This window comes from Molossus molossus, unplaced genomic scaffold (assembly GCF_014108415.1).
Source record: "Molossus molossus isolate mMolMol1 unplaced genomic scaffold, mMolMol1.p scaffold_m16_p_9, whole genome shotgun sequence".
Lineage (NCBI taxonomy): Eukaryota > Metazoa > Chordata > Mammalia > Chiroptera > Molossidae > Molossus > Molossus molossus.
Window position 1 is genome coordinate 49,762,696 of NW_023425403.1, and position 122,130 is coordinate 49,884,825.

The window sequence follows — 122,130 nt, forward strand, 5'->3', positions numbered from 1 at the left end:
GGTGGCAAAATTTGGTTCCCCTCATAATCAAGAGGGAAGAGCACAGCCTGTGTGGTTCAGTGATTGAGCGTCGTCCCATGGACTGAGAGGTCCCAGTTCGATTCCTGGGTCAGGGCACATGCCCAGGTTGTGGGCTTGATCCCCAACGCTGGTCGTGCAGGAGGCAGCCGATCAATGTTTCTCTTTCACGTCAATGTTTCTATCTCTCCCCCCCCACCAAAATCAGCAAAAACATATTTTTTTAAAAGTAAGGGAAGAAAGAAAGCCTATTTTCACTGCATAGAAATAACCCACCACAAGAACTTTCATGTGTGACCTTCCCTTCTTTTTGCTGTAATTATGAGGCAGGATAGAAAGAAGTTACAGAAAGCTTCTGACAAGTGGAATGAGAAAGTAGGAATGGATATCACATGCAGATAAGCTTCAAGAGCTCCCACCTCTGTGCATGATTAAAGGAAAAGAGTTTATGCCAGGAAACTCCTGCATTGGTTGCAGAAGCCAACGAGAAGAAGATTTGAAAACCAGAACAATCCAAGATGGAGGAGAAATTGACCAGAGAATGACCATAACACTCATACCATCATTATAATGAAAACTGACACCACAAGTAGAAGGGGGCAGAGGGGAACAAACACTACCACACCTCCAGAACAAACTATGTTAGGAGCAGAAGCCCCTCCCATCCAGAAGGCAGAGACAGAATTTGGCACCACAAAGTTCAGGAACAACCCACCTTTGGAAACATAAAATCCTTGAGGATGTGTTTTTATTGATTTTAGAGAGAGAGGAAGGGAGAGAGAAACATTGATCAGCTGCCTCCCTGTATGCGCGCCAACTGAGGACTGAACCTGAAATGTAGGGTGTGCCCTGACCCGGAATAAACCCACAACCTTTTGGTGTATGGGATGACACTCCAACCAACTGAGTTACCCAGCCAGAACTCTTAGTTGTCTTTTTTTCAATCCTCACCTGAGGACATTTTCCCATTTATCTTCAGACAGAGTGGGAGGGAGGGAGAGAGAGAGGGAGAAACATCGAAGTGAGAGGGACACATCGACTGGTTGCCTCCTGCACTACCCTACCAGGGCTGGGACAAACCACAACTGAGGTATGTGCCCTTGACCGGATCAAACCAGTGACATACTGGTCCGTGGGCCCACACTCTAACCTGATTTTTGTCTTCTAAAAAATCTTGAAAGTCCATTCATTTACAGACATACAACTAACAGTATAGCTGCCTTTCCTGCAACTTGACACGCATGGCCCAAGGAATATTTGGGGGAGAAATATATACTAAAAATTATTACTTGTTAATCTAAAATTAAAATTTAACTGGGGCCCTGGCCGGTTTGGCTCAGCGGTTAGAGCGTCGGCCTGCGGTTCAGAGAGACCCGGGTTCGGTTCCGCTAAGGGCGCGTACCTTGCTTGCAGTTTGTTCCTGCCCGGTTGGGTTGTGCGGGTGGCAGCCACTCGATGTGTCCTTTTCACGTGGATGTTTCTCTCTCTGGCTCCCACTCTATCTGAACAAACAATGAAAAAATGTCCTCGAGTGAGGATTAAAAAAAAAAATTTAACTGGGCATTCTGAATTTTTATTTCGAATAAATACAAAGAAACCGTAGGTAACGCAGAAAAACAGGCTGTCCAAATTCCTTTGGCAAAGAGGAGTGGAAGAAACACCAGATCATTAAAAGTCTTAAATCGGAGATGGCAAATGTTATCTGTAGTAGAGAAAAGGGGAAAACATCATATCCCTCAAATTTTACATCTGAGCCAGAAGCATTCGTACTGCCGGAAATGGGGCGTCCCAGTCTAGGGAAGGGTGAAAGGAAAACTTCATTTCTTACTAGTTTGGACCTGGCATCTCCTCAGCCTTTCTACTTGACAGCGCCCAGGGCCGAAGCACCTGCACGGCGCGGGCCTTCTATTGTGCGCCCTGGATGAGGTTCGGCGCAACCTCGCTACGTCACCTCTTGGGTTTCGCTCAGATACCGGCGCCAGGTAACCAAGGAAATAGCGGGGTAGGCGTGCCCCTGGAGAGGCCGGATCCGGAAGTAAGGGGTCCACTCTGCCCGGCGGTCAAGGCCCGTCCCCGCCCCTCCCATCGGCTGCACGGGTTGACGTGTCTGAACTCCGAAGGCGGAAGTCAGGAAGAGGTCGCCGGGTAGGGGCTGGCTAAGTGCGGCAGGCCAGCCTTGGGCATGCGCGATCGACGCAGTGATAGGACCGGAATGTGCCCGGAAACCGTTTTTATTGAGGAAGACTCCACCGCTCCGGGTTTTGCTAATGCTGAGCTCGAAAGATTGATGCCCCGGTGGGGTGTGCAGGGAAGAAGGTTTGGGAGCCCGTTTGAACGCCCAGGCTCCCAGGCTACTGCGGGCTCGGGCTCAATGGGTGGCCGAGTGGCCGCGAGCAGTCACTCACCTTTCCTCTATAAAAGGAGGAGGGGTTAACCTTGCCTGGAAAACCGGAGGTTTCTTTCAGCGCTGAAAGTCTGCGAGTCCAAATTCTGACCTGGAATTTCTGTGGTCCAGCCAGTACCAGTCCTCTAGCACTTTCTGGTTACTTGCTCCTCTTGTCTCCTTTATGTGCCAGAGGCTGCTCTAGGTTCTGAGGATATAGAGATACAGGATGTAAAGATGAGGTCCTTATTCCATGCAGTTTACATATATATGGGGAGTGAGACAATAAACAAATAACCCACTAATTCCAAATAGTGGTAAGTAGTGTAGGATGCCAGAGGTTAAACAGAAGAGTGGTATTGAGGGTATTAAAAACTTGGCCATCGAAAGCTTTTCTGAAAGAAAGGGTTTGTTGAGCAATATGCTAGCCAGATAAAGGACCAGGTCCTGGGCATGCAGTTCAAACCAGCAGCAGCAGTGCTAGGTGGAGAAGACAGACACGCCTGCTGTTCTGGGATTGATGAGGCTCTTTTATACAAACTTTGGGAAAGAAAGATGTAAGTTGTTTTGAAGGAATTTACATTGACTATAGATGAAGTGGATGGGAGAATATGAAGCGGGGCTAGTTCTGGGATAGGTCATAAGTAAGTGTTTGCTCTTTTGGATTGGTTGTGGACAACAGTCTGGAAGATGCCGTGGCATCTGGTGGTAGGCTGTTGTTGTTTTTTATCCTCACCCAAGGACATTTTTTCATATTTTGTTCAGATAGAGTGGGAGGGAGAGAGAGAGAGAAACATCGACATGAAAGGGACACGTCGAGTGGTTGCCACCCGCACGACCAACCAGGGCGGGGGACAAACTGCAACCGAGGTATGTGCCCTTAGTGGGAACCGAACCAGGGTCTCTCTGACCGCAGGCTGATGCTCTAACCGCTGAGCCAAACCAGCGAGGGCCTGTTCTTTAGATAATTGTGGAGATAGCCACCTGGACGTTAATTAAAAGTTTCAACATACATTCAGTAATATCAGTCTTTTGTTGATTTTGGTTCATAGCTTTTAACTGATAAGCCTCTCTTATCTCTTCCTTCTACCCTCCAGCCTGCTCCAATTTAATTTTGGACGGTTCAGAATTTTCTTTGTCAAGGGATTAACAAATTTTTTTTTTTTTAGTTTGCTCTTTGCAAGAGTGGAAGCTGAGGGGCTACTGCAATAAGTAGTCCAGGTCAACTAAGATTTTAACTTGGACTGGGGTGTAACTATGGACATGGAAAGTATTGAAAGGATTTAGTCTAGTTTAATGATTCAGGGAATTGAACTAACTCACTGAAGGACTGTATGTGGAAAGTGAGAGAACCAGAAATTTAGATAATCTCCCAGGTTTGGGGCCTGAGAATTAGGGAGGCAGCTATGCCATTTTCTGAGATGGGGAAAATGAGGAGTAGCAGGCTGGGGTGTGTGAGGACAGTGTATTTAAAGGTCAAGTATTTAATGGTACTGGATAAATAAATTATAGTGATCAAAAATGTTAGTTTTCTTCCCCATTCTAAACAAATTTTTGTTGTTGTTGATTTTTAGAGAGAGCAGAAGGGAGAGGGAGAGATAGAAATATCAATGAGAGGGAACATTGATTGGCTACCTCCTGCATGCCCCCCACTGGGGATCAGACCCACAACCTGGGCATGACCCCTGACTGGGAATTGAATAGGTGACCTCTTGGTATATGGGTTGACACTCAACCACTGAGCCACACTGGCCGGGCTTCTGCCCATTTATAAATGGAGGGAACAGCTGTTATACTGGAAATCTTCATGACATCAAGTATAGCATAGTATAAATTCCTTTCCTTAGCCCAAAGTAGATATTCAATGAATATGTTAATTGATTTGTTTTGAGTGTAGAGTGAGTGAAGGGAAAATGACACTCCCATTGCTAGATTGGCTTTTGTAAAATGTCTATTTCTCTGTGCCAAGCATTGTGTTTAGTGATTAGCAGACATATTTTTTTCATTTAATCTACACAACAACTTTAAGAAGGTGGGCTTTTTTTCTCTCTCTTGCTTCCTACTTCTCTCTACTACTTGGGTCTTGATTAACTTGCTCAAGGTCATATCACCAGATAGTAGCATTCCAAAGCTGAAGCTCTTAGTGCAAACTACGTTTACAAGCAAGAATTTTTTCTTTCATTGTTCTAGATACCCTACAGTATAAAAAATGATTCTTAGCCTTTTTTTTTTTTTTTTTTTTTTGCAGGGTCATAGATCCCTTTGAAAATTTAATGAATGTTATCAACTTTCCAGGAGGAAAATGTGCAAACACCGACAATTTAGATAGGATAGCATCGGGCTTCACATTTTTTTTGAATTGTTCATTTAGCAAATTATCGCATTGTTGAATTCTGAGCTGTAAGTACCCTGGAGTTGATTCCTTGCTATATAGTGGTAAGTTGATGCACTCTTCTGAAGTATTTGATTGAACTCTAAAGCTCAAATGAACTGACCTTGAAAAATACTCAGAAAATGCACCACACATGCACATACACACAGAAACGCAGACATCACGTCACTTCAGTAGGAAAAGTGACAGAAACTTACTGGGGGATAATCATAGCGAATTTCTATTTCCTTAGGACTACTTTCCAAACTGAGCTCTAGGGTGTGCCCATGTCTTCCTTTGCAGTATCAACATTAGGTTCTTCTATTCCCCTATTCCCATTTTTCTCTCCACCTCTTTTCACTCACTTTTTTTTATCCTCACCCAGGGCATTTTTCCATTTTTTGTTCAGATAGAGTGGGAGGAAGAGGGAGAGAGAGAGAAAAATCAAAGTGAAAGGGACACATCAAGTGGCTGCCACTCGCACAACCAGGATCAGGAAAAACTGCAACCGAGGCAGGTGCCCTTAGCGGGAACCAAACCGGGTCTCTCTGGACCACAGGTCGCAGCTCTAACCACTGAGCAAAACCGGCCAGGGCTTTCATTCACTCTTAAAGAGGTCCTGTTCTGTGCAATCACTGACCTATGCAGGAATGCTGCACCGCATCCATTGCTTGGAACCTGTCCGTGCTGCCACCTCTGAGTAGCTGCCTATTGGAGCAAGGATTTATGGCTATCTCTTCCCCATTTGTTTCCTTATCCTGCTTCTAAGCAGATGTTTCTCCGAACTTCTTCCCGCCACCAACTCCGCCTCCATGAGCAAGTACTCTCTGGAGCACCAACTCTGCAACAGGGGTTGGCATGCTGCGGGCAGCGCGGTGATTAATTTCAAGATGTTTAAGGGAAATTGAGACAAAGCAACAAGCCAGGGGCAAGCGGGACTGCTCCACGGCGCCCCAACGAAGCTCTAGATCGGAATTTGGAATAAGAACGTAAGCGCCGGAAGCTCTCTCCCAGCTACTACCCAGCCGGCCAGCTGAAACCCTGGAAAGTGGATTTCCTCCACTCTCCCTCCCGGAAACTCTTAGGGGCGCTTGCGGCTGCTCTCACTGAGCATGTGCAGGCGGCGTTGCGCATGCTCCGTTGAGGTCCGGTTCGGTTTCTGTTGCGGGATCCGCGGTGTCTCCTAGCGTAACCGGAACTGTCCGTCGCGGGGCCGGCCTCCCTTAGGTTGGGCTGGCTTGTTGTCTGTGAGCCTCCCCGTTCCTCATTCCCTTTTCAACCGTTTGGCTCGTCTGCCCTTTTCCCGAAACAGCCGTCATGAGCGCGAGGCTGTCGGCGTCGTCTCCACCTCGGTGGCCGCGGTTGTTGCTGCTATGGCTGCTCCTGCTGGGGGCGGCCCCGGGCCCGCGTCGGAGCTCCGCTTTCTATTTGCCGGGCCTGGCACCGGTCAACTTCTGCGAAGAAGAAAAAAAGAGCGAAGAGTGCAAGGTGGGTGAGGCCTGGTGGACCTACGGGTGCACTGACGGAAGGGAAGCCTCCCTCTGCCAGGGAAGCTGGGATCCGAGGGGAAGGGGGCGTAGCAGTGGATGGGTCAACTGTCTCCTGAAGCGCTTGGGCTCGGCCCCGCTGTAGGTCGGAGGCCCTGGAATGGCCCTTGCACGGGGTTAGTTTCTGGAGGACTCTGGGCCTCAGGCTCGCCTCCCGTCTGGCGGGCCAAGTTGCACCCGCAACTGTATTCAGTTTTCCTGGAACATGGACTACGTACTTATGGCGCTCCCCTGGAGTTGGATGCGTGCATGTCAGCAGCCACCGTCCCACGAGTGCAAGTGTTCGCTCACAGCACTGGGTCACGCACTCCAAGCAGGCGATGACCAGGTCCTCCAGTAACTTTTTGTTTCGTTGCTTCCTATTTCATTCTACCTTACTGGAACTCTTGGTTGGTTGTGACAGCTTGTTCTTTCTAGGACTTTGATAATTTAACTTCACGATTAGCAGTTGGTTCCTTGTTTGTTGACTATAACACCCGGAACTGCATAAACTGCATTACTACAGAGTTGATGTAATGGTTGAAAGTTAATTTTTACCTTTTAAGTGTAAAAGCTTTTTAAATATACAAATATATATATATATGATCCCACTATTTAGTTTCGCTGAGATTGTTTTAAATACTTAAAAGGAGCAGAAGATGGGAAAAACTGGAGTTTTCTTCCTAGAGCAAGTCTTGAAAACGTGGATCTCTTAAGATCTTTCTTTACACTCAAGGTTTTCAGGTTAACTGCTAGCAAAAGAGACGGGTAAAAGTAAACTCCTTTTAGATTATTTGGCATAGGGCATAATGATATATATACATAACAATTATTCTAAGTCGGTAAAAACGTTTTGGGGTTGAGGATCTCTTTGAAACCATTAATAATTTTAACAATTCAAATAATTGTTTGGCAAACTTTTACAATCTATAAATAGGTTTATTTACTAAGTTTGATTTTTCTTTAAAAAGCTGGTGCTTATTACTGCCAGCTTCACTGTAGCTGTTAATATTGAGCTTATTTTAGGGCATTAAAGAAGCTATTAAATTTTTCATAGCATTTTACAGTTTCTATTTAAAAACTTGGATCTCTGAAAATGTCTAAGAATCTTCAAGGTTTAGTCAATAGTTAGCACTTGAAACTGTAGTTGTCATACTTTGTAGTGCAAGAAGCTTTCACTCTGGGTGTTCTGACTGGAAGAATATAGTGCTTCCAAGTGGAAGGGAAAGCTAGTCTCACAAGCACACTGGTTTTTCCACTAAATATTTTAGTAACCAGCCTTTAAAACCTAGTATGTGGTCTTTACATTTAAATTTAACAGCAATTGTATACTGTATTTCTAGTGCCTCAGAGACAGCATGTATCTGTCTTCTAGGAACCTCAAAGTATAGGACATACATTTATGAACAGATTATCGAAATCTGATATGGTATTGAAGATGTGTGTCCTAAGTGCCCTAAAACAGAAATGAAGAAACACCTGTGGATTGGAATCTTCAGAGAAAGCTACAGAGGAAGTGACATTTGAGAGGGACTTAAGAAAATGATTATGAGTGAAATTTACAGGTGGTCTGCCAGTTAGATGATTGTTGTTTTCTCAATAGATCCTTCTTTAAGTAGCTACTGTTTAGTTGACTTTTGGCTGATGTCAGAGAATCCTTTTGGATTTTTAATTTTCAAAGCTATAGGGATAAAACAGGCAAGGCACATTTTTCTGAAATGTTTGGATTTTATCTTTGTTGCCATCTGCTTTCACATCTTGGTTAATGGAAAGACTCTTTGACGAGAAGATGTACTTTTAGCAGTTTTTGTTTTTTTCCCTACCATTTGACTAACATGGTATAGGGAGTTTGAAGTGAACTTTAATATTTCTTCTTTTTGCATCTCAAAGAAGACAAACAGTAAACAGGGTATTAACAGTATTTTTTCTCTTATCTATCCCATATTTAAGGACAGTCTTATGTACACTATTCAGAAAAGCTGAAGGGACTTACTTTAAAAATTAGAAATGGGAGTTGTGAAATGGGTACAATTATTTCCAGAAGATGCTATTAGAGTAGGGAATCAGGAGTTGGATGAATTGGGCAGGTCATTGATAGTTTTCATCAGTTTTTTCATCTGTAACAGGGATAATCATATTTGCTTATTATATATTTCCCTTGAAAGATATTGTGCATTTCTTAGAAGATAAGTACAATATTTATCATCATGGGATATAAAATATTCATAAATATAGAGATAAAACAAGTACAGATATCTTCAGTATAAATGTAATTTATGTAGTCTTTTTAAAAGTTAATTTTAGAGAGGAAGAGAAAGAGAGAAACAATTTGTTGTTACATTTATTAATGCATTCATCGGTTGATTTTTGTATGTGTCGAACTTCCAACCCTGGCATATTGGTATGATGCTGTAACCAAATGAGCTACTGAGCCAGGGCTTATGTAGTATATAGTCTTTGTATGAACTGTGAAGTTCATGTCCTGCATTTAGTTCACTATATATCTATTGAGAGACAGTCAAAAGAATCCTGAGGACTTGGTCATTTTCTCCTCTCAAAATATATTATGTTCAGTTTAGTGGCAGAGAAACAGAAGTTCAGTGAACATGAAATTTTGTTTATATTGTTCTGACTTCTGATTTATAATCTTTATTGGCATTTATAAATGCTGTGGCTGTGTTCTGTGGCTTACATTTTTCTTTTAGCTTGCTATTGTTAACATGGACATATATTTGAATAGTGGACATTCTTACTGGTTTTTATTGAATGTATAATATTTCATTTTATTACTGTACTGTGGTTTACTTAACCATTTCTTGCTTGCAGGGCATTTAGATTGGTCCCAATTCTTCTTTATTGTAAATAGCTTTGCTAGAATGTAGTTAGCAAGAATTACTTTCATATTTCCCAAATATAAAATTTACTAGGTCAAAGGCAATTTTATAGCTCTATTTATTTATTTTATTATTTATTATTATTATTTTAGGTATATAGAGAGAAACAAACATTGATGTGAGAGAGACATATCTACCAGTTTCCTCTCACTCGATCCCAACCAGGTTCCGGGGATCAAACCTGCAACTCTTTGGTTCGTGGGCCATTGCTCTAACCGTTGAGTGAAACCAGCCAGGGCTATAACTCTATTTAATATTACCAGGGTTCTTTCAAGAAAAGGTAGCTTTGATTTACAGTGCCATTAGCTAAATGATTCCATGTCTCCACAATACTTTTAAATTTTTATTTATCAATTTAATAGCTGTATGATGGTACCTAAAACATTTTTAATTGAATTTTTGGGGTAATATTGGTTAATAAAATTATATAGGTTTCAGGTGTCCAATTATATAATTTATCAACTATATATTGTATTGTGTGTTCACCAACCCAAGTCAAGTTTCCTTTCATTACCATTTATCCCTCCTTTACCCTCTTCTACCTTCTCCTGCCCTCTTCCCTTCCCCTCTGGTAATCACCATGCTGTTGTCTATGTCTGTGAGTTTGTTTTGTTGTTGTTTTCTTAATCCCTTCACCTTTTTCACCCAGTCCTCAGCCCCCTTCTTCTCTGACCCTGTCAGTCTGTTCTCTCTGAGTCTGTTTCTGTTTTGTTTGTTTGTTAGTTTATTTTGTTCATTAGATTCCACATATGAGTGAAGTCATATGGTACTTGTCTTTCTCTGATTACTTTCATTGCTATTGAGGTTTCTCTGTCTTTTAATTGTTTTCTTTTATTTGCCTTGTTTTTAAACCAGAGTAATAAAGGATTGAACCATGGGTAAAATGTGCAGTTGTAATCTACTTTGTAAAAGTTTTAGCTATTTCAGTTAGCTGCCACATGTCGTTTAGCTTTAGATTGAGTCTTAAGTGTGCTGAGTGGCATTTTGATAGTTGAAGATTTGTGAGCAGTTAATTAATTGTGCTGCTTTTAACTTTCAAGTAATTATTGGCTTGTCAGCATAAATTCAGACCTAACAACTAAGCTCTCCAAACATCTGCCACTCTTGTACTATTTGATGTACAGGTCATGTTCCTAATGCCACAACCCTTTAATACAGTTCCTCATGTTGTGGTGACCCCCAACCATAAAATTATTTTTGTTGCTACTTCATAATTGTAATTTTGCTACTGTTATGTCTTAGATGACCCCTGTGAAAGGGTCGTTCGACCTCCAAAGGGGTCATGACCCACAGGTTCAGAACCGCTGTCTTAGACGGAAGATTAAGGTTTTCTTTTTTTTTTTTTTTATCCTCACCAGAGGATATTTTTCCATATTTTGTACAGATAGAGTGGGAGGGAGAGAGAGGAAGGAGAGAGAGAGAGAAACATCCACGTGAAGGGACACATCGAGTGGCTGCCACCCGCACAACCAACCAGGGCCGGGGACAAACTGCAACCGAAGTTCGTGCCCTTAGTGGGAACCGAACCCGGGTCTCTCCGGACCGCAGGCCGACGCTCTAACCGCTGAGCCAAACTGGCCAGGGCCGGAAGATTAAGGTTTTCTTTCCTGTCTAGTAAGGAGAAATGACCAAATATACTCATTGGTGGTTTTGTGTTTTTGTTTTTTAAATTCTCACTGAGGATATTCTTCCATTTATCTTCAGATAGTGTGGGAGGGAGAAAAAGAGAGAGAGAAACATCAATGTGAGAGAGACACATCAATTGGTTGCCTCCCGCACAACCCTGAGGGCCAGGGACAGAAACCCAACTGAAGTATGTGCTCTTGACTGGAATTGAACCCAAGACTCTTCAGTCTTTGAGCCGATGCTCTAACTGTTGAGCCAAACTGGCCAGGGCCTTGCTGGTGGTTTTTTAAAAAGGGACTGTTTAGCCTAGTTGGGTGGCTCAGTTGATTGGAGCATAGTTCCATACACCAAAACATTGCAAGTTTGATTCCTGGTCAGGGCACATACCTAGGTTTTGGGTTCAATTCCCGGTCTGGGTGTATACAGGAGGCAACCAATGTTTCCCTCTCACGTCTATGTTTTTCCCTCCCTCCCTCCCTCTTGCTTCCTTTTTCTCCCTCTCTCCCTGCCCTTCTCTCTAAAATCAATAAAAACATCCTTGGGTAAGGATTTAAAAAAAAAGAAAAATTTAAATGAATTAGTAACTTTTTGAAAAAAAGGAAACTTAATCAGAAGCATACTTTTAAACTTCCTTTCTGGGTAGTTATTTTTAGAAGCGTTTAAGAGATAGTATATTTTATTTGGGAGCAGTTGCCTATAAATATGTAATTAGCCTAATTTAAGAAAACAGATCTAAATGTTCTAAACAGACACAAGTATGACTGTATATCTGTCTGTTTTAATTTAATGATAGAATTAGTTTGAAGATTTTGAAATATCTAAAAAAAATGTAACTTACATTAAATAATTGACACATTTAATTGTATGTAATTGACATATCAATATAATATCAATATAGTTTACATATATGTTGATCGATTGATATTTAGTTTCATGTTCACATAGTTTTCTCTGAAATATTAGCATTGATTCTTAGTTTCTGGAAACTAATCAGTATGTAGGGGTTAGTGATTTTTTTCAAATATAAAATCTGGCATTGGTAAGAATGACTCTTGACTATGATAAATTCACATTGCAGCTATTGTTCTTCCTTCTGGTGAAAAAGACATGAAGCTGAGTTAGAAAGTTTGCTTTCAGAAATAAAAATTTTGAATAAAATGATTTAATACTGTGATTGTTCATTATGGTGGATCTGAGAGCTAGAATTAGAAAGCAGGCAAGGTCAATATAGACAAAATAATGTCCTGCTGCCCTGGCCAATGTGGGTCAGTTGGTTGGAGCATTGTCCTATGCACTGAAGGGTTATGGGTTTGATCCATGGTCATGGCATGTATGGGAAGCAGCCAGGGATGTTTCTCTCTTACATCAGTGTTTTTCTCCCTCTCCCTCTCCTTTCCTCTCTAGAATCAATGAAAAACATAATCTCGGGTAAGGATTAAAAAATAATAATTGTAATAATAATGTTCTGCTGCCTTTGGCTCTCCATAAAGGGAAGTCCTCTAAAGGTGTACTTGAACTCCTGAAACAAAACCACAGAATTGTGCTCCACACCCCACACCCTCAACATACTCACACAGACACAAATAAGTTCTAGAGACTGGTCTGTGCTGTTAGCCTGAGAACCCAGTTCCTGTTCCTCTTTAAAATTTTATATCAGTGTCCTCTCAGTAAGTGTAGTTAATTGTAGCCACTTTAAGTGTGTTCTACAAGATGATTCTCTTATTGCCATTAAAATTAACTAAGTACGTATTCATGAAAGGCTTTGGAGGAAATTAGTGAATTTTTTTCCCTTTGCTCTTGTTAGTCTCAATTTTCAAAACTATTTATTGCCCTTTGCTTATAATAATAATGCTCAAGATGACACTTATATTAACCTGTCATACACAATTGTAACACAAATGTTGTCTTTATCATTATTAATGATAATTATATCATTAATCCTCAGAAAGATTCTGAGATATATATATATATTTTTTTAATCCTCACTGGAGGACATTTTTCCACTTTTTTGTTTAGATAGAGTGGGAAAGAGAGAGGGGAAGAGAGAGAGAGAGAGAAACATCGACATGAAAGGGACACATCGAGTGGCTGCCACCCGCACGACCAACTAGGGCCGAGGACAAACCGCAACCGAGGTACGTGCCCTTAGCGGGAACCGAACCCAGGTCTCTCTGGACCGCAGGCCAACGCTCTAACCACTGAACCAAACCGGCCAGGGCCTGAGATTTTTTTGATGGGGAAACTGAAGCTGTTTCCCTCCCAAAAATACATAGTAACCCTCTCAAAAATACATAGCCAGTACAATATTCAAATGATGTATTACAGAATAGTAACACCTGAAACCTATATAATTTTATTAACCATTGTCACACCAATAAATTCAGTAAAAAAGAACAAAATCAACATGAGACAGATTTTTTTTTTTAAAAGAAGAATATAGCCCAGTCAGTGTGGCTCAGTGGATTGAGCGTCATCCCATGGACTTGGAGGTCCTTTTTGGATTCCCAGTAGGGACACATGCTCAGGTTGCAGGCTTGATCCCCAGTAGGGGCCATGCAGGAGGCAGCTGATCGTTGTTTCTCACATTGATGTTTCTATGCCTCCCTTTCTCTCTCTCTAAAAAATCAATAAAAACATTTAATAATAATAATAATAAAAAATAAAGAATACATAGCTGGTAAATAGTGAAGCCAAGGTGCAAACCCAGGAGTGTCTGAATCTGAAGTCTGGGCTCTTTACCATGTTGGGGATGCTGCTGTATCTTCCACCTGAGCACTCTCAACTTCTCTCTTACTCTGGAGATACCTGGCTGTTTATAATCCTGGACTTCCACAATTAATACAGTTATCAACAAAAGGCTTTTTACCTATGTAGTCTTTAAGTTGTCAGATTTTATATTTCTTTGGTCTAAAACTGAATTTTATTTTTCAGTGGGGTTGGGAGAGGAAGAACTTTGGTATCTAGTAGATCAACGTCTGGGCATTGCTGGTCAGATAACTCAGAGCTCATGAATACCCATTTGTGTTCCACCATTTTTATTGTCTTAAGATTTCCCTTTTTCAGAATTTTGGCACTATAAATACTTTTTCAGTATTTAACAGTAGGAGCTTTTATAGTTTTTCTTTTTTGTGGCTCTGCCTTGGTATTTCAAATCCTCCTGTCACTTGGCACTTGCTTTGATCCTTGTACAAAGTCAAATTTCTTCACTGAGATTTCTTTCTAGCTTGAAAACCAGGTGTAGGTATGGGGTGGGACAGATGTGATGACAGTCAGGTAAGACGTAATAAAAGCAGAAACAAGGAACAAGGTAATAACTCAGGGATGTTTTGAAAGTAGGATTGTGAAGTAACTAAGTAACCCTTAAGGCTCTTTCGAGTTATGTCAGTAATATTTTAGAGTTAGCCCTCTGTGTTGAAGGCAAATTTCCAGAAGGAGATGTACTTAATTAACTTTTGGATGAGGAGTAAAGAAGTTTAGAGAAAAATTACCTTGAAATTAATAAAATATTGCCCTCTTATAGCACATTGCTATTTTAATGATAAGATTAAATCCCATAGAGATTCATTGTGTCCCCCAAGAACGTATAGCTTTGTCGCTTTTTCTTTTTTTTTTTTTCAATCCTCACCTGAGGATATTTTTTCATTTATTTTTAGGCAGAGTGGGAGTGGGGGGAAAGAGAGAGACACATTGATTGGTTGTCTCCCACACGACCCTGACCAGGGCCAGGGACCAAACCTGGTATGTGCCGTTAACCGAAATTGAACCTTCGATTCCTTTGGTCCTCTGGCCATTGCTCTAACTGCTGAGCCAAACCGGCCAGAGCTGTCACTTTTTCTTTTACTTTTTGAAAGTAAGTAAATTCTGGATTGTAAATTCTTTGAAGGCAACATTTGATGTATTTTGTATTATGTCACTCACAATGTCTAGTACAGGACATTGTGAGTATTAAATAAATCTGCAACATTTGATATATTTTGTATTATGTCACTCACAATGTCTAGTACAGGACATTGTGAGTATTAAATAAATCTGTTGATTGAATGAATTTCTTTTGGTTTCTCAGAATTTGTTGTTGTTAGTGTTCTTTAGTTTTCACATACATTACAAATTCTACAGTTTCCCCATAGTTGGTATTTCTTTTGAAGTAATCTTTCCTAATTCTTGAACATTTTTCCACCCTGAAGTTGACTCTTTCATCTTATTTCTTACTGCTTTGATTTGACTCCGTCGTTTGATAATAAGATTAAAAGTTTGCTCTCAACTTTAAAGCCTTTTTTTTTTAACTCTTGTGACAATTTTCAAAATTCAAAAAGTTGTAAGGAATAGTATAGTGATCACCTGTATATTCACCTAGGCCCCTAGAGCCAACAATTGTTTATATTTTTCTCTATTTTATCTGTGTGTGTGTGTGTGTGTGTATGTATTTTTAATTCTCACCCAAGGATATATTTTATTTTTTATTGATTGGGAGAGAGAGAAAGAAACATTGATGTGCAAGGGAAACATTGATCAGTTGCCTCTGGTACATGCCCCAATTGGAAATTGAACCCACAACCTTTTTGCCCTTCATCTAAACCATGTAAACTCATTAGTCTTATTTCCTTTCTCCTTTCTCACAATTTTTAACATTTCCTCTAGTGCCATATTACAAGGATCACATTCTTATAATTTGAAATGTTCTTATTTCACTATAAGGATCAGTATTTAAAACAGAGTATTATAAATGTAGCATATTTACAAGTGTTGTAAATTACTCTGTCTTATGTTAAAAGTATTACCACTTTTACTTTACATTTCTTAGCATGTTTTAATTGAGATAATTCTTAAATCTTCAGATTTTTATGATTTAAAAAATAATGAATGAAGGTGCTACAGAAAGAACCAAGATGAACTGAATATCCAAGGTGTGTTCTGATTAGTTCCTTGAACAGCAGAAAAAGGTCCATAATTTAGCGGTGATACCTGTGATACACACTGACTTTCCCATAAAAGTCGGTGTGAAAAAGTATCAGAAGAGATAAGAAGGAAGAAAAGTGGAGAGCTGAGAGCAGCAGAAATTAAAAGTGATGATAGCAACAGTTGGGTTTACTTTTTTTGGCGGCAGAAGTTTAGTTTTTGAACTTATTTCTTTATCTTAAAATAGTGCAAGTAATCCCTAGTTCAAAAGATTATAATGAGAATTGTGTTTGATAATTATTTTCCCCTTCTCGAGACTTATAGCAATGAAGAGAGTAATGACTAGGCATAAACAGTGGATCAAAAAGCATACTGTCTTAGTGTCCTTTAATGGAAGGAGAAGAAGGAAGACCTCTCACAGAAGTCCTCAAGATTATCCTAATACTAAAAAGTATTCAGATTCAGGAATATCCAATTTCTCTAAAATAATAGGTAATAATAGCTATGCTTACTTAGTCATTTAAATTATAGTTATTGTGTACCAACTGTGGACCAGCTGTGTTGTTTTCTATTTTATTATTACCTTATTCATTCTTCACATTAAAAAATATCACTTGCTTAAGAGCTCATATTTACTGTTTTTTAAATCCTCACCTGAGGATATTTTTTCCATTTATTTTCAGACAGTGGGAGGGAGGGCGGGAAGGAGGCGGGGGGAGAGGGAGAGGGAGAGAGAGAGAGAGAGAGAGAAAAACATCGATACGAAAGGGACATATCAACTGGTTGCTTCCCGCACAACCGCACAACCATGACCAGGACCGGGGACTAAATCACAACCGAGGTACGTGCCCTTGACCAGAATCGAACCCATGAATCTTTGGTCTGCGGGCTGACTCTCTAACCGCCGAACCAAACTGGTCAGAGCAAGAGCTCATATCTATTAAGAGCAGACTTAGGATTTGAGATGAACCCAGCAGTCTGATAGGATGCTGCCTCCCAACTGAAGTCGTGTTTCCTATTTATGTGCTGCGTGCTAAAATTAATTTTGTTTTTAGGTGAAAGGTTTGTGAGAATTGCTTTTTGGATTTTGCTATTTTGGAATTTTTTTTGGACAGCCCTTGATGGCTTGTAGACATCCTTATAAATCACAAAGCAAGGCTAAAACGTATGCTTGCTAGGTGACATTAACGCCTTTGTTATTAGGAGTCGAATTTGAAGCTATTTCACTGGATCAGGAAAAGTTGACAGATAAGGTAAATTTAATGGGGGTTTGATATTAGATAAAATACCAAGAAGATGGCTAAAAAACTAATAACGTGCAAATAAGAAAATAGGGAAAGGGAGTATGAGTCTTTGGGCTACAAAGTAAAATGGAGTATGATAATAATCAGTTAAAATGATACTAAGTTATATAAACAAAACACTAGCGTGGTTTCTGGGAGAGAAATTTTCCTGACTTACAGAGTTATTCAGAGACTTGTAGTAGGCTGGCCAGTGAGTTTCATTTCTGAAGTTTTGACAAGATTATTTTTTAAATTTATTTTTTTATCCTCACCCGAGGACATTTTCCCATTTTTTTGTTCAGATAGAGTGGGAGAGAGAGAGGAAGAGGGAGAGAAACATTGACGTGAAAGGGACACATTGAGTGGCTGCCACCCGCATGACCCAACCAGGGCCAGGGACAAACTGCAACCAAGGTACACGCCCTTAGCGGGAACTGAATCCAGGTCTCTCAGGACCACAGGCCGACGCTCTTACTGCTGAGCCAAACCGGCCAGGGCAAGATTTTTTTTTTAAAGGTTCAATTGGAATTTAAAGTGGTATGGATTAATTTAAGGGCAGACTAGAGTAGAGAATAAATCCATGGGGAAAACAGACTTCCAGGACAGGTGCTTGAGGCTAATTTGGATCATAAATTGAGTGTAGAATGAATGTGAAATGTTTCATAGCATTAAATTCTGTATATAGCACAAAGTAAAGCCCAGGGAATATATTCCCAGAAGTGCTCTTAAAGTTATATGGGAGAGCAAAAATTGGTAAGTTATTTGGTCATGGACAAGGTAAGAAAGGATGTTTGAAGAAAAACAACAATTATATTTTGAGATGATGTGCTCTAAGCTATTAGTTATAGAATATAGGAGAGAAATAAAGAGTGTCATTGAAGAATTATGCTTTTGGCCAGAAAGGCTAATGAAAAGTAACAATGTCATTCTATACATATATGAAACTTTAATGTCTAACTCTTGAATTTTGCATGTAATTATCAATGACATACTTTTTAAAGAAGGGTATGAGATGATCAGCAAATCATCAAACAAGTGCTGGTGAGGGTGTGTACTCTAGTACACTGCTGGTGGGAATGCAGACTGGTGCAGCCACTATGGAAAACACTATGGTCTAACCTCAAAAAATTAAAAATTGAACTGCCATTTGACCTGGTGATCCCACTTCTAGGAATGTACCCTAAGAAGCCTGAAACACCAATCAGAAAGAATATATGTACCCCTGTGTTCATAGCAGCACTATTTACAATAGCTAAGATCTGGAAACAGCCCAAGTGTCCATCAGTAGACAAGTGGATAAAAAAGCTGTGGTACAGCCCTGGCCAGTTTGGCTCAGTGGTTAGAGCGTCGGCCTGCAGTCCAGAGAGACCTGGGTTTGGTTCCTGCTAAGGGCATGTACCTTGGTTGCAGTTTGTGCCCGGCCCTGGTTGGTCGTGGGGGTGGCAGCCACTCGATGTGTCCTTTTCCCATCAATGTTTCTCTCTCTCTTCCTCTCTCTCTCCCCCACTCTATCTGAATTAAAAAATGGAGAAATGTCCTCGGGTGAGGATAAAAAAAAAAGCTGTGATGCATATACACAATGGAGCACTATGCAGCTATAAGAAAGAAAGATCTTTTACCTTTGAGACGACATGGAGGTACCTGGAAAATAATATCCTAAGCGAAACAAGCCAAGCAGAGAAAGACAAATATCACATGATCTCATTTCTGGAATATAATGAACTAAACAAACTAATGAACAAAAGAGACCCAGAGACATAGAAGTAGGGTACAAACTGACAATCCTAGGAAGAGGGGATTAGTGGGGAGGGAAGAGATAAACCACAGAACTTAAATGCATGTATGCATAACTGATGGACATAGACAACAAAGCTGGGGGCATGTTAAGGAGGCATGGGGAAGAGGGTGTCAGTGGGGGAAAAAGGAGAAACATCTGTAACTAAAATACATTAATAAAAATAAATAGATAAATAAAAACATTAAGTAAAATAAAAGGCATAAAAGATTGGAAAAGGGGAAAAAAAGGGTAGGGCAGGGTCCCGAGAAAAGCAATAGGCATGATCAAGGAGGTAGATGATTCAAAATATTAAGACCTTTCCATTTTGAAAGATTAAGATTAAGAGGAGATCTGAGAGGAGTCAGAAAATAAGGTTTTCTCTCTTAATCTTATAATCCTATAGCCAGAAGAGGTACAGTACCGTGAAACTTCAGAGAGGACATCATATGCTAAGCAAAATTTCTTGCCTTATCCATTGGGTAGAAATGGAAGAAACTTTTGCCTTAAATTTATATGCCCTTTAAATGGTGTCCTTAAAATTTTCACATAGCATGAGGTCTTTGAACCTGGTGCCCTGTTTTAAATTCTGTAAGATGTGAATTTATTTATTTATTTATTTTTTGGTACGTGTCCCTAGTGGGAACCGAACCCAGGACTCTGGTCCACAGGCCAATGCTCCAACCGCTGAGCCAAACTGGCCAGGGCTAAGATGTGAATTTACAGAACATTGAAATGTACCTAGAAAACCAAGGTCAAGGACGGACTAGGAGTGCAATCCAGCTTGCTGCCTGTTTTTGTAGGGTCCTTCAACTAAGAAAAAAATTTCAGTGCCCATAAATAGAGTTTTGCTGAGCAGTAACCAGTCTTACGAATAGGTACTGTTTATGGCTGCTTTCCCACTGCAATAGCATATCCTGTGAGTCCTGCAAAGTCTGACCTATTTACTCCCTGGCTCTTTTAGAAAAAGTTGGCCAACCCCTAGGATAGACTAACAACATTAGATTATTTTTCCAGGTAAAGAAAAGATTGTAGTGATTAAATTGCTAAGTGTATGAAGATGTACAAAGCAACATTTTATACTTTTCTGTTACTATAGTAATACAGTAGCCTTTAGCCTCCGGTGACTATTTTAATGTGATTAAAATTAAAATTTAATTCAGCCACTTTAACCACATTTTAGCGTTGTGTAATCTAGTGACTACTGTATTTGATAATGTAAAGAATATTTTCTTAAAGTTCTATTAGACATTGCTGCATAATATTAGATATTTACATAATGCCAGTGGCTGTTCTTGAATCTTCTCAAAAAACAGTTGAAGCAGGGATTAGCATTACCTCCATTCTACAAGTGAGAAAACTGAGGCACAGGGAAGTAAAGAAACTTGCCCAGATCACACAGCTAGTAAATGTCAGAGTCAGGATTTAAACCCAGGCAGCCTAGCTCAAAGTTCCTGTTATTACTCACTTTGTACTGAACAAAGTTGAGAATAAGGAATATGCTTATTGTAACACAAGGGATTTAGCTTATGTGGTAAAAATGTGGTTCTCCAGATTTTGAAATTCAAAACATGGAAATTTATGTGAAATTATAATAGCTATATTTCTTTCTAGAAAGAAATCTAGAGATGTGAACTGGATTAACTTATTAGGGACCTTTCAATCTTCATTAAAGTATATTGAATGAGAGCATTTGGATTCCGATATATCTTCATAACAGTGAAAATTATAATTAGTGGACATTATTTTGTCAGAGTAAGCTGTCAACTGCCTTCACAGCATTTAATCTGTTTGTGTATTCAGGCTTGTTGTAATGCTTATCTTTTTAGCTAAATGACCAGTGATATAGTCTTAAATATTTTATGCAAAGAGACACATTTTCTTTGTGTGTTTGAGATAGTGTTGCCATTGAGTTGTCATTTTCATTTTGTAGAAGATTAGGGATTGCATATGATACTATTTTCAGTACTATATATAAAGGCTAGTGTTTTGTCTTCCATCTTATAACATGAATATTGAATGAGCATTTTAGTGGATAAGCAGTGTAGTTTAGGCATTCCCGATTCTGAATATCATAAGATTTATTTGGTTTTATTTATTTGTGAAGTATTTTGTAAGTGTTAACTTATCAATACCCCGTATGAGGTAAATATTGTTATACCCATTTTGCATATACAAGGAAACTGAGGCACCCATGAGGAAGTAGATTATTAAATAACTTGACCAAAGTCAGATAAGTTGAAATTTGAACCCAGACAAACTGGCCCCAGAATCTGTACTCTTGCCTATTTTGTTTTGCTGCTTTTCCCATGGCAGTTTGTTTCAGATCAAACATCTTGTCTTGCTTGGGGATCTTAACAAGTATAGAGGGCTGCTGGCAGCACTAGTGAATGTGATGAAAATGACAAATGTGGCTTTATACTATTCCAGGGAGCTTCATGATCATAGTCTCCACAGGCAGCCATAGTGGGCTAACTCTAAAAATAACTTGTCCCAAGTAAACAGCTCCTTGTTTTTGGTTATACAAATTACTTACTGGCTTCTTCAACTAAAGAATTCTGTCATGAATACCAGTGAGCCCCTACAGAGAGAGTAGGTATGCATATATTTTGAGTTCTGTGGAAAAAAAAACCTGAAAAAGCCCAGCTGGTGTGGCTCACTGGTTGAGCGTCGACCCATGCACCAACAGGTCGCCAGTTCGATTCCTGGTCAGGGCACATCCCCAAGTTGTGCGCCAAATCCCCAGTGGGGGACATGCAGGAGGCAGCCAGTTGATGTTGTCTCTCATAGATATCTCTATCTCTCTTTCTCCCTCTCCTTCCCTCCCTTTCTAAAATCAATAAAGAAAAAAATATATATATATATATATTTTTAATCCTCACCTGAGGACATTTTTGCATTTATCTTCAGATAGAGCAGGAGGGAGGGAGGAAGAGAGAGAGAGAAACATCGATGTGAGAGAGACATATCAACTAGTTGCCACTCACACAACCCCAACTGGGGCTGGGGACGATCTGCAACTGAGGTATGTGCCCTTAGTGGGAACCGAACCCGGGACTCTCTGCTCCATAGGCCGACACTCTGACTGCTGAGTCAAACCAGCCAGGGCAATGAAAAAATACTTTTAAAAAATAACCTGAAAATAACACCTTGAAGAAATACAGGGAGCTTCAATATGAAGATGTAGCTTTAAACTAGCCTGTATTTCCTAGGAACCTCATACAGCTTTTCTTTCCCTCCCACATTGTTGAACTTAATTTTGTCTTGTAAATTTCTTTGCTGTTATTACCATGTAGTTCAGCATTCTCAAATTGATCAAAGCAGCCCTCCAAAGTTAGCCTATGTTGTCATTGTCCATCTCCTGTTTAAGAGTACACAAGTGCATGGGATTCTATTTCTAGTATAGTTGATCTAGAAACTTCTTACCTACTTGGAAGCATGTCTTGATTGCAATGAAAATGTTTTAAAAAATTATTTATGCTGCAGAATGAAATACTGAGTTTGAAAAACCAGGTTTTTAAAATAAATGATGTACATGATTTGTTAAAATATTTAATTTTAAAGAAAATATTGGAGACATTTGCATCTCTGAGAATTATCTTGGTATAATTTAAATGCATGTAAATCCCACTTAGTTAATGGTTTTATTAGAGATTTGTTTGAAGTGGGTTCGATATAAAATTTCACATTTCACACGTCAAATTATTTTAAAATTCTAAGCATGACTTAAGTTTTGATCTTCAGTTGTTTATATTCTAATTCTGTGTTTCCTTATTTTCAGGCTGAAATACAGCTATTCGTGAACAGGCTTGACTCAGTGGAATCTGTTCTTCCTTATGAATATACAGCGTACGTTTTCAGCTTGGTTTTTATATAAAATTTTGTGACTCATCAGAATTTTTTGCATTTAGAACTTTATTTTCTCCACAGTTATGAATTAATTTACATGCTTTTTAAAATTTACAGGGCCTGTAAACATTTTAAAATGGGAAGACTTTATTATTAAAATGTAAAATGTGATCTTTTTATGTCACTTTGCAATACAACAGAAGCACCAGCTAAAACAGTGGATTTTCTACTGACTGGACAAAAAGCCATTTTGTTTTCTTTAAATTTTTCATGGTTTTTTTTTGTTGTTGTTGTTGTTCATCCTCACCAGAGGACATTTTTCCATTGATTTTTAGATAGAGTAGAAGGGAGGAAGGGAAGGAGAGAGAGAGAGAAACATTGACGTGAGACACATTGATTGGTTGCCTCGAGCACGACCCCGACCAGGGCTGACGATCAAACCTACATCCCAGGTACCTGCCCTTGACTGGCATCGAACCCAAGACCCTTCAGTCTGCAGGCCAATGCTCTAACCACTGAGAAAACCAGTCAGGGCTTCTTTAAATTTTTTATCCTCACCTGAGGACATTTTTCCAATTTTTGTTCAGATAGAGTGGGAGGGAGAGAAAGGAAGAGAGAGAGAGAGAAACATCAGCGTGAAAGGGACACATCGAATGGTTGCCACCCGCACAACCAACCAGGGCTGGGGACAAACTGCAACCAAGTTACACGCCCTTAGCGGGAACCAAACCCGGGTCTCTCTGGACCACAGGTCAATGCTCTAACCGCTGAGCCAAACCGGCCAGGGCTTCTTTAAATTTTTTAATAATAAAAACCCACACACCTTTTTAAACAAAATCTCTGTGCCACGCAGTCAGTCCCCAGAAATAATTATTGTAATGTCTGCTCCTCTACATTTTTCTCTCCATATTCTAATTTACATAACCACATTTATACATTTTAAACAAAATAGATTCATACACTTATATTTGATTTGCACCTTGGTTTTCTTACTGTATCTGTTGTGGGCATCTTTTCACAGTAATACACAACTACCTCAGTCTTTTTAGTAGCTGTTTTATTCCTTTGTAGAGGTTGTATATAGTCCATGCATAATTTGTTTCACTAATTCTCTATTTCTGAACATTTGGTTACTTTTATATTTTTATATTATAAAAATGCTGCATAATATCTTTTATTCATTTGACCACTCTATATCCTTAGGTGTAAAACATCGTTCTTTTTTTTTGTAAAACATAGTACTTAAATTTTAATTGGCTTCTAAATTTCTCTGGTCTCTTAAGAGTTTTAGGGAAAAATACATGTTTACTGTAGGAAAAAAGCACACACAAAAAAGTAAGACTATCCTGTAAGAATTCATATGCTTAAATATGTATGAGAAGAGAGTACAAAATTCATGAATAGTTGAACCATCATTTATATGTATATTTTTTAATTTTTTATTTATTGATTGATTTTAGAGAGAGAGAAAGGGAGAGGGAGAGATAGAAACATCGATGAGAGAGAACATCGATTGGCCGCCTCCTGCTTGCCCCTCACTGGGGGTTTGGCCTACAACCTGGGCATGTGCACTGACTGGGAATCCAACTGGCAACCTCTTGGTGCATAGGTCGATGCTCAACCACTGAGCCACACCGGCTGGGCTATAATTATATTAAATTATTGGAGATTTGAATGTTTTTTTCTAGTTTTTGTTTGTTTTATTATTTAAAGTTTATATAACTCAACCTTCCTAATGCCATGACCCTTTAATACAGTTCCTCATGTTGTGGTGAGCCCCCAACCATAAAATTATTTTTGTTGCTATTTCATAACTGTAATTTTGCTACTGCTATGTCATAGGTGACCCCTGTGAAAGGGTCGTTCAACCCCCCCAAAGGGGTCGCAACCCACAGGTTGAGAACCACTATAAACAAACATCTCTCCTTAAATCTTTGTGGATACTCTTGAGAAAACTCAATGGATCTCTTATATCCAATAGATAGAGAATCTTCATTTAGGGCCTTCCCAGTCCCAGTTTTTTGTCACCTGAGATTCATCATCTTCCTCTTAGGAATCGAACTAATCTGTAGCCATCACTTTGTTGGTCTCAAGTACTCCATGTCATTCCAGTGTGAACACAGAAATGTCTCTTAGTTTTTTAATAGCAAAGCTAAAAGTAGTCTGTAATGTTTAAACAAACCTTTATTAAAATGTGGTTAGTAATACAAAGGAATTACAACACAAGGAGAAGTTTACAACTGATTGGTGATGACCTTTCTACCACTCTATTCCCAGAGGGTCTGCCTAGACTGGCGGTTCTCAACCTGGAGGTCGCTACTCTTTTGGGGGTCCAACGACCCTTTCACAGGGGTCGCCTAAGACCATCGGAAAACACATATTTCTGATGGCCATTTATAACAGTAGCAAAATTACAGTTATGAAGTATCAACAAAAATAATTTTATGGTTGGAGGGGCACCACAACACGAGGTACTGTATTAAAGTCTGGTGGCATTAGGAAGGTTGAGAACCACTGGACTAGACATTCTTATATTGGGATGTGTTGGCCGGTATATCACGATGAGGCAGAAACCCAGGGAAAATTGACACATCTTCCTGAAATGTCATTATTAAGTAAAGTTTTGGATTAGAAAGTTATAACAAAAGGAGATAAGTTATGTAAAATTCACTTGAAGAATAAGGATGCAAATCATTTTATCATTGGAATAAACAAAAATAAATTATAATGTGTCAGTTTTAAAAATTCTATAATTTACATCTCATTATGATTATTATTTAGAAATCAAAGCATTCTGAGGTATAATTTTCAGATTTTTTGTTTTGTTTTGTTTTGGTGTGATGTGGTACATAGAACTTGGAGTAAAAATTTCTCACTCATCTATTGGAGGTACTGTAATGATCAGTACCTAATCTTTATTTTATTGTTTTCTTTTATATTTAAAAACTTAAATATTCTTTTCCCCAGGTTTGATTTTTGCCAATCATCTGAAGGAAAACGTCCATCTGAAAATCTTGGCCAAGTATTATTCGGAGAAAGAATTGAACCTTCACCATATAAGGTTTGTATTTTGTGTTAAATGTTACTTAATTGCAGTTATTTTTTTTCCTTATAGAAAATCCTGAAATAACTTGGCTCTCATAGCTAAAGAGGAATTAATTTCTCTTTTGCATCCAGGAATAGTTTCTTAAAGTTACAGTTTAAAAGGATCTCTCCCCTTCTCACGATATGTCATGGATAAGTGTCTTAACATACACTCTTACAACCAGTGTTATAAATGATAAGGTGGTAGCCTAAAGGACAGTGCTCAGTCCCCCAACCTCACCTTATAGAGGGATCTGGAACCCAGCCATTAGTCATGAAAACTTTTCCCAGCTGCTCCACATCTCCTTCCCTCTTTGTTTGCAGTGTCCATAGACTTTATTAGCAAATACAGCACTACTCTGACTCCTTCATTGGGTTTTTGGGGAGCTTAACCTTTCTATTTGACCATTAAAAGTATATTTGGAACATCTTTGATATATTTTTAGGACATCAGTTAAACCAATATAAGCACAGTAAGATATTCTCTTCAATATATGTACATCATCACCAAAAATTATTCTACCTTTAAATCTAGTATCTTTTAAACTTATTATCCTTCTGTATTGCACAGGCCCCTGTTCATTTTTCATCTGTTCCCCTGCTGCACAAAGAATAATGGTCTCTCTCTTTTAGAAAAATTAACATAGTTTATAATAATAATGTATTACCATATAAGAATGTAAAATCAAAACTAAGTCTCTCCCCTCCCAGCTTCACATCAGTTTTTTAGGTTCTTGTTTACTTATCTTTTGGTCTTAAAAAATGATGGAAAGGGGAAAGAACATTAGTTACACCTTCAGTGACCTTGGGTGACAGCAGGAGTCTATAGTAATAAACAGCTCTTAAAAGCAGTGAACAAGACCCTGGCCAGTTTCGCTCAGCGGTTAAAGCGTCAGCCCGCGGACCAGAGAGTCCCAGGTTCTGTTCCTACTAAGGGCAAATATGTGTTTGGGTGAGGATAAAAAAAAAATTAAAGCAGTAAACAAGGAAGACCAGAAAAATATTCAAAACTTTGGAGAAGTTTTGTCCCTTTGGGGCAGACTTTTTTTTTTTTGCCTGAATTACTTTCTTGGTAGGATTCCACTCAGGGTACCTTTATTATGTGTAAAGACCATGCCTTGCTTGTGAAAAAGACCCTTCTTTTAGGCCTAGTGCTTTTTCGATTTAATTTTGTTCTAGAAGTTGAGGTAAAATAGAACAGAAGAAGTATTTTTAAATGGAGAAAGATGTGTACCTAACATTTTCCATGGGTTTCCTAGAATTTTTTAGGATCAATATTTGTACTAAAACAAATTCTTTAAACCCTATTTTTAAAGAGATAGAGCAGGCATTTCTTAAGATCAAGGCATAGGTAAACAGAAATATGGGGCCAGGAGATCAGATTTTTTTTCAAGCGAGCCATAAATGTATTGACTTATATTTTTCAGTATTGATTTCAGTATTGATTCTTTTGTTGCCAGAGGTATAAAAGGGCCAGATGCCTCTGACATTCATGGGCAGGAGGTTCCTGTGACAGCTTTAGAAAATGAATTGTCTAAGACTTGCACAGGAGAATGGTGGTTTTTATTGCTGTGGAATTACATTTCTGGGGTTGTAAAGTCCTATGTCCCTCAGTCCAGTTCTGAAAGAGGGGCAGCCATGGGTTTAGCAAGGCCAAAAATAAAGCCAAAGTAAGAGTATCTGTTCCATGGTATAGCTATGTCTAGATTAGGATTAGTCCAGGTTCAGTCCATTAGTCCATTGTATGGATCAACATGGCTGTGGGCCACGTGGGGAAATGCAGGGCGTAGGAGCCCCCACAGCAGTCTAGCATGGGCAGCCAAGAGGGAGAGAGTTTGAGAAAGGGCAGAGCACCTTTGTCTAAGAGATTAAATATTTAGGTTTGTTGCACTTGCAGTGGCTATGCCTATTTTGGGCACTGACTCGCTCCTAGGTGTGATGGACAGGTAGGCAACTCCTAGAACAGGTAGGCACCTCCCACATCATTCAGACCTTATAGGGCATGAGTCTAAACTGCCATTGTCCAGCCCCTTCCCCCACACGAGGAATAGGCCTAAAATATTAAATAATCTAATTTTACTCCTTTCCTGTTAAATAATAACCAGTTTATTGCATCCGGTAACACTTTGTCCTTTATTTTATTTTATTTATTTATTTCTTTTATCCTCACTGGAGGACATTTTTCCATTTTTTGTTCAGATAGAGTGGGAGGGAGAGAGAGAGAGAAACATCGACGTGAAAGGGACACATCGAGTGGCCGCCACCCACACAACCAACCAGGGCCGGGGACAAGCTGCAGCCGAGGTACGTGCCCTTAGCGGGAACCGAACCCGAGTCTCTCTGGACCGCAGGCTGACACTCTAACCGCTGAGCCAAACCGGCCAGGGCTTGTCCTTTATTTTAAAAGAATTTCAATTTATTTCAGATCTACAGTAAAGGCAATGATAACCAGCAACAGAACAAAACCCAAAATCTGGTTTGCCACCTTTCTTTTTTCTTTGTCCTCACCTGAGGACAGTTTTGCATTTATCTTCAGATAGAGCAGGAGAGAGAGAGGAGGGAAGAGAGAGAGAGAAACATCAATGTGAGAGAGACACATCACAGGTTGCCACTCACATGACCCCAACCGGGGTTGGGGACAAACTGAGATACATACCCCTTGCGGGAATCGAACCCGGGACTCTGGTCCGCAGGCCGATGCTCTAACCACTGAGCCAAACCGGCCAGGGCTGCTTTGCCACCTTTTATCTATGATTTTAGTGGAGGTCAGAAAAACAACTGTAAGACATTGTGTGTGTTATGTGAAGCTGGAACTACATTTCATAGAGATCATAAACTCTCAAGTCTCACCACTCATACTCACTCATTCACTAGTTAATCATCTGTTGAATGCCTCTCATGTTCCAGGCACTGTGGTAGACGTGGAATGAACAAGACAAAAATCTCTGCCCTGGTGGATCTTATATTCTGATGGTGAGAAGGAGGAAACAAAATATTACTAAAATATATAGTAATATCTAGTGTATTATTTGCTCATGTAAGAGCTATTGAATATAAATCAAGGAAGGTGGTTGGAGAATTTGTCATTTTAAACTTCCCAGAGAAAGTCTCACTAAGAAGATGACATTTGAGCAAAAGACCTGAAGCAAGTATAAGGGAGTGAGCCATGTGAATATCTGAGGGGAAGACATTCTAGGTAAAGAGAGCAGCAAATGCCAGTGTCCCAAGATGTGAGCTTGCCTGGTGTATTCAAGGTATAGGAAAGAGTTGGTGCAACTTGACCAGGTGAGCAAGATAGAGAATAATAGGAAATGACAGCAAAAAAGCAATAGGACCTCATTATATAGTGACTAGTAGGCCACTGTAAAGACTTTGACTCTACATCTAAATGAGATGGTTAGGCCCTGGCCGGTTTGGCTCAGCGGTTAGAGCGTCCGCCTGTGGTCCGGAGAGACCCGGGTTCGGTTCCCGCTAAGGGCATGTACCTTGGTTGCAGTTTGTCCCCGGCCCTGGTTGGTCGTGAGGGTGGCAGCCACTCGATGTGTCCCTTTCACATCGATGTTTCCCTCTCTCTCTCTTCCTCTCTCTCCCTCCCACTCTGTCTGTACAAAAAATGGAAAAATGTCCTCAGATGAGGATTAAAAAAAAATAATAATAAAATAAATGAGATGGTTAGCATTGGAGAGTTTTGAGTCAGCTTAGATTTAACAGGATTACTTGGGATGTTGTGTTGAGAATGGACCATGGGAAAGAAGAAGCTAGGAGACCCCTTAGGAGGCTCTTGGAATCATTAAGATATGTCTGAACTGATAATGGCTTAGACCATGGAGGTAGAGGGTTAGGGGTTGTGAAGTGGTCAGAATCTCAGAACAATGTATTTTGAAGGTTAGGCCACTAGAATTTGCTGAAGGATGGGATGTGGGGTGTGGAGTTTCTGTTTTCTAAGATGGAAAAGTCTGTAGAAAGAGCAGGTTTGAGGGGAATGGGGAAGAGTTAGTTTTGGACATGGTAAGTGTGAAGTGTATATAAAGCATCAAGTAGGAATGCTGACAGTTGAATATGTGTCTGGAATTTGGGGGAGGAGTTCAGTCTAGTATGTATATTTGAGAATCATCATTGTATAGATGGTATTTAAAACCAGGAATTGATGAGATCCCTAAGGGAATGGGTATAGGTAGAGAAGAGAAGTATTCCAAGGACTGAGCCTTAGGACACCGTGTTGATGGATCAGGATGATGAGGAGTCAGTGAGGAGACTATCTCTTAGGATTGTTGGGAGGATTACATAAGGTAATAAATAAGTGTTTATTATTATGATTAATTTCATCTTTAGGTTTGCTATTTTCCTTCACAATTGAACACAGTTAATTTGCCTAAACCCAGTGAGCATTGGATTGAGGTGTTAAATTTGCCACTTTTCATGTAAACTTATGTCTATTTCTGCTTAATTTAAGTATGTCACTTATCTCTCTGATTCCTTAATATGTATACTGTTGTTTTGTTTGTTTGTTTTCCACTAATCCTCACATGATGATATTTTTTCCATTGATTTTTAGAGAGAATGAAAGGGAAGGAGGGAGGGGGAGAGAGAGAGAAACATTGGTGTGAGAGAGGCATATTGATTGGTTGCCTTCAGCATAAGCCCCCCAGGTACGTGCCCTTGACTAGGAATTGAACCCATGACCCTTCCATGCATGGGCCAATGCTCTAACCACTGAACAACACCTGCCAAGGCTGTATACTGTTGTTTTTAAATTTCCACCCTTTAAAAAGGAACCTATAAGCCCAGCTGGTGTAGCTCAGTGGTTGAGGGTTGACCCATGCACTCAGAGGTTATGGTTTGATTCCTGGTCAGGGCGCATATGCCCAGGTTGTGGGCCAAATCCCCAGTGGGGGGCATGCAGGAGGCGGCCAATCAGTGTTCTCTCTCATTGATGTTTCTATCTCTCTCTTCCTCTTTCTCTAAAATCAATAAAGAAAAAAAAATTTTTTTTAAAGGAACCTATAAGGTTTATATAAGGTTAAAAATATTAAATAATTGCACAAATATTGCTGTACTTAGAGAAGTAGCAATGCCTCCAGAGAGAAACTCTTTGCTGATAGGTGGCAGTGGGCCACACTTTGAAACTTTCATTTGTCAGCAGATGCACAAAAACTGGTTTAGGGATTTTAATAAATGATTTACAAAAGGATGGACTACTTAGAAGTGAAACATATGCAGGTGTTCGTTTTTTGTTTTTTACCCCCTGTAATGAAGTTCATATTTATTAAAAGGTATACAATTAGGGACTATATATAGTTAGTAAATTATAGCCTTTAGACTATGAGGAAATATATATTTTTAAACTAAGACATAAATGGGTCTTGATAAAATAAACCTACATTATATAATATGTTGTGAATATCATTATTTTTACACACATGAGGTAAATCCTAGACTCCAAAATTAGAGGAATCTTTAGTTTTTAAACCTTGGTTTAAAAAATTATCAATTTTTGTTTCAACTTTACTATTTGTTTCAGTTTTATTATTAAATAAGATCCTGAAAATTGACAAATTATTTCAAATGTGAGTAAAAAAATCATGTCAACCCTGATTTTGCACATCTAAATTTGACTTGTATCATCACAGTCCATGTTATTCACTGCTGAATCTCTGTTACCTAGCTGTAGGGGGCACTTAACAAATATCCACCAAATGAATATAGGGACATAAACACTTGTCTGTTTATTACTAAAAAGCCTTCAAATCCATAATTATGAGACTGATGTTCCATTTTGTTCTACATGTAGTTTTTTTTTCTTTTCTTTCTAGGACTTGTTTACATTTAGAACATAGGTTGATTGAAATGATCAAAATAAAAATTAAAATGGTTACTTATGAAAAGAAAATTTGATGGTAAATTTTTATTTTTTATTTTTTTATTTTTATCCTCGCCCGAGGACATTTTTCCATTTTTTGTTCAGATAGAGTAGAAGGGGGGGAGAGAGAGAGAGAGAGAGAGAGAGAGAGAGAGAAACATCGATGTGAAAGGAACACATCGAGTGGTTGCCACCCACATGACCCATCCAGGGCCGGGGACAAACTGCAACCGAGCTATGTGCCTCTAGCGGGAACCAAACCCGGGTGTCTCTGGTTCGCAGGCCAACGCTCAACTGCTGAGCCAAACTGGCCAGGGCGTAGATTTTTATTTTTTATTGAATTTATTGGAGTGGCATTGGTTAGATGGTAAGTTTTTAGAGAAATAGAGTAAGAGTGACTTTAAATCTGATTGAGCAACAAATTTAAAAATATTTGTTATCAATATTAATGTACTTAAGTAATTAATGAGACCAGTGCTTTTACTCTATTTATGGTTTAGGTGTGAAGGAACTGGATATTTTTACTTAATTTGCTTTCACTTTATTTTAATACAGTTTACATTTAATAAGGACGAGACCTGTAAGCTTGTTTGTACAAAAACATACCATACAGAGAAAGCTGAAGACAAACAAAAGTTAGAATTCTTGAAAAAAAGCATGCTACTGAATTATCAACATCACTGGTAAGATATGGAGATTTGGGATTTTTGACTTTTTTCTTTTCAAGATGAAACCTTTTTTACTGATTGTATAAATCACTTCATTGACTCTATAAAATATAGCAAACTAATTGATTTTCTTTTTTGTTATTAATATTAACATGAAGTAGTGGCTTTTTCTTGCAAGAGGATTGCTTGGGTTGATGACTTATAGTATTATCTTTTAATTGTGCTAAATCACTTTAATATCTGGTACTTGTTTTGGTCCATAGAGCACTTTTATTCACATATAGTTAACAGGAACATATTTATATTTTGGGGAAAGTACCCGATCATTCTTCTAGAAATATACATATGTATAGAAAACCTGGAAACATACATGAGAAATTATAGTGCTACCTTTGAGAAACATTATTAAAGAAGCTGAGGGTGGTTGAAGATTCTTACTTTTTATTTAATAATTTTCTGCACTGCTTATGTTTTTTCACAGGCAGGTATGTGTTACTTTATAATTTAGAAAATGATTACGCTGTCCCCAGAATGTCTCAGTGCAAAGTTTAATAAGATGTGCCACATTGACAATAAAATTCCATAATGGAACACTACACTTTTTAAGGTCTTTCTGATTTTTATATGTTCATACTTTTTTTTATCTCTGTCAACTTTGTCATCTATGCTCAAAAACAAGTTACACAGTACATTCTGAAATAAGTCAAGGGCAGAAATATACTCAACTTATAGTTCAAATAAATTAATCAAAATGAATCAGCATTTTCCAAGTGTATAATGAACTGATTTAAGGACTAAAGTCCACTGCCGAAATTACCAGACTGCATACTTGTAATATGGCTTACATTTTTTTGTTAATGAGTTCAGACTTGAAATCATAAACTTTCCAGATTTTTCAGCTACAAAATCATTATTTATCAGCACTTTTTCAGTTATTTTGTTTTGTTCTTTTAGGCAAAATAGTTTAAGTTTGCAACTGATACACCTATCACAAATTGTACTAACAAATGTTTTATAACTTTGTAAACTATTTTAAATTATTTATTCATCTTGTTATTAAGCATCCCAGCATCAAAACAGTACCTCTGTTAACTGCATCATAAATTAGTTAAAAATATTTCTAAATTACTGTGAAGAAGTTACTAAAGAACTGCTTCTATTACCTTTAGGAGCAAGACTCTATCTAGACAGTATTCTAAGAACATGGGATAGAAGAGATAGCTAAAAATCACCTGTCGGCTTTAAGGGGCATTTTTTCATTTGATCAACAAATGAGCAGCTGTTAGAGAAAAGAGGGGAATGGGGCTAATACGTAAACTTAAGAACTGAGCCTTAAATCAGATTTTGTAGGTTGTAAAGAACAATTTGAAGCAAAGAGAAAACACCAAGGGAAATTTCAATTACTTATAAATAAACAAATATACCCCAAGTTACATCAATTCAGCAATTAAGTAATAGTCTCACAGTAACTTAGAAGAAAAAAGCTCTTGGCTCATGAGAAACCAAAGAAATGAGGAGATAGAGGAGACTTTATGTTCTTGTTTGCATTAAGGGTCAGAGGAGAAGGAATCTGACACCAGCACAATGTGCAGATTTCCTTCCTTCTAACAGAGCTCCGCTATGAGAACCTCATTTCTGTATGGTTCAGGTGTATACCACCAAGGTCTGGTTAATCAGAGTGAATCCCTCTAATCACAGACTAGTACATGAATAGACATGTGACCCAAGGTTGCCCCTCCCTATGACATTTTTGTTCTATGTGTATGGAAGAGAGGAGGGAAAAGAACTGAGGGGGCAAGAGGGAATGGCGTGGCTCCAGTCAGGTTATTAGAGGCCCACAGTATCTGATCGTGTCCACACTGAGATCAGTAATTCCTAACCTCCCTGGGTGTGGGCAGGTGGATTGCTAGTATGTGTGCATTGCCTGAACTTCATCCACTAAAAAAATTAAAGCAATTTATGATTCTTTAGGCCCCTGGAAAAATCTGAATTATTTATATTATATAGCATTGCTTTCAATCTTCTAATATTTTATAGGTTTTTTTCATGGACACTACTAACCTGCTGGTTAAAATAATAAGCAACTTAATGGTATAGGTGATTCTAAAACTTGGTACTTTTGGTATTATTAAATAGCATTTAAATGTGACGAGACATGTTTTATTAGGTCATTAATGTTCACCTTGGGGGAATATAAAATCATAATTTTACTTCCTAAGGCATATATTAATTAACAAATAAAACATGCCCTGGAGTGTTGTCTTATGACTGTAATACAGCTAGTATATTTTTAGTAATTTTTTTTATTTGTATCCTGCAGTGTGCTCTGGGCACAGAGGACCACATGCTTGGACTTGAATGTAGTTAGTTATACAATGCTACAGAACTTTATTCTTTACTTTTATCCATTTTTGTATAAAAAGTTCTTTTTCACTATAGAACCCGAAAGATCTATTTCTCTAGCTTTATTGTAGCATTTCTTTTACATATAAGTTGGATTTACACGTTTTAATAGATAATACTATAATTTTCACTTTTCTGCCTAGCTCTTAAGTTGAATTTTTTTCTATATCCTATATTCTTTTTCTTTTTCTTAAATTGCCTGAGTAATAAAAGACATGTGCTTCTATACTGTCCCATAAATTTTTCCTGAGGAACTAAGATATATTGCTTTGCACCTATTTAGAGCTTTTGAGTGTTCCGCTGAAGGTAAATTATACTTAGGTGTCTAGATAATGATATTGTAAAATTTGCAATTGCAATAAATTATTAATTAAACTTCCTTTCCTACACACATTTTAGATTCATCTGTAAAGTTTTTTTTCTTCACTACAGCGTATCAGATATTGGCATAATCCTATTAATGAATATCACATTTCATTAAAATTCTTTGTAGTTTTGACATCTTAAGGCATTTATAGACATTTAAATTTTATGAAGTGATGACACATGTTTGGGCAGTAATTCTTAGTCATTTTTAGTGATTTCTAACTTAAATTTTATTTCTGTATGTAGGATTGTGGATAACATGCCTGTAACATGGTGTTATGATGTTGAAGACAATAAGAAGTTCTGTAATCCTGGGTTTCCTATTGGCTGTTACATTACAGATAAAGGCCGTGCTAAAGATGCCTGTGTTATTAATGTAAGTTGTGATAAATGCTTCCTTTTATTTTTTATTTTTTAAATTTATTTTATTTTATTTTTCCACATTGATTTTAAAGAGAAAGAGGAAGGGAGAAGGAGAGAGAGAAATATCGATGAGAGAGAACATCGATTGGCTGCCTCCAGCATGCTCCCCTACTGGGGATTTGGCCCACAACCTGGGCATGTGCCTTGACCAGGAATCGAACCAGTGACCTCTTGGTGCATAGGCCGGGCTCTGTGCTTCCTTTTAAAATACGGCTTTTTGTTAGAAGGATTCAGTCTTTACCCAGAAAAATATTCATACTTATAAAATGAGTGCAGTTCAGATGTTCTCAGATACAACTTCTCAGACCTTAAACCTAAGTCAGATTAACAGTTTACAAATTTAACTCTAGAACAAAAATAATTCAGATTTAGTTCAACATTTACTGAGGGTGTCTGTTATATGCTAAGCACTTCACTAAGAGCTAGGACTTTGTATGTTCTAACTCTGTTATAAGTTATATTCATAAATCTTTTTTTGTTGTGGTTTATCCTCACCCAAGGATCTTTTTCCATTAGTTTTTAGATAGAATGGAAGGGCAGGAGGGGGAGAGAAAGAGAAGCATCATTGTGAGAGAGACACATCAGTTGGTTGCCTCCCGCAAGACCCTGACCGGGACTGGGGATCGAACCTGCAACCCAGATACTAGCCCGTGACCAGAAATTGAACCTGAGACCCTTTGGTCCAGTGCTCTCACCACTGAGCCAAACCAGCCAGGGCAGATTTATAGATAATGTAATATATAGATAATGTAATGCCAAAAAGACCTCATTATAAATCCATGAAATTTGTTTTGCATATTTAAGTTCATAAAATATTGCACTGTCAAAGTTTGGTTTTATACCTTCTTATAAAAGGTATCTGTCTTTGAAGCCATACTTTTATATTTAAAAACAATAATAAAGTGAAGACATTAATATAAAAAGTAACAAATTATTGAGGATATAAAATTAAATTTTGTGTAATCAGGTCACCCTGATTTAATCTCTTAATGAGTATGACTTGGTAGAAGTTAACATGAGCTTGATCATGAAACTGGTTATATCATTTAATGCTTTTGTGAGAGCTGATGAGAGACGCTTGAATAATTTAGGTTTTCAGGTTATAAACTTCATGGAGAAAAAGTTTTAAAATGTATAAGATTTAACTCACTCATAATGTAATATTTTAAAATTTATTTTGTTATTGTGGTAAAAAGCTAGAACATATTAGATGGATTCTTTTCAACAAGCACTTAATAAATAAGTTTTATGTAAGAATTAAAACAAAACATTAAAGAAGTGTAATTTGTACCTCTGCCAATTAGTTTTGGTTTATAAGGAGATTAAGCTTAGCCCTGGCCGGTTTGGCTCAGAGGTTGGAGTGTCAGTCTGTGGACCAGAGAGTCCCGGGTTTGGTTCCTGCTAGGGGCACGTACCAAAAAATAAAAAGAGAGAGAGAGAGATATTAAGCTTAAAAGTGAAATATTTTTATGGGGAAGAATTAAAATCCTGTCCAAGCCTACATTTTCTTACTTGTGACTCATTTTGAAGTTTTTTATTTTTATTTTTTTATTTTTTTTTATCCTCACCCGAGGATATTTTTCCATTTTTTGTACAGATAGAGTGGGAGGGAGAGAGAGGAAGGGAGAGACAGACAGAAACATCGACGTGAAGGGACACATCTAGTGGCTGCCACCCGCACGACCAACCAGGGCCGGGGACAAACTGCAACTGAAGTACGTGCCCTTAGCGGGAACCGAACCCGGGTCTCTCCAGACCGCAGGCCGACGCTCTAACTGCTGAGCCAAACTGGCCAGGGCTCATTTTGAAGTTTTTATGTTTGACTCTTGTATGTATAGTCAGTTTCCTACCTTTAATCTTAAGTTTTGTTCCACAGTTAGAATTCAATGAAAGAGATACCTTTTACATCTTCAACCACGTTGACATCAAAATATTCTACCATGTTGTTGAAACTGGGTCCATGGGAGCAAGATTAGTGGCTGCTAAACTTGAACCAAAAAGGTAACTATACAGACATAAAAAGTAAATATAAGTTAAATTTAGACCCAAAGAATAAATATTTGGGACCTAATTAACTTTTTCCTTACTCTTCTAGCGTATAATCTGGCATTTCTGGATTGATTTTACTAAAACTCCCTTTGGCATGATTTGTTACTGAGTTACAAGTGTTTTTCCTGTCATGATAAAGTGGTCAAGTGAAGGTGCCTTTTTATTTTGTTTTTAAGTCAGGAAGTTTTTTTTTTAAATCCTCACTTGAGGGTATTTCTCCATTTATCATCAGACAAAGTGGGAGGGAAGGAGGGAGATAGAGAGAAAGAAATATCAATGCCAGAGAGGCACATCGATATTTCGAGGTACATGCCCTTAGCAGGAACTGAACTCGGGTCTCTCTGGACCACGGGCCAACACTCTAACTGCTGGGCCAAACCGGCCAGGGCCAGTCAGGAAGTTTTGAGTTTTTTTTGTTTTGTTTTTTTTTTATCCTCACCTGAAGACAGTTTTGCATTTATCTTCAGACAGAGTGGGAGGGAGGGAGGAAGAGAGAGAGAGAGACATCGATGTGAGAGAGACACATCCACTGGCTGCCACCCACACGACCCCAACCAGGTCTGGGGACGAGCCACAACCGAGGTACGTGCCCTTAGCGGGAACTGAACCCGGGACTTTCTGGTCCGCAGGCCAATGCTCTAACCGCTGAGCAAAACTGGCCAGGGCTCAGTCAGGAAGTTGGACAATTTTTCCACGTCAGCTTGAAATGGGGAATTTGAGATGGTTGGGACAGAGTTCCCTTTTCTAATGGAAAAGCGTTGCTTCAGATATTTGCAACTTGACCTCTCATCAGAGGCCCGAAAGTGCTGTCTTTTTTTTTAAGTCTCTATGCAATGTTAGATGCTAGTATATGACAAGTCATTAAAAGGGCATCTCTTTAGCTTGTCAATTTTTTTAGTGTGAAAGTATCTGTCCATTATTTGTGAGATCCCTTTTTTTTTGTTAATCCTCACCAGAGGATATTTTTTAGAGTAGAAGGGAGGGAGGGGAAAAAAGAGAGAGAGAAAGAGAAATAGTGTGAGAGAGACACATCAATTGATTGCATCCTGAACTCTATCAACTGGGACCAGGGATTGAACCAATAACTTCTTGGTGCTTGGGCCAACGCTCCAGCTACTAAGCCACACCCTCCAGGGCTGTGAGGTCCTTTTATGATTGAGTATTTCATTTTTTTCCATGAGACGCCCCCCCCCACACCAGTTGAATTACCCATTTTCACTGATGGTAAAGAAATTCACGCCATAATAAGATGGCAGTTACTTTAAACTCCCTCAGTGTTTGTTTTTTTAAGATTATTTTTTTCAGCCCTGGTCAGTTTGGCTCAGTGGTTGGAGCATTGGCCTGCAGACCAAAGAGTCTCGGGTTTGATTCTGGGGCAAGGGTAGTACCTTGGTTGCAGGTTCAATTCCCGACCCTGGTTGGGGTCATGTGGGAGGCAACCAATTGATGTTTCTCTCTCCCTTCCTCCACTCTATCTGAAAATCAATGGAAAGGAGAGGGAGAAAGAGAGAGAAACATCAATTGGCTGCTGACTGCACTACCGGGAACTGAGTCCAAAACCCCAGACATGTACCCTGACTGGGACTCAAACTAGCAACCTTTTGGTACATGGGATGATGCTCAACCAGCTGAACCACATCGGCCAGGGCTTTTTTTTAAAAGATTATTTAATGCTTTTCAAACTTTCAAAAGTTTGTTTCTAGTCCTGGCCGGTTTGGCTCATGGAGCATTGGCCTGCAGACCAGAGAGTCCCATGTTCAGTTCCCGCTAGGGACACATACCAAAAAAACAAATTTGTTTCTAATTTTGAGTAATAATTTGTATACATTCTTATAACTGAATCCATTATTTGCATTAAATGTTTATACTATTAAATGTGACATGAATAATTTCACATTTGATTATTAGCAGCATTGTGAAATATGTACAGAAATCTCTAAACTTTATTCCATTTTTAAAAACTGCTTTATCAGCATCTTGTCAAAATGTTTCTTCCCACAGTTACAGACATAACAATGTAGATAAACCAGACTGCTCTACACCTCCCCCCATGGATATAAGTAACAAGGCTACCGGGGAGATCAAAATTGCCTATACTTATTCTGTTAGCTTCAAGGTGAGTTTGTTTTTATCTTTAATATATCTCAGAAATTGAGTTTAAATTTATACTACTTACACTAATTAAAATATTAATGATTAAACTTGTCAAATAGGTAAGCTTATAATGAGATGATTTTTTAAATAGTTTATCAGTGCACCAGGCAACATAATCACACTGGAAAATAAGTCTTCATTTAATAAAATGAGAAGTATAACAACATGGAGGATTGATCCTGATTAATTGTTAAGCCATAAGAGATACATACAAGGCAAAAAGTAGAAAATAGGCCTAGAAGATAGTATAAAGTTGTCAAAAATATATGCTACAAGCATTTGGGAAAACACCATTTTTAAAATCTGAGTTTGACTATAAACTTAAATGGAAAGTTTCTTGTTGGTAGATGATTTATATAGGTTTTTAGGGAATTCAAAGGAGAGTTTTAATTAATGAAGAAGTTTTTTTAGGAGAAAGTTTATTTTATGAGGATCTTAGGCAATATTCCACCTCTGTTTTTAATAAACTATTTTGGCAATCCAATATAGTTGTGACATTTACTATCCCCATATAGTGTGTAATTTTGTAAGCCTAGTGTAGTAAACAATATATATTTCTAGGTATTAATAGCTCAGTGTGGGTGATACCTGCCAGATGTTCAGTGTTCCTAGGTTATGACTTTGGTCTAGTTAAGTGTTTCAAAGGCATAGATAGATACCATCAAAGCGAATAAGTTATTCCACTCAATTTTCTGAAAAAATTAATATGCTCTAAATTTTGGCATCTAAAATAAACCCTTCCTATATAAAATTTAAAGCAAAATTTTGAAAAAGTACAAGTAACTAAGGTACCTTTAGGAACTCTTATTATTTTTTATTTACTGTTTAATCTCATTCTGATTTTCCTGACACTTGAGTAAATTGAAACTCCCTGACTCTCATAACTAACCCAAGTTATGATGATGAGAAATTGCATTTGTTGACTGAATGAAAGGTGAAGCTGAGAATGGAAATTTTTGATTCGTAATATACTTTGTCAGCAAATGCTTATTTTAAAGAGCCTTGTTTTGTTTTTAATCCCTGTAGGAAGAAAAGCTTATCAGGTGGGCATCTAGATGGGACTATATTCTGGAATCTATGCCTCATACCCACATTCAGTGGTTTAGGTAAGACTATAGATTAATCTGCTTTCTGCTCTGTATTTATTCTACTCTTTGTCCCTTTGAACATCTGATTCACTCTAATTCTCCTCAGTTATTCAAGTCTGACCTTTTGAATCAGAGATGAGTTCAATCCAGGGTTTAAGTTGCTGGTTATGAGTCAGGCCACATCGCTCAGTTTTTCAGAGTCCCTTTCTTTATCTAGAAATATTTGCCTCATAAAACTGTTCTGAGGATTAAAGGAGATAATGAAACAGAGTATCTACGCACCTTACCTATAAAGGAAGAGTGCTCAATAAACAAGTTGCTACTATTGTTATGACTATTTATTTATTATTGTGCCCTCTTAAAAGTTTGACTCAAAACTTTTATCTAGAAAGTTAATGGTGCCTTTACTCTCCTTTTCCTACTTTGCCAACTATCCTTTGACACTCATTAATTTACTGAGTAAATTTGTTCTTCAGTAAACTTGAGAGACAGATCAGTCCTTTGTGGATTCTTGCAGCTTGTGCTGCACTAATTTAGGCACAGTTGTTATTTAATAATGTTGACCATGGACAAAAATAATTCTAGTTCTCAGAAGACCACAAAACTATATTATAAGTGTATAGTTATGTTTCCACTAGAGGACACATAGCAGAACACAGTTCATTGAATTTGTTGAATTTTATGTAAAGTTTTTATTTTGAAAAATGCTGTTTTAATATTACTCAGTAAACAATTTAAAAAGGAGTTTTACTGTTCTAAAGATTAAGCTACAGATTGATCCTGGCATGCATATTTCTACAGCATTATGAATTCCCTGGTCATTGTCCTCTTCTTGTCGGGAATGGTCGCAATGATTATGCTACGGACACTGCATAAAGATATTGCCAGATATAATCAGATGGATTCTACGGTGAGTGAAACACTTGAACTGTTCTTCAGTCTTCCAAGCATTATCTTCATATTTTCTTTGGAAAGGGTTTATTTTTTTATTTTTCAATTATAGTTTACATTCAATATTATTTTGTATTAGTTTCAGGGGTTCAGGATAGTGGTTGGACAGTTACATGCTTTGCAAAGTGGTTCCCCAATATGGAAAGGGTTTAAATAATAGCTTTAGACAGAATGTGCTTTTAAAACATTCTTCTCAAAAGTTATCCTGAATTTACATTTTCAAATAAGAAAATGATCATTAAGAATTGGTATTCTCTAGAAAGTTAGTCACCACAGCATTCAGAACTGAACTGTTCACAGTCTCATCTGTGTCAGTAGATTGATACAGAATGGGTGTAGGTGCACGGCTCTAGTTCTGTCCTCTTTTTTCACTTACGTGCTGTCAACTCTCTCTGATTCTCCATTCCCAGCACACACCCAGTGTGTGAAACAGCAAAGTTGAATAGAATAACTACCAAGCAATTTTTATTTATGTATGTTTAAATTTTAAAAATTAATTTTAACTGAATATTTATTATCTCAACCTTCTAGTATATTCAAAGTAATGTAATGCCCCAACCTCATTTATTCTCAACATTTTAAGTTGCAGAATGTTACACATTGTATAGCTCTTCATTTATAGCAGCTCTTTAACACAAGTTCCACAAGAACCATAGTGACTTGTCATAAATACAAAAAACTCAGATTTTTTCGCCCTGGCCAGTTTGGCTCAGTGGTTAGAGCGTCGGCCTGCGGTCTGGAGAGACCCGGGTTCGGTTCCCGCTAAGGGCATGTACCTTGGTTGCAGTTTGTCCCCTGCCCTGGTTGGTCGTGGGGGTGGCAGCCACTCGATGTGTCCCTTTCACATTGATGTTTCTCTCTCTCTCTCTTCCTCTCTCTCCCTCCCACTCTATCTGTACAAAAAATGGAAAAATGTCCTTGGGTGAGGATAAAAAAAACAAAACAAAACAAAAAACTCAGATTTTTAATGATTTCTCTTCCCATCTTCTTAGCCTTTTCCCCTCAACCTTTCTGCCCTCTTCTAATTAGAAAAAGAACATGTTAATGTATATAAGCTTTTTAGCCCTTCTATTCTATAATCCTTTATCATGATTCTTATAGTTTTATTAAATACTTTATTAAAGTAATTTCAAGCCCTGGCCGGTGTGGCTCAGTGGTTGAGCATCAACCCTATGCACCAAGAGGTCGCCAGTTTGATACCTGGTCAGGGCATATGCCCAGGTCATGGGCTAAATCCCCAGTTAAGGGGCATGCTGGAGGCGACCAGTTGATGTTTTCTTTCATCGATGTTTCTATCTCTCCCTCTCCGTTCCTCTCTCTAAAAATTAATAAAGAAAAAAATATTTATTAAGTAATTTCAAGATACTCTGTTCATACTAGGCATTTCCAAATAACCACTGAGTTAGTGGACTTTACTTAATTTAATGAGAATTGTGCCATGGGATATGGAGTCAGGGCAACCTTCCCAATTCTTTTTCTCCCTCCAGTTGTTTACTGTAGTGGTCAAAGCAAATCTGTTCAAACATAAATCAGATTTCACTCCTGATCACAATCCTCCAGTGGCTTTCCATTTTGCCTAGAGTGAAAGCCAGAGTCTTTACAGTCGTCCAGAAGGCACTGCCGTACCTCTTAGAGCTCTGCTTCAGCCATACTGGCCACCTTGCTGTTTCTCAGACTTGTCAACAATGTTTCCACTTCAATACCTTTATACTTACTTTTCTCTCTACCTCATATGTTCATCCCTCAAATATTCGACTGGCTTCCTTACCTCCTTCAAGTCTTTACTGAAACACAATCTTCCCAGTGAGACCTTCCTTACCATTCCATTAAAATTACGTGTTTTCTGCCCCACATACACATCCACATTTCCTAATTTTTTCTATAGCACTTATACCATCTAATGTACTATGTATTTTATTTATTTATTTTGTTTGTCTGCCTTCCCAATGAGAACACATACTCATGAAAAGAGGGATTCTTCTTTTATACTCACTGTAGCATCACTGGTGTTTTGAACAGTGCTGATCATATAATTGGTGCTCAGTAAATATTTGTTGAGTAAAATGAATGAATAAACTAGTCAGTCCTTTATGTACCAGATTTTTTGGCGCATTGCTGAGTTCAAGGTAGGTGAGAAACATAGCCAAGGACTACCTCCACTGTGCAATACTCCCCCCCCCCCCCAAAGTGGGCTTAGGCCAGAGCAGGAAGCAACACAAGTACGAAAGGTTGAAGTTCTCCTTTAAGTCGATCCTTATATAAAGTCTTTAACCAATTGGGAGAGCAAATCTCAGGTCATTAATGTAGGAGCTGAACCCCATTCTCCTCCTATATTAAGCCTAGCTTCTTAAAGGGGAGCAAAATGATTCTAGCTTTGTAAGTGCCTTCTGATTCTTGGCAGAGTCAAGTAGAAATTCTCTGAGGGAAAGTTTCCCAAACTTAGCTGCAGGAGTCCCACAATTTAAGATCAACAAAATATGTTCTATTAGCAGAAATTCACAATAAACAACAGATTTAGAACCCCCCCCCCCCGCCAAGATTTCAGATACTAGAACTATTAGTTACAGAGTATAAAATATATGGAAAAGCTGAGAGTTTTACAGATAGATGAAAGATAAGAATCCATAAGCAAAGGAAACAATGTATCCCAAAAAAATAAATGAAAAGAAATCCATACTTAGATTAATGGTGACAAAAATCAGAGGGAAAAAAGAACATCTACAGAAGATAAACAGATTAGCAATAGAAGCTCAAAGGTAGAATAATACTTTAAGTTGGTGAGAAAAATTAACTATTTACATAGAATCACATATCCAGAGCGGATATCTTTCGATAATAAAGATGAAATACTTTTTTTCAGGTTAATAAAACAGTTGACCACAAACAGACCTTCACTGAAGGAATTTCTATAGAAGTACTTTAGCAGAAAATAACTAATAAATAAAAAATATTTCTGAAGCCCTGGCTGGTTTGGCTCAGCAGTTAGAGCATCGGCCTGTGGTCCAGAGAGACCCGGGTTCGATTCCCACTAAGGGCATGTACCTCGGTTGCAGTTTGTCCCCAGCCCTGGTTGGGTCGTGCAGGTGGCAGTCATGCGATGTGTACCTTTTACGTCGATGTTTCTCTCTCTCTCTCCCCCTCTCTTTCCCTTCCACTCTATCTGAACAAAAAATGGAAACATGTCCTTCGGTGAGGACATTTCTTCATTTTTTGTTCAGATAGAGCGGGAGAGAGAGAGAGAACATCTATTGGCTGCCTCCTGCATGCCCCCCACTTGGGATTTGGCCCACAACCTGACCAGAAATTGAACTGTTAATTTCTTGGTGCATGGGTCCACGCTCAACCACTGACCACACTGCCTGGGCTATTATTGTTATTTTTTTTATCTTAAAACAATGAATATATGTTGTTCATAATAGCAGAACATTTCAGTTATGGACTGTTCATACAGTGAATACTTATACAGTATTCATACTGGGTAATCTTTGGAAAGAATGAGGCAACTCTATACAGATGTAGAAGCATCTTCATGATATAATTAGACTAAAAAGATAAAGTATGAAATATAGTATATAATATGCTACCATTTGTGAAAAAAAAGAGAGAGAGAGAAAATATTCATGCATTTGCTTATGTATAGGTAGAATAGCTCTACAAGGATAATAAGAAACTAGTCAAATTTGTTTGCTCCGAGAAAGGAGACTTGGCTCTCTAATGGAAACTTAGTTTTCCCTTACATTCTTTGAATGTTTTAGTGTACTTATTCAATAAAAAAGTAATCAGAAATGGTTTCTTTTTATCTGATGTATTGCCTTACCTAAAAGAAGGGGGTGCATATATATGTTTCCTCCATACTTTTAACTCAGGCATTCATACCAGCAAGGAGATTGGTATACTATCCATCACCCTGGTCTAACAGTTACCAACTGTTAATAAAACTTTAATTTGTACATTTCTCATGAATGACAAGTTAAGAGTCTAATTCCCAGTGTATGTGGAAGTGGCTTTTTGGTTTTTTTCAAGTATGTTTTTATTGATTTTTTTTTTTTAGAGAGAGAGGAAGGTAGAGAGAGAAACATAGATGTGGGAAACATTGATTGGCTGCCTCTTGTACTCCCCCTACTGGGAATCGAGCCTGCAACCCAGGCATGTGCCCTGACCAAGAATTGAATCAGGTCCTCAGTCTACAGGATGATGGGCAATCCACTGAGCTACAGTGGCCAGGCTGGGTTTTTTTGTTTTTGTTTTTGTATCCTCACCCGAAGACATTCTTCCATTTTTTGTTCAGATAGAGTGGGAGGGAGGGAGAGAGAGAGAGAGAGAGAAAGAAACATCGACGTGAAAGGGACACATCGAGTGGCTGCCACCTGCACGACCAAACCAGGGCCAGGGACAAACCGCAACCGAGGTATGTGCCCTCAGCAGGAACCGAACCCAGGTCTCTCTGGACCGCAGGCCGACGCTTCAAACGCTGAGCCAAACCGGCCAAGGCAGGCTGGGTTTTTTTGTTGTTGTTAATCATTGGTTTTTTAGAGAGAGTGGAATAGAAGGAAAGAGAGAGGAACATCGATGTGAGAGAAACACATCAATTGATTGTCTCCCGCATGTGTCCCAGTCAGCCTGGGGATTGAATTTGCAACCCAGGTATGTGCCCTTGACCAGGAATCAAACCCAAGACCCTTCAGTGCATGTCCGATGCTCTAACCACTAAGCCACTGGCTGGAAGTGTTTTGTATCAGCAAAGTAGATATGAGATCTGATTTATTTTGGAGAATAATAAATGTAAGTTGAAAAAGATGGAGTGTGGTTAAAAATTAAGACATTAGGTTGGATCATAAAGCTTAGACTATAACTAGGTAAGTCTCATATTATCTTTGTATTTCTACTTAAAATTTTTTTATAACTATAGTATTTATAGACCTTAACACACAGCATTTCTTTAAAAACAATTCAGTAGAACTATAAAGCTCTTTGAGTCAAGCTTTATACTTCAAAATTGAAATAAATATTAACATTTGTAAGGTTTTTTTAATGTTTCTATGTAGATTCAACAATGTCTAGTTGTCTTGGTGATATCACATGACAAGCAATTTCATTCTCTTTTTAGGAGGATGCCCAGGAAGAATTTGGCTGGAAACTAGTTCATGGCGATATATTCCGTCCTCCAAGAAAAGGGATGCTGCTATCAGTCTTTCTAGGATCAGGAACACAGATTTTAATTATGACATTTGTGACTCTGTGTAAGTGTTAAGTTAAGATTAAGTAGAAAATACTCTTTCTAAGTAATTATTTGAAAACTAGCTTTTCTAAGTGAGGTAGCTAGGCTAGCTTGTCCCTAGAGTATTTTTGGCATTCAAATCTAGCTGTATGTGACTTGGGGTAGGATTAGCTGTACCCAAAAGCTGACTCTTCATATCTCTCTTCAGCTGCATAGAGACCAGCCTTTGTCATAGCAGCACTGGAGGTGGAGGTGACTAGTTCCCGAAACACCATATGGGTCTGAGTCTGGGCAGCCTGGAAGCAGGGTCACAACAGTTGACTGTTCTGCCCCACCAGGAGCAGTATGATTAGATTCCAAGACATTCTTGGCCTCAGTGAGAGAGACAGAAAAGAGAAGAGTGTAGGAAGGTTTTTGTATACCTTTCTCATCTTGGAAGGAAATTTTTTAATGTGTTTTTATTGATTTTTTTTTTTTTTAGAGAGGAAGGGAGAGAATGAGAGAGAGAGAAAAACATTGATTTGAGAGAGAAATCATTGATCAGCTGCCTCCTGCACACCCCTCTCCTGGGGATCGAGCCCGAAACCCAGGCAGGTGCCCTGACCAAGAATTGAACTGGGACTTCTCAGCCCATGGGAGCACTCTCAGTCCACTGAGCCACACTGTCCAGGTGGAAGCAAGAACTCTTTTTTTCTCTAGCAGTGTTCAGGAAAGTTCTTCCTGTAGGAGTGGGGTCTCCTCCTATGCCACCTGAAAATCTTCAAAAATTTTACTTAAAATTTTGTCACATAAAACAATCAGATTTTTTTTTTTAATAGACTTAATTTAGAGATACTGATCAACCATAGGACTGATTCTGATGCTGTTCTCTGGGGATGCATTATTTCCATGGTCTTCCAATTTTCCTAATTTTAAGAGAAAAAAATGTTTATGGATAGAATTTTCTAAATTTTGCATTTTTTTTTTTTAATGTTTCCTTCATTGATTCCTGCTGGTGATGAACAGTAACAAATGAATATTACTGGAATAATTCAGAAACCACTGATCTTTTAATAATTTTTTAGTGAACATTATTCTTATGTTTGATGCATATTGAATGTTTAATACTAAAGTAACTTTCTTTTAGTAAAATTCCAAATTTTTATGATTTACTTATTCCCTATTCTGTTCTTTTATTAGATTCTGCGTTATCCCTTTTTTTTTTATCCTCACCCGAGGACATTTTTCCATTTTTTGTACAGATAGAGTGGGAGGGAGAGAGAGGAAGAGAGAGAGAGGGAAACATCGATGTGAAAGGGACACATCGAGTGGCTGCCACCCGCACGACCAACCAGGGCCGGGGACAAACTGCAACCGAGGTACATGCCCTTAGCGGGAACCGAACCCAGGTCTCTCCAGACCGCAGGTGGACGCTCCAACCGCTGAGCCAAACCGGCCAGGGCTTCTGCTTTATCTCTTATGTTTAAATGTTACAAGGTTTTTTCACCTCAGACACCTTTTAAAAGGAACAAAAAGTACATATTAACTACAAAAATACTTTACAAAGAGGATTATCACTTTTAAATGCCTGGCACTTGAATAAGTTTGGGAAATACTGATTTACACCTCTAGGTTCAGTTTGAAGACTAACCTGAAGATTAACTAGAACATATATATTTACTTAATAAGGAGATACAGCTGTGATGGGTAGGGCTGCAATTAGTCAGTATATTACACTGAAGAAGGTAGGATGGGAGAAATCGTGAGAGACCTGAACACAGCCAGAGGACAGATAGCATGAAAGGCACTAGACTCCCAGAGAGCCAGGATGGAGTTACAGCAGAATGAATGCTTGAGAATAAAATTCTTCTTTAAAATTTTATTTGGAGCCACTTTCTGTCACCATCTGATCTTTGTTAGCATCAGCCAGGAAGTGAACTTGTAAGGAAGGAAAGTTTCAGAGAGCCTAGGATAGGAAATGACAGGAATCGTTTTTCATAAATGCTTGAATATGAACTTTCTGCTTCAGAACAGTCTATTTCTCAGTCCTGTGGGGGAATGGGGAATGCAGTGCATCTTTGCTGAAATTCCTGTAGATCTAACGTTAGCCTGATTGTTTTCCTCTTTCCTGCTGATCATTAGTTTCTCCTCTTGTCCCTTCCTCCTGATCAGAAGGTGTGCATGGGCATGTGCTCCTGGAATTAGAAAGCCACTTGACTTTCTGTACAAGTTATAACTCTGAGTCCCAGCTTAAAGTTAGAAGTCTCTTGTTAGTAGAGAGGATTCTATAGGGAAGAACAAATAAAACTAACCAACTTAATAAGGGTAGGAGCCAGAATTTCCCCGAGTCATCGATCAAGTCTTTCAGTGCTTTGTAGTATTTAAAAAGCTATGGGTGGTATGAAGTCTTTTTTCTCTACTTTATTCTTTGATTGGATTTTGTCTGGTCTCTTATATTTGACTGTCACAGGGTTTTTCACCCCAGAGCACCTTTTATTTTATTTTATTTATTTTTACCCTCACCTGACGGCATTTTTGCATTTATCTTCAGATAGAGAGGGAGGAAGAGAGAGAGAGAAACATTGATTTGAGAGAGACACATCGACTAGCTACCACCCACACGACCCCAACCCAGGCTGGGGACAAACTGCAACCGAGGTACATGCCCTAACCACTGAGTGAAACCGGCCAGGGCCCAGAGGACCTTTTAAAAGGAACAAAAAGTGAGAATATTTCATAGTGAGAATATTTTTATTGATATTGATTTTTAAAGTTGTATTTGAATCTTAGAAGAGCTGAGAGCATTCAGTCCACCACCTCTGATAACAGGAAAAGTGGAGTCTTACAGACCCTGGTAAGAAACTTCCAAAGTGAAGCTTGCCTTATGTATGATCTATTGATGCAGTACCTTAAATATTACTAAGATTTAGTGTGGCTGCATGGTAAGATTGTTTACTTCAAGGAGTTATGTTTAGTTTATTATTTTTAAAGGGGTCTTTTTAAAAAATTTATTTATTGAATTTAGAGAGAGAAAGAGAGAGAGACACCGATTTATTGTTCCACTTATTTATGGACTCATTGGTTGATGGGTGTGCAAACCTGCAACCTCGGCATATCAGGATGATGCTCTAACCAACTGAGATACCTGGCCAAGGCCAAAGAAAGGGGCTTTATATCACTTCACAACAAAGGAAACTAATAACATTTGTAACTTTAACTTCTTTTTTAGTTTTTGCTTGCCTGGGATTTTTATCACCTGCCAACAGAGGAGCACTGATGACTTGTGCTGTGGTCCTGTGGGTGCTGTTGGGCACTCCTGCAGGCTATGTCGCTGCCAGATTCTATAAGTGTAAGTAAAAGTCACCCTGACTGGGTGTCAGATTAGGACTCCAATCTGCTACATCAGTGTGTCTGAGCCTTGATGTCTGGTTGTTGATGCTCTCTAAACAATATGTGTTATAGGTGTGTATCCTTATTTAAAAGAAACTCGTGAAGTAAATGACTATCCCTAGATTTATTTGTTCAAAAATGCTTATACTGTGAAATAAGTAAATATAGGTGCTGCTTATCCATCATCCTGTCTTTTTGTTCTTTTGACATTGATTTAAGGTCGGGGAATAATTTAGATTTGCTACATTCGTGGAAATCTGTAGACTAATGAAGAAAATCTACAAATGCGTATCACCAATTTATTTGCTAAAACAAGTCATATATATAGGAATACATTTTCTTACATTAAAGAAATCATAATTATATCAATTTAATATTTATAAAAGTTAACTAAAGTAAATTAAGATCTCACTACTTTAAAGAGCTCTGAAGTAAGTTACTTTTGTAATATAGTTACTTGCAATCTCTTGTATTCTTGCTTTCCAAAAATAAGGCTCAATGAAAAGAAGGATCAGGGCCACAGAGTAAGGATAGGATGTGATTAGATGACTTAGAAAGCAGCTTTACCAGGGTCAGTGCTTGCCAAAGTTTGCCTGATTTAGGAGTCCTGAAATCCATTGAGATGGTCCCATACGTAATCTATGAATTAAAGTGCCAGGGAGATGGGACAGAGCTAGGGTTTATATGAATAAGGCTTGAGCTAATACAGTAGGGTTACATAGGTGGCCTTAATGTGTGGTTGGTTGGACTCAGCCCCAAGGAGATACATTAGCTAAACTTTGCCAGACACAGTTTTCTCGTGAGTATGTGAAGTCCTATGTGTATGTGTATATGAGTGTGTTTAATTTTTGTGAATTTTGTCAAGTCTTTTTTCTTTCATCCTTTACTGAAGGACACAGAATTAGTGTGGTAATAATGGATTTTAATACATGTGAGATATAGTTGGACCCCTGCCTGCACATGACCTCCCCCTTTCTTTCTTTTTAAATCTTTATTGTTGAATGTATTACAGATGTTCCTCATTTTTCTCCCATTGACCCACTCCTGCCCCCCTCCCTCCCGCCTTTTCCCACACCATTGTCTCTGTCCATTGGTTATGCATATAAGTTCTTTGGTTTTTTTCTTCCCACCACCCCCCAACCCCTTTCCCTTTGAGGTTTGTCAGTCTAGCAATGAATTTGTACTTCTTAATCCCCTCACCTTTTTCACCCATTCTCCCAACCCCCCTCCCATCTGGCAACCAACAAAATGTTCTCTCTATCTATGAGAATGTTTCTGCTCTGCTTGTTCATTTTGTTTGTAGATTCCATTGTCGATAGATATGTATTCATTGCCATTTTGTTTGTTCATATATTTTATCTTTTTCTTCAAAAAGATCCTTCATCATTCCATATAATAACGGTTTGGTGGTGATGAACTCCTTTAACTTTTTCTTGTCTGGGAAACTCTTTATATGGCCATCGATTCTAAATGACAGCTTTGCAGGAGAGAGTAATCTTGGTTGTAGGTTCTTGCTTTTCATCACTCTCAATATTTCTTGCCATTCCTTTCTGGCCTGCAAAGTTTCTTTAGAGAAATCAGCTGACAGCCTTATAGGAGCTCCCTTGTAGGTAACTAACTGCTTTTCTCTTGCTGCTTTTAAGATTTTCTCTTTGTCTTGAACCTTTTGCATTTTGATGATGATGTGTCTTGGTGTGGGTCTCTTGGGGTTCATCTTGTTTGGGACTCTCTGTGCTTCTTGGACTTGTATGTGTTTTCTTCACCAAATTAGGAAAGTTTTCTGTCATTATTGTTTCAAATAGGTTTTTGATTTCTTGTTCTCTCTCTTCTCTTTCTGGCACCCCTAAGATGCGAATGTTGGCACGCATAAAGTTGTCCCAGAGGCTCCTTACACTATCCTCATTTTTTTGGGTTCTTTATTCTTTTTGCTGTTCTTATTGTGCGTTTTTTGCTTCCTTATATTCCAAATCGATGGTTTGCTTCTGGGCTTTACCTACTCTACTATTGAATCTGTTTAAATTAGTCTTTATTTCAGTTAGTGCCTCCTTCATTTCTGACTGGTCCTTTTTAATGCTCTTGAGGCCCTCACTAAGTTCACTGAGGTTCTCACTAAGTTCATTAAGCATCCTTATAAGCAGTATTTTGAACTCAGCATCTGTTAGGTTGCTTATCTCCATTTCGCTTAGTTCTTTTCTTGGGGTTTTGTTCTGTTCTTTCATTTGGGACCTGTTTCTTTGTCTCCTCATTTTGGCTGCCTCCCTGTGTTTGTTTCTATGTATTACTTAACGAGAGGGATGGGGCTAGCTGAGACCAGATGCTGATCGTTTGAAAGAATTTAGGAAAACCTGAAGCAGGATCCAAGACAGGCCAATCCTATGGTAAAGCAACTGGCAACAGCTTGGGTGGGCCTGAAAGTTGGTGGGGCAGGGCCTCAGGGAATCACCAGGGTGGGGCTAGCAGTGTGAGCCAGGTTGCTGGAGTCCCAGATATGGCTTCTGTCTGCCACCCCAGGGTAGGGCTCACCAAAGGAACAAAGGCCTCTGACAGCACGTCTGTCCCGGAGAAAGCCCCCTCTCCAGCCTTCGTTCCAGTGCCAAACAGCTCAGTTCTTCCCTGTATGTCTCTGGTGCCCCTCGATCTGCCTCCCTTCCAAGCTGAGAGGGAGTGAGTCCGACAAGTCCGTGCATGGGCCCTTTAAGAGGAGCCGCCTGGGGCTCCAGCCGTGTCAGCTTCCTTGAGCCTCAGTTCCCACTGGTTTTTCCAGCCAGAAGTTATGGGGACTTCTCTTCCTGGCGCTGGAACCCTGAGCGGGGCACCTGGTGTGGGACGGGGACCTCTCAGTCCTCAGCGAGGACTTTCCCAGCTGAGGTATCCTCCTGATTTTTATCTGCCACTCGTGTGTGTGGGACCAGCCCGTTGCGCCTCCGCCCCTCCTACCAGTCTGGATGTGGCTGCTGCTTTAATTCCGTAGTTGTAGGACTTCCATTCAGCGCGATTTCAAGTGGTTTTGAATGATGGTTCTTCCGTAGTTTAGTTGTAACTTTGATGTGGTTGTGGGAGGACGCGATACTGCGTTTACCTACACCGCCATCTTGACCGGAAGTCCTCCCCCTTTCTTACTGTTTTAGTTACACTGAATTTCTTTCAGTTCTTCAATCAGGTAGTGGACCTTTACACCCACCTAAGGACCTTTCCACATGCTGTTCCTTCTGCTTGAAGTTCTAGTTCGTGCTCTGTTATCTCAGACGAATTCCTCTTTATCTCCTCTTCATTCTTAAGATCTCCCAGTTACAGATCAAGTAGCATATTAATCAGGCAGAATGTTCTGAGAGGTGCTATTACATGGACCCAGTCACAAAATATTTTATTATATAGAGTCATTTTTGATGTTTCAAAAAACATTATTTGAATTTTGATTGGAATTATATTAAACCAAAAATTAATAATTTCACAATATTCTCTATCGATACTCTGACTTAAAATCATATATATAATTATTTTCTTTTTTTGTTTGTTTGTTTTTTCCAATTTTTATTAATTAATTTTTGTTACAGATGTTCCTCCTTTTCTCCCCTAGACACCCTCCTCCCCATCCTGTCCCCACCCCCCTAGCATTGTTGTCTATGTCCAGTGGTTATGCATACATGCATGTAAGTTCTTTGGTTCATCTCATCCTTCCCCCCACCCCCCTACTCTGAGGTTTGTCAGTCTGAACCACACTCCTTTCTATGTCTCTAGGTCTTATTTCGTTCATCAGCCCACCTTGTTCGTTATATTCCACAAATAAGTGAGATGATGTGGTATTTGTTCTTCTCTGATTGGCTTATTTCGCTTAGCATAATACTCTCGAGGTCCCTCCATATTGTCTCAAAGGATAAGAGATCTTTCTTTCTTATAGCTACAAATTATTCCATTGTATATATGTACCACAACTTTTTTATTCACTCATCTATTGATGGACACTTGGGTTGTTTCCAGATCTTAGCTATTGTAAATAGTGCTGCTGTGAACATAGGGGTACATATATTCTTTCTGATTGGTGTTTCAGGCTTCTTAGGATATATTCCTAGAAGTGGGATCACTGGGTCAAATGGCAGATCAATATTTAATTTTTTTGCGGAAACACCATAGTGTTTTCCATAGTGGCTGCACCAGTGTTCATTCCCACCAGTAGTGTACTAGAGTCCCCTTTTCCCCACACTCTCGCCAGCACTTGTTGGATGATTTGTTGATGGCAGCCATTCTGGCAGGTATGAGGTGATACCTCATAGTTGTTTTAATTTGCATCTCTCTGATGATTAGTGATATCGAGCATTTCTTCATATGTCTCTTGGCCATTTGTATGTCCTTTTTGGAGAGGTATCTATTTAGGTCCTCTGCTCATTTTTTAATTGGGTTCTTTGTCTTACTTTTGTTGAGCTGTATGAGCACTTTGTATTTTGGAAATTAACCCCTTATCTGATGTATCATTGGAAATTATGCTTTCCCATAGAGTGGGTTGCCTTTCCATTTTGGTGGTTTTCTTTTCTGTGCAGAAGCTCTTTAGTTTGATGTAGTCGCATGTGTTCATTTTTTTCCTTTGTTTCTGTTGCCTTAGGTGATGTATCAGTGAAAATTCTGCTGCATATGATGTCTGAAATTTTGTTGCCTACATTTTCTTCTAGGATTTTTATGGATTCACTAGTCACATTTAAGTCTTTTATCCATTTTGAATTTATTGTTGTGTATGGTGTAAGTTGATGATCTAGTTTTATTTTTTTGCATGTAGCTGTTCAATTTTCTCAACACCATTTATTAAAAGGCTGTCTTTACTCCATTGTATGCTCTTGCCTCCTTTGTCAAATATTAATTGAGCATAATGTCTTGGGTCCATTTCTGGGTTCTCTGTTCTGTTCCACTGGTCTATATGCCTGTACTTGTGCCAGTACCAGGCTGTTTTGATTACGTTAGCTTTGTAGTATAACCTGATGTGATCCCACCTACTTTGTCCTTCTTTTTCAAGATTGCTATGGCTCTTCGTAATTGTCATTTTCTTTTAGGGCAAGTGGTACTTGCTTATAAACTGTGTTAACCCCCCTTTTTATTAATCCTCACCTGAGGATATTTTTTCCATTTATCTTCAGATAAAGTGGGAGGGAGGGAGAGAGCGAGAAACAAACATTGATGTGAGAGAGACACATCGATTGGCTGCCTCCCGCATGACCACAACCAGGGCCAGGGACTGAACCACAACCAAGGTATGTGCCCTTACCCAGAATCAAACCCTCGACTCCTTGGTCCAAGGTCCAATATTCCAACTGCTGAGCCAAACCAGCCAGGGCTGTTAACCCTTTTTTACATAATCAAAGTTGTTGTCATATCTCAGGCAGTTTTATCTCCAACTTTTAAACTGGGAGCAAAGGAGTACTTACATTTTTTACTTTATATACTTGAGTTTTTTGTTTTTGTTTTTAAGTGGGGGGGAGGGAATGGAGCAGGAAGGAGCAAAGCAGTGTAAAAGTGTGTAAACAAGTTTGTTCTGTCAAGTGGTCTTATAACCCTTCTACTCTTCTTAATCACCTGATCTGACACTGATCTCCCACCCCCACCCTCATCCTACCAGAACTACAGTGCTAGAGGAATCCTTAACATTCAGACTTACAATGGACATTTAAATGTGTTACATGTCAGGCTTTAGGTTTCTTGGTTTTATAACAAATTCCGAGACTGAACTCAAGATAAATGAGAATCTCCAGTGTGCCCTTTTTCTACACAGTCCCATTATTGAAACTGGCCTAGAAGTTAAGAGTTTGTTTTGAAGTAGAAAAAAGAATGGAAAATAAAAACTGGTATGGATAACTTTCCTTTTATACTAGATTTATTTTATGGGGAAACACAAACCTCTAGAGTAGGACTTCCCTAGGGCAGTCCTGTGATGTGCATCTGTGACTGGGCTCACTTGATTAAAGAGTAACCTAGCATTTTCTAGTGTCATTTTCTATGACTAGGCACCCAGGGCTCTCTGACAGTTTGTCCAATACCACACTTGGGTCATTGTTTTGAAGAAAAGTCTTTATGTTTATGCCATTTTTGTTCTCATCTACAGCCTTTGGAGGTGAGAAGTGGAAAACAAACGTTTTATTGACATCCTTTCTTTGTCCTGGGTAAGTAAATTTTTTCATAATAACTTTCTTAACATTCATATTGTAGTTCTCAAATTTGTAATTCCTTAAATCTTTAATCTTTTCTGCCTCTAAACTACGTACTCAAAAGATAATGAATTTGTTAAAAGGGGTAAAGTGAATATTTAATAAACATTTGCAGAATGACTACTACATGTTTTATCTGGGAAGAGTACCTCTAGGTATGAGGAGTTTTTATGTTCCTTTTTTAAAAGTCTATGTCTTGTCCTGGCCGGTTTGGCTCAGCAATTAAAGCCTTGGCCTGCGGTCCCAAGAGACCCAGGTTCGGTTCCCACTAAGGGCACATACATCAGTTGCAGTTTGTCCCTGACCCCGGTTGGGTTGTGCGGGTGGCAGCACACTCGGTGTGTCCCTTTCACGTCGATGTTTCTCTCTCTTTCTCTCTCTTCCTCTCTCTTCCTCCTACTCTATTGGGAAAATGTCCTCAGGTGAGGATAAAAAATAAATAGTCTATGTCTTAGTCTGTAGAAGTTAGTCTGACATGTTATGGTATACGCTGCATTTTAAAACTTTGGACATGAGCCCTGGCCGGTTTGGCTCAGTGGTAGAACGTCGGCCCGCGGACCAAAGAAATGAGGGTTCGATTCCGGTCAAGGGCAGGTACCTCGGTTGCAGTTCATCCCTGGCCCTGGTTGGGGTTGTGCAGAGGGCGACCAATCAATGTGTCCCTTTCACATCAATGTTTCTCTTTCCCCCCCCCCACCCCACCCCCACACACATATACACACTCTATCTGAAGATAAATGGAAAAATATCCTCAGGTGAGGATTTAAAAAAAAAAAGCTTTGGACATGATTATAGCAAAGAATCCTCACCTGAAATAATTCAGGCAAGGATACATTTTCAGATTTTTATCAGAAGCATTGCTGCTTCTTATAAATTTATTCCTTTAAGTAGAGTAACATTAACCAAAAACTTTTTGAAAAATTTTAGAAACCACCACATAAAAACAACAACAACTAACCACCAACCATGTTCCTTTGGAGGATAGCTTTTCATATCAAGTATCTGATGTACATGTAATCCTAGAAATAGAACCCTTTTCCCCAGCTCCCCATACTGTCACCATCTGGTGGGCAAGAACTAGCCTCTGGATAGTCAGCAGCCATAAAGCAAGCGAAAGGTTAAACCTAGAAGCCAGGCCTGTTTCATTTGAAGGCCCGAAATGAGTTATAATAGTTGTAATTTTAATGAACATTTGCGATAAATATTCTCAGATTTTCACCTTTGTTGAGGATTCACATGCTTCTCATCCATTCATGTTCTATTCAAATTTTTATGCTTTTCTCAAGCTATATCTTTTGTCCTCTTTCCTTCTGCTGTCAACTCAGGAAGTGTCCCTTCTTACCAGACTGTCAGCCATGATTTCTTTCAGAATCTTGCCGATCAAACATTCCCTCTGATCTCTGATATCTTCTATTTCTCCCTTTCTCTGTGTTCTGTTCATGTGTTTTATGTCTTATTCCTACAAATAAGCTTAGGTCTCCCAAATCCTAAAAAGAGCCTCCATAAGCATCTTCTGTTTACTTTCTTACTTTTTTTTCATTCCGAACAAAATACCTTGAAAAAAATAGTCTACATTTCCCTATTCTCATTTTCTTAACATACATTTACAAGGTAAAGCCATGTCATCTGTCTTTTTTCTACTGTCATTTTAGTGAACTTCTCCCTGAAGTTACCAGTGATGTCATTTTCAAATCTAGAAATGATTTTCTCTGTCTTGACCTCTTTACATTTCTTTTTTTTTTTATCCTCACCTGAGGACATTTTTTCATATTTTGTTCAGATAGACTGGGAGGGAGGGGGAGAGAGAGAGAGAGAGAAACATCGACGTGTAAGGGACACTTCGAGTGGTTGCCACCCACACGACCCAATCAGGGCCAGGGACAAACTGCAACCGAGGTACGTGCCCTTAGTAGGAACGGAACCTGGGTCTCTCTGGACCGCAGGCTGACTCTCTAACCACTGAGCCAAACCGGCCAGGGCACCTCTCTACAGTTCTTAACATTGGGATAGCTTCTCTTTGAAACTCCTTCCTTTTTTTGCTTCACAGAAATTAGCCTATGCCTGTTCCTTAATAACTCTGGACAACCCTTCTCTGATCTTCATTCCACCTTTAAAAGTAGATGTTCACCCTGACCAGTTTGGCTCAGTGGTTAGAGTGTTGGCCTGAGCACCAAAGGGTGAACCCAATCATGGGCATGTACCTGGGTTGCAGGTTTAATCCCTGGCCCTGGTTGGGGTCGTGTGGGAGGCAACCAGTCGCTGAGTCTCTCTGACATCAGTGTTTGTTTCTCTCTCTCTCCCTCCCTCACTGTCTTCTCTCCCTCCCTCCCTCCTTCTTTCCCTTCCACTTTCTCTCAAAATTAGTGGAAAAAATATCCTCGGGTAAGAATTAACAACAACAACAAAAAACTAAGTGTTCACCAGTAGGATGGTGAGGTAAACAGAGAGAGAGAGAGAGAGAGAGAGAGTGCGTGCACGCATGCACCAAGAACCCAAGTTTCCGGAGCAAGAGAAATTGGTGTTCACCTAGGGAAAAAAGGATCATTTATTAGTATGAAATTGACTCACGTAATTTTATATAAATAAACAACTACATATAATTATTACAGTAGACACAACAAAATGGCATTTGATAATATTCAACATTGTTTCCAGATTTAAAAAGAATTTAATGGAAAGAGAAATGCTTTCTTATATTAATAAAAATCTCATCTGTAATTCAAAAATCAATATCATTTAATGATGAAACACTAGAGACATTTTTATTAAGTCACTTTTGTGACTAAATCACCTTTAGGGCTTCAGTTATTTAAGTTCTGTCACAGCATGAAACAAAAAAAACATTTCAAAAAGGTGGAGATCATATTATTTATTGGTGACATAGTTTATATATAGAGAACATCAACAGATTTCAGTTATATAACACTTGTAAAATTAATAAGTTTAGCAAAATGACTAGATGTAAGCTAATATTCCAAGATCATGAATACCACCAAAAGCAAATTAAATATTTTAATACTAGGGGTAGTTTTGTGGGAAGAGAAATCTATTTATAGGAGTATTAGCAACAGAATACCTGAAATAACTTCTCAAATTAGGCACGACCCATATGACAATTCTACAGTGCTTATTAAACAAGTAAGAGATACAAATTTACCATATTACTTGGTAAGAAGACTGGGTATCTTGTTGTGGTTTGGAGATATCCCATGGCTGACAGGACAGAGAACACAGAAAAGACCATGTGGTTATGGAAGTATCCTAGATGTGGCATCACAAACCGTTAAATGATGCTGGGACAATTGACTATCTGTATGAAGGGAGAAAAATTCTGTTCTTAACACACACATGAATCAGTACTAGGTGGATTAAAATCTAAATGTAACAGGCGTAACAATTATATGAAAATATAGAAGAGTATCTTCATGATCCCAGGTTAGGAGAGCCTTTCTTCTCTTAAACAAGTTACCCAAAGGATAAAGGGAAAAAATGATGACTTTGATAACATTAAAAACTGTGTAGGGCCCAGCTGGTGTGGCTCAATGGATTGAGTGTCGTCCCATGAACTGAGAGGTACCGGTTTGATTCCTGGTCAGGGCACATGCCCAGCTTTCAGACTCAATCCCCAAGAGAGGGCATGCAGGAGGCAGCTGATCGATGTTTCTCACATTGATGTTTTTATCTCTCTCAAAAAAAAATTGTCGGGTACGTAGAAGTGATTGTATATGATTATAGTCATGTTTTTTAAAATGTACTCATAGAAGAAAGACTGAAAGGAAATTAAGTACACATATTCAGATGTTTGGGTTCACCAAAAGCCATAAACTGTGATATAACAAAGAGTTAGTTGCTGGAGTATATAAACACCTGACATAAGTGACTTTGCGAAAGCTGTGCAACACAAATGACAAATGAGCAGTGGATGTAACCAGAAAGTCACAAAAGGTAAGACCTAAGAAGCCAAACACAAGATGCTCAGCTGCAGTTGTCAATAGGAGATACAAATTAAAACAACAAATCTGACTATCGTAAGCATAATGAAAATATGTAAATAAGTAACTTTCATAAGCTGCTGATAGGAATTTATTATTTATTTTTTTAAATATTTTTTTCTTTATTGATTTTAGAGAGAGAGGAAGGGAAAGAAAGAGAGAGGGAGAGAAACATCAGTTAAGAAAGAACATCAATTGGTCGCCTCCTACATGCCCCACACTGGGAATTTGGCCCACACCCTGGGATTGTACCCTGACTGGGAATTGAACCAGCAAGTTCTTGGTGCATGGGTCAACGCTCCACCACTGAGGCACACCGGTCAGGCTGCTGATAGGAATTTAAGTCAGGCAAAACCAATCTAAAGAGCAATTTGGCAATTTCTACTGAAGTTTTTTTTTTTTTTTTTTTTAATCCTCATCCGAGGACATTTTTCCATTTTTTGTTCAGGTAGAGTGGGAGGGAGAGAGAGGAACAGAGAGAGAGAGAAACATCGACGTGAAGGGACACATCGAGTGGCTGCCACCCGCACGACCAACCAGGGCCGGGGACAAACTGCAACCGAGTTACGCGCCCTTAGCGGGAACCGAACCCGGGTCTCTCAGGACCGCAGGCCGATGCTCTAACCGCTGAACCAAACCGGCCAGGGCTCTACTGAAGTTTTTAATTCAAATACCCTATGGCTTAGCAATTATATATATTTTTTATAAACACAGAAATTGTAATATTATTACATATTATTGCTATTATTTCATTTTACTTCTAACTTAAATTTTACCTAAAAGTTTATTTTGTCTTTCAGGATTGTATTTGCTGACTTCTTTTTAATGAATCTGATTCTCTGGGGAGAAGGATCTTCAGCAGCTATTCCTTTTGGAACACTGGTGGCCATATTGGCCCTTTGGTTCTGCATATCTGTGCCGCTAACGTTTATTGGTGCATACTTTGGTTTTAAGAAGAATGTAAGTTTATAGGTGTTAACTTACTGAAATGAATTTCAACTCTGGAAATTAGCATATGTGTCTAAAAGATATATACTTGTCCTGGGGATCTGGATATCACAGAAAATTGATGATTTTGAACTTTAATTGCAATCATTGTTTAAAATATGCCATACATACTTAGGAGTGTGGTAGAGAGATTAAAAGATATAGACTTAGATTTCAAAGTTTTGTAAGTAAATGGCAACTAATACAGATTAATAGGAAATGAAAAACTAATTAAAACTTTGAATTTTTGACATTAAAATAACTTACTTTACTATTTTTTATTTTAACCTAAAAAGGATGGGCATTTTTTTTTTTTTTGGCAATAAGTGTTTCTAGTCGGCATTACTTAACTAAGTAAGCCAAGTATATGGGTAAGGAAGTGAAGTTGTAAAAGAAAACTGACTGTAAAGACTAGCAATTTTTTAAGTACATAGCTTTCAAATAAATTTTATATGCTTACCTCCTAATACTTGATTTTAAAGAAGATTATAATCAAGGTTTAGTCCCTCCCTCCCCCCTCCCTGTCCTTCTCCACCTCTGCTACCTTTTTATCCTCAGGCTAAGGGGAAAGTTAGAATTTATTCTTCACTGTCCTTCCCTAACTTCACTTCACTATCCTTGCTCTTCTCTGAAAATATTCAGTCCACAGGGTTAAAAGAAATAACGTATCATAGTATATTTTGTGGGGCGACCTGGAATGCTTTGGAAGAAACTATCATTGTTTCATAGTCTCCACTGTACCTGCCATACCATTCTACTAAAAGATTTTTCAATTCTTTGGCATTTTGTTTAATTTATGATTTAAAATCTATATAGCATAAATAGTAAACTGACACAGTTTGAATTTTTTAAATTACATAGATTAAATACTTAAAATTCTAAAAATATAAAAATTGAAGAAAGCTATGTAATGATTCTATGCACATACACATGTAAAATATTCTAGTCCACGAAAGTATAATCTCAATTGGACTGACAAGTTTTAAATTTTTATGTATCATCACAAAAATTTTTAGAAGTATGTTTTCAACTTTTTTGCAAGAAAATTAATTTCAACATACATGCCTTTTTTTCCCCTCATATAACTATGTTTTGGTACTTTAGTTTCTAGTTGCTTTTATACTATCATGTAATGTGTTATGAAAGAGAGAATAATTGAAAATATCACCCATACCTTATGGTCATATAGCTTGATATAGTCATTCATTGTTGTTTTCATGTTCTTAAGTCTTAGTAAAATTGAGCAATTTAAATAAAGATGACATTGCCCATCTCCAAATAAAAATGCATTGACAGTTTCAGAACCAGCAGATTTCTTACAGTGAGTGTATATTTAAAAGGATAAGCCTAACTACCTTTTTATTAACTTTTATTTTTCAAGTACTATATTAACTTCTTAGTGTATTTCATTTTTTGTGTAAAGCCATTAGTCAGTGGATAGCTGCTGAAACAGTGGTGGTTTGTTCCAGTAGACAGACTGAATATATTGTACCTGATAGTGTCTGGTATTGTTGCTTCTAAATACAGATTTCTGTTTGATGACTTAAGTAGACTTGTATTGCCATTAGTGTCAGCATGGAAGTTGAGAAAAAACAGGCACATACTCTAGTACAGAGAATAATTTTTAAAATAGATATATAATTTTGAATCTTTCTTTTTTTACTGAAGGCCATTGAACACCCAGTTCGAACCAATCAGATTCCACGTCAGATTCCTGAACAGTCTTTCTACACAAAGTCATTGCCTGGTATTATCATGGGAGGGATTTTGCCCTTTGGGTGCATCTTTATACAGCTTTTCTTCATTCTGAATAGTATTTGGTAAGCTAAGGACTAAGTCCTCTTATTCCTATTACCATTATATGTATTACTAGCTTTCTCTTTTTGTTTATATGGATTACTATTTATATCTTACAAATATAAGCCATTCTCCCATAATCAGAAATCTTAAGAGCCAAAAGATTATTTTATTTTTTTGTTTATTTATTTTTGGAGAGAGAGGAAGGGAGTGAGAGAGATAGAAACATCAGTGTGAGAGAGATACATTGATTGGCCGCCTCCTGCATGTTCTGTACTGGGGAACAAGCCTGCAAACCAGGCATGTGCCCTGACTGGGAATTGAACCGGGACCTCCCAGTCAGTCCATGGGACCATGCTCATTCCACTGAGCCACACCAGCTGGGCTATTTTATTTTTTTTCACATGGAAAAAAGTAATAGTGATAACAGCTACTATTAATTGAGGCTTATTAATTCTTACTCTAAGCTAATTCTCAGATCTCTATGAAGTAGTTATTATTCACATTTTACAGAGATGAAAATGAGGCTTTGGAAGTTAAATAATTTGTGTCATATAATTACTATATGACAAAAAAAATCTAAGTCTCCAAACCTATATTATTAAGTAAATAATCTACCGCTTCAGAGAAGATACTCTGAGCTCCTGATAAGAGACATTTCAAGCAAGCATTGGAGGAAGGGTTGAGCTAGCTAACCTTTCAAAGTTCTTTCTTATCCCAAGAGTCCCTTCATTCTCTGATTTCTTATTTGCATAGAAAAACTCATAGTGGAATTTTCAGCCACTGTTTTAGGGTGTATACATTGCAGTATATTATGATAGTTACTTGATCACATTGATATATGTTGCAGAAGGTATCAAAGTTTGAAGTAACATAAAGTGAGAACTAAATTTGAGCTTTTTGGTGATTAGAACCTCTTTTCGTTTAATTGTAACATTTTCCAAATTCAACTGATTTTATCATGTGATAAGAAACTATGTATACTAAATGTGACCATTTTTTAGTTTAGCTTTTCCTTTACATTAATTTTTTAAATTAAATTAAAGTAGACTAAGTGCCCTGGCCTGTTTGGCTCAGTGGTTAGAGCGTTGGCATGCGGTCCAGAGAGACCCAGGTTCGGTTCCCGCTAAGGGCATGTACCTCGGTTGCAGTTTGTCCCCGGCCCTAGTTGGGTCGTGCAGGTGGCAACCACTTGATGTGTCCCTTTCACATCGATGTTTCTCTCTCTCTCTCTCCCTCCCACTCTATCTGAACAAAAAATGTCCTTGGGTGAGGATAAAAAAAAGAAAAAAGAAAAGTAGACTAAGCATATTTGCATAAATGAGTGTTTCAGGTTCTACCTGAGCAGGAAGGCAAAGTCTATGACATTGCCATATCCTTCCTCCCCTGCCCCACCCCCACCCCATCACTGTCTGTCTAAACCTATGAGACTTTGTCTTCTTTGATAAGTTGGGAGAAGGCCCTGGCTGAGTAGCTCAGTTGGTTGGAGCATTGTCTGGATACACCAAGATTTCAATCCCCAGTCAGGGCACATACAAGAATCAACCAATGAATATATAAATAAGTGGAACAACAAATTGATCTCTCTGTCCTTGTCTGCCTGTCTCTCTCTCCCTCTTTCCCCCTCACCCTCCCTCTCTCTGTCTCCCTCCCTTTCTCCCTCTCCCCCTCTTCTTCCCCCTCTCCTTCCCTCTTCCCCCACCCCCATCTCTCTCTCTCTCTCTCTCTCTCTCAAATCAATAATTTTTTTAAAAAAATTATAAAGAGGTAACCCTCCTGGCTTGTGTAGCTCAGTGGTTGAGCGTCAACCCATGCACCCAGAGGTTGCCAGTTCGATTCCCGGTCAGGGCACATGCCCAGGTTGTGGGCCCAATCCCCAGTGGGGAGCATGCAGGAGGCCGCCAGTTGATGTTCTCTCTCATCGATGTTTCTGCCTCTCCCTCTTTTTTCCTCTCTCTCTCAATTTAATAAAGAAGAATAAATGAATAAATAAAAAGAGGTAGCCCAGGCTAGCTCAGTTGGTTGCGTATTGTCTCATGTATCCAAAGATCACCGGTGTTGTTCTTGGTCAGGGCGCATGCCCAGGTTGTGGTTCCATCCCCAGTTGGGGTGTGTGTAGGAGACAGCCAATCAATGTTACACCCTCACATCAAGTTTCTGTCTCTTCCTCTCCCTTCCTCTCTCTCTAAAATCAAGAAAAAAATATTTTTATTTATTAAAAAAAATTTTTTTTCTTTATTGATTTTAGAGAGAGAGGAGGTGAGAGGGAGAGAGGGATAGAAACATTGATGAGAGAGAGTATCGATTGGCCGCCTCCTGCATGCCCCCTACTGGGGATCGGGCCCACAACCTGGGCATGTATCCTGACCAGGAATCGAACCAGTGACCTATTGGTGCATGGGTTGATGCTCAACCACTGAGCCACACCAGCTGGACAAGAAAAACATATTTTTAAAAACTATTTTACCACCCTGGCCAGTTTGGCTCAGCGGTTAGAGCGTCAGCCCGCAGACCAGAGAGTCCTGGGTTCGGTTTCCACTAAGGGCACATATATATATATTTTTTTTACCAAAGGAAGAGTATATCTTGATTAGTTGGGAGAAAAAGCAGACATTTTCAACTCAAGAAGAATGAAAAGATTGTGTTATTTACTGTGTCAAAGAGAAAACATTTATAGTTTCATTTTGACATGTTTGATTATAGGTCGCACCAGATGTATTACATGTTTGGCTTCCTATTTCTGGTGTTTATCATTTTGGTTATTACATGTTCTGAAGCAACTATACTTCTTTGCTATTTCCACCTATGTGCTGAGGTATGTATTATCAATATTCACTTATGTTAATTTGTACACAGTATTTATCATTTTGGCATAAGACTGAAACTATTAATTGAAATAATTTTTGTAGATATATGTTATTAAGATAGAAATTGACTTGTATTTATAAGTTAAATGTGGCCCTTTTATGACTGAATTAAAATCATATTCTAGTTCTGTAATAGTATTTACTTTGAGCTTAACTTTAAAAGTTAATTTCCTAAGAATAGCAGCACATAATGTAAATTTTTATTTTTTATTGTTTAAATGTCTGACAGTATTCTTTTTGTAACATATTTCTAGACTGAAAACTTAGGAAAAATAAACAGATTTTAAGTAAAAAGTTTTATTGAAACATTACATTGTAATGAGTGATAATCGTAGCAACATAGCAAAATGATGGTCTACGTGATAGGTTACAGTTGATGTCTAAAGATTTAAGTTGTATTAAATCATTCCTTTGGTCATGGCCGGTTTTGCTCAGTGGTTAGAGTGTCGGCCTGCAGTCCCGAGAGACCCGGGTTTAGTTCCCACTAAGGGCGCGTACTTCGGTTGCAGTTTGTCCCCGGCCCTGGTTGGTCGTGCGGGTGGCAGCCACTCGATGTGTCTCTCTCTCTCTCTCTGTTCCTCTCTCTCCCTCCCACTCTACCAGAACAAAAAATGGAAAAATGTCCTCGGGTGAGGATAAGTTAAAAAATAAATAAATAAATCATTCTTTTGTAGTTATTTTCTGTACAGGAGATAAAATCTAACTTTGTTAAAATTGAGATGCTTTTTAAAAAACATCGAGGTTAACAGAGTAGTCATGAGTATGTAAAGTACAGCATAGGGAATACAGTCAATATTCCAATAACTATGTATGGTGTCAGATGGGTATGAGATTTATCGAGATGATTACTTAGTAAGTTACATAATGTCTAACCACTGAGATGTGCACCTGAAACTAATATAATATTGTATGTCAACTGTAATTAAAAAATAAAAAATGATTTAAAAATAAATAAATAAATAAAATAATTTCACAGAAGAAAAATAATCAAATTCACATAACAAAATCAACCATTTTAAAGTGAACATTTCATTGACACTACATTTACAGTGTTGTGGAACCACCACCTCCATTTAGTTTCAAAATATTTTTTGAATATTGAATTTGAATATTGGCTCAGCGGTTAGAGCAACGGCCTGCGGTCCAGAGAATCCCGGATTCGGTTCCCGTTAAGGGCACGTACCTTGGTTGCAGTTTGTCCCTGGCCCTGGTTGGGTCATGTGGGTGGCAGCCACTCAATGTGTCCCTTTCACATCGATGTTTCTCTCTCTCTCTCTTCCTCTCTCTCCCTCCCACTCTATCTGAACAAAAAATGGGAAAATGTCCTCGGGTGAGGATAAAAAAATATATTTTTTTTTTCATCACCCCTCCTAAGCAGAATTTTATACCCATTAAGTAGTTACTTCCCATTCCTCTGTTCCCCCAGACTCTGCAGCCACCAGTCTGCTTCTGTCTCTACAGATTTACCTCTACTGGATATGTCATATACTATCTGTAGCCTTTTGGGTCTGGCTTCTTTCACTTAGCAGATTGTTTTCAAGGTTTAGCACATTATAACATGTATTAGTACTTCATTTCTTTTTATAGCTGAATAATAGTCCATTGTATAGATATACCTTAATTTGTTCGTCTATTGATGGACATTATGTTTGTTTCTACCTTTTGGCTATTTTGAATAGTACTGCTATAAACTTTTATGTACACATATTTGAGTACTTGTTTTCAATTTTGAGGGGTATATATGTATAAGTGGAATTGCTAGGTCATGTGGTAATTCTTTGTTTAATTTTTGAGGAACCACCAAACTGTTTTCCACAGTGTTTGCACCATTGTACATTCCATCCAACAGTACACAGGGGTTCCAGTTTCTCCACATCCTTTCCAACACTTTTTATTTTTTTATATAATAGCCATCCTGGTATGTGTGATGAAGTATCTCATTATGGTTTTATATTTCCCCAGTGACTAATAATGTTCATCATCTTGTGTTTGTTGACCATCTGTGTATCTTATTTGCAGAAATGTCTATTCCATTTATAAATCAGGTTGTTCATCTTTCTTTTGAGTTGTAAGAGTTCTTTTTTTATTTGTTTGTTTTTATTAATCCTCACCTGAGGGTATTTTTCCATTGATTTTTAGATAGAATAGAAGGGAGGGAGGGGGAGAGAGAGAGAGAAAAATCAATGTGAGAGACACATTGATTGGTTGCCTCCCGCATGACCCTGACTGGGGCTGGGGATTGAACCTGTAACAGAGGTACATGCCCTTGACCAGGAATCAAACCAGCGACCCTTTGGTCTATGGGCCGGTGCTCTAACCACTGAACCAAACCGGCCAGGGGAAGAGTTCTTTATATATTCTGAATACTGGACCTTTATCTGTGATTTGCAAATATTTCTCCCATTTTGTAAGTTGTCTTTTCACTTTCTTGATAATATCCTTTACAAAATTAATATCCTTTAATTTTGATGAAGTCTGATTTTATATATTTTTTCTTTTGTTGCCATATATAAGAATTCATTGCTAAATCTAAGGTCCTGAAGAGTTACCTTTAGTTTTCTTCTAAGTGTATCATTTTAGCTTGTATATTTAGGTCATTGCTCCATTTTTAGTTAATTTTTGTATATGATATTAGTTAGGGGTCTGACTTCTTTTTTTCTTTTTTTTTATCCTCACCCGAGGACATTTTTCCATTTTTTTGTTCAGATAGAGTGGGAGGGAGAGAGAGAGAGAAACATCAACATGAAAGGGACACATCGAATGGTTGCCACCCTCACGACCCAACCAGGGACAGGGACAAACTACAATCGAGGTATGTGCCCCTAGCAGGAACCGGACCCGGGTCTCTCTGGACTGCAGGCCGACACTCTAATGGCTGAGCCAAACCGGCCAGGGCTGACTTAATTTTTTTGCATATAGTTTTCCTAGCACCATTTGTTGAAGAGACTATTCTCTCCTCATTGAATGGTCTGAGCAACTGTGTTGAAACTACAATGGCCATAGATGTATGGGTTTATTTCTGGATTCTCTGTTTTATTCTAGTGGTGTATATGCTATTCTTGTGTCATTACCACACTGTTTTCAGTGTTTTAGCTTTGTAGTAGGTTTTGAAATCAGGAAGGGTAAGGGTTCCCACTCTGTTTTTTTTTTAAAGATTATGTTGAATGTTCAGATCCCCTTGCAATTTGATATGATTTTGAGGATCAACTTTTCCATTTCTGAAAAAAAAAAAATCATTGGAATTTTGATAGGGATTGCATTGAATCTGTAGATCACATTGGAGAGAATGGCCATCTTAACAATATTACGTCTTCCAGTCCATAAGCATGGGATGTCTTTCCATTTATTTATGTTGTCTTTCATTTCTTTTAGCTGTGTTTTATAGTTTTCAGTATACAAGTCTTTCACCTTCTTAGTTAAATTTATTCCTAAGTATTTTATTCTTTTGGATGCTGTTGTAAATGGTTTTTAAATTTTTTTGTTTTTTGGATTGTTCATTGCTAGTGTATACAAAAGCAACTGATTTTCATGTTGATTTTGTAGCCTGTAACATTGCTGAATTTGTTTATTGGCTATGGTAGTTTTTGTGTGTGGATGTTTTTGGATTTTCTAATCTTGATACACTTTTAAAATATATTTATTTTTCACATATTCAAAAGAGTAGGAGAGAGAGTGAAGTATTTCTTTTTCAAGATCTCTTGCTAAGCTATAAGCCACTTTTCGTAAAAGGAAGAACTGTTTTAGCTCGGTTGAAGCATTGTCCCACACACCGAAAGGTTTCGGGTTCAATTCCTGGGTCAGGACACATACTTAGATTTCAGGCAAACTAATTGATGTTTTTCTCTCTCTCTCCCTTCTTCTCTCTAAAAATCAATAAACATATCCTCAGGTGAGGATTAAAAATAAGAAAAAGAAAGAAAGAAAGGTTTTATTTTATTTATTTATTTTTAATTAATTTATTTTTGTTACAGATGTTTCTCCTTTTTCCCCCCATTGACACCCTTCTGATTCGCCCCTCCCCACCATGGCATTGTTGTCTATGGAAAGAACTGTTTTGAAAACTTACCTTGTTTAGCCCTGGCTGGTTTTGTTCAGTGGTTAGAGCGTCAGCCTGAGGTCCAGAGAGACCCTAGTTCGGTTCCTGCTAGGGGCGTGTGCCTCGGTTGCAGTTTGTCCCAGGCCCTGGTTGGTCGTGCGGGTGGCAGCCATTCAGTGTGTCCCTTTCACGTCGATGTTTCTCTCTCTCTCTCCCTCCCACTTTGTCTGAACAAGGGGTAGAAAAATGTCCTCGGCTGAGGATAAAAAAACGAAAAAAAACAAAACTTACCTTGTTTAAATTATGTTAGTAATAACTGAAAATGGATTTCAACCAGGCCTCAATAGATTAATCTTCCTAATATAGTTGACTAGACTATAAGATAAGTAATATTAATTTCGAACTATGTAAATGTAAATAAGCTTTGTAAGTAAGTAAACTATGTAAGGAAAAAGTATATTGCGCTTTGGCCGGTTTGACTCAGTGGTTAGAGCATCAGCCCACGGACCAAAGAGTTGAGGGTTCGATTCCGGTCAAGAGCATGTACCTCAGTTGCGGGTTTGGTCCTGGGCCCTGGTAGAGTCATGTGGGAGGAAACCAATCGATGTATCTCTCTCACATTGATGTTTCTCTCTCTCTGTCTCCCTCCCTCCTATTCTATTTGAAGATAAATGGGGGAAAAATATCCTCAAGTGAAGATTTAAAAAAAAAAAGTATATTGCTTTTCTTTGGGAAGCATAAATTTTAATATATAGTTTAATGCTTCATTACTCGTGATTTATAATCCATTTAAGATATTTTCCCATATGTTTTTCGATAGGGTTCAAGTAGCTCCTTCAAAGATAAGGAGTGCATCTTAGCCCTTTTAGTGAGACGGGAAATTGACAAAGTTCAGTAGGAGAAAAAACTGGAACCAATAGCAAAAATTGCATTTTGGGGGCTATTTCACTTAGCTATGTTTGATTTATAACTTTATTTTGCTATATGTTATATATTAATTGGAAAGTAATTCTTGTTCTTTTTTATTTTCTACCTAGGATTATCATTGGCAGTGGCGTTCGTTCCTCACTAGTGGCTTTACTGCAGTTTATTTCTTAATATATGCAATACACTACTTCTTTTCAAAACTGCAAATCACAGGAACAGCAAGTACAATTCTGTACTTTGGTTATACCATGATAATGGTTTTGATCTTCTTTCTTTTCACAGGTAAGAATTTAAATGATTGTTTTTAATGAATACACTTTAAACTAAATATTCAAATTATTTATAAATATTTTTCTTACAAAATCCATAGAGGCTTCTACTACTCAGCACTCCTATATTTAGTCCTCAGAGCAAGTAAGCATAGTATGGTCTACCCTCTGTGAGGTGAATAACCGTAAATAAGGTGAGAAATGGAACCTAAGGGAGGAAGACTACACAGGGTCATTGTTTTGTGCTGAAAAAGGGGCACCTGGATCATTACATCTCAAGATTTTTCCTTGTTAACCTCTTAATGGTGCACTCTTTATTTTGCCCATTTCAAAAATAGAGTAAAATTTTCTAGCCACCTAAGTTTAGGAGTAAAGTAGAAATTGGGGAGGTGAAATCAAGGTGAGATTGAGAATAAATGATACCAAGAAAAGATAACCATAGGACACCCCTTATTCTAGAAATTTTAAACCAGAAGTTTATATCTTTACTTTAAAATTCAAGTACCTAATGGGATATAGTGTATATTATATTGGTATTTATATATGTATTTTTTCTTGGTCCATCTGGATAAAAGTTTTCTATATCTCAGAGCCCTGTGGGTGCTTGGTAAACCTGTGTGGAATGACTGAACTGAAAAAAGAAAATTAAGGGACCTTTCTTTGTCACAAAAAATGTACATCTAGAATTTTATCTAAGATTGTGTTATATGCTATATAGGTACCAAAAAGAAAAAAACTTTTTAAAAATTAGAAATGTTCTACTTTTTATTCATCTGTTAACATTTAAGGGAACTAAGTAGGTTTTTGAAGTGCCCCTGTTGCTATATTGGTATATAACACTTATATATACCAATATAGCACTTACATCAGTTCTGAATTCCAGGTCACTGGTCAGATATAATGAGGTTGGTGTTTTCTAAAGTGGGGTATACCCATAGTTACTTCAGGACCCCAAACCCCTTATCTAAGTCAGTCTGTTTTACAAAACAAAATAATATTCAGTCACTTAAGGAAAGTTGCCACTTTTAGTATGTACATTATATCTATTCCATATTAAGAAAAATATAAAATAAAAGTTATGTTGTTAAGAACAAAATAAACTTTCTTAGGATTTTCAATATGGTGATAAAATGTTTTTTCTCATCCTCACATACCTTCTCCAGTTATCTTGAAGTTCTTACTAAGCATAAGATTGTTTAAATATATTATGTTTTCATCATTACTTTTCTGAAATTAACCCAACCTCTTCCCAAGCTAAGTTTACTAGTGACCCTTTGAATATTCAAAAGGTACTGTATATCCTCTAAAACAGTGACTTGTGCATAGTAGGTACTTGGTACATGTGTGATGTAAGAATGAGTATAAAATGTTTATAACTTTACATAGTAATGTCCCACTTGAGTTAGAAAACCTCCTTTAATACTTTTTATTTATATTACATTTATAAAATGGTGAAAACCATTGGGACTTTACATACAAAACCTAGACAAAGAAATGTATGTTCTCTTTTATATCCTTCTGCACCTGTACCTGTTGACTGTTTTCTCAGGGGTAATCCTGGAGAAAATGGTATGCCTCAGTTTTTAGAAATATGTTAGGCAGTTTCATAATTTAGTATATATACCCTTTTACAAAACAGAGTCTCTAAATTTATGTTTAGTAAATCTAAGCATGGTATAGTTTAAAAGAGTACTACACTTGAAATCAGAAAAAGGGAATTTGAGTTCTGGTCCTACTTATCAGCCATGAGACCATTAGACAGTTCATCCCTTGGAGCCTCATTTTTGTCACCTATCAGCATTCAGATTTTTTGGAATCTAGATTGATGAAGATAGCTATAAATCGAGGCATATATTCTTTATGAATCATAATTTACTCTACATGGTAGTCTCTGGGGGCAGCTAATAGTTTTTAGTTTTGTGGCATTTTTTTAAGGATTCAGTCATTTTATGTCTGTATTTTTGTGTAAATTATGAAGCTTTCTTTGAAAAGGGGTTTATTTTTGTTTTTTTCTTTTATAGGAACAATTGGCTTCTTTGCATGCTTTTGGTTTGTTACCAAAATTTACAGTGTGGTGAAAGTTGACTGAAGAAGCCCAGTGTGTCCAGTTAAAACAGAAATAAATTAAATTCTTCATCAACAAAGATCTGTTTTGTGACTACCTTGAGTTTTACCAGACTTATTGGCCTAGTAATCCTTCAGAAACAACATAATTCTAAATACACCTCTTCCCGTACACTTGTCCCCACAAAATGTGCTATCAGCACTAAAGCATTTGTATTGTGATTTGATTAAGTATATATTCACGTTGTTCTCAGTGAAGAACACATTTAAATATTATGTGCATTTGTAAATACAATAGCTATAAAATTTTCAATACTTATAATGGCAGTAATAGAGGAGGCCGTATTAAACAATATTAATGAAATGCCGGACAGTTCATTGTAAATAGGATTTTCTAGGCTCGGTAGGTGGAAATAATTATTTTTCTTTGAAGGAAATAACTTTTTATCATGGCAATTTTGAAGGATGATTCGTATGATGTGTTTACTGGGGGGATATGGCTTTAAAAAAAAATCCTGTATTGGTTGTAATTGTTCATACCTTCTTTTCTGTGTTGACTTCATTATTCCCATGGTATTGGCCTTTTAAACTATGTGCCTCTGAGTCTTTCAATTTATAAATTTGTTATCTTAATAAATATTGTAAAACTGTCTTCATTGCATCATTACCTGTTGTATATTTAAAGACAATCTGTAAATAATGGTGTTTTTAAATAAGTTACACAATTTTATCAGATTTTACTGATTTTTGTTAATGTAATACTTTCTGAGTTTTGATCTAAATGAGGTTCCAGTGTCCTGGGCATTGTGACAAATCTAAAATTTTTACCATTAGGCAGTAATGGAAGTTTTAGTCATGCCAATCTAGCCAGGTAAATGATGTAAGTCTAGTAGTTGATATGGGCCTCACTACATTGTCATTAAGGACTTGATGTTTTTGACCTGTTTTTTCAAAATACAGCATTTTTTATGTTGTTGTTTTTTATCCTCAACTGAGGATATGCCCATTGATTTTAAGGGAGAGGGGAAGAGGAAGGGAGAAAGAGAGCGAGAGAGAGAAATCCTTAGGTTGCCTTCTCTATACACCCTGACCACAGATCGAACCTGCATCCTTTCAGTATATGTGAAGATGCTCCAATCCACTGAGGCACACCAGCCAGGGCTGCATTTTTGATGTTTTAAAAAGTCATTTTTTTGCCTGGCCGGTTTGGCTCAGCGGTTAGAGCGTCAGCCCATGGACCAATGTGTCGCAGGTTCAATTCCATCCAAGGGCACATACCTCAGTTGTGGTTCATCCCTGGTCCTGGTTGGGTCCTGTGGGAGGCAACCAGTCAATGTAGCTCTGTCACATTGATGTTTCTCTCTGTCTCTCTCTCTCTCCCTCCCTCCCACTCTATCTGATGCTAAATAGAAAAGTATCCTCAGGTGAGGAATTTTTTTAAAAAGTCAGTTTTTATGATTAGCAATGACTAGCAAGTGTTCGTTCCTCTTTATGTTTACAATTATATTGTCTTAATTTGGATTTCACAATTTTATTTCTTAAAATCAAGAAATAACTATTTCTCTTTCACATGTATCTGATTAATTGAAATTTATGTGGAATATAGAAGTTTGGGATTTCAGAAACATTAGTCTGCTTATATCTATGAGAATATTTATCTTGTATTTTAGGGGCTTAGTACTTGCTGCATAGGAAAGCAAATCAGATATTGTCCTTATTAAACTTAAAATTACTTGCTGTTGCTCATATGATTTTGGTGGGTTCCTGCTCAGTGATTTTATGTTGATTTCCTTTTTTTAAAACTGACCTGTTGGTTTTAAAGAGTGAAGGAGCTTTAGTTATTTTTAACTTCTGACAGAAGATTTAAGATAGAAAAGTGTCTTTCACATTTATATATCCCTTGCAGTATATTTAGTTTTTTTATATATAATACTGTTAATGTATCGTTGAGATAGGCTAGTTGACCACATAAAAAAAAGTTTTTATAAAACTTCAGATTCAGATCCTAGGTTAGTTTTGTTGGCAAAGTTAAGTTTCTTCTATTTTATTTTTCCTTCAGTGAACAATTAGCTTAGTGATTAAAACAGTCAACTTACTGTTTTGATGTAATTTATTTTCTTTTTCTTTACACTTTGAAGTAACCATATTTCACACTTAAGCAATGAAAAGGCAACTGGAAAAATAAAAGTATTAAAGGAAGAGACTTAGAAAGGAAGAAAGATGAGGAAGGAGACAATGAAAAGGCAAGACCAGTAGTGAGACAGGTGGTGGAAGAAAAGGCCTCTTCTCCATGACTTATCCTGACTTCTGGAGGGGTCAGCTGCCATGGTTTGTTCAGGAAGTTCTCCGGGATAAAAGCACTCTAGTTACAGCATGTGAAGGTGGTTGGTAGAATCTTAGGAGCCTTGTCCTTAGTTTGAGTATACCCCCGGAAAAAAAAAAGATTGTGTTATAAAACGACTGGGCTTCTCTGAGTGATTGTGAAGAATCATATCCCAGAGGATAGAGGGCTTATTCTGGGCTAGTTTTATAGAAGTCTTTCTTCTGATATGAGCAGATTTGCTCAGGAATCAGTGAACCTCAGCTGCTTGGAAAGGTTTTTTAAAACCCTCATTAATAAAGATCTCTTCCTTCATACTTTTAATGTAGTTTTTTTTATCAGGTGTCTTTCTGCCCTCCACTAAGATTACAAGTAAGCCACACTAGTTTTCTGCTTCAGCAAAGCTGGGTGGAAGGAGCTGGGGACACAGAACCCATCTCATGATACTGCCACTGGGTCATGATCCTCTTCTCAGTGGCCACCACCATTAGGACTCAGAGGACACCTTCCAGACTTCCTATTCCTCTGCCCTGGATGATGTAACTTTGAAAAACTTTGTCAACCCCTTGAGGAGAGGGGACATGATGAGAAACTAATGAAGCTACAGATCCGAGGTGGTAGAATCTTCTTTCAGGACATCAAGAAACCAGATGGTAAGGACTGGGAACACATGAGTGCAGTGGCGTTTGTTTTATATGCAGAGATGTGAATCAGTTGTTACTGGACTTACCCAAACTATCTGTCATCAAAAATGACTCATTCACCTGACTTTCTTGAGATGCATTACATGAATCTATCAAAGAATTGGGCAATCAACCTGTGCAGGGTGAGGACCCAGGAATCGGGTGTCTGACAAACACACCCTGGAGATAACTAGAGCCAAGATTCAGGCTGGCTCTCCTAGAGCCACAGCAATGACTTTGGACCTTCACCAATATAGTAATGCATCTTGGAGGCAGTATCCCCACCTTTGTAAACCTTCTGCCCAATGTGTGTGTGTGTGTGTGTGTGTGTGTGTGTGTGTGTGTGTGTGTGTAAAATGCTAGCAGAGGTGATCTCGACGAGGGGACACAGGCTTTAGAAAGTTCAATGGTGTATTTTTCAGTCTTGCTCGACCACTAATGAGCAGATTCCTCCCAATATAAACCTTTTGACCAAAGTAATTCCTTTCCATCCTCTGAGCTCATAGTAATTAACTACATACTGATGGTTGACAGCTCTCCGTTATTGTCTTAAATATTACTCACCGGGCTGGTGTGGCTCAGTGGTTGAGCGTTGACCCATGTACCAGGAGGTCACCAGTTCTATTCCCAGTCAGGGCACATGCCCAGGTTGTGAGCCCAATCCCCTGTGGGGGTCATGCAGGAAGTGGCCAGTCCATGTTCTCTCTCATTGATGTTTCTATCTCTCCTCCCTTCCTCTCTCTCTAAAATCAGATTTAAGAAATCAATTTTTAACATTAAAAATAATTTTTTTAAGTATTACTCAAATTATTGTTTCACTTTGCAGATTCCTCTTCCCAGTAGATCACAAACTTCTCAAGGGTAGGAAGCATTGTTTATGTCACTTTTGGTTCATGTCCAGGGCCTAACAGTACTTTGCATATAGTAGACCTATATTTGTCGATTAAAACTAGTAGGATTTTAGATCCTAAGAGACACCGATTGTAAATATATAAATTGTTTGATATAATGACTTAAAGATACCTTTTCAGTATTTTTGTTTAGCTCGCAGGTTCCAGAACATGCTATTTTGATTCCATAAAATTACGCATTTTAATGTGCATCCAGCAACATTGTCTTGTACACTTCTATGTTCGCTGACAGTTGTTAAACAAATCAGCACTGGCAGAACTTGGCCAGCTCCTCTCTACACTTAGTTTGAACTGTTACCCATGGAAGCAGCTCAAACATAAAGCTACAAAGAGGCTAATTGAAATCAGAATGCTGGGTCATTTCTCATTCAAACAAAACAGATGGCCTTCCTTGCCACACTTCTGTCAAACCTCGGGGGGAGGGATGATTAAATGCATTTTTAACTCCCACACATGTTTACTGGCTTCTTAAAGGAATTATATACAGCTATTGAAACATGGGGGCGGGAGGTGGAGGGCGGTGGGGTTTTTTTGTTTTTTGAATCCTCTCTTGATATTTTTTCATTTATTTTCAGATAGAGTGGGAGGGAGAGAAAGGGATAGAGAGAAACATCAATGTGAGAGGGACACATCGACTGGTTGTCTCCCACACAACATCAACCAGGGCCAGGGATGAACCGCAACTGAGGTAAGTGCCCCTGACCAGAATCGAACCTGCCACTCATTGGTCCATGGGCTGATGGTCTACCATTGAGCCAAACTAGCCAGGGCTTTTTTTTTTTTTCAACCTTTATTTTGAAGGTTTAAGAAAAAGCACTTTAACAGGAATATTCAGTATCATCAGTTCCAACTTAAGATTCAGAATATTTATTTTAATTTTTACTTATTTCGTGTGTTTTTTTTTCCTTTGGAATAGGTAAATCATTCAAAATGTACAAAGGAACATAGAGAAAAATTGTGTCCCTTCATCCATCAGTCACTTGACTTGTGTCCCCTGCAGACAACCACTGTTAAGGTTTCCTGTGTATCCTTCCAGAAATTACACTTTTTTTTTTTATTCTCACTTGAGGATATCTTTCCATTTATAATCAGTTAGAGTGGGAGGGAGAGAGAGTGAGAGAGACACATCAACTGGTTGCCTCCCACATAACTGACCAGGGCCAGGGACGGAACTGCAACTGAGGTACGTGCCCTTGACCCGATTGAACCTGAGACTGTTTGGTCCTCAGGCAGTGCCCCAACTGCTGAGCCAAACCTGCCAGAGGCAGAAATTACACCTTTTTTAACGTACCTCCTGAAACCTGTGTTTGGATACCTATTTAACTGACAACATTAATAGTATTTGCTGTCAAAATTGGCATGAGGGTTTTAAGAAAGCAATTATGGAAGTTGTGTTTTTATTGTGCATGTTAGCACAAAGCAACATTCATTAATGATACCTCATTGATATTTAATATGTAAAGTGCCCCTTAAGACCTATTTGGGGAAGGAGATTTGAAGGGAAAACGGCTGCAAAGCTCAGCTACCCGCAGTCAGTGCGTGATGACGAAACTAATCAGGGCATTGCCAGATCCCAACTAATGGGTGTGCCATCGAATCCCATATATAAAAATGTGAACCTGGATTTCTGATCTTTGAAAAACAACTTAAAAACAACCTGATGCCTGGCTAACATGTGCACTTGATCGTTTGTCTTGGTGCTTGAACCTCCCGGTTTGCCTCAGGGGCCCAGGATACGCTCCTTCGGCTTCCTCTCCAGCCCCTTCCTCCACCCCAGTCGTCATCAAACAACGCTTAATTTCAAGGAAGTCAAGATATGATTTATTTCTGCCTTGGGTGTGAATCTTGTGTTTTTAAATCTCTCAGGATGGTTACATTTTTAAACCATACGAGTAAGAATGGAACGAGCTTTGTGTCCTGGGCAGGGGGTGTTAGCAGATTGAGGGAGTACTGTTCCTTCTCAGCACCCTTGGCATTGCTCCACCGAGGTTACTAACTTCACGCCTCTGAAGCAACCCCACTGGGCTGGTTTGAAGGAAACACTGCATTTGATTCCCTCACCTGTCCTCAGGGCTGTGGCCAGGAGCCCAGGTGTATGGGTGCCTCAGAGCACACTCCGAACTCAGGCTCCAGGTCCCAACAATTCCCCAAATACATACTGCTATGGCCCAGCACCCAGGGATAGTCTCAGGAGTCTGAATCGCTCCCCCTCAACCTAACCCCCCAAAATAGTGCCAGTTAAAGGCTCCCCTTGGGAAGGAAGAGCAGCAGACTTCACATAGTGCCTGTGAGTTACTCTCTTCCATTGGAAAATGTGGCTTATTTCAAACCAGAAAAATATGTAATTTTTTATCCTTTCTGATTTACATTTACATTACAATATTTAATCTCTAGGTTGCTATATTTATGTGTGAGTGAATATATGTGAAATTCTTTTGGCAAGTGACAAAAGTTTAAAAGGGAATTGGGTAAAGATGTTGTTTTATATTAAGCCACATTTTTCTCTGATCCTACCAGTGTTCTAGTTGTATAAATACAGGATGGGACAAAAGTAGGTATACAGTTGTTCGTATGGAAAATAATACGATAAATAAATAATAAGAAGAGAATAAATAAACCCTGTGTTTCACGCATTCACAACTATAAATCTACTTTTGCCCTAGCCTGTATTATGGTTTGACATTTGCAATATTTATCCTAGTTTTACCAGATGTTATCTGTATCTATATCTATATTTATTTTTTTTAAGAGTAACATATTAGTCTTTATTTTCTTAAAATCATTGTGACCACATGGGAAGGAAAGTATGTGAACATTGTTAGGAGCATGGAGAGTGCCATCCCTAACCTTGCTCCTAGGCAAGAAGGAGCTGACCTGTAGTTCATTTTGAGGGTCTGAGTTGCTGACTGCGTGGCAGGAGGCAAGCCAAGTCCCTTCTAGTCAACACAAGAGATAGTTGTGGAAATCAGGTGGAGGTTGACCTGCTGGTTGAAGAGCCCAGATCTACTGGTTTCCTGGTGAATAGAAAACATGAATCAAATATAGGAAAGGAGCCCTGACCAGTTTGGCTCAGCGGTTAGGACGGCCCACGGTCCAGAGAGACCGGGGTTCGGTTCCTGCTAGGGGAGCATGACTCGGTTGCGATTTGTCCCCGTCCCCCAGTTGGGGTTGTGTGGGGGGCGGCCACTCAGTGTGTCCCTTTCATGTCTCTCTCTCTCTCTCTCTCTCTCTCTCTCTCTCCCCTCCCACTCTATCTGAACAACAACAGGATGTGGCAGTTGAATGACAGCTGTCATTGAGACAGAATGTGGAGAGGTAAAGGGAGGACAGTGGTTTGGTCTCTGTTTAAGGAGCCTGACGACCCACTACCATGCTACCTGCCTTGTGAAAAAGCCAAGGGCCTCCTGACTGAAGTGATGCTCAAAGTGTCACCCTGGTTCATACCCCTTATTTCCATGTTTGCACCGCAGGAAGCCAAGGCTGCAGTAATCTGTGAGCACCCCATAAGCACTGAAAGGGAGAGATCCAAGGGGGTGGGCGCTGAAGGATGTGGTGGGAGGGAAATTGCAGCACTCAGTCTGGGGGCAGGCAGCAGTCCTTGGAGAGGAGCTGTTGTAACTCCCTCCTGTGTTCATAGAGAATTTGATGAGCTCCTTGTCAAAGGCAGGTTTTAAAAGCTGCTCAGGGCCTAGGTGCAGGGAAGGCCTAGCCAGCCTGAGCTTCCTGATGGAATGTGGCTTCTCCCACATCAGGAAGCCTTGAATCAGTGCCCTCATGGCCAGTGTAAAGGACATCCTGCTGACAAACAGGGGCTTCTGACATGTGGCACCCACTAAGAATAAAAGATTTCCCTGTACTTTATTAGACTTTCTGGCAGATTCTGAGGTATGTGCTGGCTGGGCTTTGGTGACCATTTATTTCCTAAGAAAAGATGGTATAAGTGGTTGTGTCTAGTTTGCATAGAAATGTAGGGTTTCTAGAGAATAAAAATTCCCTTTTGTCCCTTCCCACTCCATACCCAGTGGAAGCAATCAGAACTCAACTGTTAAAGAATCAAAGCACGAAAAAAAAAAAAGAATCAAAGCACATTTCTCTATGGGGACCAGGACACAACTCTAACTCTCTCTCTCTCTCTCTCTCTCTCTCTCTCTCTCTCTCTCTCTCTCCCTCTCTCCCCCTCTCTCCCTCCCTTTCCCTCTCTCTCCCTCTCTCTCTGTTTTTCCAATAAGAGTAACTTTATTTTTCTTTCTCTTTCATTTTTTTGAGATTGTAAATTGATACATTCTCTCACACTTTACACAGTTGTAAGAAATGAGAGAGAATCTGTGTAATATCCAATGGCAATATCTTGCAAAACCATAGCACAATGTCAAAATGAGAATATTGACACTGATACAGTCAAGATACATAACATTTCCATCACCACAAGAATCCCTCAGGTTGCACTTTTATAGCTACCCCTATCTTCCATACTGCCCCCCCCCCCCATTAATCTGTTCTCCATTTCTATAATTTTATCATTCAAGAATGTTACATAATGGACTTCAGCAGTAGGTGACCTTTGGGATTGATTGGCTTTCTTCACTCAGTGTAAGTCTGTAGATTTATCCAGGTTGTTCTGTGCATCTATATTTTACCCTATAGTATAGATGGACCCAGGTTTTTTTCCCCACATTGAAGGGCATCTGGGCTGTCTCCAGTTTGGGGCTCTGTAAAGCTGCTTAAAGCAGACTTGTGTGAGCCCTGGCCAGTTTGGCTCAGCAGTTGGAGCATCGGCCTGCGATCTCGAGAGACCCGGGTTCAGTTCCCGCTAAGGGCATGTACCTCGGTTGTAGTTTGTCCCCGGCCCTGGTTGGTCGTGAGGATGGCAGCCACTCGATGTGTCCCTTTCACGTCGATGTTTTTCTCTCTCTTTCTGTTCCTCTCTCTCCCTCCCACTCTACCTGAACAAAAAATGGAAAAATTTCCTCGGGTGAGAATTAAAAAAAAAAAAGCAGACTTGTGTGTGATCATGTTTTCATTTCTCTGGGGTAAATGCCCACGAGTGAAATTACAGAGTCGTATGGTAGTGACATGTTATTTTCTGGAGTGGCTGTACATTTTACACTCCCACCAGGAACACAGGAGCTATCCAGTTTTGCATTCTCATCAGTATTTGGTGATGTCACTATTTTTTCCCCCTTTATTGAGTTTTTAGAGAGAGAGGAAGTGAGAGGGAGAGAGATAGAAACATCAATGAGAGAAGATTGATTGGCCACCTCCTGCATGCCCCTCACTGGGAATTTGGCCCACACCTGGGCATGTGTCCTGACCAGGAATCGAATCGGCAACCTCTTGGTGCATGGGTTGATGCTCAACCACTGAGCCACACCAGCTGAACCATGTCACTATTTTTTTTTTGGTACGTGCCCCTAACGGGAACTGAACCCAGGACTCTCTGGTCCATAGGCCGATGCTCCAACTGCTGAGCCAAACTGGCCAGGGCACCATGTCACTATTTTTTGTTAGGTGTGTAGTGACATTGTGGTTTTAATTAGTATTTCCCTTATGGTTAATGATGTTGGACTTTTTTTTTATATGTTTATCTGCCATCTGTATATTTTGGTGAAATGTCTGTTCATGCCTGTTGCCCATTTTCTGCTGTTTTTTTACTGTTGAATTCAGCTCTCTATTTTTATAACATGGATCTATGGCAGATTTTAGTGTTGAGGCCAGGTGTCATTTCTGAAATTAAACCATAAATCCTGTTAGTTTTTGTTCATTCCCTAGATCTCTTAGCCAAGGATTAGCTAGGGGTGGGAGGCACTTACATTTGAATCTTTGTTTTTTGCTCTGAATGGGATGGGGGTGGGTGCTGGCAGGAAGGGAGCCCTTCCTGTGAATACACAGGGCCAAGAAGCAGGGAGGAACATCTTTTCTCCAACCTGCTATTAGAGGGGAGGGAACGAGAGAAGAGAAAAATTAAATTTCATGGTGACCGGCTCCTTGTTTTCCTCTGTGACCACCAGACCAAATGAATCTTAAACCCGCACCTCTCAAACTTCCACGTGCATTTTACATCACCAGGAGAGCCTAAACTGCAGGTTCTTATTCATTGGGCATGAGGTGAGTCCAGAGATTCTGCAATCTCACCAGCTCCAGGTGACATGATGCTCCCTGTCCCCATTCCTGGCCCATGGCTGAGAACAAGGGCCTAAAGACCACTAAAATAATTAAGCCCCTCCTGCTCACAGAGGGGGAAGTTAAACCCAGGTAAGTTAAGCAAGTTAGCCAGTCATCCACAATGCCCACAACCAGCTCTCCCTTCACCCCCATTACCACCTGCCCTGGCAGTCCTCCAAAGCCCCATCACCTATTAGGGAAGTTAAAATTCCTCTCAAAAGCTGCCAGGAAATCTTGCCGTAAGATGCATTTAAGTCAATGAGTTAATGCAATTTCCTCCCAGGAATTTCTGCAGTTTTGTGTCCAATAAGCAGATTCTAGGCTATATCAATGTAAGTGAGCACCTATTCCATAAACCCAGTTTCATCAAACCAGCAGACTAAAACCTTTCAGGTTATGTGAGATTGATATGTTATCAGTCTGGTTACTCACTGTTAGGGGCTGAGTTCTGTCCTCCCAAAATTCATATGTTGAAGTCCTAACCCCCAGCACCTCAGAATGTGACTGTATTTGGAGAAACTGCCTTTCGAGAGTTAAAATAAGGTTGTTAGGGTGGGCCCTAATCCGATATGACTAGTGACCTTATAAGAAGACAAGATCAGGCACAGACACCTAGAGGGAAGGTAATGTGAACACACAGGAAGAAGATAGCCACCTACAAGCCAAGGAGAAGAGGACTCAGGAGAAACTAACCTGCCAACACCTTGATCTTGGACTTCTAGCCACCAGAACTGTGAGGAAATAAAACTTCTGTTGTTTCATGCACCCAATCTGTGGTACTTTGTCATGGCGCCTCTAGCTAATACACTAGCCAGCTATTAGGAGATAGTAAAGACTCCTTGGCATATTCTGCAGTAAAGTATGCTGGAGTGTGACTATCTTTCAGCAGCAGGGTACCAGGCTGCAGATCCTGGTTTCTGAGAAAGAAGGTGAGGGCAGGACAAAGAATTTCTGTTCTCCAAATTGCACACACTGCCCTAGTGAGAGATGTTTTCATGCTTCTTCTAACTAAGCTCTATCAAAAAGAAGAGAAAAAAATTCATAGCATTATTCACAACAGCTAAAAGGTTGAAACAACCCAAACAACCATCAACAAAATGAGTAGATAAATAAAATGTGATCTATCTACACAATGGAATATTATTCAGCCTTGAAAAGGAATGAAATCCTGACACATGCTACAACATGGATTGTTGGAAACATTATGCTAAATGAAAGAAACCCATCACAGAAGAACACATATTGAGGTACTAATTCCACTAATATGAGGTACCTAGAGTATTCAAATTCATAGAGACAAAAAGTAGAATAGGTCTTACCAGAGGTGGGAGTTACTGTTTAAGGAGCATAGAGTTTGTGTTTGGGGTGATGAAAAAGTTCTGGGTACAGTTAGTGGTGTTGGTTACACCATACTTGAAATGTATTTAATGTCATTAAATTGCACACATAAACATAATTATTAATGCCCTTGTCAGGTAGCTCAGTTTGTTAGAGCATTGTCCTGATACACCAAGGCTGTGGGTTCAGTCCCTGGTCAGGGTTTATACAAGAATCAACCAATGAATGTGTAAATGAGTGAAACAACAAATCAATGTCTCCCCCCAATATCAATAAAGATATTATTATTATATTGTATATTCCACCCACAATTTTACAGATTTGGCATAAATCTAAAAATGTTTTAAATTTCCAAAAAGAAGAGAAAATGCCTTTGAGGAATTGTGCTGACAGCTTCAGCCTCTTTGGGCAAAGGGTCTTGCTGGGAAAGGATGAAGGGATTTTGGATCTTTGGGGAGGGGTGGGTTTAGACCCTGATGGGGTCTCTGAAGGGGGAGATGTATAAGAGAATTGGAAAGTCTTCACAACTCCTGAATTTTTCCCCCAGGGGCTGCTCTCTCATCCCTCGCTGACATTGGCTTGATTTTCTTCACAGTTACCTGTCTGTTGAACCTTAGAGTCTTCGGGCACCCATGATGCTCTCACTTTACTGCTCTTTACCTGTTAATGTAGAATATTCTGAAAAGGAAAATCATGACTCTCATACAAATATAAAGTGTGTGCATGTGAAAGATTTTATTTAACTCATTAATGAGAGAACCAGTAAGATGTCCAAACCAGGTCAAATGAGATTTAGAATTAGATTTATATTCACTGCTAGACAAAATTCTTTGACATTACTATGAACAGGACTCGGTGACATTGCTAGAGACAGAAAACATTGGCATGACTATCTGTTTTCTATAGGTTTACTTCTGTCTTTACTTGTATCTAAACTAGTCCAATCAAATACTAACAAAGGCCCACACACTCTTATAGGATCCGGGAGTCCTAGATATCCAACTTTGTGGGTCAGGGATGAATGGGAAAAAACTTGTCACTAAGTCTTGACAGTACCTGAACTCAAACACCTGTAGGTCTGTTCCAGTCTGTCTTTCCTGGGCTGAGCTGAAGTCATCTTATTAGCTGACCTCCTTCTAAGGCCTCTCTCTGGGCCCCATTTGATGCACATCTACACCTCTGGGGACTCTCTATTATTTGGTGCCTGAAAGGAACACAGACCCTCTGCCAATAGTGCAGCATTTTCTGCCTCAGCATTTGCCACTTTATCTTATTTAACCTACTGTGGCCAAAACCGTGAACGTGGTCCCAGCTTGATCACCCACAGCTGTCCCTCAGGCTGTCTGCATCTACTTTCTGGATTCCACACTGGAAAAACCAGTATCTGCTCCTTTAGTACAATCCTTCCTCATCCTTCCTTGTTTTAGTGTTCACCTTATAGCATGGGCAGATAACAGCTCACAATGGGCAGGAACAGGATTTAATAAAATAAACATTTTAAACAATATTTGAAACACTTATTCAATTTGAATGCCAATTATATGTTAGGCTTTATGGTAAGAGCTAAGATAGATTTTTTAAAAAGGTCAGCCTTCACAATCTAATGGGAATAATAACCAGGAAAGCAGGTAATTAACAAACTAATGATCCCAAAAGTGTCATTAGTACTACTCATGGCCTTCTGATGTCCCCAGGGCAGGGGCTGGGGAGATGGATGAAAAAGATGAAGGAATTAAGAAGTACAAATTGGTTGTTAGACTGATGAACCTCAAAGGGAAGGGGGGAGGGAGGGCGGGATGAGAAAAACCAAAGAACTATGCATGTGTGCATAACCAAGGGACACAGACAATAGTGTGGGGAAGGCAGGAGGGGGTCAACGGGAAAAAAGGGGGGACATCTGTAATACATTCAACAATAAAGATAAATTAAAAATAAATAAATCCTCACCCCCATGTTTTGCTATTGATTTTTTAGAGAGAGAGGAAGGGAGAGAGAAAGAAACATTGATATGAGAAAGAAACCACTTGGTTGCCTCCCATATGTGCCCCGACCAGAGATCCAACCCAGAACCTTTTGGTGTATGGATGATGTTTCAACCAACTGAGCCATCTGGCCAGGGTTGATGTTTCCGTGTTTTAAAGGCTTCATGCTTTGCCTGGATTCCCCAATGCCATAAGCTCTTCAAGAGCATATCTTGTGACTTCCGGTCAAGATGGCGGCGTAGGTAAACACGGTATTGTCCTCCCATAACCACATCAAAGTTACAACTAAACTACAGAACAACCATCATGCAAAGCTGCCTGAAATCAAGCTGAATGGAAGTCCTACAACTATGAAATTAAAGAAGAAGCTGCATCGAGACTCGTAGGAGTGAGGGAGGCGTGACAGGCTGGTCCCACACCCACGTGTGGCAGATAAGAATTAGGAGAATACCTTCCTGAAGACTGAGGGGTCCCCATCCCACACTAGGCGCCCCACTCAGGGTTCCAGTGCCAGGAACAGAAGTCCCCATAACTTCTGGCTGGAAAAACCAGCAGGAACTGAGGTTCAGGGAGATTGAGGCAGCTGGAGTCTCAGGCAGGTCCTCTTAAAGGGCCCACGCATAAACTTACTCGGACTTGCTCCCTCTAAGATCAGAGGGAAAGCAACTTGAGGGGCACCAGAGACATACAGGGAAGAACTGAGCTGTTTGGCATTGGAGCGAGGGCTGGAAAGGGGGCTTTCTCCAGGACAGACGTGCTGTCAGAGGCCTTTGTTCCTTTGGTGAGCCCTTCCACTGTTCCCTGGGGTGGCAGACAGCCAACATACCTGGGACTCCAGCAACCTGGCTCACACTGGTTGCCCCGCCCTGGTGATTCTCTGAGGCTCTGCCCCACCCAACTTTCAGGCCCACCCAACTGTTGCCAGTTGCTTTACCATAGGATTGGTCTGTCTTGGACCCTGCTTCAGGTTTTCCTAAATTGTTTCAAACAAGCAGCATCTGGTCTCAGCTAGCCCCATACCTCTCGTTAAGTAATACATACAAACAAATACAGGGAGGCAGCCAAAATGAGGAGACAAAGAAACAGGTCCCAAATGAAAGAACAGAACAAAACCCCAAGAAAAGAACTAAGCGAAATGGAGATAAGCAACCTAACAGATGCTGAGTTCAAAATACTGCTTATAAGGATGCTCAGTGAACTTAGTGAGGGCCTCAAGAGCATTAAAAAGGACCAGTCAGGAGGCACTAACTAAAATAAAGAATAATTTACAGAGATTCAATAGTAGATTAGGTAAAGCCAAGAAGCAAACCATCGATTTGGAATATAAGGAAGCAAAAAACACCCAATCAGAACAGCAAAAAGAAAAAAGAATCCATAAAAATGATGATAGTGTAAGGAGCCTCTGGGACAACTTCAAGCATGCCAACATTTGCATCTTGGGGGGCCCAGAAGGAGAAGAGAGAGAATAAGAAATCAAAAACCTTTCTGAAACAATAATGGCAGAAAACTTTCCTAACTTGGTGAGGAAAACAGACATATAAGTCCAGGAAGCACAGAGAGTCCCAAACAAGATGAACCCCAAGAGGCCCACACCAAGACACATCATCATCAAAATGCAAAAGGTTCAAGACAAAGAGAGAATCTTAAAAGCAGCAAGAGAAAAGCAGTTAGTTACCTACAAGGGAGCTCCCATAAGACTGTCAGCTGATTTCTCAAAAGAAACTTTGCAGGCCAGAAGGGAGTGGCAAGAAATATTGAGAGTGATGAAAAGCAAGAACCTACAACCAAGATTACTCTCTCCTGCAAAGCTGTCATTTAGAATCGATGGCCAGATAAGGAAAAGCTAAAGGAGTTCATCACCACCAAACCATTATTATATGAAATGTTGAAGGGTCTTCTTGAAGAAAAAGATAAAAATTATGAACAAACAAAATGGCAATGAATACATATCTATCGATAATTGAATCTACAAACAAAATGAACAAGCAGAACAGAAACATTCTCATAGATACAGAGAACATTTTGTTGGTTGCCAGATGGTAGGGGGGTTGGGGGAATGGGTAAAAAAGGTGAAGGGATTAAGAAGTACAAATTCATTGCTAGACTGACAAACCTCAAAGGGAAGGGGGGTTGGGGGGTGGAAAGAAATAAACCAAAGAACTTATATGCATATATGCATAACCAATGGACACAGACAACAGTGTGGGGAAAGGCAGGAGGGGGGCGGGAGTGAGGAGAAGGGGGGTTAATAGGGGCAAAAATGTGGAACATTTGTAATACATTCAACAATAAAGATAAATTTTAAAATAAAAAAATTAAAAAAAAAAAAAGCATATCTTGTGATATGCTCATACCCCAAGTACCTCTTGTTTTTCACCAGAAACGACATACTGGGACAAGCCATTGTCATATAGGCAGGGTTTTCCCAGGCTCGGCTTGGATATTTTTATTCACAGATGCATTAATTAATATGCTTTTGGAAAAATCTGCGTTTGATTAGGAAAGAGAAAGGGGTACAGGGTCTTGGGTAGATGTCATGGGTTGTATCCTTCCCAATAAAGGCATGTTGAATTCCTAACCACGGCACCTCAGAATGTGACCTTATTTGAAAATAGAGTTGTTGCAGATGCAATGACTTAAGCTGGCATACCGGAGTGGAGTGGGGCCTAATTCAAGGCTGGTCCTTATAAGAAGAGGAGAATGCCATATGAAGACGGAGAGATGCATGTGATGAATAGGACAGGGGTTGGAGAGGTGCAGCTGCTAGCCAAGGAGCGCCAAGGATGGGCAGAAAACCGCAGGAAGCTGGGAAGAAGCAAGGAAGGACTCTCCCCTACAGGATTCAGAGGGAGTATGGCTCTGCGGACCCTTGATTTCAAACTTCTAGTCTCCAAACTGTGAGAAAACAAATTTCTGTTGTCTTAGCCACCTGGTTTGTGGAAATGCATTATGGCAGCCCTAGGAAATTTACCACAGACAACCAATAATGGCCCATATTCAGGAATAATGAAATGTCTGAAACCGGTACAGAACTGAAATAAAAATATCCACCTGAGGGAGCTCTAGAGCCTTCACTTCTTCAGTCCTAATTTGCCTCTAACCTCAATGATGGACAAATAATAGCTGTTTTAAGAAGATGACTCTCTTAACCACCTTTCATAGTGATTTAGACTATTTTTAGCTTCTGTTTTATTGAAATGTGAATTAAGTCCACAAATGTCCTTATTGTACTGTATGCCATTGACTTGGGGTGGGTTTTGGCTGAAAGTGCAGGATTCCGTGGGAGACCGATGCTGACTGACCCATTAACCTGCTCTGCCAGTCCTAGTCTGGGCTGGTGCAGGGCAGTGCAGTGACAGCTTTAATGAAAGGGACTCACCCACAATACGTGCAACTTTTGACAATGGAGTGTTCCCAGAGGACAGGATTTTTTTTTTGTGTGTGTAGTTTTTTAAGGAATACAAAGCAGTAAAATCTGCTGTTCTCTGGAAATTGCTATCTAGACTGACAACACAGAGTTTCTCAGTCTGTTCATTACTTGATTTTCTTAGCCACTCCTTGAACATCTGGTGGTGCTTGGTGTGGGTCCCGTACCAGCAGTGTCAGCATCACCTGGGAACTATTTATTTATTTATTTATTTATTCATTTATTTAAAATATGTTTTTACTGACTTTAGAGAGGAAGGGAGAGAGAGATAGAAACATCGATGAGAGAGAAACATCAGTTGGCTTCCTCCTGCACACTCCCTGCTGGGGATCGAGCCTGAAACCTGGGCATGTGCCTGACCAGGAATAGAACCAGTGACTCTTGGTGCATGGGTTGATGCTCAGCCACTGAGCCGCATTGGCCTGGCTGGGAACTAATTTAAAATGCAGAGGCTTAAGTCTCACCCCTGACCTACTGGATCAGAAGCTCTGTTGGCCCAACTATCTGAGTTTTAACAGGCCAATTCAGGTGATTCTGATGCCCACTGACGTCTGAGAAACAACATTTGAATTTATTGCCATCTGTGGCCATACACTGTTTTCAGCACCTACTTGTCTGTCTAGCACTGCTTCACCGTGTCCCATCCTGGCTCATTCCTCCTTTATTCTCCTGCTTGCATGTACATGTCTATGTCTGCATTCAACAAATATTGAGGAAAGAGTATTCTATAGTCAGTTCGGTAGATAGAGCTAGATGGGTCTGAAGCTCTGATGGGATGTTGGTTAAGCTCCTTCAGTTTCAGATTTCTTCAGGTGACAGCAGTTATTGTAAAGAAACAGTGAGGGTGAGCATCTCTTGCTGCAATCAGGAAAAATCAGTATAAAGCTATTTGAAGAGCGAGAGAGGGAGGGAGAGGGAGGAGGGAGGATGAGAATGAAAAGGGGAAGGAGAAGAAGAAGGAGGAAGAGGAGAAGGACAAGAGAAGAATAAAAGAAGAAACAAGAATGAGAGAAGAGAGGCGATGAGAAATAAGAGACAGGAAATCATCTGTCAACATCTAGGCTCCATGGCGTGTTGGAATGTTCTTCACAACAAGCAGTAACCTCTAGCCACTCCAGCAGTCCAACATCGGTGTCCTTTGCTACTGCCTCTAGGAACTCCACTCACAAACAACAGCTTTGCTACATCTCTGCTTCTTCTATCGCTATTTCTTTGTCTCCTCAAAGCCACTGCTTACCCCTAGGTCTGATTCTGCATATTGGCTTCTCTTATTGTTTTCTTTCCGTAATGGCTGCCAATACCAAGTTCCTGCCTGTCTCACATTGAAAGAGCTCATGGAGGTCTGATGGGATCTCTGTTTGATTGTGTCAGTATGGAAGCCTCCCCCCCACCACCCCTTTTGGATGGAGCCTTGCCATGGCCAGTCCAGAGGAGACAGCTCTTGCTGGAGCACCATTCCCTAGCTGGGCAGCTGTGTGCTGAATATCTACACAATTAGGACTCTTGGTTTCCTGAGCCAAAAACCCAACTCAAACCACACACACACACACACACACACACACACACACACACACACACACACTGACTCATAACTAGAAAGTCCAGTGGATGGCTCTGTTTGCTCTAGGGGTTCAAACAATATCATTAGTATTCTCTCTATTCCTCTCTCTTTCTACGTCTTTCATCTCTGCTTTTCTCTGTTAGCTGTATCCTCAGGCAATCTCTCTCCCCAAAGCAGCCTAGATGGTAATACTATCAGGTTGTATAGAGTACTTACTGCTTTTGATATCAGAAGAGACCCCTTTCTTGCCATTCATATCCATCCCCCCAAAATGGGTTCTCATTGTCTGATTGGCTCCCGTGCCTTGCCTGGATCAATCGTGATGGCAGAGAAGGTGGTCATGTGAATGGCAACCCTACCAATTCCCAGAAGGGCATTTCCCAAAGGAGAGATGCTGAGCAGACCAAATGCTCACAGATGTCCACCTCACCCTGCCCTATGTTTCCACAATCTTCACAACCCTGAGATTTATTACAGGAGAGGACATGAAGGCTTAGAGAGTTTAAGTTACTTGGAATTACAGGATTACCAGCCTGGTCTGTCTATGTTAAAGCTGGAGCTCTCTCCGCTATATCACACACGATACGCCATAGCGCTGCCGTTTGATTATACTGCTGTTGCGTCAAACCCACCATAGCGCAAAGGAAACTCATCATTTCCCCCCAAATCATGTCTAAGGTCCAAAGTCTCCAAAAGTTATCACCATTTCTTCTGTCTTGAAGACAGGTGTGAAAGTTTGCCATCCTCTTCCATTGATTTAGCCTTTTCTTTCATCCTCATGGCCAATTCTTTGTCAATCTCTTCCTGTTCTGCTCACCTGTCCATGGGCTGAGCTCCTGACATCTGGACTACTATACTGTCTGTTCCCACCTTAGTCCACCCTGTTCACAACCCCACATTAAACTCCCTAAAGTACAGGATTCCTTTTTGTTTTTAAAAGTAAATTTATTGGGCTTACATTATATAAATTTCAGGTGTGCAACTTTATAATACAACCTCTGTATATCCCACTGTGTGCTTACCACCCAAAGTCCAGTCTCCTTTTATCACCATATATTTGAGCCCCTTTACCCTCTTTATTCTCCCCTCCCCTTCTGATAATCATCATTCTGTTGTCTGTATCTATGAGTTTGTTTGTCTTGTTTGTGGCCTTTTTTGATATAGTCATGATCGTTTTTTTAAAAGTCATGATTGTTTCTGCTTAAAAGCAGAATTTGTATTACCACGATAATGCAGCATAGCACAGCACCCCAAAACTCAGGGGCTTAAAACATGGCTATTATTGGCCAGTCTTTATGAGTCTGCTGAGGTTCAGCTGATCTGGGCTGGCTGGAGGCTCTGCCTCCAGTTCCAGCAGCTTTGTTTCTCCCTGCAGGGCTGCAGGGCAGCCCTGCTCCATGGGTCTCTCCTCGTCCTCACTGTGCGGGCCTCTGTTTGTCTCATGGTGATGGCAGAAACATCTGAGGCCTCTCAAGGCCTAAGGCTGTAAATGACACACAGTCATTGGCCAAGCTCCAAGTCAAGGGACAAGGAAATATACTCTACAACACTGAGCCTGTAGAAGGGTGAAGATAAAGAGACAAGAAGAACTGGAGTCACCCACAAAATCTACCACATGTAGTCAAGTCTAGACTCCATTACCTGGATTTCAAAGTTTTCCAAGGTCTAGTCTTACTCCATTCATCCAATCCAAGCTCCTCACTTCAGGCTGTTCATCTGGGATATAGTTCATGAACCTTGGGAACCTTATAGAAATTAGACAAGATTGGGTCATTTCAGACAATAAGCTATAGTCTAACTGCAGACCACACTTAGCCTGCCTCCTCCTTTCTCACCACACAAAAAAGAGAAAGGAATTTTATGGACCCACTTGTTATTGGTTGTTTTTACAAAATAAACAAATGTTAAACAAAATTTCCTCTAGGAAATACACTAAGCCAGAGACCCTATGATTTTTAAAAACAGTTTCTTGGGGGAAATATTCTCAAGAAATTATTTTCTCAGTAAACAATGGCAACAGTTTATTTTTGTTGGATCGACTTGAAACCTCTTCCACTTTCTTTTTGTGGACTGAGAGGTGGACTACAGAAATAAGAAAGAGATAGCTCTTTTATTCTGTGTGTGTGTGGCTGGAAAATAAAAGCTCTGCATTTTTTCTGTATTCAGTGCACTTCAAAGTTACAAAAATTTAGATAAAGTACATCAGGTTGTTCTAGATTTCAGTCTATTTATAACTTCCTCATATTTCACATTTGTTTGACCTCAGGTTAAAGGAATGCTTTTGAAAAGTATAATGATTTGATCCTAGCAATGGATGTCACAAAAATACTTGGGTCAATAAGTTAAATTAAAAGGCTTTAAAAAAGAAGCAGCAGCAAAAGCTGGATTTTGAAAACTTTAAGCTTAGGACTGCATGACAATAGGAGAATTTCTCAGCTGTATTTCTATAGAAAGTTTATGTGTGAAAAAGATTTTTCAAAGTTTACCAGAGTGAACATGTTTGAATTAGAAGAAAGAAATTTCCTAATACTTTGAACTCATCTTCACGGCGTACATATACATAGGGCCTGTCCTTGGATTTGGCTTTCGTATTTTTACATATATATGTATTTTGTTTCTTTTCTTGTCCACCAAAGTCTGAATATCTCCATGTGTATTGTAGTTTTACAATACAGTATTACATAAAATAAAGGTTTCAATGATTTACTTGAGAAGAAAAAGGAAGTTGCAAAACTATGTATATGTGATATTATTTTTGTTGATATATATGAGTGTGTGATTTATTTTATATATATGTATATGTATACATATGTATATGTATATGTATATGGAGAGAAAAATACATACACACAGCGGACAAATACATACATATACACACCAGAAAATGCATAAGAACATGTCTCTAAGGAACATATCAGAATATTAACAATTACCTTTGAGTGTTAACTTTCCCCCCTGCTCCTATTGATTTTCCTTATACTTCACTTTGTCTATAATGAGCATATATTATTACCTAAGTAATGCTAACTGGGATTTTTATTTTATTTTTTTATTTTTATTTATTTATTTTTTTATCCTCACCCGAGGATATTTTTCCATTTTTTGTACAGATAGAGTGGGAGGGAAAGAGAGGAAGGGAGAGAGAGAGAGAAACATCGACGTGAAGGGACACATCGAGTGGCTGCCACCCACACGACCAACCAGGGCCGGGGACAAACTGCAACCGAAGTACGTGCCCTTAGCGGGAACCGAACCCGGGTCTCTCCGGACCGCAGGCCGACACTCTAACCGCTGAGCCAAACCGGCCAGGGCCTAACTGGGATTTTTAAAAGAGAGAGAGAGAAATTTAGCAGTTTGGTCTTTTCATCTGAGGAATTCTAAAACTCCTCTAATTTGCAGGAGACTAATAACAAAACCTTCAGTAGGGGCCTTGTTTGAACACCGTAAATTATATAGCTAGTTGTATTGTTTTATAGGCAGAAAGTTCGAAAGAAGAAAATCAGTGATGGGAAGGGATAAGTTTGGCTCCCAGCAATTGCTTTTGTTACCTAGCTTGTCCTAAGGAATCCACTGGGTAGCTCACAAAGTGCAGAGGTGCCCAGAGTTTCCTCTGAGCCTGGGCTTGTGTATCAGAGTTTCATCTGCAATTTACAGAGGGAAGTAGTCATAAGACCAAGGGTCAGACAGATACTAAATAAGATATTAACTTATGCTTAGAAAATTTTTCTTGTGCAGTGATGCTTCAAAAATAATCACATTCATTGCAATATTGTGGATAAAATTCAACACTAGCCATACGCATAGTTTGGGAATTTGGCAGATAGCATTTTAATTCTTATAAATCAAAAGAAATTGCCCTGGCCGGTTTGGCTCAGCGGTTAGAGCATTGGCCTGTAGAGAGTCCTGGGTTTGGTTCCCACTAAGGGCATGTACCTTGGTTGCAGTTTGTCCCCAGCCCTGCTTGGGGTCGTGTGGGTGGCAACCATTCAACGTGTCTCTCTCACATTGATGTGTCTCACTGTCTCTTCCTCTCTCTCTCCCTCCCGCTCTATTTGAAGATAAATGCAAAAAAAAAAAAAGGAATTATAGGTTTAATTTAGATTAATCTTTATTTGTGTTTCCAGGTGTCGCCTACTAAAATTTAGATATCTGAGAACATTTTACCAGAAAAATTATGATAGTTTATGAACAAGGCAATCCCACAACTGGTTTTAAGAATTTACTGTGTATTAGCTACTGTACCTGTTGTTGCTGGGGATACAAAGATGAATGAAAAAAAATAAACTTTGCATTCAGTGAGTTTGGCTTGTCAAAGCAACAAGTTTAAGATTTGCTCTGTCCTTTTATTTCAATAATTCTTAGAGCAACAGATAAAAACAAGGAAGAGTGACTAGAGAATCTCAGCCATATAAACAATTATGAGGCTCATTTGCAGGTGGGCCATTTTGCCATTCTGGATCAAGGCTGTTCATGCAACTGGGCAGGAGTGCAAAGGTTTAGCAAACGGATTAAGTAACAGCTCAGAGCAATCAGATCACATAAAGTCCCAAAGGCCTAGTTTATCAGGATGAATCCACGTTTGGCTCCTGTTGCTAAAAGAAAAAATGAAAAGTGATGCACATGTTATGTACAAGCAAACCTGAGGGCATGCCATCTATTATCAGCAATAAACAGATTTGATTCTTTTGTAAATGAGATTGTCAGGGCCCAAAGGATTTGCCAGTGCTTGGATAATCCTCAAATCATGTCTGCCCTACCGTGGTAATAGGAAATTGTCAGCAATAAGGCTGGTTAACAATTTTCTTGTCTGGTGCATTAAAGATTATTCCACAAAACCCAGAGGGTCTTAACCAACCAGACTTCATTCTATAGTTCAACATTACACATCTCATCAAGTCTCACGTCTGCAGAGGCTGTGAAGACTGTCAACTGTGCATGTCGCTGGGACTTCACTCTGCGAAACACAGGCTGGAACTTCAGGAGTTTTTAATCCAGTATGGGGTAAGGAATAGGTACAGAACTCAGCAGCCACAAAGATGCCCAAATGCATATGTGTCCCACTCCCCACATCTAAGGAAGGTGCAAGGGGTGTCCTGGGCCAGGTGGAGTTAGGGACCCACAGCTTCATGAAGATGAGATGTGGTTTCTCTTTTCTTTGCTTTACTGTTCATATGATTTTTCTTTCTTTTTTTTTTTATCCTTTCTCTTTCTTTTCTTATTGTTCATATGATTTAAATGTAGTGTTTTAAATAAGTAATTGCAAAGGGATATAGTAAACATTTTTTCCCATCTCTTTCTCCACTTGCTCTGTTCCTACCTCCCCCGACAGGTAACCCCTGTCATCAGCAGCATTATTTTATCCTTTCAGAGTTTTTATTTTATTTTATTATGTTTTTAATCCTCACCTGAGGATTTTTTTTTTCTATTTATCTTTAGATAGAGTGGGAAGGAGGGCAGAAGGGTGGAAAGGAGAGAGAAACATCAATGTGAGAGAGATACACTGAGTGGTTGCCTCCCGCACCACCCCGACCAGGGCCAAGGACGCTATCGGAGGTTTTAAATAATCGACTACAAGAATATATAAAACATTTTTTAAAATTTCTTTTTCTTTATTGATTTTTAGAGAGAGAGGAAGGGAGAGGGAGAGAGATTTAGAAACATCCATGAGAGAGAACATCAATTGGCTGCCTCCTGCATGCCCCCCACTTAGAATTTGGCCCACAACCTGGGCATGTGCCCTGACTGGGAATTGAACTGGCGACCTCTGGGTGCATGCGTTGACGCTCAGTCACTGAGCCACACCTGCCAGGCAAAACATATTTTTATTTTACTCTTTTTTATAGAAAATATGGAATATAATACAATTTTTCTGTGCCTTGATTTTTTCCCCTAACAATGTATCTCCTATTATACATAACAAATAGCTTCTATATTTATACATGGAAATTGTCTTTACACTTGTATACTTTTCTGTTGTTTCATGTATTATACTTCAAAAAATTACTCCCCTATTGATGGACGTTTAGATTTATTTTCTAATACTTCGTAATAACAAACACTGATGCGGTAAATAACCTTCCACATTAGTTCTTTCACGTGTAATTACTAGTGGCTTTCCATAGGGCTACCTGCTAGTGTCCAAGACAGGGCCTCTTGCCTGGCTCTATAAGTTACTTACTAAAATTTTTAATAGATTATTATAGTAGGCAAACATCCTCTTTTATTTTCCCAATACATGAGCAGACGAGGGATCATTTCTGAAGCCTGACTATACCTCCTGTGTCCTTACATGTCATCTTCTTAGTTTCCTCCTATCAAAACTAACATCCTGGGGCTGCTTGTCTTTTTTTTCTTTTCTTTTTTTAAATCTCATCATTTAAAACTGCATTTTAATTGCTACAATTTATTTCTTCTGAGATACCTCAAATATTTATTACCATCCACTTTGTCTCTGACATCATTTTAGGCATTGATAATATAGTAGCAAACAGTAAACTTAGTTCCTACCCTCATGGGCTTACATTGTAATGTAAACTAACACATCATAAACAAGTAAAAGGACCATATTAACAGGCAATAAACAAATCAATGCATAATACAATATCAGGTATGGTAAGTGCTCTGTGCCTCTATTTAATTGGTTCAGGGATGAAGAGTCCTTTTCAAATGACATAAAAAGAAAGGGTTTCAACTCTCTCTTGAAAAATTACTGAAGCTGCTCTCTTTAGAAACTTTCATACTGAAGGAGGCTCTGGCCAAATCAAAAGCTTGTTGATTCTCTCTGACATTGACAGAGACATCTGTGGTCATTAGTACCATTTAGTGTTACTTTGGACTTACAAATGGCTTTAAAAGAACTCTTAAGCCCTGGCTGGTTTTGCTCAGTGGTTAGAGTGTTGGCCTGTGGACTGGAGAGTCCCGGGTTCGGTTCCTACTAAGGGCACATAACTCAGTTGCAGTTTGTTTCCTGCCCCGTAGGGGCCGTGTGGGTGGCACTCAATGTGTCTCTTTCACATCGATGTTTCTCTCTCTCTCTCTCTCCCTCCTGCTCCATCTGAAGATAAATGCAAAATTGTCCTCAGGTGAGGATGGAAAAAAAAAAACTCTTAAGAAGTGGTTTGATGACTTAAGACGGGGCCTTCATGTTGTAATAGCCCACAGAGCACCATTCATACTACACAATTAGGTAACATGAAAGGGAGAACAATTTGAAATGGAAGGTGATAGCCATAGTATTGGATCCTGTTATATTTACATAATACATTTAAATTAAACTGAGTCATAGGATTGTCTAAACTGCATTACAAAATATATGGCAATTTGCTTTTTTTTAAAATCCTCATCTGAGGATATATTTCCATTTATCTTCAGATAGAGTGGGAAGGAGAGAAACATTGATGTAAGAGAGACACATTGATTGATTGACTTCTACACGACCCTGACCAGGGCCAGGGATTGAACTGCAACCAAGGCACATGGCCCCGACCAGAATTGAACCCATGACTCTTTGGTCCACAGGCCAAAGCTCTAACCTCTGAGCCAAACCGGTCAGGGCCTTCTCTTATTTTTAATTAAGTATTAAAGGAATGACTCTCATTGTGTGGACAGAGGTATTCAAATGGTTGAGCAACAGATTGAGATTTGTGTTTAGAACAATTTCAAGTAAAAGCAATTCACAGTTGGGAGACATTTCTGAACATGTCTAATAAAATTTGTGTGAGAATCATTTGATACAACATGTATGTGTACTTCATAAATTCTAAGTCATAAAAATGATGCATCTATTCAACAAGTTTATTAAGTAATCTATGGGTCAAATCTTCTGGGTACTAAAAGTAAAATATGAGCAATAATGTGTTCTTCACACATCACGTTTCTTTGGCTTATATTTTAAAAAATTACTTTCCCATGTATAATATTTACAATATCAATAGATGTGGAATATGTTTAATTCTAATTTTTGTTTTCAAATTCCTCCAAGTAAAAGTTATATAAATAGATTATTATTATCTCTTTTTACAATACTGCTGGCTATGTCATACAGATAATAAAGTAATTTTTTTAAAAAGTGTTTTGGGCCCTGGCCAGTTTGGCTCAGCGGTTAGAGCGTTGGCCTGCGGTCCGGGAGACCCAGGTTCAGTTCCCGCTAAGGGCATGTACCTCGGTTGCAGTTTGTCCCCGGCCCTGGTTGGGTCGTGTGGGTGGCAACCACTCGATGTGTCCCTTTCACATCGATGTTTTTCTCTCTCTCTTTTTCCCTCCCACTCTATCTGAACAAAATATCAAAAAATGTCCTTGGGTGAGGACTAAAAAAAAATAAATAAATAAAAAGTGTTTTGGGCCCTGGCCGGCTTCGCTCAGCGGTTAGAGCGTCGGCCTGCAGTCCAGAGAGACCCGGGTTCAGTTCCCGCTAAGGGCATGTACCTCTGTTGCGGTTTGTCCCCAGCCCTGGTTGGTTGTGCGGGTAGCAGCCACTCGATGTGTCCCTTTCACATCAATGTTTCTCTCTCTCTCTCTCTTCCTCTCTCTCCCTCCCACTCTATCTGAACAAAAAATGGAAAAAAATATCCTCAGGTGAGGATAAAAAAAAAAAAGTGGTTTGTATGTGAAAGTGCTTTTGGGAAGGTTTTCTTTTCTGAGGGGTATTAGCCACTATAATAAATTACTACAACCTTCATTGCCTACTCTCTCAGCCTGCCGGGGTCGTTGCAACTCAATGAACTACAAGTAGACACTGTTTGGAATGGGGGGGGGGGATCACAAAGGAGCAAATGTTCCAGATCTCTGGATGCAGTTCAGTGTATTTGCAAAGTGGTTCCCTAGCTTACATGGTGTTTCAGGTAATTAAGTCCTTGAGATCACATCTCTGCTGACCATGCAGCCAAGCCCAGCACATTTCCTGTCTCTTGCTGTTTTCAGCATAGATACATAGGAGATATATAACAAATACATTCACGCTTGGGTGTATCACCCATTGTTGCTCTCAGGGTGGCTTTCCTGAACCCACTTCACACATACCTTATCTACTCACACATTTACTTTACACTCAGGGTGGCGTTCCAACCCATATCCATGCATACCCTATCTATTCACATGCACACTTTGATCCTTGGCTGGCCAGGCCGCGATAATGCAAACCTCAAGGTTACATTTTGTTCATCCACCAAACCCCCAACCCTACACTTCATGGCTTAAAACAACACAGCTTTATTATCGTACAGTTCTGGAGGTCAGAAGTGTGAAATCACTTTCATGGGGATAAAATCAAAGTGTCTACAGGGCTGTGTTCATTCTGGAGGTTGAAGAGGAGAAGCCCTTTCTTCTCCTTCTCCGGTGTCTAGGCTTTCTGCATTCCTTGGCTCATGGCCCCTCATCACTCTAGCTTCAATTCTGTGTCCCATCTTGTTCTTCTGATTCTCACCCTTTTGTCTTCTTCTCCTAAGGATCTTGTGACTGCACTGGGCCTACCCAGATAATCCAAGATAATCTCCTATCTCAAGATTTAATCATACCTGCAAGTATCATATTCACAAATTCTAGGATTAGTACATGGACACCTTGGGGGGCTGTTACATAAGTGATCCAGAAACAGCAGCTGGAACCTGGCCAGTATAGCTCAGTGGTTGAGTGTCAACCCATGCACCAAGAGGTCGCCAGTTCGATTCCCAGTCAGGGCACATGCCCAGGTTGTGGGCCCAATCCCCAGTGGGGGGCATGCAGGAGGCAGCCAGTCGATGTTCTCTCTCATCGATGTTTCTATCTCTCTCTCTCCTTCTCCCTTCCTCTCTAAAATCAATAGAAAAAGAGAGAAAGAGAGAAAGAAAGAAAGACAGAAAGAAAGAAACAAAGAAAGAAAGAAAGAAACAAACAAACATCAGCTGGGGAGCAAGATAATGATTAACATACAAAGTGAATTAAAATAACCAGGAAATTATGTAAAGAATGATCTTGGCAGAGAACTCAAGATTCAACACTTCTGAGTTTAACAAATATGTGTTGAGCATCTGCGGTGTGCCAGGCACTGTTCCAGCAGCTTTGGATATATCAGTGAACAAAACAGGCAAAAACCCCTACCCTCATGGGACTTATATTCAGTAAAGACATCACAAGTAAGACCGTTATGTAGTAATTTAGAGGGGGATAAATGCTATAGAAGAGCAGGGAGGGGGCGTGAGGGAACCCTCCGCCTATGACACTAGGGGGAGCTGCAGCGCAGTTTTGGTGGTGGAGGTTAGAAAAGGATCTTAGTTATACAATCAGTATTTGGAAGCCTGAAGGAATTTTCACGTCAGCTAGTCTAACTTCTTCACTTTAGAGAAATGCTGAGGCTCAGGTCCACAATGTGGCTGCTAGTTATTCTGCATTTGGCCTAAATTTGAGAGACAGTCTCCTCCTCTTTCCCCAAGAAGGCCGTACATAGTCCTCACTTTATCAAAGCCAGCTCCTGCCAGGAGGTGAGGCTGGGAGAGTTTTGTGTCAGAGCAGCAGGAGGGATGGATGATTTCAGAGTGTAGTTCTATCTATGCCACTGCTGAAAAATCATTCCACAGAACTTCTAATATGTCTCTAAGTTCAGAATTCTAAAGTCTTAAATCAGTGACTCTGGCCCTTCAGCCTTTGAGACTAAACTTTGGTGAAAATAACCTACATTGGCCAGACAGCAAAAGGAAGGAAAAAATAGATTATGATAAAGAGCCTTTGGTGTTTATAACAAAAGAATAATGCCGCTTTATTTTTCTAATCGTTACTGCTTTAAATGGTTATTTATTTAATCTTTAAATTATTTAAGTTATTTAAGCTTTAAAAGGTTATAGTAAACCATGGGTGATTAGATATTTTTATCCTATATCTCCTTGGGTGTGGTTGTTTCCCAAAAGTGTAGCTGAGCCAATACAAAAACTTAATACTGTATTTCTAAGGTTAACAGTGAGAGTGTTAACAATGTAACACATTTCTATTCAGACTTGCATCTTTTAGGGTAACCATGGTTGAGACTTGAGCTCTCAGGTGGTTTTCAGTCTGGACCCAGACAGTCCCTTCAGCTGATGTGTTCTCTCTGCTTGCCCCTAACACTTTCAGACTCCACTCTCTACATCTCGGTGGCTATCCCCTTCTCTGCAAACCCCGCCTGATTTTTCTGACCCTCTCACAAGGAAGGGACAGTAGGTAGCATCCTTTCTGCTACCATATCCCTTTTCTCCGTGTCACTAGTAGACTTCAGAACCCACCCATTTTCCCTATTTACCTGTCTGCCTCTTTCACTAGACTAATAGCTTCTTTTTATAATCTTTTTTCTTGTGTGGTTATATATATCTATATCTATATCTATATATCTATCTATCTATATATATATCCTTAAATTTACTATTTTAACCACGTGAAATGCACAGTTCAATTGCATTAAGTACTTTCACATTGTTGTGCAACCATCACACCATCCATCTCCAGAACTTTTTCATCTAGGTACTGAAACTCTGTACCCATTAAAGAGTAACTACTTATTTCCCCCTTCCCCTAACCCCTGGCTACCCCCATTCTCCTCCTGTCTCAATGAATTTAACTACTCTTGGAAACTCAAATAAGTGGAATTGTATAGTATTTATATATGTGTGCCTGGTTTCTTTAACTTGGCATGATGTCCTCAAGGTGGTTCATCCATATTGTAGCGTGTGTCAGAATTTCATTCAGATAGCTTCTTGAGGTCAGGAATCATGTCAGTAAATGTGTCTGTCTGAATTTTTTTTTTTAAGGGTAGATATGAATGTAAAGTAACAAGATCTGCAAACAATCTCAAAAGGAAGTTGACACTGACTGCCCCTTGCCAACAGGGTGAGCCCATGGATCAAGAGGCACGTGTGCACACACAGCTACAGTGCCTGACTTTCCCTGCTGACCTGCTGCATCACTTACATCTGTCAGATCATATGTAAATGTCTCTTGTCAACAATTCCAATCTGGACCCACACAGGCAAAGAAATTCTGGGAGAAGTGGTTCTCCAATGTGAAAGCCAACACATTGCTATTAGAGTGTATTCCAGACAGGAGAGAGCTTCTGTGTTGACCAGACATAGACAAGAATGAAACTGTTTGCAACTTTATATAATGGATGTCTAGAAGAATTTTCCACAGATGGTCTCAGGCTCCATACATTTCAAACTTTGTTTCTCTTCAACTAGCCACATACTTCTGGGGCTGGGTGCCCTAGGGGCACATTGTTATTGGACTATGACCTCTGACCTTTAATACCTTTAGGCAGATTAGTTAGCACCGTGGGCAGTAGTATTCCTGGAAGCCATTTCTAAACCAAGACTGCTAATAACTAAACACGAATGTGACTGCAAATCATATAAACATATCAATTTCTCCTTAGCTGGACTCTCGAAGTGCTGCAGCCACTCCAGCACCACCCAACACAAAATAAATCTGAGAGAAAGTCAGAGTAGGAAGAAAAAGCGTCTTAACCATTGGTAGTTAAAATATTTTACTTTGTACAGTTTACAAAAACAAATGACCTTGTGAACACACTGGTGGGCACTTGGAAGGGGCCAGTGCAAGTCAGGGGCCCTGAGGCTTAACCTCCATTGGCTCTCGGTAAATTTGCCTCTGGCTCTTTAGCTGAATTGATTTTTGTCTGCCTTTTTTTATTAAGAATATTTTCCAACATACATAAAGTTGAGGAACATAATAAACCTCACCCTACCTCATGTACTCACACCCAGCTTCCACAACTATCAATGTTAGTTGATTTTGCTAGTACCCACCATTACCATCTCAAATCCATTATGCTCTGGAGGTGTGATATTTCTGGCTCCTATTCTTCTTTCTCAGATCTCTGCCAGGTTCTTACCCCACCAGATTGCTTAACTCAATAGGGTAATGGGTCTCATCGAATTATTCACCCTGATACATTTCATATGTTTTCTTTTAATGCCCTGGGGGCAAACATCCTTTATTTTCCTTTCAGTTTTGGGGACTGTGAGTAAAGACAGATTTGACTAGCCTCAAAGGAGAAACTCTGGATCCTTTTCTCTATTAGATCTGTAAATTCATCCTCCGGAAACCCACACTCATGTAGATAAAGCTTTATTTAAAATATAACAACATTAGAAAACAGTTCTTAAAACCTACTGGTTTATAATCTCATGAAGAAGCTCAATAAAATCACAACAGTCCTGGTGACAATGGGCACAGCTACAATTTTTTCGAGCAGAATCTGAAAGAAATTGAATCAGCAAATAAGCTTTAAGGGTCAGGAATTCTTTTTACTTTCTTTTTTTTAGAGAGAGAGAGGAAGGGAGGCAGAGAGAGAGAGAAACATCGATTTGTTGTTCCACTTATTTATGCATTGATTGGTTGACTCTTGTTTGAGCCCTGACTGGGGATCAGACCTCTAACCAACTGACTGGCCAGGACTGGGTCAGGGCATTCTTAATAAGGATAACTAATATGGCAGTTGTCAGAATTATAATGAGGCTGGTGGAACATTTTCATTTTATATTTATTTATTAGTTAATTAATTAATTAATTAATTTTTGTTACAGATGTTTCTCCTTTTCCCCCCACTGATTCCCCCCTTCCCCTACCTCCCTGCCCTGTCCCCAGCTTTGTTGTCCATGTCCAATGTTCATGCATACATGCATATAAATTCTGTGGTTTATCTCTCCCCCTCGTCCCCTCTTCTGGGGATTGTCAGTCTGTACCCCACTTCCACGTCTCTGGGACTACCCTATTCCTCAGACTGTTATGTTCATTATATTCTACAAATAAGTGAGATCATATGATACTTGTCTTTCTCTGTTTGGCTTGTTTCACTTAGGATAATACTCTCCAGGTCCCTCCATGTCGTCTCAAAGGATAAGAGATCTTTCTTTCTTACAGCTGCATAGTACTCTATTGTGTATATGTACCACTGCTTTGTTATCCACTCATCTACTGATGGACACTTGGATTGTTTCCAGATCTTAGCTATTATAAATAGTGCTGCTATGAACATGGGGTACATATATTCTTTCTGATTGGTGTTTCAGGCTTCTTAGGGTATATTCCTAAAAGTGGGATCACTGGGTCAAATGGCAGTTCAATTTTTTATTTTTTGAGGTAACACCATAGAGTTTTCCATAGTGGCTGTACCAGTCTGCATTCCCACCAGCAGTGTACTAGAGTCCCCTTTTCTCCACACCCTCGCCAGCACTTGTTGTTTGATGATTTGTTGATGGCAGCCATTCTGACAGGTGTAAGGTGATACCTCATAGTTGTTTTAATTTGCATCTCTCTGATGATTAGTTGTGGGAGACTTTTGCGTGGCATCCATTTTGTTGCAGTCTGCTCCGCCCTCTCGGCCCCAGGGCGGGGTCTCTCTGCATACAGTGTCTGCATTCCCCTGAATAAACGAGACTTGATCAGAATTCTGTCTTGTCTCCATTTCTCCTGTCTCTTGTCCCTCCTCATCCTCACTGCCCCTCTAGAGTCCTCGTTGCTCGACCTGCGGGACGGGTCAATTAGTGATGTTGAGCATTTCTTCATATGTCTCTTGGTCATTTGTATGTCCTGTTTGGAGAGGTGTCTATTTAGTTCCTCTGCCCATTTTATGTTTATTAAATACTATCACTGAGCCAGGGGCATACAGCAATAACAAGTATACCAGGTCTGTTTTCAAAGAGCTCACATTCTGTTCCTATAGATGGTGTTTTTAAACCAGACCACTAAAAGCCTTTTTAAGTAGGACTGTCTGCACATCCCTACCCCTGCCTCCTAAATGATAATAATGCATCCCCAAAGCCCACCTGATTGACAATTCCCTCCCATGTTGAGAAGTACTGTTTCTCCCACTTTGGGGAAAGCAACAATAAGAAAGTAAAGTAACAAAGACACAAATAAACATTGTAATGAGGGCTATGATGGAAATGATCATGTTGCTGTGACAGTGAAATCGGTTCATAGTGGGGCGGGAGAGGGTGATACTCTAGTTTGGGTCATCTGCACAGGTCCCTTTGCACAGGTGGCAGGTAGGGTAAATGTCTTGGAAGATGAGACTTCATAGCCATGAGCTTTTTGCACATAGGGAACAGCATGTTCCAAGGCCCTGCAGTGGGAGGGGGCTTAGTGAACGTAAAGAAGTTCAAAGAACCTAAATAAGTGAAAAGAAGACAAGGGGAGGGTGGGAAAAGTTTGGAAAGACAGGCAGGGGCCAGATTATGTAAAGCCTTCAGGGTTGTAGTGAAGAATTTTACTTTAAATGCTTCCCATTGGAAGTCAGTAAGAGTTTTAAGAAGGGAAGTGATGTGAGGACAATAATGAGAAGTAATTAACACTGCTGAGCACTTGCTCTGGGCCAAGCAAGGTTTTAAGCTCTTTAACTATATATGAATTAACTCAATATATCCTTATAACAACTCTATGAGGTGAGTACTATTTATAGTCATCTTACAGACAAGGAAACTGAAGTTCTGAGAGCTTAAGTAACTTGCCCAAAGTCACACAGCTAGTAAATTCTGTTTTAATACCTTAGCAGTTCTCCGACTATGAAGCCGGAGGAGTTGTTGCAAGACTGGTGGGAGTTGCAAGGAAAGGTTGTTGTAGTTGATGCAAGACTGGTGGGAGTTTCTGGCTCAGAAAGGTGCCTATTACTACAGGCATATACGTTCCATAATGGATTAACTGTTAACCAAGGTATGCACGTGGTTACGCTCACGAACATTTTAAGACAGGATTTTTTTTTTATCTTCACCCAAGGACATTTTTCCATTTTTTGTTCATATAGAGTGGGAGGGAGGGAGAGAGTGAAAGGGACACATCGAGTGGTTGCCACCCACACGACCCAATCAGGGCCCGGGACAAACTGCAACTGAGGTACACGCCCTTAGCGGGAACCAAACCTGGGTCTCTCTGGACTGCAGGCCGATGCTCTAACCACTGACCCAACCCGGCCAGGGCAAGACAGGATTTTTAATAAATCCCTGGCAAAGTGTCCTGTTCTGGCTAGAAAATGCAGGGTCTATTAACAGTCACCTTAAAAATCCTACAAGCACCGGGAGAGTTGGATTCAGTCACCAAAACACTCTCAAAGACGAGCCATCCATTTGGATCCAATGCTCTGTGCATGACAGCCTGGAAGAAAGTTTTGATCAGGTTAGGTGCGCAGAGCAGGTGCGCAGAGTTTGGAGGGCGTGGTTTGTAGGAACTGGGCGGGGCGTGGGGAAAAGAGAGCGAGGAAGGGATTGCGGGGGCAGGACGTGAGGTGGGCGGGGGAAGTAAGAGCGCTGAGGGGCGTGGCGACGTTGGGGAGGAGCGAAGGGGCAAGGCGCCGGGGGCGGGGCGAAGTGAGACAGACATGGCGGGGGCGGGGCGTGTGCATGGGGAAGATGGCGCTACGTCTGCTACGGAGGGCGGTGCGCGGAGCGGCGGCAGCGGCGGCGCTGCCGAGGCTGTGAGTGCAGGTTCCCTTTACCCCGCCGCTCCGCCGGGCTCAGCCCGCGGGCCGGATGCGGTTTCCCCGGTTCCCGCGGGAACCCCGGCGGGCCTGGATTACTGTGCGCCTCCGATGCGCCGGCTCGACCTCTGCCAAGGTCGCCGACGCCCCGCGAGGGTCGCCCCACTGCTCGTGCCTCTCTGTGGGAGGGCCCTTGCTTGGACCCGGAAAATGGGTACAGGCATTCTGTCAGCCCCAGAAAACAAAACTAGCACCCCGACAAATGCAAACCGTGAACGTGCAGATGTTTTATAAAAGGGGTCCTGGAGGCAGCCTCAGAGGTTGGGCTCCTGATGAATAAGAACACCTTCCCTGGTATGTTCAACCCAGCGGTTCCCAAACTGTTTGGTCTCAGGACCTCTTTAAATGCGAAAATTATTGAGGACCCCAAGAGCTTTTGCTTGTATCTTGATTTTCTACAGGATGAGGAATTAAAACAAAATTTAAAATATTTAGTTAAAAATAACAAACCCATTACATTTTAACACAAAGGACATCTTTAGTGAAAAAAAAACCCACTATATTAAAAAAAAAATGTAAGAAGAGTGGCATGGTTTTATATTTTTTAAAATCTCTTTGGTTTAATAAAGGACAGTTGAAGTCTCATGTCAGCTATTCTGGAGAAAGTTTACAAAGACATTCTGAGCTCATACAGACGCAGATACTGGTTGGAAAAGGGAAGAAAGACCTCATAGAGCCTTTCAAAGGGTCTCAGGGACCCCCCCCCCCAGGTGCCCTCGGACCACACTTTGGGTGACCTGTTTATAAAGATGAGGAAACTGAAGCTCAGGTTCGTTCAGGAACCAAGTCTATGGCTCCAGAACTTTTTGCATTTTCTTGCTCCCGGCTTCCTGACTCACCAGTGTCCCATGCCAGGACCCACCTGGCTGTATGCATCCCACCTTCACATCTCCTTCACATGGCCCTGAGCTCAGGGCGTCACCCCTGGAACCAGAGGAGTCATTGACGTGTGTACGCATACCTTTCCAGAAAGTCTCTTTTCTGGCCTGTGAAGGGGCCGGCTTCTATGGCCTGTTGAACAGTGGGGTCTAGTGACCACACAGTCACCTACTTCTAAGGTGCTTGGCCCTCTTCACCTCCATTAACACTGGCTTATTCTCAAGACTCCTACATACCTCCCAAGGCCATGACATCAGGCTTTCATATAGGATGCTTCCCAGAACCTACACCCCAAGCTAAATCCTCTGGTCCTGGTGTCTTCAGAACACACAGGGATGGGAGAAGTAAGGATGTGAAATGTCAATTGAGGAAAGTGGGCTTAGAGAAGTCTTCATTTCTACCCAAGTTGGGTTGCACTTCAGCTTCAGGCCAGTGGGCCTGCTTCGGCTGCCTTTTTTCTTCTGTTTTTAGAGTATTCGCATCATTGCGATAGGCAGGGACCATTTCTGACCCCTCTTCCCAACCCTCCAACATTTGTCCCTGTTGCAGTGCTCTTCCAGGTGCTCCCATGCCCATTCTGTCTCCAGCCCTGCTGCTGTCTGTGGCCATCGCTCAATTTATGTAAATATTCTGCTCTCAAGTTGGGGGAGCATAACTTTTCACTCCTAGGTGTGCTATTATTAAGGGTGCCTTTTCTTTTCTTTTTTTTAAAATACTGGTTTTTATTTTTCTTTAATTTTAATTTAAATTTATTTAATTTTAATTTAATTAATTAATTTATTTGTTTTTGTTACAGATGTTTCTCATTTTTCCCCCATTGACACCCTCCTCCCCTTCCCCCCTACCCCATTCCCAGCTTTGTTGTCTATGTTCATTGGTCATGCATACATGCATGTAAGTTCTGTGGTTTATCTCTTCCCCCCAACCCCTCCTCCTCTGAGGCTTGTCAGTCTGTACCCCACCTCTCTGTCTCTGGGTTAATTTTTTTCAGCAATTCGTTTAGTTCATTATATTCCACAAATAAGTGAGATCATGTGATATTTGTCTTTCTCTGCTTGGCTTAGCATAATACTCTCCAGGTCCTTCCATGCCATCTCAAAGGATAAGAGATCTTTCTTTCTTACAGCTGCATAGTATTCCACTGTGTACATGTACCACAGCTTTTTAATCCACTCATCTACTGATGGACACTTGGATTGTTTCCAGATCTTAGCTATTGTAAATAGTGCTGCTATGAACATGGGGTACATGTATTCTTTCTGATTGGTCTTTCAGGTTTCTTAGGGTATATTCCTAGAAGTGGGATCACTGGGTCAAATGGAAGTTCAATTTTTTATTTTTTGAGGTAACAACATAGTGTTTTCCACAGCGGCTGCACCAGTCTGCATTCCCACCAGCAGTGTACTAGAGTCCCCTTTTCTCCACACCCTCACCAACACTTGTTTGATGATTTGTTGATGGCGGCCATTCTGACAGATGTGAGGTGATACCTCATAGTTGTTTTAATTTGCATCTCTCTGATGATTAGTGATGTTGAGCATTTCTTCATATGTCTCTTGGCCATTTGTATGTCCTTTTTGGAGAGGTGTCTATTTAGGTCCTCTGCCCATTTTTTAATTGGGTTTTTGTCTTCCTTTTGTTGAGTTTTATGAATACTCTATATATTTTGGAAATTAACCCCCTTATCTGATGGCGATTATGGTCTCCCATATAGTGGGATTCCTTTCCGTTTTGATGGTTGTTTCTTTTGCTGTGCAGAAACGTTTAAGTTTGACGTAGTCCCATGTGTTTATTTTTTCCTTTGTTTCTGTTGCTTTAGGTGATGTATCAGTGAAAATTCTGCTGCATATGATGTCTGAGATTTTGTTGCCTACATTTTCTTTAGCATTTTTATGGATTCATGAGTTATATTTAAGTCTTTTATCCATTTTGAGTTTTTTCTCGTGTATGGTGTCAGTTGGTGTTCTAGCTTCATTTTTTGCAAGTAGCTGTCCAATTTTCCCAACACCATTTATTGAAGAGACTGTCTTGACTCCACTGTATGCTCTTGCCACCTTTGTCAAATATTAATTGAGCATATTGTCTTGGGTCAATTTCTGGGTTCTTTATTAGGGGTGCCTTTTCTTTTAAGTCCTCTCAGCTAAAAGAGCAAAGAAATATGTGTGTGTGTGTGAAAAGCAATCCATGCATATACATACATCTATAAATATTTCTATATGTAACCATCTGTATCTATATTAGGCTAAACATGAATTCATATAGTCTCCAGTTCTGATCCATTAATGTGTGGATCATTCTATTCCCCTCCCCTTGCTTATTTGTAAGATTTCACTCCAAACAGTGAGAAACCTGACTCCCACTATAGCCATCCAATTAACTGTTTAATTTCAGCATACTCATATAGCAGTATCTGAATTGTTAGAATATACTTATGGGGAAAAAACTTTATCAACTAGAGTACAGTGCTTATGTGCAGTTCCTTCCCTTAGTCTTACAGGGTCCACTCATTTCCCACATTAGTCAGCTTAGCTTTTTCTCGAATCCCCTTCAATGAGGTGGTTTCATATATTTGTAATACAGTTATGTTCTCTTGTCACTGTCTGCATTCTTTTCTGGGATTCCCCTACTTCCCAATGATTTTCTTTTAATTGCATATATTTAGGTTGACTCTTTTTGCTATAAAGTTCTTTGGGTTATGACAAATGCATAATTTCATATATCTACCATAATAGTATCATACAGATTTTTACTTCCCTAAAAATTCCCCTGTGCTTCACCTATGCATTCATCCCCTCTCTCAAACTCCTGGCGGAATTGATCATTTTTCTGTTTCTATACAAGAGTTGGCAAAAGTAGGTTAACAGTTGTGTGTACACAAAACAGAGTTCGTTCTTGTATTATTTTTTTGTATTACAACTGTAAACCTACTTTCAAATCAATTGGATAAATACCTAGGAGTATGATTGTATGGTAAGACTATATTTAGCTTTCTAAGAAAGTACCAAACTCTTCCAAAGTGGTTACACATTTTGCATTCCAACTGTGAATGAGATCCTTCTATTGCTCTGCATCCTTGTCAGCATTTAGTATTGTCAATTAAAAATTTGTTTTAGCCATTCTATTAGGTGTGTTGTTGCTTAATATGTTAGTTTGTTTTAACTTGAAATTGCCTGATGTCAAATGATGTTGAGCATCTTGTCATGTTTATTTATCATTTGTGTATCTTTTTTGGTGAGGTGTTTATTCAGATCTTCTGCCTATTTCTTAATTGGGTTCTTATTGTTGAGGTTTAAGTGTTGTTTGCATATTGTAGGTATAAGTCCTTTATCAGATATATGTTTTGCAAATATATTCTTGCAGTCTGTGGTTTATTTTATCTTTTCATTCTCTTAATGGTACTTTTCATAGAGCAGACTTTTTTTATTTTGTCAGGCTTATTAATTTTTTTCTTTCATGGATCATGTTTTTGGTGTTATATTTAAAAACTCATTCCCAAATCCAAGGTTACATAGTTGTTGTTTTTGTTTTTTTTTCTTATATTCTCTTTTAGAAGTTTTATAGTATTGTATTTTATACTTAGGTCTGTGGTCCATTTTGAGTTAATTTTTATAATAGGTATAAGATTTTTTTAATTCACTTTTTTGCATATTGATCAAATTGTTCCAGTCCATTTGTTGAAAAAACTATTCTTTCTCTATTAAATTGCCTTTGCTCTTTTGTCAAAGATCAGTTGACTGTAGTTGTGTGGGTCTATTTATGGTCTCTCTATTCTGTTATGTTAATGTTGCTCTATATGTCTATTCCTTCGTCATACCATGCTGTCTTTATTACTGTGGCTTTATATTAAGTCTTTGAATCTGGTGGTGTCAGGCTTCCAACTTAAATCTTTTTCTTTAATATGTTTTTATTTATTTTTTTAGAGAGGGAGAGAGATAGAAGCATTGATGTGAGAGAGATAATATCCATCTGCTACCTCCTGCACATCCCTTACTGGAGATTGAGCCTGCAACCTGGGCATTTGCCCTGACCGGGAATCAAACCCGGACCTCTCAGTCCATGGGACAACACTCAGTCCACTGAGCCACACTGGCCTGGCTCACCCAAGGATATTTTTCCATTGACTTTTCAGATAGAGTGGAAGGGAGGGAGGGAAGGAGAGAGAGAGAGAAATATCCATGTGAGAGAGACACATCAAATTGGTTGCCTCCCGCACGACCCCGGTTGGGGCTGGGGATCAAACCTGCAACCCAGGTATATGCCCTTGACTGGGAATAGAACCTGAGACCCTTCGGTCCACAGCCTGATGCTCTTACTACTGAGCCAAACTGGCCAGGGCTAAATCTTCTTTTGTATTGTTTTGGTTATTCTGAATCTTTTGCCTTTCTACATAAATTTCATAATCAGTTTGTTAATATCCACAAAATAACTTGCTGAGATGTGGTTGGGATTGCATTGAATCTATAGATTAGGTAGGGAAGAATTGACAGCATAACATATTGAGTCTTCCAATCCATGAACATGGAATATCTCTCCATTTATTGAAATCTTGATTTCTTTCATCAGGATTGAATAGCTCTCTGCATATAAATCTTGTACATGTTTTGTTGGATTTATGCCTAAGCATTTAATTTTTGGGGGTGCTATTGTAAATGATAGTGTGTTTTAAATTTCAAATTCCAATTGTTCATTGCTGGTATATAGGAAAAATTGACTTTTAAAAAATTTTCACCTGAGGATATTTTTCCATTTTTGTTCAGTTAGAGTGGGAGGGAGAGAGAGAGAAACATCAATGCCAGAGAGACCTATCGACTGGTTGCCTTCAACATGACCTCAACCAGGGCCAGGTTCAAACCGCAACCGAGGCATGTGCCCTTGACCGGAATGGAACCTGTGACTCATTAGTCCACAGGCCAGCACTCTAACCACTGAGCCAAACCGGGCAGGGCAGCAATAGACTTTTTAATATTAATTTTATGTCCTGCAAGTTTGCCATAATCACTTATTAATTTCATGAATTATTTTTTGTTAATTCTACATAGATAGTCATGTCATTTGCAAACAAAGACAATTTTATTTTTTTCTTCCCAGTACGTATATCTTTTATTTCTTTTCTTGTCTTGATAGTTTCTAGTAAGAAACTAAAGTGATGAGGGGACATTCTTACTTCATTCCCAATCTTAGGGAAAGCATCCTTTTTCCCACCAACAAGTCTGATGTTAGCTGCAATGTTGTAGATTTTTTTGTCTACCATTTGCTGACAGTTTTTTTTTTTCTTTATTTTGTTGTGAATGGGTGTTCATGAGTAAGTGCTGGATTTTGTTAAGTTCTTTTTCTACATCAATTGATATGATCATATGATTTTTCATTTTTAGCCTGTTGATGTGGAAGATTACATTAATGATTTTTGAATGTTGAACTAGCCTTTTATACCTGGAATAAATCCCACTTGGTTATGGTGTATAATTCTTTTTATACATTGTTTGATTTGACTTGCTGATGTTTTTGTTGAGGGATTTACATCTATGTTCGTGACAGATACCAGTCTGTTGTTTTCTTTTTTTGTTTTTAAATATATGTGTCAGGAATTGATGACTCTTTAAAATATGTTTTTATTGATTTTTTTAGAGAGAGAGATAGAAACATTGATGTGAGAGAGCGACATCAATCGGCTGCCTCCTGGGGATTCAACCTGCAACCTGGGCATGTATGCTGACCAGGAATCAAACCAGGACCTCTCAGTCCATGGGACAATGCTCAATCCACTGAGCCACACCGGCCAGGCTGTAGTTTTCCTTTTTTTGTAGTGTGTTGATTTGGTATTGGCTTCTCATATATAGAGACAGGGTAGGGCAAAAGGTTTACAGTTGTGAGGGTGCAAAACAGTTTATTCTTGTATTATTTATTTATTAGTGTATTATTTTTCTTACAAACAACTGTGAACCTACTTTTGCCCCACCCTGTATTTATGTCTCATATCCTTTTTGTTCCTTTATTCCCTCTTTATTGCTTTCTTTTGCTTTAAGTAAATATTTTTTAATGTAATATTTTCAATTTCTTTAATGACATTTTAACTATTTTTTAAGTTTATGTATTTTAGTAGTTGCCATATACATTTTTTTAGGGCTTACCATATACATTTTTTTAAATTGTGGGTAAGATATACATAACATACACCTTGCCATTTTAACCATTTCAGTGTACCATTTAGTGGCATGGCAGTATTACATTCATGCTGTTGTGCAATCATCACCACTGTTTCTAAAATTTTTTTTGTCACTCCAAACAGAAACTCTGTACCCATTAAGCAATAACTCCTCCTTCCTTAGTGCCTAGTAATCTCTCATCTACTTTCCATCTCTCTGACTTTGTCTTTTCTAGATATTTTATATAAGTGGAATTATATAATATTTGTCCTTTTGTTTCTGGCTTATTTTACTTAGCATAATGTTTTCAAGATTCACCCATGTTGTAGCATGTATGAGAACTTCAGTATTTTTTATGACTGGATAATATTTCTTCGTTTGTATATTACCATATACCTCTTAATTTATTAGACTGTACTTTTGATTTATACTAAATTCTAGAAGATAGAAAAATGTTACTTCCATATAGTTTTATTCCCTTTTATTTTTTGTGCTATTATTGTCATACATATATATTTATATATGTTTGTAAACTCAGTAATACATTGTTGTAGTTATTACTTACATAATTTTATATCTTTTAAAGAAACAGAAAAGGAGATGCAAGTACACATACACACATGCTGTATATAAACATATATACTTTATAGTATTGTTAAAATAATTTTCTCATTTACTGCTTCTGGTTCTTTTCATTTGTTCCTATGGATTTAAGTTGCCATGTAGTGCCATTTCTTTTCTTTTCTTTTTTTAATCCTCACCTGAGGACATTTTTCCATTTTTTGTTCAGATAGAGTGGGAGGGAATGAGAGGGGGAGAGAGAGAGAAACATCGACGTGAAAGGGACACATTGAGTGGTTGCCACCCACACGACCCAACCAGGGCCGGGGAAAAACTGCAACCGAGATACGTGCCCTTAGTGGGAACCGAACCCGGGTCTCTCCGTATCGTAGGACAATGCTCTAACCACTGAGAAAACCAGGCAGGGCTGTAGTGCCATTTCTTTAGCCCAGTACATCTTTGCTCTCACTCACCTCCTTTGTGTTGTTATTTACAAATATATTGCATTTCTATATGTTATAGGCCTAACAATACAGTTATATAATATTCTTTTATACATTTGGTTTTTAAGTTAGGTAAGAGAAGAAAGGAGCAGAAATATGTACTTGTACTGTGTTTTATAATTACATAATTACCTGTACCATTGCTCTTTGTGTGTGTGTATGTGTGTGTGTGTGTGTGTGTGAGAGAGAGAGAGAGAGAGAGAGAGAGTTCAAATGGTAGGATCACTTACTTTAAGCCTGAAGAATTTTCTTTAGTATATCTTGTAAGGTGGGTCTGCTACCAGCAGCCTTATACATGTGCATGTCCTTTTAGATTCCCAGGAATATGACAGCTTTTCAAAGCTCCCTATGGACATCTCATTCCCCCAGGTAGCTGTGATGTTAGATCATTGCTTCTGAGTATTTTCAACAAACACTCCCAAGGAAAATGCTGTTTTCACTTTTTGAGCTCCAAGTCAGGTCAGCTTTGCAGGTGGTGTCTTCCTGTCTTCCAGGGAACCAACCACCAGACAGGTCAGACAGTGACAGTTCTCTGGGAATGGGGCTTTGAAAGTGCTCTACTCCTGCCCTGGCTCCTCCAGTGGCTGCCAGGCTGCTGGTTTTCAGGTGATTGTGGCTATTGATTTTCACCAAACTGGGGAGAGGGTACGTTAAAAAGAAACACACCGTTTGCTGTTCTTACTGTTCATCCATGTTTCTTGAATAAATGTTTTCAGATTGCTGCAAGACTGTGGTTAATTTCTAGAGTTCTGAAAAAGTGGATTCTGACCATTTGGTCAATATTTTTATTGCTTTTGTGAAGGATAGGATTTTTGAAGGTCCTTTCTCTGCAATTTTGCTGAAGTCATCTCAGCTTAGAGTTTTGATCAAGAATGGATTTGAAGGTGAAGGGATTAAGCAAAAACACAGAAACAAACAAAACAACCAGCCAACCAAAAAAACTAACAAAAAAACTATATACATATGTAACATATAGACATGAACAACTGTGTGGTGATACCAGAGGGAAGGGGGTGGGGGAAAGGTGGAGGTGGGCAAAGGGGAGGGAAATGGGGACAGAAAGAGACTGCTTGGTGTGATGGGTGCATGATGCAGTGTGCAGATGGTGTTTGATTGAGTTGTAATGTACATTTGAATCTGTATAGTTTTTGTGAACCAATGTCACCTCAGTAAATTCAATTAAAAAAATAAAGAATGGGTTTGAGTTTATAAAATGTTTTTTGGTATCGTGATGATTATATAGCTTGTCTTCTTTAGTGTGTTAATATGGTGAATTAGATTGATTAATTTTTAAAGTTATGCTAACCTTGCATTCCAGGAATAAACTCCACTTGATCGTGATGTATTATTTTTATATATTGTTGGATTAAATTGTGCTGAAATTTTGTTTAAAATATTTGCATCTATACTCATAAAGAATTCGTCTGTAGTTTTCTTGTGTTGTCTTGGTCTGGATTTGGTATCAGGGTAATGATGGCCACATAGAATGCAATGGAGAGTGTTCCTTCTTCTTGTTTTCTGCAATGGTTTGTGTAGAATTGGTAATATTTTTTCCTTAAATGTTTGTGCCTGGAGTTTTCTTTGTGGAAAAAAAATTAAAGCACAAATTCAGGTTATCTAGTTCTTCTTGAGTAAGCATTGGTAGTTTTTGTTTTTCAAGAAATTTATCAATTTCATCTAAGTTGTCAAATGTATGAACATAGGATTGTTTATGATAATCCCTTATCCTTTTCCTTACAGCTTTATGGGGTTATAATTTACACACCATAAAATGTATCCTTTGTAAGTATGAATTAAATAATCTTTAGTAAATTTGTAGAGTTGTGCAACCATCACCACAATCCAGTTTTCATTGTTAATCCTCATCCAAGGATATTTTTCCCATTGATTTTTAGAGAGAGTGGAAGGGAGGGAGGGAGAGAGAGACAGAGAAAAAGAAAGAGAAAGAGAAACATTGATGTGACTGGGGATCAAACCCAAAACCCAGGTATGTGCCTTTGACTGAGAATCAAACCTGAGACTGTTCGGTGCGTAGGCCGATATTTACCACCGACCCACACTGGCCAGGGCCCCACAATCCAAATTTCCATCATCCTCCAAATGCACTTAACCTTTACTCCCTCCTCCTGCCTCATCATTCTCTTAATGGTCATATTGTCAGTAGTGATGTGCCCCCTCTCCCTGATATTGGTAATTCTTTTTTCTCTCTTTTTCATTTGATTGGTCTGTCTAGTTTTATTGGCCTTCTTAAAGAAACATCTTTTGGTTTTGTTATTTTTTTCCCCAAATATTTTCCTGTGTTCTGTTTCATTGATTTCTGCTGCTATCTTCAGCTTACTTTGGGTTTAATTTGCCCTTTTGTTCTAGTTTCTAGATCATTCATTTTAGTCCTTTCTACTTTTTTAGTATAGGCATCTAATAATAAATTTCCCTCTAACTCTTGTTTTAGCTGCCTCTAGCATATTGTGTAAGAATCTGGATACCGATAATCTCTTTTTCCATCTTATCTTGATACTCTGTTTTCTAAAGCAATTAGTGGTAAAACTTTGAAAGGAAAAGGGCCCAGTGACTGTATGTCAAGAGGTGGCAGGAAGACATGCTTAGGAGCTACCTCTTGCTTGGCAGTGTCAGGTTAGAGAGGAAGCTGGGAAAGGAAAAAAAACAAAACAGGTGAAGACAGTTTAGAGAGGTAACAAATACAAACTAAGTACCCGAGACTCCTGTAAACAATAAGGGACAGTATGTGAGGAGCAATTTGGGCTGTGGTAGGTGGCGTGAAGGGGTTTTGATGGGCCCTTTTATAGGATTGGCCTCATTTTGAAATCTTCCTGAGGTTGTGGTGACACCCACTGCTGTCCCTCTGTTCTACTGTGAGGCCATTAAGGAAAGAAAGGAAGGAAGGACGCCAAAGGGAAGATGGAAATGGAGAGCAGGGGTGCGGAGGGGAGAGACCAGAGCAGAGAGGAATGGAAGCAGTGAGAAAGAAAGGGGAGAACCCTTACACAAGGAATGCTGAAAAGGAGGCAGGGCTTAAAGAGGACTGAGAAGTTTTTAAATGATCACTTGGAAAAGAACTTAGAATAAGAATGAACATGTGTATTTTGTCACTTGAACTGATATTAAAATGTTTATTGGCATCATTAGAAATTGACTTCAGTTGCCCCAAACATATGGTGAGAAGCTTAAAGGGGATCCTATATATATATATATATATATATATATATATATATATATATATATATGTAATATTTTGGGCTTTGAGGCAGAAAGTACCTTTAAGTGGTCCAGGGAGGTAGGGGGACCAACTATCTCAACTTGCCCTGTCCTGTCCTGGTTTTAGCCCTGAAAGTCCCACATTCCAGGAAGCCCCTCTGTTCCACGCAAACCAGGATGGTTTTCACCAGACAGAGAGAAGTAAAGATGGTCTAAGATGGTAGACCAGTGGTTCTAGAATGGCCTCCTAAAAGAATGGTACGGAAGAGAGTATTTAATGGAGAAGGGCCTCTGCTAGGTGTAGGGCTGATGAGAAGAGATCTAAGGAGGAGACACTGAGCAATCAGGAAATGCCCAAAGAGGTATATAGACCAGGAATAGCCCAGGGGCAGGGGACATGCTCTTTAGCTGGACACAGGAGTTGGTAGGAAATGGGGTATCCCAGAGCAAAAGCTGGCGCGTAGACAGCAGCTGAGCAGGCACCAAAAGTGGTAGCTGGGCCTAAACTGGATGATGACAAATGTTCAAAGGCAGAGCCTCCTGGAGAAGATGTAGCTACAGGGGGAAATTCCCAGCAAGGGGCTGTTTGCTAAGGCAAAACTGTGCCTAGCCTATCAAATAGCATACTTTTGCTTGTGGATCTATTCCAGTAGGGCTTCTGCTCCTGCTGTAATGCTACCCTGTTACAGAGTTTTGCTATGGACTAGAACCATCTCTGTGGGTGTAGGCCAGGAGGAGAGACATTGGAAGCCCAAATGATTTAGACTGCAACCCGATGGTGAACTCTTGACTGAAAAGCCCTCAACCTCTACCCTATTGGCCCCATGAATCAAAAGGGGAGTTGAGGACAGTCTCATCACACGTGTTTTACTCCACTTTGAATAATTGTAGCCACTTAAGTCTCTGTCCTTTCAAGGAAGTCTCCTGAGTGCCCCTATTTTGCAGAATGTTTGAGTGGCATAAGTACTTCTTTTTTTTTTATCCTCACCCGAGGACATTTTTCCATTTTTTTGTTCAGAAAGAGTGGGAGGAAGAGAGAGGAAGAGAGAGAGAGAGAGAGAGAAACATCGACGTGAAAGGGATGCATTGAGTGGTTGCCACCCGCACAACCCCAACCAGGGCCGGGGACAAACCACAATGGAGGTACGTGCCCTTAGCAGGAACTGAACCCAGTTCTCTCTGGACCGCAGGCCGACACTCTACCGCTGAGCAAAACTGGCCAAGGCAGTACTTCATTCTTGTAGACATAACCCATGGTGATGCGTTGAGGAGGGACTATTCTTTTACACTAAATTTGAGGTTTAGAAGGTGAGTGCATATGCTTGGTTGTGGATGAGCCTGGTGGAAGACATCCTTCATTGTCACTGAGGTAGTATCCATGTGGTGGCTGACATTTCTCAACATCTGCACTTTCATGAAGTAGTTATTTTCTCCAGTGATAGCTTTGCCACAGCCAAAGTCTGATTGATGTAATTTCTGAAACCAGCCTTTGGTCATAGTTTCTTGACTGAATGTTGCAGTGGCCACTCTGTAGGAGCTGCCATTTTATGTGTGACTGACTGCCTGTGGAGAAGTCCACATGCATGGGACTAAAATTTTAGGAAGGCAGGGAGAAGTCTGGGCTCCTTGGGGAGTGGTTATTGGTAGGTTTGATGAATATTCGTAAGATTGGAAGAGTTGTTAATTGTAAAAACAACATGCTTTCCTGCCCCTGAATGCAACAGAGCTGTTCTGTTGTTCATTCCTTATTTATCTCTCTTCATATTGTTCATGATCGCAACCGGTCAAGGTTAGAATTTTATTAGTCAATAAAGAAAATATCAAGGAAGTCATATTTGTATTTCTTCTTTCTTTTCTTTCTCTCTTTCTCCCTCCCTCCTTCCCTATCCCTTCCTTCCTTCCTTTTTGCACTATAAGACATTTTTAAGAGGGATTTTTATTTAGTTACTTGGTTTTTATATTTTGGTTAAATTTTAGGGTGTTAACCTAATCTTGGAGCATTGATGTTCACTATTGTTCCACAACTCCATCACATACTTGTATTTGTATTATATAACTATAGTTGTTCTTTAGTCTATTTCCAAGTTTTCTTTCTTAGAAAGTGCAGAGATAAATGTTCCTATATTAAAATCTGGCTACCCTTACCTATGTACTCGGAAGTAAATTTCTACATGTGAACTTGCTGGGTCAAAGAGTATGGACATTTTTAGCCTTTTGATGCTTGTTGTCAAATCATCCTCCAGAAAGGATGATAGATACCTGGATTGCATTGTACTTTTTGGAGGCTTATTCGCCCATTTTCCTTGACATCAGCAGATCCATGCACAGTAAAATAAGCAGACTGTCTTGTTGGTTACACAGCTGGCAGCTCCAAGCCTGGAAAGAATCCGATCCCAGGGCTGCCATCCCTCCGTGGCCTAGGCTGTCCCACTGACCCAGCTACAGGTGTTTCTGTAAACGGCCATGAAATTTTACCTCTCCTGCAAGTTCTCTTCCAAAGTACACCACATGTAACATTCTCCTCTTAGCTAGGCTTTTGTGATTAACAAAGGTGCCAGATTTCATAATAAAGGGGTCA

General features: G+C 39.3%; 1 protein-coding gene across 1 annotated transcript; it reads left to right on the forward strand.

Annotated features, from left to right (window-relative positions):
• Positions 1 to 5,866: 5,866 nt before the first annotated feature.
• On the forward strand, positions 5,867 to 74,032 carry TM9SF2 (transmembrane 9 superfamily member 2). The gene is made up of 17 exons (XM_036249895.1): positions 5,867 to 6,260; positions 22,553 to 22,620; positions 25,588 to 25,681; positions 32,120 to 32,247; positions 35,248 to 35,377; positions 37,301 to 37,425; positions 39,475 to 39,589; positions 40,654 to 40,733; positions 41,517 to 41,625; positions 46,774 to 46,906; positions 50,093 to 50,212; positions 56,339 to 56,396; positions 61,234 to 61,393; positions 63,089 to 63,240; positions 65,921 to 66,032; positions 71,158 to 71,329; positions 73,338 to 74,032. Exons 1-17 carry the CDS (start codon positions 6,090 to 6,092, stop codon positions 73,403 to 73,405), a joined length of 1,995 nt encoding a protein of 664 aa, XP_036105788.1. The 5' UTR covers positions 5,867 to 6,089; the 3' UTR covers positions 73,406 to 74,032.
• Positions 74,033 to 122,130: the final 48,098 nt, after the last annotated feature.

Excerpts from the sequence above, each read along its gene's own strand:
- TM9SF2 (XM_036249895.1), top strand. The coding sequence starts at position 6,090 with ATGAGCGCGAGGCTGTCGGCGTCGTCTCCACCTCGGTGGCCGCGGTTG. Across the intron at positions 41,626-46,773 it reads ATAATCAGATGGATTCTACG|GAGGATGCCCAGGAAGAATT; the intron begins GTGAGTGAAACA and ends TTCTCTTTTTAG. Across the intron at positions 46,907-50,092 it reads TATGACATTTGTGACTCTGT|TTTTTGCTTGCCTGGGATTT; the intron begins GTAAGTGTTAAG and ends CTTCTTTTTTAG.